The 144,179-nt window shown below is 35.6% G+C and overlaps 10 protein-coding genes across 11 annotated transcripts; 2 read left to right on the plus strand and 8 right to left on the minus strand.

Annotated features, from left to right (window-relative positions):
• Positions 1 to 15,319: 15,319 nt before the first annotated feature.
• On the minus strand, positions 15,320 to 16,047 carry LOC101900922 (perlucin-like protein). The gene is made up of 3 exons (XM_059121499.1): positions 15,870 to 16,047; positions 15,693 to 15,801; positions 15,320 to 15,630 (listed from the first exon to the last, which is right to left on the minus strand). Exons 1-3 carry the CDS (start codon positions 15,993 to 15,995, stop codon positions 15,335 to 15,337), a joined length of 531 nt encoding a protein of 176 aa, XP_058977482.1. The 5' UTR covers positions 15,996 to 16,047; the 3' UTR covers positions 15,320 to 15,334.
• A 4,355-nt stretch (positions 16,048 to 20,402) lies between these two features.
• LOC101901101 (lectin subunit alpha-like) lies at positions 20,403 to 22,673 on the plus strand. Its single transcript, XM_005188681.4, has 3 exons — positions 20,403 to 20,595; positions 22,140 to 22,248; positions 22,324 to 22,673. Exons 1-3 carry the CDS (start codon positions 20,470 to 20,472, stop codon positions 22,617 to 22,619), a joined length of 531 nt encoding a protein of 176 aa, XP_005188738.2. The 5' UTR covers positions 20,403 to 20,469; the 3' UTR covers positions 22,620 to 22,673.
• Positions 22,674 to 33,937: 11,264 nt separating this feature from the next.
• On the minus strand, positions 33,938 to 36,421 carry LOC101901270 (gustatory receptor for bitter taste 66a-like). Its single transcript, XM_059121949.1, has 3 exons — positions 36,154 to 36,421; positions 35,161 to 35,975; positions 33,938 to 34,015 (listed from the first exon to the last, which is right to left on the minus strand). Exons 1-3 carry the CDS (start codon positions 36,419 to 36,421, stop codon positions 33,938 to 33,940), a joined length of 1,161 nt encoding a protein of 386 aa, XP_058977932.1.
• Positions 36,422 to 59,334: 22,913 nt separating this feature from the next.
• LOC131802259 (uncharacterized) lies at positions 59,335 to 62,124 on the minus strand. Of its 2 annotated transcripts, XM_059122175.1 has the most exons (5): positions 61,907 to 62,124; positions 60,140 to 60,252; positions 59,871 to 60,073; positions 59,660 to 59,810; positions 59,335 to 59,600 (listed from the first exon to the last, which is right to left on the minus strand). In XM_059122175.1, the coding sequence occupies exons 2-5, from the start codon at positions 60,195 to 60,197 to the stop codon at positions 59,452 to 59,454; spliced, it is 561 nt and encodes a 186-aa protein (XP_058978158.1). In that variant the 5' UTR covers positions 60,198 to 60,252; positions 61,907 to 62,124; the 3' UTR covers positions 59,335 to 59,451. The 2 variants fall into 2 exon arrangements, with proteins under 2 accessions (XP_058978158.1, XP_058978157.1); XM_059122174.1 differs by lacking the exon at positions 61,907 to 62,124 and having other exon boundaries at positions 60,140 to 60,880.
• Positions 62,125 to 69,147: 7,023 nt separating this feature from the next.
• LOC109611601 (uncharacterized) lies at positions 69,148 to 70,895 on the minus strand. Its single transcript, XM_005188683.4, has 2 exons — positions 70,795 to 70,895; positions 69,148 to 70,652 (listed from the first exon to the last, which is right to left on the minus strand). The coding sequence occupies exons 1-2, from the start codon at positions 70,801 to 70,803 to the stop codon at positions 69,681 to 69,683; spliced, it is 981 nt and encodes a 326-aa protein (XP_005188740.2). The 5' UTR covers positions 70,804 to 70,895; the 3' UTR covers positions 69,148 to 69,680.
• A 4,519-nt stretch (positions 70,896 to 75,414) lies between these two features.
• Positions 75,415 to 77,136, minus strand: LOC101900746 (uncharacterized). Its single transcript, XM_005188679.3, has 2 exons — positions 77,039 to 77,136; positions 75,415 to 76,743 (listed from the first exon to the last, which is right to left on the minus strand). Exons 1-2 carry the CDS (start codon positions 77,045 to 77,047, stop codon positions 75,727 to 75,729), a joined length of 1,026 nt encoding a protein of 341 aa, XP_005188736.2. The 5' UTR covers positions 77,048 to 77,136; the 3' UTR covers positions 75,415 to 75,726.
• A 43,491-nt stretch (positions 77,137 to 120,627) lies between these two features.
• LOC101888782 (lectin subunit alpha-like) lies at positions 120,628 to 121,760 on the minus strand. The gene is made up of 3 exons (XM_005187730.4): positions 121,600 to 121,760; positions 121,421 to 121,532; positions 120,628 to 121,352 (listed from the first exon to the last, which is right to left on the minus strand). Exons 1-3 carry the CDS (start codon positions 121,711 to 121,713, stop codon positions 120,706 to 120,708), a joined length of 873 nt encoding a protein of 290 aa, XP_005187787.2. The 5' UTR covers positions 121,714 to 121,760; the 3' UTR covers positions 120,628 to 120,705.
• Positions 121,761 to 126,895: 5,135 nt separating this feature from the next.
• LOC101888319 (lectin subunit alpha) lies at positions 126,896 to 128,013 on the minus strand. Its single transcript, XM_005187728.4, has 3 exons — positions 127,851 to 128,013; positions 127,685 to 127,796; positions 126,896 to 127,629 (listed from the first exon to the last, which is right to left on the minus strand). Exons 1-3 carry the CDS (start codon positions 127,977 to 127,979, stop codon positions 127,010 to 127,012), a joined length of 861 nt encoding a protein of 286 aa, XP_005187785.2. The 5' UTR covers positions 127,980 to 128,013; the 3' UTR covers positions 126,896 to 127,009.
• A 4,641-nt stretch (positions 128,014 to 132,654) lies between these two features.
• LOC101889142 (lectin subunit alpha) lies at positions 132,655 to 133,728 on the plus strand. Its single transcript, XM_005187732.4, has 3 exons — positions 132,655 to 132,812; positions 132,878 to 132,989; positions 133,057 to 133,728. Exons 1-3 carry the CDS (start codon positions 132,702 to 132,704, stop codon positions 133,680 to 133,682), a joined length of 849 nt encoding a protein of 282 aa, XP_005187789.2. The 5' UTR covers positions 132,655 to 132,701; the 3' UTR covers positions 133,683 to 133,728.
• A 3,878-nt stretch (positions 133,729 to 137,606) lies between these two features.
• LOC101888492 (lectin subunit alpha) lies at positions 137,607 to 138,710 on the minus strand. Its single transcript, XM_020038272.2, has 3 exons — positions 138,551 to 138,710; positions 138,364 to 138,475; positions 137,607 to 138,290 (listed from the first exon to the last, which is right to left on the minus strand). The coding sequence occupies exons 1-3, from the start codon at positions 138,677 to 138,679 to the stop codon at positions 137,671 to 137,673; spliced, it is 861 nt and encodes a 286-aa protein (XP_019893831.2). The 5' UTR covers positions 138,680 to 138,710; the 3' UTR covers positions 137,607 to 137,670.
• Between the last annotated feature and the right edge of the window lie 5,469 nt (positions 138,711 to 144,179).

A 144,179-nucleotide genomic window follows, 5' to 3' on the forward strand; every position in this document is an offset into this window, starting at 1 on the left:
ACCGTAATGCAATTACATCCGATTGCAATGAGAAAACGAAATAAACTGAATTAAAACAAAAGGATAGGGTTGCCATAACGAGAAACTAAAGATACAGTAAAAGGGATTGTAGCCTCTTGGAATATATGTAGATGAAAGGAAATGGAAACACATCTTAAGGTGGAAAAACTGAAAGAAAATATTGAATTAGTATTTTTATACAAATAAATAAACATGTTTCAATGCACAATGATATTAAAAATGCGCAACTTCTTTCAGAATTAAATAAACTAGTTAAACACCAAATCTGATGATGCATTAAATGGGAGCTATAGCCATATCTTGACAGATTTTTACCAAAATTTTAGGTAATTGCTTCTAGGCTAAATTCGGCCTTTCATTGCAAAATCCACTCCATTTGCGCTGATATTAACCATCTGTCTGATCGACATTTGCAAATCGACTTAAAATGTAACTATATGAAGATCATCTAAAAGGAAATATGGATCTATTTCGTGTCCCTCTGCATTTTACAAACAAATGTACCAGACATATTACCCCGTACCACAGTATGAGATAGGGCATAAATACTGGCATTGGAAAATAAGAACCAGAAGTAATCGATACATAAAAATTTTTTCCTTCCTTCCAGTCTAAATATTCCGTTCCCAAAATGCGAGAAAATGATTAAAATACAGGATATAATGAAGTACCATATGCGAGGGCTATACGAAGACGCGGAGCAGTGTGAGATATTTTCTGTCATAGTAGGTGATACCCATTATGAATTCCAAATTTAAAACCATTGCGATTTAAAATGTGATACAAATCATCAAAATACCAAATATTGGGAGGTATAGTTATATGAGGGCTATACGAAGACGCGGACCTGTGTGAGTCATTTTATGTCATAGTAGGTGATACCCATTATGAACTCCAAATGAAAAACCATTGCGATTTAAAATGTGATACGAATCATCAAAATACCAAATATTGGGAGGTATAGTTATATGGGGTCTACACCATTTAAAGGGGTCTAAACAAAATCGTTGACCTATCCGCCACATTTTCAATACCATTTTACGGCCTTAAAATAAAATCTGTGTAACATTTTTTCGGCCTATTTAATTTCCTTGGGTACTTCCACACACAATTTTAATATACCCTCATAATTTGGTGTTGAGTATAAAAACATAAAAAAATGTGAGCTGATGTGAAATAATTGTGTCAAAACAAATCCCAAAAAAACCCTACATTTTCTACATATTTAAATTCCCCAGTCCACAATCCCAAATTCAGAGAGTAACAAATTTAGGAGAACAGTTTAATGCTATAACTCTCTGCCCTGTCCTTATTTATAATATAAAATCTAGATTATATTTAATTCTAAATTTCCCGGAATGATTTTCATATTAAATTATATGTTCCCCTTGTCGGAATCTTCAAGCACTCTCATTTAATAAATTGATTTCATAAATAATAAAAAAGAAAAGTTTAAACAAAGCTCACTTACCTAGGATTTCTTTATTTCACATATTTCCAAACATCAACACAAATCCACCAATATCTAATGATTTAGCATCGTCAAAGAGAGCGAGAGAGCGCGCGAGAGACTTAAACAACGACGTTGACGCCTACACTGACAGAGACGAAATCAAAACAAACCGCATAACACAACAAAGGGCAGACGCCCGAATAAAAAACACAAAATTATTGACGAAATCTACAACTAATAACACCAAATTACACACCAATCACTATTAAGCACAATAATTAAACATTTTTTAACTTTTTGCTTTCAAATTAGTGTAAAACTACCGAAATATTGCGACGCGATCGCGGCCGAAATGCAATTACATCCGAATGCAATGAGGAAACGAAATAAACTGAAGGAAAACACAAGGATAGGGTTGCCAATACGAGAAACTGAGCATACAGTAGAATCCATTTAACTTTTACTCTCTTCGAATATATGTAGATTCAAGAAAATGAAAATACATCTTAAGGTGGAAATTGAAAGAAAATATTGAATAAATATTTTTATACACCTAAATAAATATGTTTCAATGCACAATGATATGCGCAACTTCTATCAGAATTAAATAAAATAGTTAGACACCAAATCTGATAATGCATTAAATGGGAGCTATATCCATATCTTAACAGATTTTCACCAGAATTTAAGGTAATTGCTTCTAGGCTAAATTCGGCCTTTCATTGCAAAATACACTCCATTTGGGCTGATATTAACCATCTGTCTGACAGACATCTCCAAAGCGACTTAAAAAGTGACTATATGAAGATCATCCAAAGGAACTATGGGTCTATTTCGTTTCCCTCGACATGTTACAAACAAATGTACCAGACATAATATACCGTACCACAGTATGAGATGGGTATAAATACTGGCATTGGGAAATAAGAACCAGAAGTAATCGATGAAACCGTTTCAAAAATGCGAGAAAAATGATACAGGATATAATGAAGTACCACATACGAAGGCTATACGAGGACGAGGACTAGTGTGAGCTATTTTCTGTCATAGTAGGTGATACCGATTGTGAACTCCAACATTAAAAAATACCAAATATTTCGAGGTATAGTTATATGAAGGCAATACGAAGACGCGGACCAGTTTGAGCCATTTTCTGTCATAGTAGGTGATACCCATTATGAACTCCAAATTTAAAACCATTGCGGTTTAAAATGTGATACAAATCATCAAAATACCAAACATTGAAGGTATATGTATATGGGGACTACACCATTGAAAGGGGACTAACACAAATCATTGACCTATGGGCCCCATTTTCAATACCATTTTACGGCCTTAAAATACATCTGTGTAACACTTTATCGGTCTATTTAATTTCCTTGGGTACTTCCACAGACAATCTTAATATACCCTCATAATTTGGTGTTGAGTATAAAAACATAAAACAGTGCGAGCTGATGTGAAATAATTGTGTCAAAACAAATCCCAAAAAACCCTACATTTTTTATATATTTAAATTCCTCAGTCCACAATCCCAACTTTAAATCACCAATACTCACAACGCTCTCAGAGAGTAACAAATTTAGGAGAACATTTAAGTGCTATAATATTTATAATCTAAAATCTAGATTATATTTAATGCTAAATATTCTGGAATGATTTTCATTAACCTTAAATTATATGTTCACCTTCGCGGAATCTTCAAACACTTTCAATTCATAAATAAAATGAATGAAAAGTTTAAACAAAGCTCACTTACCTAGGATTTCTTTATTTCACATATTCCACACATCAACACAAATCCACCAATATCTAATGATTTAGCATCGTCAAAGAGAGCGAGAGAACGTGCGAGAGACTTAAACAACGACGTTGGCGCCTACACTGGCAGAGACGAAATGAAAACAAACAAACATAACACAAGAAAGGGCCGGCGCCCGACAATGAAACACAAAATTAATGACAAAAACTTCAACTAATAACACCAAATTACACACCAATCACTATTTAACACAATAATTAAACAATTTTTAACTTTTTATCTTCAAATTTGGTTTAAACTACCGAAATATTGCGACGCGAACGCGACCGAAATGCAATTACATCCGATTGCAATGAGAAAACGAAATAAACTGAAGGAAAACAAAAGGATAGGGTTGCCAAAACGAGAAACTAAGGAGACAATATGGGGATTGTAGTTTTTCGGAATAAAAATGGATCAAGGCCAAGAAGACTACTTTTGACAACAATTTGCTAATAAACTTAGATGTTTTTGCATTATTGTGATTTGACTCTCTTTGAATTTCAAATCACAGTGTGTCTTTTGACAGCAAACTTGGCTGCCAGATGATCGACCTTATATATGCCATGAAATACAGGGTGAGATAAAAAAAACAGCAACAAAGACAAACGCCATAATGTTTACATTTTCTTAATTTTATTGAATGAAAGCAAAAAATTTCGAAAATAGCTACAAATTTTAAAATAAATTTAGATTTTTTCGAATTGCTCATCTTTGGCACGAATTATGGCCCTCACAAGGCCACGCTGCCCAAATGTTGCTTTACGGTATTTTGGCCCCCAAGCGCTTGCTTGAGGTGATCGACACTTTGGTATTTTTTAGTGCCAACCTTGCTTTCCAAAATACTCCAGACACAATAGTCCAACGGATTAGTATCCGGAGATTTTGGTGGCCATTGTACACTGGAAATGAAGCGACGAACCTCATTTTGTAACCATTCTTGGGTGGCGCGTGCTGAGTGCGATGGTACTGAGTCCGATTGGATTGTCCAAGGTCTGCGGCCAAAATGTTTGCGTGCCCAAGGCTTTAGTACACCCTCCAGAATAATTTCGCGATAATATTCGGCATTTATTCTGATGTCACGGTCGATTAATACGAGTGGCGGCCCACACCATCACAATGGCCGGCGCTTGAGTTCTGGTGGCCAACCGAAGGTGCACATCTGATGAAGGTGTTGCTTAGTGTACAATAAGCTTTCCTTTCAATTTCAACATTTATAGTTGTCAATATCGGTGGCTTCCGATATTCGGATATTTTTTTTCATTTTTCAACGGAAGTGTTTCAAATTTGATATTTGAAACTCACAATACATAACAACCATTGTAGCAGAATATCCTCTATGAAGGTTCACGTTTTGGCATAGCATCTACGTGACGGTGCTACGCACTTCATGGTATTTTAAAGACTTCCACTTCAGTCTCCAATCTGCTTCACTAACATTAGCAACGGAGCTCGTTCGATTGTTCAAAAACGTTACTTTTATTTATGAAGGGAAAAAAGTTCGACCCGACCGAGCCTTAGATTATTTTTTTGCTTGTTTCCAAAACTCAGGTCTACCAACATATGGTCCAGTGAAAAAAATGGAATATATTACAGAGTCAAATTAACTGGGTATAGCTGCTACCATGTAATAATTGTACCATGACCCCATACCTAACAATTTTACAACTTTTGATTATTCCTCCAAAATCTTCTAATACCCAAAATATGTAAATTTCATTACAAATTTCAAAAATAAACCTCTTATAACGAAATATCCCATACATACAAATAAATCCAAAAAAGTGGTTTATTTTAAATCCAAATAGGAAAATTCACAACTTTCCGATAAGTATCTTCTTCCACTAACTTTATTGTTGTTGTAGCTTTTTTTGCATTTGGCTTAAAACTGTCTGAGATTTATCCACGGTGAAAATACATCGTTACGACTATGAGGTGCGGAAAAGTGTGGAAAATTTCCAAGAATGAAATGTTGGAAAAATATAACAAAGGAAAACATCATCATTATTATTATCATCATCTCATGCGTTGTTGTTGTTCGGGATTTTTTGCACAACTTAAATGCAAAAACAGCAGCAACAACAACAACAACATCAAATAAATAAAAACGAAACAGAACGAAACGAAACTTTTACAATTTCCATATTAACTTTGGCAATAGAATTCATACGAAATGTTCTGTTAAATCCATACGACAGCATGAGCTAGAGAGTCCGCATTATGGTCCTTAGATTATTTGTTGGTGGTTCCATCGGCAGTGGTAGTGAGTTTGCAGCAAATGCGTTAGACGGAGTATGTGGACGAGTGTGTGAGTGTGTTTTGCTAACGATAAAATACTCCCAAAACCAACCAACCATTATTTTTGCCATCACCCCACTCCAGCTCCAGCCAAATACAAATAAACTAAAACGCTCCGCTGCAAGGAATGGATAGAGTGCGATAGCTGTGACAGACAATAATGTAAACAGGAAACATTAAATAAATCGCTTGCTTATATTTATGTAAATGTCAGAAATCATTTTCGAGAATGCCAAACAATTTCCGAATCTAAATAAATATGAAATGGAAATAAATTTTTAGCCCATAAAGATGCGATTAGGCAAAGGCAAATCATTGCGACAAATATTTCGATTTTGTGGGGATTAAGAGCGAGGGTAATCTTTGCATTGGAAACTATTTTTTTAGGCCGCTCTCAAGAGTTTAGTTCCTTGCTATTTCGTGACAACTATTAATGTTGGAATTATATGAAAGCTTCTTTCTGTCTTCTTCTAAGCAACTTCTTTAGCAAGATTTTTTTAATATTTTGAAATTCTGAAAAACTTAATATTTTATGTTATATTATTCAGCCCAACAAACTTTTCAGAAAAGTAACCCTTTTGGCTGTCGTTAAGAATGTGGGCTCTAAGAAATTTGAACTAAATCTACCTACGAGTATTAGAAGTGGGTTTTTGTCAAGACCCCAAGATATGTGAGCCTAGAATCTTCAAAATTTGCATTGGGGTTACTCTTGCCTCCAGACTTTGGATATGGTGGAATATGAGAAAATTCTTACTAAAATAGTACACTATATTAGAGATTCATACTAAAAAAGTTACTCAAATTGTGTTTTTGGACAAAGGCATATCCTTTTGAGCTGGAATCTTCAAATTTAGCAGGTAGCCCCTATTATTCTATACATGTAGAAGAGCTCAGGCTGGAACTTTTAATACCCTCCACCATTTTGAAAAAACTTGAATATTTCCAAAAAAAAAAAAAAAAAAAACTCCGTGGAGTAATACCGCTCAAAGGAAACCCGTTATCTAGTGGCTATACGAAGACGTGGTTCTGCACTGTATTTTTTTGTCATATTCTGTAGTACCCATAACGAATTTCAAATACGAAATTTTTAACAAATTCCAGCGAAAAATGTTCCTATGTCCCATTACGAACTTTAAACCGAAATTTGAAAAAATTCCGGTAAAATCATCAAAATACCGAATATCGGGAGATAGCGTTATATGGGGGACAAACGAACTTGCAGACAAACAACTGCAGACTTGGCTTCCTTAATTCGTTTAGACTTTAGAGTAATTACAACAGACTGACATTCGGTCGGATGGACAGGGCTAAACCGTCTTAAAGTTTTACGCTGATCAAGAATCGACGAGTTACATACGGGATGACGAACTCAATATATCCTCCATACTATGTATGGTGGAGGGTAAAAAAAATGACTATCTGACTGACTCATACATCAACGCCAAGGCAAAACGGCTGAAGCTAGAATCTTGAAATTTTGCACGAGGGTCGTTCTTGGTGCTTAGTTGTGTAAGGCTGAGTCTTTTGAAATTTGTACTAAAAGGCTACTAAGAGCAGTAAAATGTACAAAAAATTATATAATGGGGAGATGAAAAAACTGCAACCAATTTTAGGCTGCTGCTATTTCTAAGCCACTCGTCCAACAGCTGTTAAAATTATTTTAAATTATTTGTTTATTGACAGTGGCATCAGAATAAATGTCGAATATTATCGCTAAAATATTCTGGAGGGTGTATTAAAGAACGCTGGGCACGCAAACATTTTGGCAGCAGACTTTGGATATTCCCACAGGACTCGGCACCGTCGCATTCAGCACCCGCCACCCACGAATGCTTACAAAATGAGGTTCCTCGCTTTATTTCCAGCGCACAATGGCCACCAAAATCTCCGGATACCAATCCTTTGGACTATTGTGTCTGCAATATTTTGGAACGCAAGGTTGACACTAAAAAATAACCAAGTGTCGATCACCTCAAACAAGAGCTTCACCGGGAATGGGCCAAAATACCGCAGAGCAACATTCGGGCAACGTCACGGTTTCATTGGCCGTTTGAAGTCCAAGATTCGTGCAAAAAGGTGACCAATTCGAAAAAAATCTAAACTTATTCTAACATTAATGCTATTTCGGTTTTTTTTTTTTTTTTTTTTTGCTTCAACTCAATAAAATTTTTAAAAAAATGTAAAAATTATGGCTTTTGACGTTGTTGCAGTTTTTTTATCTCATCCTGTATTGTATTAATCTATAGATATAAAAGAGTAACAAAGGAGTGACTGACTGATTCATCAACTTCCAGGCGAAACGGCTGAAGCTAGAATCTTGTAATTTTGCACGAATCAAGGCCTGAAGGGGAGTTTTTGGAAACAGTACTTAAATGTACAAAAAATTAATACTTTGTGTTAGACAATCGAAATTAGCTAAAATTTTGAAATTTGGAATGAGAATCACTGATGGAATACAAATGTTTACGAATGGTTCAAAAATTATACCAAACTTCTAAAATGGTTTTGGAATAGGTGTGGGCTGGTTTTGGAAATGTGTACAACAAGTACATGAAAAGTACTAAATAGTACTATATTTGGTACAATTTGGTATTGGGTGAACACATAGCGCTTGAAATCTGAAATTCGGTATTAGGGTTGCGGTTTATGTGTAGCCTGGACATATGGATGTGTTTACCATAATTGTACGAAAAGTACTGAATGGTACTATTGGTATTGGGTGAAGGGACAGCGATATAACTCTGAAATTTTATATTTAGATTTCTAATGGTGTCTATGTATAATATTTGGTATTTTTGAAACGCGTACTACAGTTGTTCGAAAAATAGTAAATGGTTCTTAAGTTGGTTTTGGGTGAAGAGATAGAGATGAAATCCTGAAATTTGATATATATGTCAGTGTTGGTGCCTGTACTAAGATCTGGAGCTGTGTTTGGGAATGTGTACTATAGTTGTACAAAAAAGGTATTAAGTAGTACTAAATTTGGTATTGGGTGAAAGAATAGAACTTTAATTCCGAAAAGTCGATGTTGAAGACTCTGTTGGTATCTGGAATTGAGATATGGTTGTGGTTTTGAAAACGTTTACTAAAAGTGCACGAAATGTACTAAACACTACTATATTTGTTACAATTTTGTATTGAATGAACAAATATTGCTTGAAATCTAAAATTTGGTATTAGGGTTGCTGTTCATATGTAGCCTGGTACTTCATATGTAAATGGTACTATATTTGGTATTAGGTGAAAGGATAGAGATACAACTTTGAACTTCTGTATTAAGATTACTAATGGTATATGTGTTTAATGTTTGTGCAAGGTATCCTATATTTGTACGAAAAATACTAAATGGGACTAAATATGGTATTGAGTGAATGCATATGACTGGATTCTCAAATTTGATATTGTGGTCTCTGTTCGTATCTTTAATTGAGATATGGAGGTGGTTTTAGAATTGTGTCCAATACTATACTATACTATACTATACTATACTATACTATACTATACTATACTATACTATACTATACTATAGAACTGGAACCCCGAATTTTAATATTGAGGTCTCTGTTGGTGCTTGAGATTTGGCGGTGGGTTGGAAATGGATCCCATGTTTGTACGAAAAGTACTAAATTGTACTAAACTGTGTATTGGGTGTAGGGTTAGAGCTATAATCCCGAAATTTCATATTGAGATCTCTGTTGATACTAGAATTTGAGATATGAAGGTGGTTTTGATAATGTGTACTAAAATTATTCGAAAAGGACATAATATTTTAAACCCAATTTTATTGTGAGTCTCTGAACAAAAGAGATTTGTATATGTACCATAAAAAATATAAATTTTGGATGCATTTAACCTCTTATTATTTTTTACGCAAATTTAAACAATTTTCAACTTCGTGTCAAATTTTCTTAAAATTTGAAGCCAGACTAGTTTCGGACTCTAAGGCTAAACATATTTTAAGGCTTTTATATAGTCTTAACCATATATAAAGGGGACACCACTTAGAATATTCCAGATTGACTATTGAAATTATAAGAAAATTTGCTGCTAGTTCGGAAAAAGTGCTAGTTTGTCGAAAAACGAAATATTTTCTATGAAACGAAAATATAGGATATTTTTATTGTAAAGGCTGATTTTTTTGAGAGCTGCAGAAAGTTTTTCAGAAAAAGCAAAAAAAAAAAAAATTCAAAAAAGTTAGACAAGGTAGCTCTCTATTAAGTTCGCAGTATAAACATATGGTAAATGCATTTATTGCCTTGATATATTTAAAAACATTGCACACATGTGTACAAACTAAAATATCTTTAAAATACAGTTATTAATATTTCATACATTACAAACTAGAAAATATTCTTACGAACCCCTTAATCCATAAATTGAGTGTGTGATGATGGCTGTTTGGCTAAGGCCATGACACCGTGCAATATTCCCCTGTGAATAAAAATCACATAACTGACTATTAATTGAAATATTTGTTACATAACGTTGATGTTAATATGGTTTATTTTATGAAATTTTCAAAACTTTTATTCACACGCCAAAAATTCCCTATGCACACACACTCAACGCCAAAAAAAGTTTTCAGACGCAAATTCCACTACTCATTCACATGAGCCTGTTCATTAAGAAAATTAAGAAAAAAAAATAAATAAATAAAGACTTCATAAACTGTACTTCTTTAAATAAGAATATATACAATAAACAATTCGGGAATTTGCAAAGCCAAAAATTTTCGAAAAAAAAATAAATCCCAAGAAAAACTATACAAAAAATACTTTACAACTCTGAGGAATAACATTTATGCTTGGGAGTGAAGCAGGGAAAAAGAAAAAAATGACAACAACGCGAATAAACAAAAATGTGCTGCAGAAAAAAAAAACCATAAGAACAACAAATACCACCATCAACTTAAAGAATATTTCGCCATGATCTCAAAAGATTTTATGGCAAAGTTATGGAAACAGCCGAAATGAAAGAAAAACAAGTTACGGAAATGAATGAAAAGAATGCCAAACATAAAACCAGACGCATCAGCAGCTACCAAAAAGCCACAGCACCAAGCACAGGTCAACAAATGCAATGCACAGCCAACCAGCCAGCGAGAGGTTGGTTTTCATTTTGGTCTTGGCACATAAACATTCGTACATTTTACGGCATCATAGACCGGAAATGGTGTAATAAAGTGACAGTAAGAACATCCGTTTCAAAGTCATCTTGATCGGAGTGTAATTGTAAACAATTGCATCTCTCCTGAGACAGAGAGACTCGATTTTAATGTACGTACATGTGTAGGTTGTTGGTTGGTTAGTGTGTGGAATTGGATAAATATGTTCAAGGAGTAGGATGTCTTGATTTGGATGGAAATTTAAAATCAACTCACAGGTTGGGCTACTAGCGAGGGGAATATCACAATAATTTATTCCCAATTTATTCCCGCTGACGGTAATAGTCAATAAGACACCGAATGAGATGTCTACTCAAAAGAGATGAACCGTTGGTGGTGGGGTCGAGTATAAAAGGGATGACTCTGGCAGAATCGGGACACTAGGCCAGCGAAGAAGCAACATCGACCTCTGTAAGTGGTACAAGCCTCAATCGAATCCTTGGGTGTTCTAGAACATCCTTTCACATCCTGAAGATTTCCTAGAAGAATCCTGTGGAAGTCCTTCGACATCCTTTTGTAAATCCTGTATCCTATAATATCCAGCAATTTGCTTGAGTACTAAGTAAGGTTTCTCGCAACCATAGGCTTAAGCATCCCTGTAGCTTGTAGTAACATTAAGTGCGCATATTCGAAACAATCTGCACCTCTACATCCTAGACACCAAGAATGATAAAAAATGAGTACCATTTAGTATCGAACAATTATAGTACCCATCCATAACTCAATCCCAGATGCCAACAGAGAGCTCAATATCAAATTGAGGGATTCCAGCCTTATATCTTCTCCCAATACCCAATTTAGTACAACTCAGTATATTCGAACAATTACAGGGTGAGATAAAAAAACTGCAACTGCAAAGTCAACCGCAAAAATCTTTCTTTTTTTTAATTTTATTGAATGAAAGCAAAAAATGTCGGGAATAGCATCAAATTTTAGAATACGTTTAGATTTGCTCGATTTGGTCACCTTTGGCACGAGTTATGGCCTTCAAACGGCCAATGAAACTGTAACACGCTGCCCGAATGCTGATCTGCGGTATTTTGGCTCATTCTCAGCGAAGCGCTTGCTTGAGGTGATTGACACTTTGCTATTTTTTAGTGCCAACCTTACTTTCCAAAATGCTCCAGACACAACAGTCCAACGGATTAGTATCCAGAGATTTTAGTGGCCATTGTGCTCTGGAAATGAAGCAATGAACCCCATTTTGTAACCATTCTTGGGTGGCGCGTGCTGAGTGCGCTGGAGCTGAGTCCTGTTGAAATGTCTAAGGTCTGCGGCCAAAATTTTTGTGTGCCCAAGGCTTTAATACACTCTTCAGAATATTCTGATGCCACATTCGATTAATACGAGCGGAGAGCGACCATCGACTGTTATGACGGCCCACACCAACACCATGGCCGGCGCTTGAGTTTTGGTGGCCAGCTGAAGGTGCACATTTTCAGCTGACCCCTGTGGCAAGTAAACAGGATTATTTCGTTTGTTTATATACTGCTGGACAACGAATGTTTTCTCAAAATTCGGCAGTTTACCACTTTCGGCAGTTTACCACTATCGGCCTAGCGAAGCAACTCTTTAGCTCTTTTGTGTCTATTTTCTTTCTGTTGCGGTGTAAGTTCTTCAATTTTTTGGAATTTCAATGGATTTACCCTGAGCTCATTTTTCAATATTTGCTGAATGGAATACAGCGATATGTTCAGCTCACCAGTCATTTTTCGGCCATTACGACGAGGGTTTTGATCAAGTCGTTTCTTTACTTTTCGAACCATTTCTGCTGATGTTGCTGTTTTCTTCCGCCCAATTCCTTGACGTGGCTCTACGCTACCAGTATCAGGGTAACGAGCGATGGTGCTAGACACAAAAGATTTATTCACATTTAAATGCTGGAATACTCTAAAGATAGCGATAGCCACTTGTGGTTTTCTAGCCAAATATAAAGAAATCAAACTATCACGCTTGAATTCCATGAATAACTTTTTTTCTAGAAAATTCTCACCAAAGGGCTTTTGTACGCTTTTAAACAATATAATGAGCTGTCACTGGAATAATTTTAAGAGCGGTTTTTTCATTTCACCATGTATAGGAAACATTTTTAAACCACTGAAAAATCTCAAACTTCTCAAAATTTCAGTATTTCATCTCTTTAGATTCACACAGTACCAAATATAGTACTATTTAGTAATTTCCGTACAATTATGGTACACAATTCTGAAACCACACCCATATGTCGAGACTTAACATCAGCAATAGAGACCCTTATAAAAAAAAATTCTGATTTCAAGCACTATCTGTTCACCCAATACCAAATTGTACAAATATTGCACCGTTTAGTACTTTTCGTGGACTTGTAGTACATACTTCCCAACCACCTCATTATCACAAAAGTACCATCAACAGGGACTCCAATACAAAATTTTCAAATTCCCGTTACATCTGATCACCCAAATCTAACCTGAAATTTTGTACAATTCACACACTTAGTAGACATTTCCAAAATCACCTTCATATATCTAAACCTACTTTTCAACCTACAGTATCACATTAAATTTCAAGTTTTTAGCTCTATCCGTTCATATATCACCAAACGGTACCATTTTAGAAATAAGTGCAATTTTAGAACTTTTTGTAACGTTGAAGTTTGAATTTGCAAAAACTCTTTGGTATATCTGTTTTGAATTTTATCAGTGACACCCATTTTAAGTTTCAGAATACTACCTCATTCCATTTGTCCAACAAAAAATATTTAATTTTTAGTATATTTTAGTAATTTTCATACACTTTTAGTACGAATTTCCAAAACCTCAGCATTTTTATACGCCTACGGGCCAAGACTAATCGTTGTGCAAAATTCCAAGTTGCTAGCTTCAACCATTTCGTCTGGGCGTTGGTTCTCAGTCAGTTGGTTATGTCACCACTCTTTTATATTTTTTTGTAGGACACAATTTAAAGGGAGTTTTAACCTTCTGTGAAAGAAGGAAAACTAACCCCTTTGGTGACTTGGCGAGGGTTAATATTTTCTCAACAAAAATTATCCTCAGATTGTTACAAATAATATTTCCAAGGACGCTATATACCTGTAGTGGAATTCTCCAACTAATTTTTTTAATATGCCGACAAAAGTTCGTTAATTAACGAAATTTATCGGAAAGTTAACGACGAAACAAAGAAGTCGCTAAGACCTACCGATAGATGCCAATGATCTTAATATTAACTCATTATACCCTACACCACAAGGTGGTCAGGGTATTATGTCTTTGTGCATTTGTTTGTAACAGGCAAAAGGAAACGAGATAGACCCATAGTTCATTTGGATGATCTGCATAGAATCACATTCTGAGTCGATTTAAGCATGTCGGTCCGTCTGTACATCTGTACGTCCATATATTTTTGTAAACAAAGTACAGTTCGCATTTATTGCCCTATCCAGATGAAATTTTGCACAAATTATTTATTTGGCCCAAGGACGAACCCTATTGAAATTGGAGATAATCAGTCAAAATTTAGATATAGCTCCTATATATATCTTCGTCCGATTTGAATTTTATTGTGCACCAAACGTGTAATATCAGTCCGAATAGTATGAAATTTTGCAAGTACGATCAGATTGGACCTGAAAATACGTATGCCAAATTTTATCGAAATAGGTTCAGATATAGCTATAGCTCCCATATATATTGTTCAACCGATTTGTTATTTTTGTCCTCCGATGCCGTAATATGCACTCTGTAACAACAATATTTGTGGAAATATATCAAATACAGCTCAGAAATACATTTGCTAAATTTTATCGAGATCGATTCAGATTTGGATATAGCTCCCATATATAAATTCTTCCGATTTACCTTTGATTGTGCACCAAACGTCTAATATTTGCCCAAATTGGATGAAATTTGGCACTTACGACCGAATTGAGTCTAGAAGCTAGTATGTCAAATTTGGTGAAGATCGGTCCAGATATAGCTATAGCTCCCATATATACTGTGCATCCGATTTGTCAAATTTGTTACCCGCATTCGTAATATGCACTCTGTAACAACAATATTTGTGGAAATATATCAAATACAGCTCAGAAATACATTTGCTAAATTTTATCGAGATCGATTCAGATTTGGATATAGCTCCGATATATACATTTATCCGATTTCAAATTAATTGTGCACCAAATGGGCAATACAAGTCCGAATTTAAAATATACAAATGCTTCGGCATATTTAGTCCTTTGAACTTTAAATTATAATTATAATCATAAATCGTGTATGATCGAATTCTCCTATAAAAACTTTTAATTGTTATGCGCAGCTGTACTAAATTAGCAAAGTGGTGTAGGGTATCATAAAGTCGGCTCGCCCGACTTTTCAGACTTTCTTTACTGGTTTTTATATCAAAATTTTGGGTTTCAGAGTTAACGATTTTTGTCGGTAACTCACTACTGAACTTGAAGGTTAATCAAAAATTAAAAAAAAATCAAAGAGCTCTTCTCCTCTACTTAGGTTACTTGCGCGATGTAAGTTTTTCAAAACACCAATACAGGAGTCTTCTTTAATATTGCAAATATCGTGAAATTAGTATGCATCAATATTATTTTTTATATTTATTTTTATTAAAATACAATTACTTCGTCAAGAAACCTCTCCAACGAAGAAATGTATTTTTTCATTTGTGTCACTCTGGAAATCTCTTCGCATACCAAGGCCATTTTGTTTGTTCTGCAGTTGTTGTCATTCCAACGATAATTGTGACGGTCCAAATGGACGCAATTTTCATTTCCCCGGCCATTTGGTTCACTCGGTCTCCAGTTGGTATAATCGAATTCCTCACCATCATTAATCCATCTGAACACCAAGCCACCATTTGGGATATAGGTTCCCACAGCGCCAATCCAGTAGAACATTTTTCCTGAGTTATGTAACAAACCACATTTTATCTTAATTTAATTTGCGAAAAATTCAAAATATTACCTGTTTTCTTTAATACATCCACCAATGCATTTTGTTTCTCTTCACTTTGGATACTAACCAAACTCAATCCCCTTGTGGCGCATGCTGTCAAGGCTTCATACCAGTTATACTACACCAAAAAATTATGGAATTTTTCGAAAAAATGCTCAGAAAATATTATGAAATTTTTGTCCTTACATTATCTTCATCCACAACTAAATACCGGCTGCCATCCTCTGCATCATACCATTTCTCCTCACCGAAAACGCAACGAATTGACAAAATGAAGAGGAGAATATATTTCAAATGCAGCGGAGCTAACATTTTTTTCGTTCCCGTAAACTATGAACACTTCAACTTCATAAAAATATATTACTCTGAATATCTATGAAATAATTAGATCTTATATAGCCACATTTGAATAAGGACGTAATAAAAACAAATATTTTTTGAAATGTGCGGAATTGCAAAGTGGCCTAAGTATATTTTGTGCGATGGGCTTTTGTTACATTCAGGGTTTGGAAAATTCAAATTCGATTTCGACATGACGAATTTGTATATCATTTGCCAGAAAACGTATAACAGAAAATATTTAAATCAGTTTTCAAAATATTTAAATAAATGAAAGCCTTGTAGTACATGGCTGGACCGACCATATGATAACCTGCACAAATCCATCAATTCGGTGGGACCTACAATAAAATATGGACTTTTCACCATTTTTTAATATTTTTTCCTGATCCGAAAGAAATTTAGCAGAGGTCGTACTCACCACATTGAACAAAAAAAAAAAAAAATCGAAATTCCAGCGCTCATCCTAAACCAAATTTTGTACTACTAAGTACAGTTCGCACACTTAGTACACATTTCCACCGCCATGTATCACACTTACTTTCCAACCTTTGTTCTCACTTAACCTAAAATTTCAAAGTTTAGTACCATATTAGAACTTATCGTAATGTTAAAGTTCGACCTTCCAAAAACCCTTTGGTGAATCTATTCTGTACTCCATCAGTGACTAACATTCTAATTCTAACATTCATGACAAATTATTTCAATTTTAGTATATTTCATTAATACCCTATTCATATGGGCATTGATTCTCAGTTATTTCACTACTACAAAAATTTGTTTATTTTTCGGTACGAATTTCAGAATTTCAGCTCTATTCCTTGCCGAATACCAAATTTAGTAATATTTAGTTAGTATATGCAAAACTATCTACATGTCGCCATCCTTAACAACAACAGTGATCCACAATGAGTACCATTTAGTACTTTTCGAAAATTATAGTAGGCATGTGCAAAACCACCACCAGATACCAACAGAGGCTACAGTATCAAATTTCGGAATGCCTACTCTATTCTTATACCCAATACAAAAAGGTATCAAATTGAGTGCAATTTAGTACTTTTCGTACAACTTCCGTATATACAGGGTGAGATTTAAAAACTGCAACAAACATCAAACTGCTTTCATTTCTACGCCACTCGTCCGACAGCTGTTAAAATTATTCCAGTGACAGCTCATTATATTGTTTACAAAAGCATTTTGGTGAGAATTTTCCAGAAAACAGTTATTCGTGGTGGAATTCAAGCGTGATAGTGTGATTTCTTTATATTTGGCTGGAAAACCACAGGTGGCTATCGTTAGAGCACTCCAGCATTTAAATGTGAATAATTATTTTTTGTCTCGTTTCATCGCTCATTACAGTGATACTGGTAGCGTAGCCCGACTCAGGGAAGTGGACGGAAGAAAACAGCAACGTCAGCAGGAATGGTTCGAAAAGTAAAGAAGCAACATGATCGAAATCCGCGTCGCAGTGGCCGAAAAATGGCTCGTGAGTTGAACATATCGCAATATTTCATTTGGCAAATATTGAAAAATCAGCTCCAGCCATTGAAATTCCAAACAGTGCAAGAACTTACACCGCAACAGAAAGAAAACAGAATTTAAAGAGCTAAAGAGTTGCTTCGCTAGGCCGAAAGGGGCGAACTGCTGAATTTGGTTTTCTCCGACGAGAAAACATTCGTTTTCCTCCAGTTTGTAAACAAGCAAAATTATCGTGTTTACTTGCTGAAAATGTGCCCTTTGGTTGGCCACCACCGTTTAAAGGCCATGATGAGCAATTCGAACAAATCTAATCTAAAATTTGATGCTATATCCGAATTTTTTTGCTTTTATTCAATAAAATATGGCGTTTGACCCAATATCCTACACTGCCGCAGTATTTCCAAGTCAAAATTTTAGGACTCCATCGCTATTGGTTCACTCAAATACAAGTTGTACTTTATTTAGTACATTTTAGTTCCAAAACTACCTACATATCGCCATCCTTCTCTCAAACAGTAATCTTATTTTCAATTTTCAGGATACCAGCTCAAAGGGTTCCCCAAAATCCAACATATATTAAATACGGTACCATTTAGAATACTTAATTACACAGTTTCATAACTACCTACATCATACAGTCCAATAAAAAACTTATTTCCAAATTTCCGGATTCCAATACTATTGGTTCTCCTAAAATTTGAATTGTAACAAATTTGGTACCATTTAGTACACATAAGTATGAATTTGCAAAACTACCTACATACATGAGTCGAATAATGCAATTGCAATCTTAAATTTCAGAATTCCAGCTCTATCGGTTCACCCTAATCGAAATTGTACCAAATTCCAAATTTCAAGTTTTTAGCTCTAATCGCTCACGTGCTATAAAATGGTACGAAAAATATTACATTTTACCAATTTTTTTGAGCGTTTTATTTGTCAAAAGCGTAAACCCTATGTGGGGGAGGTACCAAAAGAAATGGTCCTATATCTACCATCTTAATAACATATCGTGTGTTCATGGTAATATTCAGATGCACCAATTCTGAATGGAAACCGATGGTTATTTTACATTTGATGAGTTTCATGGCTATTCAAAATGTTGAGCCTTAATTGGGGAGGTCCCACAAAGAGTGGACTGATATATTCCATCTTCACAGCATATCATGTGTTAGTAGAAATAATGGGATGTGTGAGGTTTACTTCGGATTTTATAAATGTTTAGATTATTTATAACTTTGACCCTTTGTGGGGGAGGTACCAAAAGAAATGGTCCGATCTCCACCGTCTTTATAACAGATCTTGTGTTAATAATGGAATGAATGGAATCGAATGTTAATGTTGCGTGTTGTCCAGAAGGAGTGGCCCGATGTATTCTATCTAAACACCAGAACTTGGGTTAATAAAAATATTGTGATGTGTGAAATTTGAAGACATTCGGACTCTTATAGAGTTATAATTATTCAAAATTTTGACCGTTTGTGTGAGATGTGCTTGATGGAGTCGTAAGATATTGTTCATTTTCGCACCTAACATAGCACTGATACAAATATTAAGAGTTGCAAAGTTGGAGCCAAATCGAATTATCGTTTCTCTTTTTGTGAAGAAAATATTTTGTTTAAAACTTTTAAGCTTTGATGGGGAAGGTACCTTGGGTTAATAAAAATATTAGGATGTTCGAAATTTGAAGTCTATTGGACTCTTACATCACATTTTATAAGAGTTATAATTATTCAATATTTTGACCCTTTGTTGGTGATGTACTTTATGGATTGGACCGATATTGCCCATCTCCGAACTTGATCTAAGTTTGATAAGAATATCACGATGTACCAATTTCGGACCAAATCGGATACTCCTTAAAAGAGTTATCGTGCGCACCAGTCTGCATACAGACAGACAGACGGACGGACGGGTATCGCTATGATGATGATATATACCCTCTGAAGCAATATGTTTGAGGGTATAAATATATAATTTATTTGTAGAAAAACCATGCTTTCATAAGAATTCGTTCTCATCAGTTTTCTGTTTTTCACCAGAGGATATTCTCCGAAGAAATTTACGATCGGTACTTAGGTATAAACAAAGTTTTTATTACAGGAGTTTTTTATTGATTTCTGAGGATAATTACCTTAATACTCCAACTATTATCAATCGGAAGGAATCATTTTGTGGTGCTATACTTTAATGTGTACCTATTTTAAAAATTGTAATGTGGTTTTGAGAATATTCTAATGATTTTGAGAATATCATCACGCTTTTCTTGAAATTATTCATTCTTCTTTAAATTTATGAATGAATTTGAATGAATTTTTATAGTTATTAGCGTTCTTTATTTACAGATTTCGTTAAATCTTGTCGAAAGTTCATTATATTCGATTTTCTCAGGAATTTTATTGAAAAAATAAAGTTAGGTTATGTTGTTTTATAATATGAAAAACAAACATCATAAACAAACGTAAGTAAATATTGAAATGGCTGCATATGGTTCTGTAATGGAAAATATTTTTGCGTGAATTACGTTTCAATTTTTTTATGAAATTAACATAATGCGGATGACAACCAATGATATGGGAAGATCACAAGATATAAGGGGATATTTTATTAATTCGGGAAAATTGATGCTATGTCTCGGATTATAGAATCAATATTTTCTCCTTATTTTCACTAAATTTTTCACAATTACCAATTTTATGACAAGCATTAACATACTTTTTTAAGATTTGAGAATGTGGATGCATACAAAACAGAGCTATCAAAGGGTTAAGAGTAAAATTGCCTTAGTTCACCTCATGATGTATAGACAAAGAGCAAACATTTGTTATTGAATAATACGGTACAGGTGTTTCTTCTTTATAAATAGTTACATATGTTGTGATGATGCAGTATATAAAACCATTATACATCATTTTCAATTTTTTAGTTTATAATTTCCATTGAATTGCTATTGAACGGAAAGAAAATGTTGCATTTTCTAAACTTAAAGTATTCTTTGGTGCTTCTATTTTTGGTTCATACAGTACTGGCCGAAGTGAAATGGTACACCGCTCCAGATGGCAATAGATATATGGTCGATGATGAAAATACGGTAAGAATAATGGTTTCAAATTCAGAGATTGATAAATTGGTTTTCGAAAAAAATAATCAGTTTTTGTGTGGAAATGAATTTCCTAAATCATGCCTACAGGGTGAGATAAAAAAAATGCAACAAAGTCAAACGCCATAATTTTATTGAATGAAAGCAAAAAATGACGGAAATACCTATTTTAGAATAGGTTTAGATTTGTTCGAATTTGTCACCTTTGGCACGAAGTATGGCTTTCAAACTGCCAATGAAACCATCACCACGCTGCCCGAATGTTGCTCTGCGGTATTTTGGCCCATTCCCGGCGAAGCGCTTGCTTGAGGTGATCGACACTTTGGTATTTTTTAGTGCCACCCTTGCTTTCCAAAATACTCCAGACACAATAGTCCAAGGGATTGGTATCCGGAGATTTTGGTGGCCATTGTACGCTGGAAATGAAGTGAAGAAACTCATATTGTGACCATTCTTGGGTGGTGCGTGCTGAGTGCGATGGTGCTGAGTCCTGTTGGAATGTCCAAGGTCTGCGGTCAAAATGTTTGTGTGTTCAAGGCTTTAATACACCCTCCAGAATATTTTCGCGATAATATTCGGCATTTATTCTGATCAATACGAGCGGAGAGCGACCATCGGCTGTTATGGCGGCTCACACCATCACCATGGCCGCCGCTTGAGTTCTGGTGGCCAACCGAAGGTGCACATTTTCAGCTGACCTCTTTGTCAAGTAAAGATGATCATTTTGTTTTTTTTTTTTTTACAAACTGCTGGAGAACGAATGTTATCTCATCGGAGAAAACCAAATTTGGTAGTTCGCCACTTTCGGCCAAGCGAATCAATTCTTTAGCTTTTTTTAAGTCTATTTTCTTTCTGTTGCGGTGTAAGTTCTTGCACTTTTTGGAATTTCAATGGTTTTACGCCGAGCTCATTTTTCAATATTTGCCGAATGGAATATTGCGATATGTTCAGCTCAGGAGGCATTTTTCGGCCACTGCAACGCGTGCTGCGATCAAGTCGCTCCTTTACTTTTCGAACCATTTCTGCTGATGTTGCTGTTTTCTAACGTCCACTTGCTTGACGTCGGGCTATGCTACCAGTATCACGCGGTAACGAGAGATGGTACGAGACACAAAAGATTTATTCACATTTAAATGATGGAGTGCTCTAACGATAGCCACTTGTGGATTTCCAGCCAAATATAAAGAAAGAGCACTATCACGCTTGAATTCTATCACGAATAACTTTTTTTCTGGAAAATTCTCACCAAAATGCTTTTGTAAGCTTGTAAACAATATAATGAGCTGTCACTCGAATAATTTCAACAGCTGTCGGACGAGTGGCTTAGAAATGTCAGTAGTCTGAAGTTGGTTGCACCCTGTATATAAATTTAGTGGATTCGGACTACCACCTCCATGGTCAAATAAGATCGACTTGATTTTAGATTTAGCATGAATTGACCGTTATAACCACTGAATTTATTAAATATATAACCATGCTTTTATATGTTTATATGTTTTTATACATTCCAAACAAACTCTCTTCCTTCTATACAGTACAATTGGTATGAGTCCCTAGCGGAATGCACCAAGAGAGGTCTAACTTTGGTCAGCATTAACAGCGATCAGAAAAACGATGCTTTACTAACTGGATTGAGACAATTAAGTGAGTACTTATGTGGAATTTTCTTTTTAAACATTCGAAACAGTATTATTTCACAGCATTCATTTAATATTCAAGATAAATATGAATTCTGGCTCGGTGGCGTAGCTACCAATTATCGGAATCGTGGTGTGGTTTTCCGTTGGATTTCAAGCGGCGAAGATTTCGACTACACCAACTGGGCCAACAATGAACCGAATGGCAATGGTGTTGAGGTATGCGTTCACACTTCGAATTCTAATTATCGTTGGAATGATCGAGATTGTTTGAATTCGAAATTCAATTTACTTTGCGAAGAAAATCCAAACGTCAAAGAACTAAAGAAATTCATTAGTCTGATGGAAGACTATATACATGGCATTTTGAATATATAAATTCATTTTCTTAGTTGTTTTAATTAAAACATATTATCTGTTTAAATGACAAAATTTAGTTTCTGCGTTTTTATGGATATGCATTTTTAAAGAATATTGTTTTCAAAATCAAGAAAATCTTAATTTCTCAAAAAATAATATAGGGTAAGTGCGCCTAAGTTCGGCATGTCCCAGTAGTCGGCAGTTTTGAAAATTAAACTTAGGTAACTAAGAATAGAATTGATCAAATAATGAAATAATTGCAAAAAAAACGTCAACAGTGTTCTCTGCTCTCTCTTTCTCTAAAAAAACAATGAGCTCCGATCATTTATTACGAGAGAATAACTGTTTTCGTCAGTGAGTGTATTCTAACGCGTGCGATAGTGCTTGTTTGTAAAGAAAAAAATAGTGGAGGCGTCAACTTAATAATCGATTTAAGTAAACTAAATTTAATACTTTTGGGATCAAAAATATTTAATAATAGTAAATAACAGTCTAAAGATCATTTTATAACACAAAAACATAGAAATCAATCATTTTACGGTTAATGCCGACATTAGAAACATAAAAAAAGAGATTTGGCAGTAGTCGGCAGGGGGTGCCGATTACTAGAAAAACTATAATTTTTGCCCAATTTCACCAAAACTCGAGAAAAGTATTAAAAATAATCCAAAAACTACTCAAATAAAAAATAGTTTTAAGTCGGCAGTTGCTTTTATTTGTGCTTTTTGACCAACTTTTCTAAATTAAGTGGGTTTTTTAAATCAGCTATTTGACGTTTTAAAGAGAGGTGGCATTTAAATAAAAAGTTGGCTATCTAAAGGACAAAATCACAAATTCCAAATATAAAAACGGCATTTTATTTTATTTAATCTCATTTTTAATTTAATTGAAAATCTAAACGTTACTGCGTAACCCTACTATTCTTGATTTTCCACCTATATTTGGTTTAGAATTATAATTAAATAAAACACTATTTAAAAACTAAATTAATTTCAAATTCTGACTAAACTATGAATTAGTAATATGGCATTGTTTTGTACTTTTTTAAATAAAAAAAAAATATGCAAAACAATATTTTTTTACGGAATACCATATGCCGACTACTGGCAAATAGATATGCCGAGCATTGGAAAATGGTGCCGACTACTGGCAAAAAACTACTACTTTAGTAAAATTGCAAATTTTGCCAATTTAATAAAAATAAATTCAATTGTTGTTAATTATTTCGAAAACTAAACAAAATTTGGAATCTGAACAACTTTATTTTTCTGCAATTGAAAGATATCACTCAGAATGTTGATAGATTGAAAAGTTGAAAATCCTAAAAGTGCCGACTACTGGTACACTTACCCTATTTTAAAATTATCAAAAATCTTCGATTATGAAAGAATTAGTTTTTTTAAAGAATATATTTTCGAAAGACGAGAATTTCCAAAGATCGGATATAATTGTAAATTTTTTGTGAATATTAAAAAAAATCAAAAATAATGTTTTTTTTTTGTATTTTGTACGGAACGGAGTGCCCAACCGACAAAAGTAAGACTTTCAAGCTAAATTTTCGAAAAATATCTAAAAACTACCAGTTCCTAGGGATGGCAACATCAGTGCAGCACCCATTGTAACAATAGTACCTACTACGAGAATATTCGATGATAATTAGAGAACAGCATTAACCAACCACCTCAGGCAGATAGTTTACTCTTCATCCTTTTGTTTTGTGCCGGAGCACTCCCTGTTTGAAAAATTATGTTATGGACAGGATTGCTTTAAAATGGAGCAAACGGGGTTTGATGTTGCTTTTCGCTGCAGAAGAGGGTGGAGGGAATGGGGGGGGGGGGGAAGATGGGAATGATCTTGTGCAGGAGCTTCGTCTCTTTGTTCCGCAGGATCTTCTGCTCGCTGTACTATATCATAACTCAAACACGTAGTATAATATCCTAGCCATACATATTATGGTGAATATTTCTACAGTTAACTGCAGTGCCCGTACGATTTTACCACTAGTCCCAATCTGTCGCAGAAGACCTGGATGTCAACATCCTCGTAAAATCTGATTTTCTGCCACTCGCAGTCCAGACGACCATTCATTAAAATTTCCGATAACCTTCAAATCATCAACATCCCGAAAGCTGTCATCAATTCGAATGCAAACTATATACAGTGTGAGATAAAAAATCTGTAACCAAATTCAGACTGCTGTCATATCTAAGCCACTCGTCCGACAGCTGTTAAAATTTTTCCAGTTACAGTTCATTCTATTGTTTACAAGCATACAAAAGCATATTGTGAGAATTTTCCAAAAAAAAAAGTTAATCGTGATGGAATTCAAGCGTGATGGTGTGATTTCGTTATATTTGGCTGGAAATCTACAAGGGGCTCTGGTTAGAGCACCCTAGGGAATAAATTTTTGTGTCTCGTACCATCGCTCGTTACCGAGATACTGGTATCGTAGCCCGACGTCAAGGAAGTGGACGTTAGAAAACAGCAACATCAGCAGAAATGGTTCGAAAAGTAAAGGAGCGACTTGATCGAAGCCCGCGTCGCAGTGGCCGAAAAATGGCTCGTGAGCTGAACATATTCCATTCGGCTAATATTGAAAAATGAGCTCGGGGTAGAGCCATTGACATGCCAAAAAGTGCAAGAACTTACACCCGCGACAGAAAAAAAATAGACTCAAAAAAGCTAAAGAGTTGCTTTGCTTGGCCGAAAGTGGTGAACTGCCGAATTTGGTTGTCTCCGATGAGAAAACATTCGTTGTCCAGCAGTTTGTAAAGAAACAAAATGATCGCGTTTACTTGCCAAAGAGGTCAGCTGAAAATGTGCACCTTCGGTTGGCCACCAAAACTCAAACTGCGCCGGCTATGGTGATGGTGTGGGCCACCATAACAGGTGATGGTCGCTCTTCGCTCATATTAATCGACCGTGGCATCAGAATAAATGCCGAATATTATCTCGGAAATCTTCTGGAGGGTGTATTAAAGCCTTGCGCACCCAAACATTTGAGCCGCAGACCTTAAAAATTCCAACGCTCCGCAAACCTTGGATATTCCCCAGAATAGTTACAAAATGAGGTTCCTCGCTTCATTTCCAGCGCACAATGACCACCAAAATATTTGGATACCAATCCGTTGGACTATTGTGTCTGGAGTATTTTGGAAAGCAAGGTTGACACTAAAAAATCAAGCAAGCGCTTCGCCGGGAATGGGCCAAAATACCGCAGGGCAACATTCGGGCAGCATGTGACGTTTTCATTGGACGTTAGAAGGCCATAATTCGTGCCAAAGGTGACCAATTCGAACAAATCTAAACTTATTTTAAAATTTGATGCTATTTCCGACATATTTTGCTTTCATAATAATAACATTTTTTTAAAAAAAAGTCAAAATTATGGCGATTGACTTTGTTGCCATATGATCTTTTTATCTGACCCTGTAAATACCTTTCAGCTACGCTAAACAAAAAAGAGCATTTATGATTAAAGGTTCTCTAGGAAAATTGGTACTTCAAAAATTATTGTGAAAAGTCCTAGAAAAGTTTAAACAAATATACAGGTACACAAAACAAAGACCGCAACAACCGACCAAATTTACGAATCCTAATTAATTGCACAGACAATCAGAATGTGTTTTGCATAAAACGCCGAATAAAAAAATATACAAACAATTGCCTTTGCATTATGCCAAAGGTCAGAAAAAAAGAACTCATTCCCCAATGCACAGTTGCAGGGATTACAAATGTTCGTTTGTTTCAAATAAAATCTGGATTTTTTTCATGGTTCCTGACAAAAGATGAAATCCACACCCACATTGAATGTTCGGATGTTCGTAGCAATTAAAAAATTCTGGTGAAGGGAATTACTTCAATAAATAATGTTTGTGTGTATTTCCCGTCACTGCCTCACTGGATTCCCATATGATCTTTCGGAGAAATGCGAACAAAAAAGCTGAAACATTCAACGCTAATGAATTCGTTAACTTTAAACAATGTTATTTAAACAAAATGTTGCCAACTAATTTGTGAAAAACAAAAGATTCAAATGAAACGATGTTTCCATTATGTGCCGAGACAAAACAAAGAATGAATATTTAATTATCAAACAGAATGCAATGCGAAATGACTAATTGTGAAACGAACAGATTTTCGGCAAAACAATTTATTATTTTATGAAAAACAAATTAATTATTTTGACACAAAAAAAATATTTTTTTAAGAAAATAATCCTTAATTGCGTATGTATTCATATGTTTTCATTTCAAGTCAAGGTCATGCCATTGTGCCGCACAATGTGTTCTAACAAGAAATGTATATAAATGTTATTAAACAAAAAAAGTTCAACTTCGAACATAAAGCGAAAAAAGCATGTAAAGCTAAAATCGGAAACAAATCTTCGCGGTTTAATGGAAATTTAACTTTTTTTAACACAAATGTTATAGTTTTTTTCACCCACTAAATATTACCCGATGACCATCAAAATCAGAAGGCTTCTGCCCAGCCCTAAGCTCTAGCCCCATGCTAACTTTCGCTTTGAATGATCTATAAGTGCGACCTGTAGAGCAACTGCAAAATCAGATTTTTTTTCAGTTTTTGGTTCATTTCGACCCCTAAATATTATGCGATCGTCTCCAAAAGAAATAGGGTTCTATTCTGACCTTAACCCCACCTATATTCTAAATTTCGTGAAGATCGGGCCATAATTGCGACCTGTAGAGTGATTACAAATTAACATGGACAGACGGACAGACGGATGGACGGACGGACGGACGGGCGGACATACATAGCTAGATCGACTCAGCTCGGCAAGATAGGAAGATCCATATATACTTTCCTAGTGGGAAACAAATATTTCGAGGTGTTACATAATTTTTGGCCCAATCAAACTTATAATAATGTTGTAGGGTATAAATACGGCTAAATCATTAAAATACCGAATATCGGGGGGTACCGTTATATGGGGGCTATATATCGTGGCCCTATGTAAACAATTCTCTTTCAAGTGGTGAAATACTTATAAGGGACTCTTTGTGTGGAATTTTAGACAATTCATGCCAATACCATGAACCAATACACGCCACGCGAGCGCTCTGAAATAGTTGAAATTTACATTCAACAGAAGAAGTCAATTGGGAAAACTCAACGTGTCGGTACCTCCTTATATTCGATAGTTTTATGATTTTAGGGATAATATTCACCGGATTTTTAAAATTTCGCACTTGAAGTTCGTAATGGGTACTACAGCTGTGACAGAAAATTGTATATAGAGGTCCACATCTTCGTATAGACCCCAAAATAACGGCAACTCTTTATATTCGGTATTTTTAAGATTTTAACAGAATATATTTTTTATTTTTTTTTTTAACTTCCAAATTCGTTCCAAATTGTGGAAGGCATTCAAAGTTCGGTCCGACCGAACTTACTGCTTTTTAACTTGTTTTACTATATTTTGCCAAAGAAATACAATCGTTATTAACATTACATATCAACAGTTGCAAGTGTCCCTAGAACCCAAGAGTGACCTCAACATCAAATTTCTGTATTTTAGTTCTACCTTTAATCCAATACCAAATTGAATAACATATAGCATTATATCCAAAACAATCTACATCTTCCTAATACCCAATTAAGTACCACTAAGTACTTTTCGGACAATTATAGAACACATATATAAAACCACCCGCATATTAGTACTAGTTCCATATTTAAACCTCAGATACCAAGGGTGACCTTAATATCAAATTTCAAGATTTCAGCTCTGTTTTCCCCATTACCAAATTTAGAACCATTTTGTACAATTATAGAACTTATATCAAAAAAAAAAAAAAAACAGATTCTTTTCTCAACTACAGACATCAAGAGCAACATTAATATATCCTATCCCTTCAAGCATTACCAAATGTAGTACAACTTAGTAATTTTCGTGCAAATATAGGGCGCATTTCCAAACTACCGCTAAATATCGAACGTAGATACCAATAGAGACCTCAACAGAAAATTTCGGGATTCCAGCTCTATCCCTTCACCCAATATTAAATTTAGTACCATTCCTAAATTTTCATACAAATATAGGACGCATTTCGCAACCACCACTACCAGTATCAAGGTAACGAGCGATGGTACGAGACACAAACGATTTATTTACATTTAAATGCTGGAGTGCTCTAACGATAGCCACTTGTGGTTTTCCAATCAAATATAAAGAAATCACACTATCACGCTTGAATTCCGTCACGAATAACTTTTTATACCCTACACCACAAGGTGGCCAGGGTATTATGTCTTTGTGCATTTGTTTGTAACAGGCAAAAGGAAACGAGATAGACCCATAGTTCCTTTTGATGATCTGCATAGAATCACATTCTGAGTCGATTTATGCATGTCCGTCCGTCCGTCCGTCTGTTCATGTATTGTTGTAAACAAAGTACAGGTCGCATTTATTGTCCGATCCAGATGAAATTTTGCACAGATCATTTGTTTGGCCAAAGGACGAACCCTATTGAAATTGGAGATAATCGGTCAAAATTTAAATATAGCTCCCATATATATCTTCGTCCTATTTGTCTTTTATTGTGCACCAAACGTGTAATATCAGCCCGAATTGTATGGAATTTTGCAAATTAGGCCTGAAAATATGTATGCAAAATTTGATCGAAATCGGTTCAGATATAGCTATAGCTCCCATATATATTGTTCATCCGATTTGTTATTTTTGTCCACCGCTGCCGTAATATGCACCCTGCAACAACAATATTTGGGGAAATATATCAAATACATCTCAGAAATACTTTTGCTAAATTTTATCGAGATCGGTTCAGATTTGGATATAGCTCCCATATATAACTTCGTCCGATTTACCTTTTATTGTGCACCAAACGTCTAATATTTGTCCAAATGGAATGGAATTTGGCACTTACGACCGAATTGAGTCTAGAAGCTAGTATGTCAAATTTGGTGAAGATCGCTTCAGATATAGCTATAGCTTCCACATATATTATTTTTTTTTGGAAAATTCTCACCAAAATGCTTTTGTACGCTTGTAAACAATATAATGAACTGTCACTGAAACAATTTTAACAGCTGTCGGACGAGTGGCTTAGAAATGATAGCAGTCTGAAATTGGTTGCAATTTTTTTTATCGCACCCTGTACATCTTTCTATCCTAGACACCAAAAGTGATCGTAAACTAGTACCATTTAGTACCTTTCAAACAATAACAAAACCACCACTAGATACCAACAGAGACCTCAATATCAGATTTCGGGATTACAGCTCTATACATTCACTCAATACCAAATTTAGTAATTTATCAGTTTCTATCACGTAATTTTTAAAATGTAAGAAATTTTCCTAAATCTAAGCTTGAATAAGTACTTTCGGTTGGTGGTGTACTGACCTAATCGTCTAGATGGTCATAAAGATGAGGGTATATGTCTGTCGCCATTTAAACTCGTTAAATTCACTTTTTATGCAAAACCACTGAATTCCCTCACATTTTATACATTTGACTTATGTTTCATTTATTTCGGTCACCATATCTTACCCAGTCGTAATATTGAAGCTTCCATTATGACAATAATTTTTTTAATTTTCATTGTTTTTCTTTTGCCAGTCTCATTTGTCGCAAATTGTTAGCCAGATTCGAATGGTCGTCTGTGACTGACATCCATATAACAAAAGTACATCCATTTTTTTTTTGGAAGTTCATTATCTTTGTGTGGCTTTTAAAACTGGTATCTGGTAATGAATACTGGCTGATGAACAATAAACAAGCTTATTTATTGTGGATTTTTCCTTAGTTTGCTTTTCTTTCTATTGTCTGTTGATTTTCCTACTTTTTTACTTGGATTCCACAGAAGGTAATACGAGTTCTTGAACATGAAACCTAAAAAATATGGACTTTTTTTGTAAGATTCTATCATAAATTGTTATTGTTTGGCATTGTTGTCGTAAAAAGCGCAACAATTTACAATTTATCATAAATTTTCTAAACATTTGAATGAATTGGTGCTTTTTTGTTTGATGGTCATTGTATTCCAATATCGAATTACTTGATTTATAACAAGCTTGCTTTTATTTACATTTTTCAAACAAATTAGAAATGGTATAATGAAAAGAAGCTTAGTTTTTGGTATTCTTTCTTATAGAGGTATGTTTGGGGTTTATTACACCATTTAGGTTTTAGGTTTGGAAAAACGCTCCTAGCTAAAAATAAACGTAAAAAATTATGCTACCATTTGGCAATGTTCCCATTTAAGAGCGTTGAGAATTATGCGATACCAATTAATCGTCTCAAAGGTAACAGTCTCTAAAGCATACCCTCAGCCATATGGCTAGAGAGGATATATATCATTTGATACGACCAAAACGAGCCTCATCAAAATAAAGGTTTAAGACCCTAGTTTTCTTTGGGCTAAACCTATTTCCAAATCCATTTGGAGTCGATAAGCGTTACCGTCTGTGTGGCTGGTGAGCACGAAAACTCTTGAAGGGAGTATCCGATTTCGTCCAAACTTGGTATATTATAATATTATTGTCAAATTTAGATCGAGTTTAGAGATGTGTAATATCGTCCCACTCTTTCTGGAACCTCCTCCACAAAAAGCTCGAAATTTTCAAATAAAATATTTTGCTTTTTAGGAAAAGAAAGGATCATCCTATTTTGCACCAACTTTGCATCTCCCAATATTTTAATTAGTTCCAGATCAGGTGTGAAAATTGACACTATCGGCCCGCTCCATCAAGTACCTCCCCCGCAAAGGGTCAACATTTGGAATAATTATAAGTCTTATAAAATGTAAAATCAGAGTCAAATTACACACATTGTAATATTTTTAACAGCACAATGTCTGGTGTGATGGTGGGCTAAATCGGTCTACTCCTTCTGGTACCTCCCTCACAACGGTTCCAAATTTTTAATAATTATAACTCTTTTAAAATGTGTAATTAGAGTCTGGTCATTTTTAAATTTCGCCCATCTCAATATCTCTACCAATTCAAGACCTGCTGTGGGATATATCGGCCAATTCCTTCTGGAACCTCCCCCACAACGGTTCAAAATATTGAATACCCGTGAAGTTAACAAATAGCGAAATTAATACAAAATCTTTTGTGAAGATGGAATATATCGGACGGCTCCTTCTGATACCTCTCCTACAACGGGTCAAAATTTTGAATAACTATATTTCTAACAAAATTTTTAATAAGCATCATATAACTTTTCATATTTGACACACCCTAATATTTTATAACACAAGATTTGTTGTCAATATGGTAGAAATTGGACCTATCTCTCTGACACCTCCCCCACATTGGGTGAAAATTCTGAATATTATAACTCTTATAAAATGTGAAATAAGAGTCTGGTTATCTTCAAATTTCGAGCATCTCAATATTTCTACCAATACAAGATCTGGTGTGAAGATGGGATATATTGGTCAATTCCATCTGGTACTTCCCCCACAAAAGGGGTCGAAATTTTGAATAACAAAACGCTCATAAAAAGCAAAATAATTACCTGATTTTCTTCAGTTTCACACATCCCAATATTTCTTCCAAAATAATATCTGGTGTGTAAATAAGAGATATCGCCCCACACATTCTTGTACCTCGCCACAAAGGAAAAACATTTTGAAGACCTTGTGTGAAGTTAAAATATATCGGCCTACTCCTTCTGATATCCCTCCCACAATGGGTAATAATTGTCATTACATATATCTCTCATAACTTTAGAAACAGTTAATCGCATAAAATTGTGAAAATTTTAGATTTTGTTGTTTCAAAATGAACAGGCTTAATCCCTTTATTGTTGTTTTTATAAAACAACGTTTGTTTATTAGTGGAGAACGATGGTAATGTTTACCAGGGGGATAATGCAGGGAATACCTCTTCGTTTCTCTTTTATTAAGCTTACGATCTCGTTACTTGGGTAAAAAAGTTTTTTTGTCATAGAAGTTATTTTTAAAATAACTTCTGGGGAGGATATCCCAGACAAAAAAAGGGAACTGATGAGGATTGCTGGCTCCTTCCGAAACCTAGGTATTCCCTGCCTTACCCCCTGGTAAATATTACCATCGTTCTCCAGTAATAAACAAACGTTGTTTAATAAAAACAACAATAAAGGGATTTTCTTAAATTTTGCACACTCAGTAGCATTAGATGAGGTAGATTACCCCGGTCCACTGAATAAGGCACCTCATGCAAAATTATAAAATATCTCATATAAAGTGAGGGAAGTGGTCCATAAAAAATCCAAAACTAATGCGTTTTAGTATTTTATCAGACTTATGTCAGATGAAACCACTCCTTCAGAACCTCTCCTATGAAGGGTCAACAATTTGAATAACCGTAACGCAAGCTGAAATATATATAAATAACCCGACATTGGCTGAGGGTATTCAGCTGTTCTATTTAACTTGTTTCTCTTAAATATGGCATCTCTTCAAACCGTTGTTGATCTGATCTATTCTTAATTATCTCATCTTGATATATGCTACGGTGCAAGAAAAAGGTGACGAAATGACCATTGAAGGCAGTGACTTATGAAAACAAAATTATTCCTCATTATATGTCGATGTGATTTCCACCCTTTCGATAATCGATTCTCCTTTTATGTGGTGCGTATTTCAGATGTGAGGAAATCTGAAATTATATATTTTCTACAATTTAAGAGAAAATTAAAGATACATATTTATTAGTGAGTGGAAATGACCAAAAAAAAATAGTAAAACTGCAACACATAAGTAATTCCATTTTCAATAAATATTTAGTAGAGGGTATCAGTGGTAAAATCTCCATCCAATTGGAATAGTCTTACGAATAACGACGTTATATTGTGTGGTAGGGTATTCGATAGAGACTCGTTGCGAATTAATTCCGGCGACGTCGATTTGCTGCTACCCGAAGCTGATTTCACCTGTTGCTGTTCGATATTGAATTGTATCAAAATAATGAGATATGTGCTGATTCCGCCACAAAACTAAGAAAAATATTCAACAAAAAATATAAAAACCAAATGAGAGAGAGAGAGAGACTTACTCCAAACAGAGTATCCATATCCAATGAAAAGTAGCCACAAGCATTGAAACTGGTCACATGATTGAAGAGCTTCAGAGATAGATGGTTGACCTGAAAATGATATACGTTTTGTTATAAAAGATATCGAATATTTTTTATGTTGTGTATTTTTTACCAATTCATATACTTCATTTTTATCAGCTGCCAGGGCACAGCGATGAATACATACTCCAGTTTTCTTCGATTCCACTGTAGTTAGCCAACTCAGCAATAAAATGCTAATACATTTTACTGCCACATAGAATAGGTATATTATTGTAATAGCCAAATTACTGGCCGGGCGAAACAATGAAGGGATTACCTATAAAGATACCCAATATAAAATAGTTATAAGATTTCAAAACAATCTACAAAAAAAAGAGAAAATAATTCCGGCTTTCAGGTCATAAAATAACGTGGTCCATCAGTACGCCCATAACGGTCCACCTCTATATAGACTAGCTAGACCTATATGGCCGTCATCAGCTCGTCTATAGAGACTAGCTGGCCAGCTGATGGTCTATTGACACCAGTTGGGCCATCAGCTCGTCTATAGAGACTAGCTGACCATCTGCTGGTCTATAGACACCAGTTGGGCTATCAGCTCGTCTATAAAGACTAGCTGGCCAGTTGGGCCATCAGCTCGTCTATAGAGACTAGCTAGCCAGTTGGGCCATCAGCTCGTCTATAGAGACTAGCTGGCCAGTTGGGCCGTCAGCTCGTCTATAGAGACTAGCTGGCCAGTTGGGCTATCAGCTCGTCTATAGAGACCACCTGGGCCACCAGCTCGTCTATAGAGATCAGCTGGGGCATCAGCTCGTCTATAGAGATTAGCTGGCCATCAGCTGGTCCATAGAGACTAGCTGGCCATCAGGTCGTCTATAGAGACCAGCTGGGCCGCAAGCTCGTCTATAGAGACCAGCTGGGCCGCCATCTCGTCTATAGAGATCAGCTGGGCCATCAGCTGGTCCATAGAGACTAGCTGGCCATCAGGTGGTCTATAGCGACTAGCTGGACCACAAGCTCGTCTATAGCGACTAGCTGGGCCACCAGCTTGTCTATAGCGACCAGCTTGGCCACCAGCTTGTCTATAGCGACCAGCTTGGCCACCAGCTTGTCTACAGAGACCAGCTGGGCCATCAACTCGTCTATAGTGACTAGCTGGGCCACCAGCTCGTCTATAGCGACCAGCTGGGCCATCAGCTCGTCTATAGTGACTAGCTGGACCACCAGCTCGTCTATAGCGACTAGCTGGACCACCAGCTCGTCTATAGCGACTAGCTAGACCACCAGCTCGTCTATAGCGACTAGATGGACCACCAGCTCGTCTATAGCGACTAGCTGGACCACCAGCTCGTCTATAGAGACTAGCCGGCGCCCCCACTACCTGACCACCAGTTCGCCTGTAGAGACCAGCTGTTCTCCCGCTCTTCTATAGAGATAAGCAGACCTTCAACACTCGTCCATAACGACGATTTTCAGCTCTTGGCTGTGAAATTATTTTCCAACTTACCTGACTTGCATTCGAGCAATAGAAAAAATACAATTGGGCGGTGATAATGAAGAATCCATAGCCCATTAGGGCTAAAATTGGAAAAGCCCACAGATCATTTAGATCTACGGCCAACATACAGAGATCGTTGTGCAATTGGCAAAGCTTAACAAATTTATCCTCCAATACGCCAAACTCATTTATTATTGAAGGTTTTGGCGAACTTGATTTTAATTCTCTGACCGAAGGCGTTGTGGGTGCGAACGCTGCATGGTTTCGAATAACTTCTCCCAAATAAATGCCAGGAATGTCTGTCTTCGACACCGGTTGTACGTGAATTTTGCGATTGAATTTGTTCGCCTTGTTCTCTCGAAAAGCTGATATTATCGGTTTACGTTCCTTCTGTAGCGGAAGGTTATTTTCAATTTTCTTTGCGATGTTATCGAATTCATTGTTCAGTGCTTCAAATCGTTTCTTAATTGCTAAGAGAATGCCGAAAAACCAAATTTTATCCAAAGAATTACAAAATGTAGGCACTGCTGTAAATGTCCACAGCCATGCCGACCAAGAATCACGATCGACAAGAAATGCAAATGTAAAGACGAATACCAGTGTTTCCGATATGGCGGCCATAATAATGAAAAATATGACACGATATTTGATGATGTTGTTGTTGCATCTTATACCCTGTTCCATTAACTCTTCTTCGAGTTCTTGAAGATTTTCAAACAGTTCTATAAATTTATCTTGATTTCTCAGGCCAGTAATGCGATCCGACAAGTATATGAAAAGACTGAAGTAGGTTAGAACGAAGCCGATTGCCACTGTGAGATTGTCTGTGAAAAGTGAAGGAGAAAGAGAAAGGAAGAGGCTTATTAATATATGTCAGGGTGCAGTAGGATTCTCTTATATCCCAAAGTAAAAATCAGTCCCACTCTGAACATTTTATCATCTATTGCATTTCGAACAAAATATTGCATTCCGGATTATGGGAAGAACCTTTTGCGTACTCACCCTTTTCCACCGAATATTCCGGATCGTGGAAAACCCAAACCATTAGATTGAAATTCATCACCACACTAACGATGACCACTATCGAATAAAAATCGCCCGTCTGAGACCTCTCCAATCGGCGATATTTACGGAATTCTCGCAAATCTTGTGGATTGATTCCCATAACTTTTCCAATGTAAAATAGAATGGAAAATTCCTCCAACAAAGGACGTGGCGGATATTGTTGTTTACGGTTAATTGGTTTTAATGTTTCCGGTTTACGTGTCATCCTGCTACGAATTAAATGCTCAAATGTGAAACGTAACGTTGTCATTTGTTCGTTGTTCGAAACAATCAATTATCGACTTAATAGTCAATAAAAGAATTTACTTCGAGAGAGAGAGAGGGTGAGGACGCGGCAGTAGGGTGGCGGTTCGAAGTGAATGACATGCAGAACTGATAGAATTGTAACTAAATTACATGTTTGCTTAATTAAGTAATTAATTTAAATATCTTTTGTAGATTTCCCCCAAATGGCCTGTGTGATAAATTAACCTGCGCATTGTAGTGAAAGTACGGCAATTTAATTTGAATTGCATTATTTGAAGTGAAATGTTTGTTAGCATTTTAGGTACATATTGTTCAATAGAATAAGGCAGAATTTATATGATATGGGTGGTATACTAATTTTGTCATTCAGTTTGCAAGACTTCGAAATAGTATATATTTTCTTGACCTGCATTAAATTAGGATGGCAGGTATTAGAATGGAAAATATTTTTAGGCTTCGACTTTTCGGTGGGTAATTTGAATTTAATATTGGTAACAAGGTCTAATATAGACCATCAAAATTACATAAAACAATTTAAAGTTTACTACCCTTCGAAAAATTTACTCCTCGCAAAAATATACAACAGATTCTCGGTATTTAAAAAAAATCATCTTCATAACTTCCCATCAAATCTACGTTAATATGATATTTCGGGTTCTTAGTTGGTAGATTAATTCATCTCTAAAAATATTCAATAGTCGATTTGGTCATATTGCAAGCTTCTTCGTGGTAGAGGCTATTAAAAAGTAACGGCCGAATATAACTTTTGTCCGTCTAAAATTTTGCACAGACCAGTATTTGCGCTACTGGCAAGTCATGTTATCATATAGTCCCCATATAATTGTCCCTCCCGATATTCGGTATTTTGATGATTGAAGCCACATTTTCAAATGGAATGATTTGAAATTCTGCAAATAAAGTTCATTTCGGGTACATTACTTCCTGAAAGAGATATCGTATAGCCCCCATATAACGGTACCTATCTATATTTGGTATTTTGATGATTTTTGCACATTTTTCAATGGGTTTGAGTGGAATCCGATCTATTAAGTTCTTAATATGTACTTGTCAATGTGACGAAAAATTGTGTAAATAGACCTGTATATTGCCCTCATATAAAATTGCCACCAGATATTCGGAATTTTCATAATTTTGGATATAATTTTTTTACGGAATGATCCACCCCAGCCCAAAATTGTCCATATCGATCCAAGTATTAACTCATTTCTCTAGAACTAGACATTTTGATGAATTTTGTCAGATATTTCAATGGGTTTGGTCCTAATAATAGTCAGCATACAGGTTGAGATGAAAAAACTGCAACCAACTTCAGACTGCTGTCATTTCTAAGCCACTCGTCCGACAGCTGTTAAAATTATTCCATATATTTATTTTCAAGCGTGATAGTGTAATTTCTTTATATTTGGCTGGAAAACCACAAGTGGCTATCGTTAGAGCACTCCAGCATTTAAATGTGAATAAATCATTTGTGTCTCGTACCATCGCTCGTTACCGTGATACTGGTTGCGTAGGCCGACGTCAAGGACGTGGACGGAAGAAAGCAGCAACATCAGCAGAAATAATTCGAAAAGTACAGAGGCGACTTGATCGATACCCGCGTCGCAGTGCCCGAAAAATGGCTCGTGAGCTGAACATATCACAATATTCCATTCGCAAAATATTGAAAACTGAGCTCGGGGTAAAGTCATTGAAATTCCAAAAAGTGCACGAACTTACACCGCAACGGAAAGAAAATAGACTCAAAAGAGACAAAGAGCTGCTTCGCATGGTTGAAAGTGGTGAACTGCCGAATTTGATTTTTCCGATGAGAAAACATTTGTTGTCCAGCAGTTTGTAAACAAACAAAATGATAGTGTTTACTTGCCAAAGAGGTCAGTTAAAAATGTGCACCTTCGGTTGGCCACCAGAACTCAAGCGCCGGCCAAGGTGATGGTGTGACAACGGATGGTCGCTTTCCGCTCGTATTAATCGACCGTGGCATCAGAATAAATGCCGATTATAATCGCGAAAGTATTGTGAAGGGTATATTAAAGCCTTGGACACACAAACATATTGGTCGCAGACAGGACTCAGCGCCATAGCACTCAGCACGTGCCACCAAAGAATGGTTACAACATGAGGTTCCTCGCTTCATTTCCAGCTCACAATGGCCACCAAAATCTTCGGATATCAATTCGTTAGACTATTGTGTCTGAAGTATTTTGGAAAGCAAGGCTGGAACTAAAAAATACAAAAGTGTCGATCACCTCAAGCAAGCGCTTCACCGGGAATGGGCCAAAATACCACAGAGCAACATTCGGGCAGGTGTGACGTGTTTGGCCGTTTGAAGGCCATAATTCGTGCCAAAGGTGACCAATTCAAACAAATCTAAACATATTCTAAAATTTGAAAATATAAAAAATTTAAAAAATGATGGCGTTTGACTTTGTAGCTGTTTTATTCTCTTCCTGTTTTTTCCAATATTTAATGTGAAATTTTGACATTTTGTGGAGAGCTTTTGTTAATTTTAGGAAACATTGCAATAAAAAATGGGTTATGAGGATTTACTTTTTGGAATAGTTTTTTTTTTGTCCTTATATTAAGATGGAAACGATTGTAGTTGTTGCGAGGACGCAATATAGCAGAATTTCATGACATTTTATACGATCCCGATTAACCAACATAATTCTCGCTTAAATTCACGTATTCCTTGAAATGTTCAAAATTTAAAAATAAAAATATTATAATTGATAAAAATATTGAAAAGGGCGACAGCTTCTGTATATTAATGTCACCTTGCGATTTCGCCTTTAAAGCCACAGCAAAGCCTTTTCCATTTTATCTATAATCTACTGGATTTTTCCTGTAATTATTAATAAAATTAAAATTTGCAGCATAGCGTAATAATATATATATTCATAAGTGTTCGCTACGACATTCGACATTTTATAGGTTTTAATCACAATCTCCAACTTATTATATTTTGAATATCCGAGTAACTTTTTCGAACCATTTATACGTTGATTTTTGTATAGCGAGAAATAGGCAATATTAGCACATGATTTGACATGTCGCTAATGTAAATGAAAACTCCATCTTTAAGGTTTTCCAGAAGCCCGTAGCAACATTCGACCAATTTGGTTATAATTAAGAGAAAAAGTGGAGGCCAAAAAAACGTTCACTCACCTGCTCAATTAATCCACAACACATTAATCCCGTATATTCTCTCATGACTTTTATAAACGTAAACATTTCATCCATTCGCTCGTTTTGCATTATTATGGATTCCAAAAAAAAACAATTACACAAAGATTCATTTTATACACGTTAGATGACAAGTGCCAAATTCATTTGGATGTGTGCAGAATCCCCACCTTTTCAACCTACATAGATATCTACATACCTACATATGTATATATATGCACATAATTTGTCACAGCAACAGTTTAAAGCCTTAAATACCATCTGACACAAATATCACACGGGACATATAACAATAACTTACTGATACACGATGCGCAAAGGAAGGCTTTGAAGGATATGTGTAAGAGAACGTGTGCGTGTTTGTGTGTGTAAGTACAAACACTTGTACACTTACCCACTTTCGCAGAAAAGACATCGTTTCGCACATACTCGTACTCGCTGAGCAAATTCCAAAAGCAATTTAACGTACAAAGTGTTAACCTTGAGTAATGATAGAAAACGACACAAGTGCAAAGGAAAAAAAAAACAAGGAACGAAGCAGCGAAATGTCTTAGGCAAAGACTTAAACGACATTTTTTTTATAACCCAGCAACAATGGTGGCGTACACCTTTAGACTCGAAGAAAAAATATTGAAATATGGGTTTGTAATTGTATTATTTAAAAACAAGTAAAAAAGCTGTAAGTTGGGCCGCGCCGAACGTTTAATACCCTCCACCATTGGGTACAAATTTGGCAATTTACAAAAAAAAAATCCGTTAAAAATTCTGTTAAAATCTTAAAAATACCGAATGCCTATACGACGACGTAGACCTGCATAGGCAACTTTTGTCATAAATTATTACAATATTTAAATGCGAAACTTGAAGTAAAATCTGTTTATAATGTAGCTAAAATCATCAAAATACCGAATATTGGGGTGGGGTCACGGTATATGGGGGCTATACGAAGACGTGGACCTACATGACACATTTTCTGTTTTATGCTGCAGTATCTATTACGAACTTCAAATACCAAATTTGGAACGATTCCGTTAAATAATGTCGCTAAAATCGTCAAAATACCGAATATCGGGAGGTACCGTTATATGGGGGCTATATGACAACTTGAACCTACATGGGCCATTTACGAACTTAACCTGCCTACTGGCAAAATATACATGTGTGCAAAATTTTAGCCTTCTATCTCAATTAGTTCGAAAGATAGCGTGATTACAACAGGCAGACAGACACACAGACGGACATGGCTAAATAGAATTTTACGCTGATCAAGAATATATATATATATATATATATATATACTTTGTTGGGTCTGACATGAGTATTTCGAGGAGTTACAAACGGAATGACAAAATTAATATACCCTCCATAGTATGGTGGAAGGAATAAAAAAATATTTTATAAACAGAACCATAAGACTATAGTTGATGATATATTACTAGAGCTATGATCAACAATTTTTTTCAAGGACCACAAGGGCCATAATCGTCAATCATTAGAGTGTCCCCAGAGCTATAATTGATTTGTCGATTTAATCGTTGAATTTGTTTTATGAACCACTGGTGCTAATGTACCACCTTTATATTCGTTGACTTGTTTTTGAAGGGGCAACAGACCACCTAAGATACTACCAAAGCTGTAAATTATAAATTTTCAAGGGGCCACCAGATTGAAGTCGTTGATTTTTTAAGAAACCACGTCAGATATACAGGGTGAGATAAAAAAACTACAACAAAGTAAAACGCCATAAATTTTAATTTTTTTTTTTAAATTTTATTTGAATGAAAGCAAAAAAATGTTGGAAATAGCATCAAATTTTTGAATAAGTTTAGATTTGTTCGAATTGGTCACCTTTGACACGAATTATGGCCTTCCAACGGTAATTTTTAGTGCCAACCTTGCTTTCCAAAATACTCCAGACAAAATAGTCCAACGGATTGGTATCCGGAGATTTTGGTGGCCATTTCGCGCTGAAAATGAAGGGAGGAACCTCATTTTGTAGCCATTCTTGGGTGGTGTAACGTGATGATCATCACGTACATTAGTACGAACAAACTGCAAGAATACATACGCTAACAGCACCAACCAACCACCACAATGTTCACACAACACGACCATAGGCAGCCCACAAAGCGACAACAGTACAAACCAAGAAGTACACCATACGGTGGGCGCGTAATGGACAAATTAGATTTCGGTGGTATGCCGTTCATAGCATAAGGCAAAGAATTCGCAATGACTTCGCAGTACCGGTCATATATATTGTTCCGTTTGAGGTGCGATGAGGGAAGGCTTGCTGCTGCAGGGGGCTCTGCCGTCCTCCGACTATCGGAAGCTTTCGACGGGAATACTTTTTACAAGATTGGCTCTCATAGGAGTTTCGGCTCGCTGTTCCACAAGAGTTTCGACTCGCTGCTCCACATGAGTTTCGGCTCGCTGTTCTGTATTATAGTCAAACATTGGTAGTAGAGTAGCCGTAGTTATAAACCGTAGCTAGTTACCTCGCCCCTGTAGACGACCCAAATAACAAAAACCCGAGCTGCCGAACGAACCCCGATCCATCTACAAACCCTAACGCATCGGTTGCCGAACCTACCATCGAGCTGCCGAATTCACCCTTAACGGGCTGCTAAACCCGAACGAATCTACGAAGACCTGGATAGCTGCTCCCGAGCATCTCCCCTGTAAATTGCTAGATTTTATACCACAGGTCTCCTTATGGAGACTCTGGGTACAGCTGAGCTTACATCAGCCGACGAGAAAACCACGTTAAAGTGGCGCGTGCTGAATGCGATAGTGCTGAGTCCTGTTGGAATGTCCAAGGTCTGCGGCCAAAATGTTTGCGTGGCCAAGGCAGAATATTTTCGCGATAATATTCGGCATTATTCTGATGCCACGGTCGATTAATACGAGCGGAGAGCGACAATCGGCTGTTATGGCGGTCCACACCATCACCGGCGCTTGAGTTCTGGTGGCCAACCGAAGTTGCACATTTTCAGCTGGCCTCTTTGGCAAGTAAACACTCAGTTCTTGTACTTTTTGGAATTTCAATGGCTTTATGAAATATTGCGATATGTTCGGCTCACGAGCCATTTTTCGGCCACTTCAGCTTCTCTACCATTTCTGCTGCTGTTGCTGTCTTCTTCCGTCCACTAACTTGACATCGGGCTATGCTACCCGTATCACGATTTCCTGCACCGCTGCGATCTTAATATTCCTCCGACGCCTCTATGCAGCTCCAATGTGGTCTGCGAATACTAGTGCTACGAAGTGGAAGCATATCCCAACCATCATATGGTGGATAAATCTCCTCCACCCAGACGTGTCAGGAAGGACATACGTGATCTAGAGAGGGAGGTCCAGCGCTACAAGAGAGAACCTCTAGATCAAGAAGCCTATTAGGCAGGTCTGAGTGGCATTCATACCGATGCAGTCGCGGATGGTATTAACAGTTATAAAGTGACTGCCATCCTCGGAGTCCACCCCCGATCCTTTGCAGCTGAAGAACGTCAGCTGCCTAGACAAACCAGGGTAGTTTTGGCACAATTATGTTCAGGATGGTGTATTCGTCTCAATTCGTATTGAGCACGAATTGATGAAGATGTGCGTGACGCCTGGTCGGCGTGCGATACCGGCCCGCACAATACGCTACACATCTTTAATTGCACAGCCAAACCTATCCAACTCACTCCAGAAGATCTCTGGCTACAGCTCATTAAAGTACTCGAATTTCTAAACCTGGAGCTGGAACCAGATTAGCAGAACGCAAACACATGCATGTACTACTGCTACAACAACGACCAGTATCACGGTAACGAGCAATGGTACGAGACACAAAAGATTTATTCACGTTTAAATGCTGGAGTGCTCTAGCGATAGCCACTTGTGGTTTTCCAGCTAAATATAAAGAAATCACACTATCACGCTTGAATTCCATCACGAATAACTTTTTTTTCTGAAAAATTCTCAAAAAAAATGCTTTTCTACGCTTGTAAACAATATAATGAGCTATCAGTAGAATAATCTTAACAGCTGTCGGACGAGTGGCTTTGAAATGACAGCAGTCTGAAGTTGGTTGCAATTTTTTCACCCTGTAAATAATTTTAAATCAGAAATCTAAAACGAACTTGTATCAGAAATTCAGAGTTTCCTCCAACTCTTGGTCGGCAATAGGAGTAAATTCTGACAATTTGGTTCGCTGGGTTGTTACCAATTGCGTTATGTCATACAAGAAGTTCATATCCAACAGTGGGTTTGATCGCCGTGTAATATAGGCGAGTATTGTTTGCTCTGCTCTTCCAAACTTTCATCTATTGGTTGGAGGGCTAAAAAATTCTATCTCAATATTCTTTGTTAAGATTATTCGATGAGAGTTGTAGTTTCATGCAACCAAACTTCATCTCAAGGTTATGGGTCATTATAAATTGATCATGAATACTTACTAAAACATTGTTTTAATTTTCAGTAGAACTGAATCCCATGACAACTGGACAGGAATCTATATAAAAATAAAAAGCTCAACTGCAGGTCAGTTAGAGGCCAATAAGGGACTATATTCCCCTTAATCCAGATTAGCATTAGATTCGGGGGGTTTGATTTTATCATGAACCGGCCTCTAACTGACCTGCAGTTGAGCTTTTCATTTTGCCAGTGGCTAATATTGCTACAACTTGTCTCACTTGCTACTCATTTAAACCTCTTCGACTAACATTTTTCCTCGAGAGTAATGACAATGTCTAACAATCACACTTGTACCCGTATGAAGAAACCACTCCAAGGAATTTCGTTAAATTTCAGGCTGTATGAGAAATTTAGATGGTTGGGTATGGTTCGGCTTTTTTTTTTTTTACATTCCATGTCTCATACGTTATTTCCTCAGTTAGGTATCCTACTTAACAAAAGAACATTTTTTCTCGCCAAGTAAGAAATAATCTGGCAAATTTGCCACATTTTTTAACTTACACAAATACAAAAAACTGGGAAACTACAGAGGACGAAGCACGCCCGGAAAATCCAAGCAAGAGACACTTGTCTTTTTTTTATTTTTTTCTTTGGCCACTACAGGGAAAGTAAACTTCTAAGAAATAAATTGCTTAACGATTGCGTGTGTGTGTGTGTATGGGTGTGTGTGTGTATGTGTCATGGGCTTTCAAAGGGAATGCGAATAGAGCATAACTGGGAAAACTATATGGCTCTTATTGCCTAAGGAGCAGCCAAACAGTTTTAGTGGCCTTTAAAGTGTCATAAATTTTACGCTCAACAAAAGCTCAGTAAAGCCTTAAATTGGCCAAAAATTGTGGACCGCTCATTGTACTCTTGTGTGTGTTTGAGCAAAATTTGCCTTTTTCACACAACCTTTCATTGTGTGCACACATAGCCATACCTAATGTGTGTATGTACAACTCCACCCATTTATCCTCCCATTTTCATTTAAGACTATGATATAAGCCTTAGCTCTGAGACCTATGCTATTACCAACAACTAACGAGATATGTTTCTTCTCTGTGCATGTCTAAGGGTATGGTCGGTCTGCACAGCGTATTTGTGACAACAACGACAAAAGAAATCTCCTTCATGCCCATCTATGCCGATGGAGTGTGACCCCTTTTAGTGGAATTAGTTGTAATCGTTTACTCCTCTTTTGTTCATTTTCTTAGAGGCGGACGAGACTTTTGGTAGGCATCATCAGGTACTAAAATATGTTAACAAGAAAATAAAATGTTTAACATGATGTTTTGACTAAAATCCCTTTTTACCGCTCTCTCCCTCATTATTTTATTAGTTATGGGTTGCAAGGATTTTCTACGATATAACATAAATCCACATTTTGTTATATTAAATATAAGCAAGTGCCCGCCTAATATTTTATATCAATTCGTGTACTTAAAATGCAATTTGACAAACATTTTAAATCAAAACTTCACTCATCGTACTATATGTTTAGACTTTCAAGATTGCATATATTATTCAAGTTTTTCTGCCCTCCACCACTCTAGGGGTTGTATATTAACCTTGTCTTACTCTTTTTGTAACTCCTCAACCTCTCGTGTTCGGACATCGCTAAATCGACTTAGAATTTTACGCTGATCCACAATATATATATACTTTTTATACTTATACTATTGTAGATCAGCGTAAAATTCTAAGTCGGTTTAGCGATGTCCGTCTGTCTTTCTGTTGTAATCCGACTATCCTTCGAACGAATTAAGATAGAAGGCAACATTTTTTAACACAAATGTATTCTGCCAGTAGGCAGGTTAAGTTCGTAAATGGGCCATGTCGGTCCTCGTCTTCCAAGTATAGACCCGATATAGCGATACCTCCCTATTTTCGGTATTTTCATGATTTCAGCGACAATATTCACCGGAATTTTTTCAAATTTGGTATTTAAAGTTCGGAATTCGACAGACCCACGCCCTCGTATATCTTCCATATTAAGCGGTATTTTTCGACGAAATTTTTTTGAAAGTTTCAAGTTACTTCCATACTTGGCCGAACTTTTTATATCCTCCACTATTAAAAGTTCGGCCCAGCCGAATTCAGCTGTTTTTTACATGTTCCTTTTTTCGTCAGGAATAATAGGAAAATGTTTACCTTTTACACCAAAAAGTCTGGAAAAACTTTCATTTTGCAGTTTACAGAGGGGGATATTAGTAAAATCACTCACATCCAAGTAATCTGTACTTTCCGTATTAGTATAGTACACATTTCCAAAACTACCTCCATATCTCAGTCCCAGACACCTACAGAGACCACAATATCAAATTTGAGGATTCCAGCCCAATCCCTTCACCCATTACCAAATTTAGTACCATTTCGTATTTTCCGTACAAATATATGAATCATATCCAAACCACCGCTCAAACACAAATACCAATGGAGACCTCAATATAAAATTTCGGGATTCCAGCTCTATCCTTCCGCCCGATTCCCAATTTAGTATCATTTAGTACTTTTCGTACAAATATAGGACGAGTTTTCAAACCACCACCAAATCTCAAACTCAGATACCAAAAGAAATCTCAATATCAAAAACTAAGGATTCCAGCATTATCACTTCACCCAATACGAAATTTAGTACTATTTAGAATTTTTGGTACAGATATAGAGTGCAATTCCAAACCAGAGCCAAATCTCAAAAATAGATACCAACAGAGACTTCCAGCTATATCCCTTCACTCAATTCGCAATTTAGTACCACTTAAAACTTTTGTACAATTGTAATATACATTACCAAAACAACCTCCATATCTCAATTGTATATACCAAGAGAGACCTTAGTATAAATTTTCGGAGTATTCCCTTCACTCAATACCAAATTTAGTACTATTTAGTAATTTTCGTACAATTATAGTACACATCTTCAAAACCACTCCCTATCTCAATTCCACATACCATCAGCAAAATCAATATCAAATTTCGAGATTCCAATCCTATTCATTCACCGAATTCCAAATTTAGTACTCTTTAGTACTTTTCCTACAATTTTAGTACACATTTCCAAACCACCGCTAAATCTGATACACAGACACCAATAGAGACCAAAATATAAAATGACGGGTTTCCAGCTCTATCCCTTCACCCAATACCAAATTTAGTACCATTCAGTACTGTTCGTACAATTATAGTACATATTTCCGAATCCACATCCATATGTCCAGGCTACACATTAACAGCGGTCCTAATACCAAATTTCAGATTTCAAGCACTCTCTGTTCACCCAAAATCCAATTCTACCAAATATAGTACTATTTAGTACTTTTCGTGCACTTGTGGTATACATTTCCAAAATCACCTCTTTATCACAAATATTTCACTATCATGTATCCTAATACCTTCATCACTAACATGTAACCTAATACAAAATATCCAAATTCCAGCTTCATCAGTTCATCCTAAACCAAGCTGTTCCAAATTGAGTACCATTTACTACAGTTCGCACACTTAGTACACTTTCCCAAAACCACCTTCATACATCAAACTTACTTTCCAACATTGATTCTCATAGGAAATTTCAAGTTTTTAGCTCTATCCATTTACACAAAACCTTATAGTACCATTGTAGTACAATTCGAAATTTTCGTAACCTTAAAGTTCGAAATTCCAAAAATTCTTTGGTATATCTCTTCCATTACAAATTTCAGAATTCCAGCCCATTCCGTTTGTTTAATACAAAGTATTCTTATCTGATACGCCCAAAACGTGCCTCATCGACATAACGGGTTTTGACCCTTGATCTCTTTGGACCAAATGCATTTCAGGACATTTGGAGTCGATCTAGCGATGTCCGTCCGTCTGTCTGTCTGGCTAGTGCGCACATAACTCTCGAAGGGAGTATCCGATTTGGCCTAAACTTCGTACATAGCTATATTATTATCAAAGTTAGATCGAGTTCGAAGATCAGTCCACTACTTTCTGTATTTCCCCCACAAAAGATCGAATTTTTCAAAAAAAAAAAAATATTTTACAGAACAGACTGAGAAACGGTAATCCAATTTTCCTATATTTTTGCAAATCGTAGTATTTGCATCAGTGCTAGGTCATGTCTAGGCATATCGGCCTACTCCATCAAATGCCTTCCCCACAAAGGGTCAAAATTTGGAATAATTACAACTCTCATAAAATGTGATGTAAGATTGTCTTCAAATTTTACACATTCCAATATTTATATTAACCCAAGGTCTGGTGTTAAGATGGAATATATCGGTCCACTACTTCTGGTACCTCCCCCACAAATGTTCGAAATTTTCAAAAAAAAAAAAATATATATATATATTTTTTGGCACAGATAGAGAAACGATAATCCGATTTTGTTCCAACTTTGCAAATTCTAATATTTGCGTCGGAGCTGGGTTAATTGTGAAAATGGACAATATCGGTCCACTCTATCAAGTACCTTCCCCACAAAGGGTCAAAATTTTGAATAATTACAACTCTCATAAAATGTGATGTAAGAATCCGATTGTCTTAAAATTTCACACATCCCAATATTTTCATAAACCCGAAATCTGGCGTAAAGATGGAATATATCGCTCCACTCCTTCTGGTACTTCCCCCACAAAATGTCGAAATTTTAAATATCCATTAAGCTCATAAAACGCGAAATTAACATCCGATTCCATTTAGACTTGGCACATCTGAATATTTCTATCAACGTAGGATCCTTTAATAAAACGGTAGAAATCGGACCATTCCTCCTGGTACCACCCCCACAAAAGGTCAATATTTTGAATAACCAAATCGTTTATAAAATTCAAAATAAGTATCAGGTTCTCTTTATATTTCACACATCCCATTATTTCCACTAAAAAAAGATACGTTGTAAAGATGGGATATATCAGTCGACTCTTTCGGGTACCTCCCCCACAAAGGTTCAAAATTTAGAATATCCATGAAGCTCATAAAAAGCGAAATTGACATCCGATTCTATTCAAATCTTGGTACATCCCAAAATGTCCATTAACACAACACAGTCCAAATCTAGCACTTCGCAATATTTATGTCATATTTATTTAAGTCCGAAACGAAATGACCAATTCCTTCGAAACCTTCTGCATAATGGGTTAAACATTGGAATAATCATAACAGAAGTCAAAATATTTATTAATAATAGAACATTGGCTGTCGGGAAAACCGACCGATACTTTTTTACTTGCTGTAAATGATTTAAAGGTAATATGTATTCATTTGAGACAAATTTTGGTAATTTCAGGTTTTCTAACCGCTTTCTAACCAGATCTATCATTGGAAAAAATGCTAACAAATGCGCAGTTTAAACAAGTTTAAAATCAGTAAGTTTGGCCGGGCCGAAATACCCTCCACCATTTGGAACGAATTAGAAAATTTTCAAAAAATTAAATCCATTAATTTTTTTTAAATCTTTACAATATCTAATATAGGAAGGTGCCGATATATGGGGTATATATGATATTGTGGACCTATTAAGACAAATCTATGTCTGCATGTAAAGTACGCGCAAGGAACTCCTTGTGTGAATTTTCAGATAATTCCATTGGAAAAAGTGGCTAAAATCATCAAACTACTTAATATCGGGGGGAACTTTTATATTGGGGATATACGATATTGCGGACCTATATAAACAATTCGCTTTCAGGGGGTAAAGTGCTCACAAAGAACTCCTTGTGTGGATTTTCAGACAATACGATTTGAAAATGTGGCTAAAATCAACAAAATACCGAATATCGGGGGTACCGTTATATGGGTGCTATACGATATCATTAACCTATATAAAGAATTCTCTGTCGAGGGGTAAAGTGCTCACAAAACACCCCTTGTGTACAATTTCCGTTGAAAAATGTGGCTAAAATCATCATAATACCGAATATCGAGGGTACCGCTATATGGGGGCTATACGATATCGTGTACAAATATTAAGATAATTCTTTGCCGAGGTATAAAGTACCCACAAGGAACTCCTTGTGTGGATTTTTAGACATATCCGTTGAAAAATGTGGGTAAAGTTATCAAAATACTGAATATAGGGGGGGTACAGTTATATGGGGGATATACGATATCGGGGACCTATATAGACAATTTTTTTTCAGAGGGTATTATACTTACAAGGGACTCCTTTTGTGGAATTTGAGACACTTCCATTGAAAAATGTGGCTAAAATCATCAAAATACCGAATATCGAGGGTACCGTTATATGGGGGCTATACGATATCGTGTACAAATATTAAGATAATTCTCTGCCGAGGTATAAAGTACCCACAAGGAACTCTTTGTGTGGATTTTCAGACAATTCCGTTGAAAAATGTGGGTAAAGTTATCAAAATACCGAATATCGGGAGTAGCGTTATATGGGGGATATACGATATCGTGGACCTACATAGACAATTCTCTACAGGGGGTAAAGTATTCACAAGGAACTACTTGTGTGAATTTTCAGACAATTCCATTGAAAAATGTGGCTAACATCTTCAAAATACCGAATATCGGAGGGTACCGTTATATGGGGGCTATACGATATCGTGGACCGATATAGCCCATCTTCGAACTTGACCTGCCTGCAGACAAAAGATAGATCTGTGCAAAATTTTAGCTTCCTATCTTAATTCGTTTAGACTGTATCGTGATTACAACAGACGGACAGATGGACCGACAGGGCTAAATCGTCTTAGAATTGTACGCTGATCAAGAATATAAATACTTTATTGGGTCTAAAATGATTATTTCGATGAATTACAAACGGAATAACGAACTTAATATACCCTCCATACTATGTAAGGTGGAGGGTATAAAAAAATCGGAAACCATATACATATACCTACTAAATATAATAATAAAAGAAAGGATTAAAGCACGGCTAAACACTAATGGTATTTTTTCTTTGCCCTGTTCAATTGAAGAGTGACATGCAAATATTCTGAAAAAAAAAGAATCATAATATCATCAGCAGGGTTAAAACCCATTTCTCTTTTTACCCTACGTCATCTATAAAATTTATTTAAAATTTCGAAAGTAAACTGTTGCTTCAATTTCCATATCCACTTCTTCAGACGTCTCTAAAAACCCATAAAATATACGAAACACCTTCTGCATTATGATAAAAATAATTGTTCTTTATTTATGTTCAAAACCATATATACATGATTTATGATTCACAAAAGTATTGAACGAACCACAAAGGATGCGCCCTCAAATATCCTTATGCACACGCACACACTCACCGCAAGAAATTAGGAAAGAAGGATTACACAAAACACACTCTGGCACAGTTGGGAAGGATTTTGTTATCGGTAGCCAAGTCATCATCAATTTGTTATGGCAAAGTTTCTATACAAAATATTAAGACTCTCACACACACAGATACCCAGAGAGAGAGAGAGAGAGAGAGAGAGAGAGAACATTTTGAAGATATTCCAATGACTGGTGGCAGCATATCACACTTGAGAATACCACCAACAAAACTTAAACTTCCCCCTCCCTCCCAAATGAAGCCAACGAAATGAATATGCAAACAAATTTCTCATTTCCTGTTTTGGCATGACGTTGAATATTCCCGGTTTTTGAAGCCAACCGCCAACCACAAATATTTTCTTCTACAATTCCGCAAAAAAACACAAAACACCCGAAAACTCCAACACAAAGATTTGAAAAGATGCTGATAATATTCCATTGTTCAGTCATTCGCCGCATTCGTGTTTCCTTATTGTCTGTATCCTGTGGGCGAGATATCGAGAGGATGTGCCACTTGGATATATTTGTCGCATTCCTGTATTGATATTTATGTTCATGTGTCCTGTTACTGTCTCAAATAAAATGAAATATTGAATAACTGTTGCATTATGTGTTTATGACATTGGGGACCCCCTCCTACTCCTTTCTTCCTTGCTTTCTTTCCTTTCGTTCGATGCGGTAATGCATAACTCAATAAATCATCAATTTCAATTAGTTTTAAACTTTTGACATGTCGTTGGTGTAGCTGCTACTGGCTGCTGCGTAACCACAATATCGCTCAATGCCAACCGCAATCCAAATGTAATATATTTTAGGCGATTGAATATAATTTAATAGGTTTTTTAATCAATTGGAATTTGTTGTTGTTTGCTGAGGAGTTTAACTTATTCCAATCTTAACAGAACTATTCATTATCAAAGCATTTGTATACAAGTAAGCAAAGGCTACAGTCGTGCGAGGCCGACCATGTGGCGATTTTTTTTTTTTTTTTGAAATGATGCCATACAGTCCTGCACAAATATTACCTTTTGTTTTTGAGCGGGGCATTTGCCTTATCTCTCTTAACTCCCTTAACTCTCTCTTCAGGCAAAATTTTGTTTCGATTTTAATTGTGACCCGTAAAGCGACTGTAAAATAAGGAAAATTTAAATTTTGTGGTCCATTTGGACCTCTAAATATAAATATTCAAAACAATAGGCTCCTATTCTGAATAGGCTCCATGCAAAATTTCGTAAGAATCGGACGATATTTGCGACCTGAATATAATATTATCAACACATAGTGTTGCAGGGTGAATAATTATTTAAAAATATACAGGGCGAGATAAAAAAACTGCAACAAAATCAACCGCCATAATTTTTACATTTTTTTTTAAATTCCATTGAATGAAAACAAAAATTCCGGAAATAGCATCACATTTTAGAGTAAGTTTAGATTTGTTCGAATTGGTTATCTTTGGCACGAATTATGTTCTTCAAACGGCCAATTATGTTCCTCAAACGGCCCGAATGTTGCTCTGCGGCCCATTCCCGGCGAAGCGCTTGCTTGAGGTGATCGACACTTTGGTATTTTTTAGTGCCAACCTTGGTTTCCAGAATACTCCAGACACAATAGTCCAAGGGATTGGTATCCGGAGATTTTGATGGCCATGCGCTGGAAATGAAGCGAGAAACCTCATTTTGTAACCATTCTTGGGTGGCGCGTGCTGAGTGCTATGGTGCTGAGTCCTGTTGGAATGACGAATCTCTGCGGTCAAAATGTTTGCCTGCGGTCAAATGTTTGCTTTAATACACCCTTCAGAAAATTTTATTTATAATGTTCGACATTTATTCTGATGCCACGGTCGATTAATACGAGCGGAGAGCGGCCGTCGGCTGTTATGGTGGCCGGCGCTTGAGTTTTGGTGGCCATTTTCAGAGGACCTCTTTGGCAAGTAAACACGATCATTTCGTTTGCTTACAAACTGCTGGACAACGAATGTTTTCTCATCGGAGAAAACCAAATTTGGCAGTTCACCACTTTCGGCCAAGCGAAGCAACACTTTAACTTAAAGAAGGAATTTCAATGACTTTTCTCCGAACTCATTTTTCAATATTTCCCGAATGGAATATTGCGGTATGTTCAGGTCACGAGCCATTTTTCGGCCACTGCAACGTGGTTTTCGATCAAGTCGCTTCTTTACTTTTCGAACCATTTCTGCTGATGTAGCTGTTTTCTTCCGTCCACTTTCTTGACATCGGGCTCCGCTACCACTATCACGGTAACGAGCTATGGTATGAGACACAAAAGATTTATTCACATTTAAACGCTGGAGTGCTCTAACGATGGCCACTTGTGGTTTTTCAGGCATATATAAAAAAATCACACTATCACGCTTGAATTCCATCACCAATAACTTTTTTTCTAGAAAATTCTCACCAAAATGCTTTTGTCACAAACAAATGCACCAAGACATAACGCCATGACCACAGGGTGGTGTAAGTTATAAATAGCGTAACAGTGGGGAGAGATGAAAATGTTTATTAGTGCTGTTCTAAGATGTAGAAGATTTTCCAAAAGGATTCTAATTTAATTGAACTCTTTGTTTATTTTTCCATTGAGCTTACGATCTCGTCACTTGGGTAAAAAAAGTTTTTTGTCATAGGAGTTATTTTAAAATAACTCCTGGGAAGAATATCGTAGATAAAAACGTTTGTAACACCTCGAAATATTGGTCCTAGATACGCTATGTTATATATGAATCGTCCTATCTTGCCGAGCTGAGTGGATATAGCTACCTGTGTCCATCCGTCTGTCCATATTAAACTCTAATCACGCTGCAGGACACAATTATGGTCCGATCCTCATGAAAATTAGCATTAAGTTGGGGTTAAGGTCAGAATAGAATCTAGGAGTTGAAATAGATTAAAAGAATAGATTAATATTGGTCAGTTTGGATTTCATTGGTTACTAACTTTACTCCTCATAAGGTAATATATGCAAACATCTTGAGAATCTTGAAATTTTACATAAGCCTTGGTGGGTAGGCTTGTGATTATGTATTTGGAAGATTTAAGTTTTTGGAAGTGTATTAGCAATACAATATAAAGTGTACTAGCAATACAAAGTATTGGACAAACGGAATGAGCTAGAATTATGAAATTTAGAACGAGAGTCACTGATGGAAGGCTGCATCGATTTATTTCGAACTTTAAGGTACGAAAATGGTACCACTAGGTATTATATGAACGAATAGAGCTCCGAACTTAAAATTTGATATGAGAATTAAGGTTGGACTGTAAATTTGGTAAAACCACCTTCGTAGGTTTTGGAAATGTGTACTAAGTGTGCGAACTGTACTAAATGGTACCAAATTTGGAACAGTTGAATTAAAGGTGAAAGAATGAAGCTGGAATTTTGAAATTTTATATTGGGATCAATGTTAGTGGTAGGTTTATGACAAAGAGATGGTGTTAGCCTGGACGTAGAGAGTTGGTTTGGGAAATGCTACTATAATTGTACGAAAAGTACTGAGTGGTTCTATATTTGGTATAAGGCGAAGGTATAGGAATAAAATTCTGAATATTTTATATTTAGATTACTGATGGTATCTGTGTTTGAGATTTGGCGGTGGCTTGGAAATGCGTTCTATATTTGTACGAAACGTACTAAATTTGGTTATGGGGAAAAATGAAGAGCTGAAATTCGAATAGATGTCGCTGTTGGTATCTGAGGTTGAGCTATGTAATTATTTAGAAAATGCGTAATATAATTGTTCGAAAAGTACTAAGTGGTGCTAAATTGGGTATTGGGTGAGGTCTCTCTTGGTGTCTGTGGTTAAAATATGGAGGTGGTCATGGGAATATGTGCTGTAATTGTACGAAAAGTTCAATTAATTGAACAAAAACTGTCTGTAACCATGAGGTTGAGTCTGTTGAAATTTAAATTTTCGAACTTGGAGGAAAGATGTGCATCACATTGTCTATTTTTTTTTTTTTTGAAATCCAAGAAAAAACTGACAAAACTAGAATTTTGGAAAATTTTCAAAAAATGAAAATTGTGCTCAGTTTGTACTATTGAAATATCTTCCTTATCTCTTTTCATTTGCGGAAAAATGTTTTTTCTCGAATGCGAAACAAGTAAAAAATATCCTCCTTGAATGCCCTCCACCATTTGGAACAAATTTGGAAATTCTCAAAACAATAAAATCTGTAAAAATTCTGTTAAAATCCTAAAAATTACCGAATATAGCTCTAACATTAGGGTCCATTACAATATTCAAATGCGAAACTTAACAAAAAAAAAAAAAAAAACGGTGAATAATGTAGCTAAAATTATCAAAATACCGAATATCGGGAAGTACCGTTATATGGGGTCTATACGAAGACATGGACCTGCACAGAAAATTTTCTGCTTTGGTTGTCCATTACGAACTTCAAATACCAAATTTGAAAGAATTCCGGTGAATAATGTCGCTAAAATCAACAAAGTGCCGAATATTCGGAGGTACAGTTATATGGGGGCTATACGAAGACGTAAACCTGCACAGACAATTTTCTGTCATAGGCTATTACGAACTTTTAATAGTAAATTTGAAACAATTCCGATGAATATTGTCACAAAAATCATCAAAATACCGAATATCGGGAGGAACCGTTGTATGGGGCTATACCAAAACGTGGACCTACATGGCCCATTTTCAATACCAAAAGTCCTGCAGACATAATATACATTTTAGTAAAATTTTATCAATCTACATCAATTTATTCGGAAGCTAGAGTGATTTCCACAGACGGATAGACGGACGGACATCGACATATAATTTTATGCTGATCAAGAATATATATACTTTGTGGAGTCTAAATTTTCGAGGTGTTACAAACGGAATACCCTCCTCCACCATAGTATGGAGGGTATAAAAATATAATTTTTTGAACGACAAATTTTGGGCTTGATTTTTTATCATTTGTGCTATTTAAACTTTTTTGAATCTCAAGCCGAATTCGAGATATCAGAATTTCGAAAAAAACCCATATTATTTAGAAAAGTCGCTGCAATTTCACTAAAAATAACTCATTTCCACCTTTACTCGCAATTCTTTAAATAATTTCCTAAAAATGAAATGCGAAAAATCAACTAAACACAAACTATTAAAACACTTAAGAATTCAATGGCCTGAACACACACTAAACCCTTACTTAGTCAGAATTATATTTTAATTTAATTTGAAGAGTACTCCACAACATATTTCATACAATGTTCACATTTCACAATACATTTAAAACAATAAATTTTAAAATTAAAAAAACTAAAAAAACAATTTATTTTATATACCTAGCAACTCCGGGCTCCTGGAATAAATTTGCATTAATATATGCTACTCTGGAAATTAATATGGGCTTTTTGCGACCCAGGTCAACTACTCTCTAAACAATTGCATGCCCCATCACCAATTTAGGTGAGCACAACATAATGGGGACAGGTAGCAGGCATTCTGACTGAATGGATGGATGGGATGCATCAGAAGATAGTCGCAGCAACTCACTTTAGATGTCTGCAGTGTAGTTGTCTGTTATGGTTGTTATTGTGGCACAATTGCCATAGACGTTGGTGTTGTTGTTGTTGTGTATTTTTTATTATGTGTGTGTATTTGAAACATATTTTGAACAAAAATTGAAAAGAAAACAAGTGAAACCAACGAAGCGCATTTAAATAAAAAACATTTGCATTTAGATGGAATTCTTTATAGCTCCGAGAACAATAACAACAACAGCAGCAACAACACTACGAATAGTAGTTATTTTATATGGACCCTGAGACCACCTCAACCCAGCTCAATTTATCTAACCATGCAATTCCATCTCATGCATTGTTCCTTGGGCCATCCATCCGCACATTGCATTTGTTGTGTGTTAACAAATAAACAAAACAAACAGTCCACCTCCCCCCACCCCCAAGTTTTCTCAGCCTCCGTGCATCCCAACCACCATGACAATAATAAAAGTAATGTTTTTCCTATTGTCCAGAACGCGAAAATGGCTAAGTACTCTTCTGGTCAGTTCACCCACTCAGCCAGCCAGTCGGTCGGTTGGTCGGGGAAAGGCGTCCTATTTTCTTCTCCCTGTCATTATGTTGCAATAAATAATTAGCTTCAGGCTGGGTTCGTTCATCGACATTCGAAGTCATTGATGTGGCAATAATGTTAACGACGACTCTTATTTTAATGGCTTCTTAGTTATAATGAAACCAAGAATATAAGTAAACTGGATGCCATCGACCTCAGAGGAAAACCCCGAATATTGAATAGTAAACATAAAAACATAAAAATATACAATTCCAAGTAACAATTTTATTGCCATCGCAATGATTTGTCACCTGCGTAGGATGCGACACGTTTCGAGTAGACAGGGCATCTTTTCTAGACACCTTTGAAAAACGTCAGTTCCATTAAGAAAGTGGTATTTCGAAGAAAGTCGAAATAATGTCCCAAAGTTACAAATTCAATGTGAATACATGGTTTTGTACTGACCCAAATTTCAATTTTTTCTGCGAATATTTGATTTGATTTTTCCATCGAATTTTCTGGTTCATATCTGTAGAACTCAAGGTTTTACAGTATTTTTATACCGTCGACCTTGGAAAGGATAAAGTCGATTTAAAGATGTCCGTCTGTCTGTCTATTGAAATCACGTTACATCCTACATTATTTGACGTATAGCTTCAAAATTTGGCAGAACAATTTTTATTGTGCCTAGGATGGTTGATGTTGAAAATGAGAAAATATAGTGGCACCTCCGGATATTCACTATTTTGATGATTTTTCCACGAATTTATTTAGGTCCAAGTTTTTGTAAAGCCCCCATATAACGGTACCTCCCAATATTCGGTATTTTGATAATTTTTGCCACATTTTTGTCCACGGAATTGTCCAAAAATTGGTATTCGTAGTTCGCAATGGGTTCTAGCTCCGGTGGCGTAACATAGTATATATAGCCCCACGTTTTCGTATAGCCCCCACATGATTGTACCTCCAGATATTCAGTATTTTGGTGATTTTTGCCACATTTTTCCACGGATTTGTCTAAAAATAGGTATTTGTAGGTCATCATGGGTTCGAAATCCGCTGACTTAAAATTAAATATGTACCCCCGAAATTGTTTCAAATTTGGTATTTAAGAAGATTTGGTAGATGACAATCCTTGAAGTAAAAATTGTATAACGGCCTCACCCATATTTATGGTTTTTGAAAAGTTTAGCAGCATTACTCAAACGCTCTTAATGGTATTTGTAGTTTAAGGGGGAACACGTTTGAATTCAGATACTTTTATACGCCCTGCAGCGAGCAGCTTTAGTAAAATTGTAGTGTTTTACTGGTGACATTGTCGCTAGTACTAGTGAAAAAGTATACCACAACCAATGTAATTTCCTATGGACATTTAACATAGGCTTGTCATAGGAGAAGTACCAGTAGACCTTGACTATATTGACTAAGTAGTTCTTTTGGGACTATATGGTGACATTTGAACCAAATAGTCACTAGAAAAAGATTATATCTTTTGAGATTATGTGATGACGTGTATACCAAATAATCACTACATTATATTGGGTTTCCTGAGCTATATGTAGACATTTGAACCAAATAATCACTAGAAAAAGATTAGATCTTTTAAGTTTATATGGTGACGTTTGAACCAAATAATCACTGCATTTTATTGGGTATCCTGAGCTATATGTAGACATTTGAACCAAATAAACACTAGAAGACCATTAGTCCTTTCGAGATCATATGGAGGCATTCGAACCAAATAGTCATTTGAGATTTTTAGGAAAATGCTTGTAATAGAATAAGTATTTAACAACGTTACATTTTTAACGCAGTTATTAAGTAACAAAAACAAAAGTAAAGCACAGTTCAATCTACACACAATATATTTAATTAATCTAAAACAGTCTGCGAATTTTAGGCAAGGTAATAAATTAAGAAATGGATTACATATATAGCTCACTTTTTTCAAGGCTGGCCAAACCTTGTCTTATTTTTAATAAAACTGAATAGTGTTAGAACTAGGATTTTAAAATTATATAGTATAACATAAAAACATTCAGTTAAATTTGTGGTTCTTCATCATTTTCATCTTGTTCCTTTTCTTCGGTGCGCCTGCTTCGTTTGTTGATCTTAAAATACTTTTTCTTTTGGCGTTGGAACGCTGCTCGTAAAGTCTTGTCAGGTAATTTATTAAATGTTGATATAACTTCTGTTTTATAAACTATATTTTAGCATTACTTATTTGAAACAAAAACAAACACGTTTTACCTATTATGGCGGCAAGTACATTACCAAAATCTCGTAGACCTTTTTTCCCGAAAGTTCCGTCAACATTAAAATCCATAATAATATTTCTTCCAAATACTTTATGCAAATTACGTTCAGCGTTACCTGCAATGAGATTTTTCATTTGTCGAGTCTGCAATTGTAAAAATTGTTTTAGTTATGAATTTGTTATTCCCAAAACGCAGATACGTACATATAGATCTGCTTGTGTTGCGAGAATTCGATCAAATTCTCGAAGTTTTTCTTCCGATTCAATTGGAAAAATTGTCATAATATTGTCCACAAATGCGTTCTGAGAAATAACACGATCCAGTAAAACTTTATGCTCCGCCAAAATATCAATAATCGTGTCTAGTTTTCTGGCATTTTCTTGGCAGGAAGAACATTTTGCATTAGCTATCAAAAATATGAACTCAATTTTGTTATACTGTTAAAAATTTAGTGATAATCTTTGGAGATTACCTTGTGGAGCAAAATATTTCATTTTTCCTTTGGAAGGGTTGGCATTTTCGTTCGACATGTTTATGTGCGGGAGTTGTGTACTTAGGAGGTAAAAATTTGTGCTTGATATTTCTCTGGAAAGCAGGAATGTAAAATGGGCACGATTACAAAATCAGAATCAATTGGCAAGCATACAAATTTGAACTGAATGTCTTTAATACAAAATGTCTCTTTTTCCCCTAGAGTCAGATTCGTTTTGAAAATACCAATCTCACAAGAATTCACCGGTTCTTCGTAGAAACTTTCTAATGCCAAAATTCGACTGCCTTCAATATATATTTCGCCCTTTTTCTTTATATTATCAATTTTTATTGGAATGCATGAATTCACCGCGCAAATATTATCTGGTTCTTTGCAGGATATGTAGCAATCATTTACAAAAGCTCCAACGATAACACCTTTTTCATATTTTAACCCATCCTGAATAGTGTTGACAATCATGCAATTTTTTTCCTTTTGAATAATTTGTTGAAAGATATGTGATGGTTTTCGAACATGTTTTTTCAGTGTTTGCAGTTTATTTTCAAATGCATATGCAGAAAACGAAATAAGGGGACCATACTTTTCTGCGCAAGAAGCCAAATGAAGCAGATTATGAACGTTAAAAGAAATGCTGTTCGAACCAAATACAGTTGAGAAGTTCTCGACAAATAATTGAAGCAAATTATTAGCTTGAACAATATTTTGATCCATATGTCGTGCATTGTTAAGGTTTTCTTTTCAGTTTTATTATGCATTATTCTGGTTAGCATTTTTTTGGTGACTCCGAGGTCAATGAGATGCATGCTATCTAAAGGAGTCTGATTTATCATACCAAATCCAATTTCTTCGAGAGGAGTTTTTTCTTCTTTGAACATTTGGGAATGGTGGCATGGATACTTTCGCACAGCAAAGTCCTCATCGGAGATTAGGGAACCACTCTCGCTACTATAAGTCAAGACATTGTTTACCTTCTTCGCAATTTGAGTACACTTGGTGCAGCCATGTGTTGATGTATGTCCAGGAACTCCACAAACGAAAGCTTTTGCTGGTGCGTCACATATTAAGCAACGAAACTTCAATTTTAAATGTTTTTGTTGTATGATAAACTGACCTTTTAGTAGAATCACTTCATCAATGAAGTCTTTCAAATACACATTCACACTACCCGGCTTGGTGTTTCCCAAGTATAATCCAACAACAAACGGTTTTGTTTTCTCCTGAATATTAACGATTCTGCAAAGGATTGGCCACAATTGCACACGAGAGCTTTTGAACAGTGGAATTCCATCGATATTTATATCTAGTTCGACTTCCTCATACTTTTCCAAAATGTGACCAACTTTTCGTAGTTGTGTTTCTATGCCAATATGACAATAAATTCCAGGGGCAACATTTCTCGTTAACATATTTTTTGCTCTGCCCACCAAAGTCTCTCTAGTGAGCGGAACATCTAGACCTTCTTCCTTTAATATTGATAAAAGACTTTCCAAACATTTCTTTGAAGGATTCGTTTCCATGCACCACTTTTTAAGTTTGTCCCGCAACATTAATTTCGGAACTGCAAAATCTTCCATTCCATTTTTCACGAAATCATTTATAAAATCTCCACCGTTTGACACAAATTCACTTTCACTATTTTCTTGTTCACATTGCAAACTTCTGTTTTTATACAATATTTTTTGTTTTTTAATTAATCTTTTATAATTTCTTTTACTCATTTTGTTTATATATTTAATAAATAATCACCTTTTTAACAATAAAACACACAAAACAAATTAATTGCCGATAAAAACGCGTTGTTTCGATGCGATCTACAAAAAAATTACATAAAAATGTGTATATATTCAATATGTTTTAATGACAATAAAAGAAAAGCCAACTGTCGACATTGTCAGTAGAAATACACTACAATCAGTGTCCCAAACCAAACTCTACTCGTAAATTGTTGAAATTTGAACTAGTACAATTGTCTGTAGAAATAAAGTGATAATATAAGATACATGGTTCTTTGCTCGCAGCAGGGCGAGTACAAAAAATGTTTTCTTTACCCAAAGGTTGAGGGAATTAAAAATTCGGTCAGGCCGAACTAAATGTCTTTTTTTACTTGTTTTATCCCCAGTCATGGTTATATTTGAAGCGGCCAAAATGAGCCGCATCGAAATTCCGCTTTTAGACTCTAGGTCTAAATCAGTTTTAGAACATTTTGATTCGATGTAGGGGTGCGTTTAGTGCCCTGAAACACTTATTTCCTAGAGAAGGCGGTGCCTATCATAAAATTATTGAAATACAGGATATAGGGAGGTACCCTTCTATGGGTATAACACAAACTGCCAATTCGGATTTAAATTTTGACTAAAACAACAAAATACCATAAATCTACAAGTACAGCTATATGGGGAGTTATACAAGTCGTAGACCTATATAGCTCACTTTTGAAACCAAAAGTCCTACAGACATAAATTTTCGAATTTCCACAAATTTCCCAGGAACGAGCCCAATAGAAATTTGTGATAATCGGATCAACTTTGGATATAACTCCCATATATAATGTCTTCCGATTTTAAAAGTATTGTGCACCAAAAGGGGAAATATCAGTCCGAATCAAATGCATTTTAGCACAATCGGCCAGGTTCAGAAGTAGAAGTATATCTGGCAATTTGCAGATTTAAATATAGCTCCCATATATTTTTTCGCCCGATTTCAATATTATTGTGCGCGATATGTATAATTTTCGTCTAAATGGAATAGATTTCAGCACATCTGATCGAAATGCCTCTGCCAAATTTCAGTTCGGATCGGTCCAGTTTTGGATATAGCTCCCATATATTTTTTTTGTGCACCAAATGGTTAATGACCAAATGGAATGGATTTTGTCACATATGACCCAATTAAGCCAAGAAGCAAATACAGGGTTGCCCATATTCGACGGACCCATGACTCTTTGGGCCCATTCCAATCGACGAGGCTTGTCCGCAGGCAACATTCTTTGCGTCTATTGAATTTTGTACGGGAACAAATGCAAATCAATGCGAATAATCCGTTGTAAAGTGGACCGAGCCATGCCCAACTGCTGAGAACGGCGTTTTTGGGATGTTCTTGGGGACCTCTCAACACTGGCTCGTACGGCAGCGATATTCTCGGCCGATCGCTTTGGTCGACTTTTATATGGCCTCTTCGGATTAGAAAGAGCCTTACCAGACGAACATTTTTCGTATAAACGCTCAATGGTGTTCTTAGAAGACGCACTTCTCACATTTTTTAATGTTTTAAAAGCACGTTGAGTTTTCACAATTGACTTCTTCTGTTGAATGTGAATTTCAACTATTTCAGAGCGCTCGCGTGGCGTGTATTGGTTCATGGTAAAAATCTGCTTGGACTGACGCTTCAAACGCGGTATGTCATTAAGCGATGTGACATCTCTGTCAAAAGTTATGGCGTTGCCAGATGGGTCCGTCGAATATGGGCAACCCTGTATATAAAATTTGATGAAAAACACTTCAGATATAGCTATAGGTCCCATATATTTATTTCATCTGATTCGGTGTTTAAGTCTCCCACATTCGTAACATGCACTCCACAAAAATGGTATTTGGTACCAGATACAGCCCAGAAATACCTGTGCTAAATTTTATTGAGGTCGATTCAGATTTGGATGTAGCTCCCATATGTATATTCGTTCGATTTAAAATATATTGTTCACCAAATGTTAGCACAAATGGAATCAAACGTGTTAAATTTCGGTTCAGATATAGTTATAGCTTCCATATATATGTTTCATCCGATTATATTTCTTAGTCACCCAAATCTGTATTGTAAACCCCATAACAATGATTTCTGGTACAAAAAATTGTGTACATCCTTAAAATTCCTTTTCCAAGTTTTGTCGAAATCGGTTTAGATTTGGATATGTCTTCCATATATATGTCCCTCGATACTTGATTCGACAGGTCACATACAACGTAAATTTACCTCAGTCAAGTTTAGTGGAAATCGATTAAGATATAGCTTTTATAGGTTAGTTTTAACCTATTTCAAATTTAAACCGCTCTGAAGCCGCAATTAACATCTAAATTGCCAATATGTATGTTTATTTTCTGTACCCAACGCTACCAAATAGTCATAGTGGTGTTGGGTTTCAGTCGGTACCGTCCGACTTTTGTCTTTCCCTACTTGTTTTTATTAATATTAACATTCTCTTTGTAATAAACCTCATTTATTTCAAGCCCCAACATTTCAAATGTTTCAATGCACATGCCTGCCACCAGCAACATGTTCGGCAACACTTAACGAAACACACACATTTTATAGCAAAACAAAGAGAAAACTCAACTCGCACACACAAACATTTCTCACAGATGCCAACATGTTGCTCTTACACAAATAATATCACGTGCTGCATGGGCAAACACTTCTCTCTTAACAGAGTTGTAGCGAACAAAACAATCTTGTTTTTGTTGTCCAGCTGATGTGGATGCTATGTACGATTGATGGCGCATGACTGCAATAACAAAATGTTAACTAACGGTTTCTGTTTTTGTTATTGTCATCACGTTTTACGTTCGTTTGCCTTTGGTAGTAAGGCGTAATGTCAAAAGTCATTTCCATGGAATAGAGGAATTCGAGTGACGTCTTGTTTTGTTGTTTGCGAGAGAGAGAGGGGTAAAAAGTGTAGGAATAGAAGAAAATAAACAAGGAGAATAACACAAAAACAGGCGTTCTTTGACAGTTTGCTTTGCCATAAAACAGCTGTGAAGTAAACATTTAAAACAAGTTGTCGTAGTGCCAATAATACATTTTTATTTTCCAATGATTTATTGTAAATAAAAAGTGATCTCAGTGGTTGAAAAATATAATAATTTAAATTACGAAATAGTTACACCATTAGAAAACCAAAAAAATCTCCCAACTTGTTTGTGCATTGTTATTATTATTCGCTTTTAAGGGAATTTCCCAAACAAAGCTGTGGTGCAGTACAAAACAAAAATAATAAATAATAAGCGGTAAATGCAAATAACGATATTATCTCAGCTTTGAATTACAAAAAAAAAAAAAAAAAACACAAACGGCATTTGAAAACTAGTTTCGATTCGACAAAGTTTAAAAATTATGAAATCGTTGTGAATTCAATTCGCGAATACCCATCGTGTAATCTTTGTTTGTCTCAAACCAGCCAGCCAGCAAGTCGGACAGACGAGCAGCCAAACAACCAATTACCAGTTTTCCAGTTTTGTTTTGAGTTTGTCATTCGCATCCATCCCATCGGAAAGCAAGCAAATGTAAGTAATGACGTATGTGTGTGTTTGTGTGTCCGTTGTGTTGTGTTGTGTGTGCACTCATTCAATCAAACTTCCTCGTTTAGTCAGATGTGGTTTGGTTTATTACGGAGATGCTTGGCTATTGGAAAATAAACCATGTTAACTAAATGAGTTCATTATCATGGAGTTATGGTAACGCGTTTTAAAGGCGAGTTGTGATTTTATGCGAAGCATATTGATTTGCAGATGTATTTTAGATCCTTTCGGTGATCTCCCTAAAATCATATTTTGAGTCGATTTAGTCATGTTCGGTTATAATTTTATAAAAATATTTTCATCAAATGTTATTATAAGACACAAAAGACAACAATATGAAACGACTGAAATTAGAATCTTGAAATTTTGCTTTTTTCGGTGCGTATTAAAGGATACGAAATATACTAAAAAATTTAATACTTTGTGTTTGACTATTGGAAGAAACTAGGATTTTGAAATATGGAATAAGAATCGCTTATGGAGTGCGGGATAGATGCACGAAAGGGTTTTTGGAAGTTCGAAATTTACGAATAACTCTAAAATAGTAATAAAATCCTTAAATTCGGAATGGATGTCACTGGTGTTTGAGGTTAAGATGTGAAGGTGGTTTTGCAAATGCGTACTATAATTGTTTTAAAGTTCAGATTTGGTGGTGGGCTTTTTAAATGTGTACTATAATTTATCAAAAAAGTACTAAGTTTGTTTTTAGGTGAAGGACTGGAGCATAGATTTCAAATCTGATATGGATACCACTGTTGGTGTATGTTATTGAGAGAAGGTCATGGTTGTGGATATGTTTATTTTAATTATACGAAAAGAACTAAAAACTACATAATTTGGCATTATGTGAAGGAATAGAGCTGAATTTCTGAAATATGATATTGAGGTCACTGTTGGTTTCTAGGTTTAAAAAATGGACACGTTGAAATAGGTTTGTAGATCTAAAAAATTGGATTGTAGATCTTAAAAATAATTTTGGGTTCTTAGGTCTAACTTTTTTAAGGCATTCATATCGCCTTGGCCCTATACAGAAGAAAATATTTTTTTAGAAAACGTTGTACTACTTCAATAATAAATGTAGGTCCTGTAGGCCTATTTTTTGGTTTACGATAAACCCCGCTTCAAAGTATTTTCGCAAAATTTTGGCGTCTTATACACGTCCACATCTTCGAATAACCTCCATATAACGGTACCTTCCTGTATTCGGTGTTTTAAAGATTTGAGACACATTTTTCACCGAGATTATTTCGAATGTGGAATTTGGAGTTCCCGATGGGTACTACTTCCTATGACACAAAGCTGTTTTTAATATATATGAACTCCTGACGTTGAAATCTTACTTAATCCACTCTAGTACCTATAGCAGATATTTTTGACAAATAATTTGTTGAAATATTTTTATCTGCTACGATCCTGTTAGTTATTAAACAAATTTAAAAAGGACTTAAATATATTTAAACTTGCATTATGACTATTTAAGCTGTAGACCCTTTATGAGCCGAAGGAGAAGACCAATATTGTCAATTTCGTATCTGACATAAATCTGATATAAATATTACAGGGAGCCAGATTTGGACTATAGAGAACTTCTTTTACTTTATATGAAATAAGTTATGATTTCGGAAAATTAAGATAAAGTGAAACGATGTATTCAATTTTCGCACTTCATCTATTACTAATAAAAAATATTGAGTAGTGCAAAATTTAGACAGAAAAAATGCAAATTAAAATTTTAACCTTATGTGGGGAGGTATCAGAAGGAGTGGACTGTTAGATTCACATACGATGTCTGGTTGAAAGAAATGTTTAGATATAACAAGTTTGAAAATAATCGCAGACTATTTTGATAGCTATGAGAGACATAAGTATTGAATATTGTGACACTTTGTGGGGACGATACCAGATGGGGTGGATCGATATTAAGATCTTGTGTTGATATAAATATTTGAATATATGAACATTTATAAGGGAATCGGTTTCTCATTTCATGCGACCCTCACAACCAGAAGAAATGGACCGATATATTCTTTACATCGTCATACTCCATCTTTATATATTCGAAATTTGAAGCCGATCGGACGTTTATTTCACATTTTGTAAAAGTTATAATTAGTCAAAATATCACGTGACCTAGTACAGATATAAATGTTTGAACAAATTCGGATGGTCATTTGTTATTCTAAGAGGTTAATTATTTTCTATGAAAATGTTGACCTTTTGTGAGGTAGGTACCAGAAAGAGGGCACCAATATGGAAGACGGACGGACATTCCTAGATCAACTTGAAATGTTCTACAACAGATTAAGTTCAAAGAGACCTTTTGCCCGAATTAAATTATATATACTCTGTAACCGTAAGGCTTAGGAAAAAATATATGAAAATATAGATGCTGTTTGTGTAAGAGCTTACCGATTTGAAATTTAAACAAAAAACATTACGCATCGTGAAATGGCAAAAAAATTATTTGATGGATAATTTTTTCGCTATTTAGATTTGTAATATAATTTCAGGCAGAATCCGTTAAAAAATTACGTTAAAATCTTAAAAATACCGAAGATAGGGAGTTACCGTCTCTTTTGGGTCCATACGAAGACTTGGGCCTGCAAAGGCAATTATCTGTCATAGGCTATAGTACCCATTACAAATACGAAATTTGAATCACATCTGGAGAATAATATAGCTTAAATTCATAACAAATACAGAGAGGTACGGTTATATGGGGGCTATACGAAGACCTGGACCTGTATATGTTTTTTTCTGCCATAAGCTGCAGTACTTATTACCAACTGTAAATACGAAATTTTAAACACTTCCTGTGAACAATGTGGCTAAAATCATAATAATACCGAATATAGGGAGGTACCGATATATGGGGGCTATACGAAGACCTGGATCTATATAGAAAATTTTCTGTCGTAGATTGTAGTACCTATTAAGAAATTCAAACGATTCCAGTAAACAATGTGGCTATAATAATGAAAATACCGTATATGTTATATGGGGACTAAAACTAAACGTTAATCAACCTACATCAATTCGTTCGGAAATTAGAGTGATTTCCATAGACGGACGGACATTGTTAAATCGGCATGGAATTTTATTCTTTGAGGTCTGAAATGTATATTTCGAGGTATTACCAACGGAATGACAAACTTAATATACTCTCCATACTATGGTAGAGGCCATAAAAATCTCACAAAAATATCCGTTATTTATCAGTTCAAACGAATCAATATGCGGCATATCCCTGTCTCCTGTAATGTGGTACAAGTATTGCCAATTTTTATGTCTGCTGAAAAGACATAGACGATGAAACATCCACTCCGTACATGTATTAGTCGAAATAAGCACCATTGTACTTGTTTTTGTACCACTGTTACAAAATACTAAAAGGAAATTTCGAGAAAATATTTTTAATTGCAAAAAATATATTTTTATTGCTTTTATGCATGAATAAAAATATAACGCATAACAGACAAACACTCGAAACAAAAAAATGTAATTGCAAAAAAAGTGGCATGACGTAAAACCAAATTTGGGCCATTTTTTTTTTTTTTAATTACTCAATAGAAAATTTTCGATATTTCTCAAAAGACATTTCTAGAAAATCTAATTTTTTGGTTATGCAAAAATCGTCTCCATTTCATGAAAATTACCTCATTTAAAAAAAATACACACATTACCCATTTCAGTTCTTGCCTAATTTATTTATTTAAAAATAACAAAACAAATATTATTTAAAAACTTAAGCTACAATGTCAACATGAGTATTTTATAAGGCTATATAATTTAATTATATTTGGCTTACTCTAATTTCTGGTGGACTATGCTTTGGGGAGGGGCTGAAGGCCACCTCCCCTTCACAGCATAGCCCCATCACGTTTGTTCGAAAAAGAGTTTACAGTTTTCTCCTCAATATGGATGTCTCGCTTGTTCCTCCTTCTACTTCTTCTCCTCCTCCTCCTCCTTAGTGATCCGTCCAGCTCAACGGTGCGTGCTTTGTTTCTGTTATTTGCATTTTTCTCTATTTTGGTGTTGGTGTTTGCAAAGAGTTTTGTTGTAATATTGCTTTTCACTTGTAATCGCGTTCTGTGCTTGGTTTCGATTTTCGTTTTTTTGCTTTTCGGAAATTTAATATTTGTGCTGAAGGTTGAATTTGTTACTATTACAGATGACTTTTGCTGCGTGTTCTTCTTTATTTTCTCAGAATTTACCGCCACATATCAAATTTATTTCTTGTGGTAACCATGGTGGCCATGGTATTCCTCCTGACCATGATGTTCATGCTTCTCAAAGATGGGAGCTTCTACGTGATATTTTTCGGGGATGGGAATTTCTTTGTGCACAGGAACCTTGACTTCCTTGTAGACGGGGAATGGTTTCTCAATGGGTACCTTAACTTCATATGGTACGGGCTTTTCAACTTTGTAGGGCACCTTTTTTTCAACAACATAGGGTTGGGGCACAGGTACCTTGACATGAACGGGGTAGGGTTTTTCAACCTCCACTTTGTATGGTTTGTCTACGGGCACTTTGACTTCATATGGCACCTTCTTTTCCACCACAACTTTGTAGGGTTTCTCAACTTCAACGGGGTAGGGTTTGGGTACTTCGACGGGATAGGGTTTCTCTACGGGTACCTTGACTTCATAGGGTACCTTCTTGATGACTTCGTAGGGTTTGGGTACGGGTACTTCAACCTTAACCTCATAGGGTACCTTTTTGATGACTTCGTAGGGTTGGGGTACTGGCACCTTCACTTCATAGGGGATTTTCTTGACAACTTCGTAGGGTTGTGGCACGGGAACCTTGACTTCATAAGGCTTGTCGACAGGATATTTGACTTCGTAAGGTACTTTCTTTTCCACAGTATAGGGTACGGGTTTGTGTACCGGAACCTTAACGTATTCCTTGACATGTACCGGAACCTTCTTTTCCACAATATAGGGTTCTGGCACAGGTACCTTTACCTCATAGGGTACCTTCTTTTCCACGGTGTATGGAATGTGTTTTACCACTTCATAGGGCACTGGAACCTTCTTTTCAATGGTAATGGTCTTGATGTGTTCATGATGGCCATGATGACTGCCAAAATGTAGGCCACGCTTTTCAATGGTCTTATCATCTTTGCTATCACTTGCTGCTTTTTCTTCGGCACAGCTAACCAAAGCCAAGCACAAGGCGAGACAAGGAAACACAAACTGCAATGGTAGAAAGAAGGAAATTATTAATAATGCAATCGCAGCTGGAAAACTTTCACTTCCTAGTTTTTCCTTAAATTGAATGTTTTGTGGTTAAACAATAGCAATGCTTCCGTTTATGGTCGGTCGGTCGATCACTTACCAAACGCATTGTTGAGCTGTTAGAGGAAACTATGACACTAAACTATCGTTTTGCTTTCGACGAGATCCGAATTGAGACTGATATCGACAATATGCAGTTGGATGTCTTTTATAGCTCTTCGCTGCTGTGGCTGCTGCTGCTGCTCAACATTTGCCACTTGCAGTGTAACCGTTCATATTTGACCAGTTAGGTGGTAAAACCAACGCATGCAGTATGGCGGGCAGGGCGAGAAGGCGGATGGTCTCACTAAAAGACATACTACAGCTGGCTATAGCTAACGACGTAACATAAAAAGTGTAACAAGTCTTACTTCGTAATATCTTTATTGCAAGCACACACACAGACACACACACACTAACTCATATGTGTGTTGTTGCTTTTGATTGACTTGTGTGTTGTTCGCTTTATGGAGTTGGGTTAGATTTTGAAAAAAAAAGTAACGTAAAAAAATATACACTTCCTGGCATTGTTATAAAGTTTTGAATAAAAGGAAATCTGTTGCAAAAGGGTAAGAATAATCATCCCGAATGGCAGTGATTTGCATATGTATGTATTTATGTTTATGCATTGAAATTAATCTAAATAATAGACCAAGGAATAATAAAGTTGAGGTAATTGAAAAATTGTTATTCAAATTATTTCTGACCTTCTGAAATAATTTGCAAATTAAACTGTACTTTTTAATTAACGGTAGGTTTGTGCTGTGAAAATATTAAAAATGAAATGTTTAAAAAAATCTATGAAAACAACTGCCTATTAATTTTTGAGAGTTGTGGAGGGTTTCCTTTAGCTGGGGCAGGGCAAATTTCGAAAGCAAAATCAATTTCAAGTTTTCTTTCTGCTTTGTATTTTAATACCTTCCACCTTGACTAATACTAATACCTTAACTTTGACATTCCGTTTTTAACATCCCGAAATATTCGTCGTAGACCTCATAAATTATATATTTTCATGATCAGCATAAAATTCTACATCGATTTTACGATGTCCGTCTGTCTTTAAGTTGAAATCTGTATACAGCCCACATTATTTGACGTAGAGCTACAACATTTGGTAGAACAATTTGTATTGTGTCTAGGATGATTGGTACTGAAAATAAGAAATATCGGACAACATTTTATATACCCCCCATATAACAGTATTTCCCGATATTCGACATTTTGATGATTTTACGCAAAATTTTCCTTCGGATTTGTGAAAAAACTGGTATTTGGAGTTCGTAATGGGTTCTAGATCATTCTTTCACGAATTTCTTTCCAGATTTAGTATTAGAATTTAGCAACGTGTTCTACATATTTTAGTAAGACATTGTAAATATAGGTCAACTCTTTTATGTAGCGGACACATAACGATACCTCCCGTTATTCGGCATTTTCATGATTTTCGACATATTTTTTCTCCGAATTTTTTTAAATTTGGTATAAGTATTGGTACGGGCTCAACATCTGGTGACGGAACATTGTAATTACAACAATTTAAAGGTACATCCAGATATTCGGAATTTTTACGGTATATGCCCCATTTTTCGGATCTCTTAAAAATTCTGTATTCTTAGTTCATAATGGGTCTTACGGCTGTTGTCAAAACATTGTCCATATTGGTTTACGGCTTCCATATAACGGTACAAACCCTCTGAATTGTTTGAAATGTGGTGTTTGAGACTTTGACCAAATCCCAACTAGGAGGACGACAAGATAATTTATTTTTATACCCTCATCCATATGGCTAGAGAGGGTATATATCATTTGATACGGCCAAAATGTGCCTCATCAAAATAACGATTTTAGAACCTAGGTCTCTTTGTACCAAATCCGTTTCAGGCTATTCGGAGTCGATCTAGCGATGTCTATCCGTCTGTCTGTCTCTCGGACTGGCTGGTGCGCACGATAACTCTCGAAGGGAGTATCCGATTTGGTCAAACTTTGTTACATCATAATATTATTATCAAAATTTAGATCGAGTTCGGAGCTAGGCAATATCGGTCCACTTCTTCTGGTAACTCCCACATAAAATGTCAACATTTTCAAAGAAAATAATTTACTGCACAGAAAGATGGTAAAGATCGGACTATTCCTTTTGGTACCTCCCCCACAAAAGATCAAAATTTCGAATAACCAAAACGATCACGAAACGCGAAATAAAACGCGAATTCTCTTCAAATTGCCCACATCCCAACATTTTAGCTAACGCAAAATCTGTTGTGAAGTTGATAGATATCTGCCAACCCCTTCTGGTACCCACAAAGGGTCACAAGGTCACTGCTTCGGATCCTCCCCATAAAGGGTTAACAGTTTGAATAATCATAACTCAAGGTTGGGGGAATACATTTGTTGACAAAATCGACTGTACTATACTACTATTTTACTTTTTTTATACCCTACAACACTTTGTGTTGGGGGTATTATAAGTTTGATTGGGCCAAAAATTATGTAACACCTCGAAATATTGATTTCCCACATAGGAAAGTATATATGGATCTTCCTATCTCGCCGCGCTGAGTCGATCTAGCTATGTATGTCTGTCCGTCCGTCTGTCCGTCTGTCCATGTTAATTTGTAATCACTCTACAGGTCGCAATTATGGCCCGACCTTCACGAAATTTAAAATGTAGGTGGGGTTAAGGTCAGAATAGAACCCTATTTCTTTTGGAGATGATCGCACAATTTTAAGAGGTTGAAATGGACCAAATACTGAAAAATTTCCTGATTTTGCAGTTGCTCTACAGTTCACAATTATGGACCAATCGAAGCGGAAGTTAGCATGGGGCTAGAGCCTAGGGACGGCTAGAAGTCTTCCAATTTTGATGGTCATTGGGTAATATTTAGTGGGTGAAATAGACCATAACATTTGTGATAAATAAAAGTAAAATTTTCCATTAAATTGCGAATATTTTTAGTCCCGGCGAAATAATAAATAGACGAACAGGTCAATTCTGACCGTTACGTAGATGCCGATAGTAAATATATCGGATATGTATAGCAAAATATATACAATGTGTATATACAAAGGAAAGGAATGTTAGATGGAATGCTTATATCTCAAGAATGGCTGGACCGATTTTGACAAATTTTGTCAATTCAGAATGCCCTCTTGACATTAAAATATAAAATCTAAAAAAATCGCATAAAAATAAGTAAAAAATGGTCTTAATATAGATTTTTAAGTATTTTGTGACATTTTTTTATTATTTCATATTTTTTATCGCATGCGATTTTTTCAATTTGACTTATAATATTAAGGTGTACATTTTGTAACATTTTTCCACCTTACAAAACAGGTTTGGGATATTATATACAGATTGCAATTATCGTCCGATCCTCACGAAAAGGGTAGGGCTAGGCTCAGAAGGGCTAGACCTATTGTTTTCAAAGATGTCTGCAATATATTTAGGGGTTGAAATGGACCAACAACTAAAAATGTTCCTGATTTTGCAGCCGTTCGGCGATAGCCGAAATACACAAAATGTGAACTTCTGCCTTTTTTGCTGATTTCTTTGACGAATATAGCCAAATATCGTAGACAAGAAGATCGTATAAAAGAGTCTAAATTTGGAGATACAGAGGAGCCTCTTGCTTTTGGAGACAATCGCAAAATAAGACGGAGTGCCAAAATAATAAAAATGTCCCTGGTCAAAATGCTAAGGGTAATATCTGGGCAGTGCTCCTTCACATAATTTCAAAAGCGAAATCTTCCAAAATGGATTTGGACATAAGGGGACTTCTAACTAATTGTAGTGTTGAAGGGTATCACATGGTTAGCCCCGCACGACTATAGCCTTTGCTTACTTGTTTATATCAAGCATAGACTGTGGTTTGGTATTTGAGGTCATAATGAGCAGAAACAATCCGTGGGAACTTTAAGATTAAGATTTTCAAATTTTCTAAATATAACGATTTCGAATTAATTGTGGATTTTTTGATAGTCCCAATATATTTTTCTCATGAATAAACTATAATTTAGTATTTTTAGAGATTTTTGCAAATAGGCCTCAGACCTTAATATTAGGAATTTTAAGACAATTGATTCATGATTATTTAAAATTGCAACAAATCTCGTCTCGACCGAACTCATTTTTTGGTAATTCTTATTTGGGTCTCCCCATAGGATTTTGAGATTTCCTCTCTCTCCTTATATTTTGCTCTCACACACAAATTCTGTGTGTCTTTCAATATAATTTTAGGTTAGCTCAATTTTTGGTATCATTGCTCTAATGCCAAATTTGCTGGTCCCAAGGATATTTAAAGCAATTGATCATGGATGTGCCAATTAAAATTCAAAAAATAAGTAATAAAAAAAACTCGCATTGCTTTTCATTTGAGAGTTCATTTCATTTCTAACTAATATATACATATGTGTATTTATATATTCAGATAGAAGGAAATACAAATATATTCAGAAATATTTATATTTATATCGCTTAAGCTACAATGTCAACATGAGTATTAAATAAGGAAAACATAAACAAAATAATACATTTGGCTTAATCTACGTTTAGTTGGCGGAGCTATGCAGTCAACTCCATGCCGGGCTGGCATAGGCACTGGCCGGCGGTCGGAGGGACTGCATAGTCCAATCACTATTGTTTAGTGTTCCTTGCTGTTGGTGGGAACTATTTTTCACAGTCTTCTCAATATGGATTGTCTCGTGGTATGCTCCTCCTCCTTCGTCTTCGTCTTCTTCTTCTACTTCTCCATTGTCCGTCCAGCTCAACTTTGCGTGCTTGATTCATTTGCATCTTGGATGTTTAAATTGCAAACAATTTAGTGTCGTTTTTCGCTTGTAATCGCTTTCTGTGCTTTGGAATTTGTTAGATGATGTTGTCGGAATTTGTAGTTTGTTGTTGTTGCTATATTGGGGGTTTGGTTTTGGGATTTGTTTTAGTTATGGTCTTAACGCTATAAAGCCGTTATGAAGTTACATCAATCCTTAATCCTTAGTGATGATGTGAGTAGTGCGAGTAACCGTGTCCACCCTCGTGCTTCTCGAAAACGGGCACTTCAACGTGGTATTTTTCGGGAATGGGGATTTCCTTGTGCAGAGGAACTTTCACCTCCGAATAGACGGGGTAGGGTTTCTCAATGGGTACCTTGACTTCATAGGGTATAGGTTTCTCCACAGTGTAGTGGACCTTCTTTTCCACGGTGTAGGGTTGGGGCACGGGTACTTTGACATGTACGGGGTAGGGTTTTTCAACCTCCACCTTGTATGGCTTGTCTACGGGGTATTTGACTTCATATGGCACCTTCTTCTCCACAATGACTTCATAGGGTTTCTCAACTTCAACGGGATAGGGTTTGGGTACTTCGACGGGATAGGGTTTCTCTACAGGTACCTTGACCTCATAGGGAACCTTCTTGATGACTTCGTAGGGCTTGGGTACGGGTACTTCAACCTTAACTTCATAGGGTACCTTTTTGATGACTTCGTAGGGTTGGGGTACGGGTACTTTCACTTCATAGGGGATTTTCTTGACAACTTCGTAGGGTTGTGGCACTGGAACCTTGACTTCATAGGGCTTGTCAACGGGATATTTGACTTCATAGGGCACTTTCTTTTCAACGGTATAGGGTACGGGTTTGTGTACCGGAACTTTGACATATTCCTTGACATGAACGGGTACCTTCTTTTCCACAATGTAGGGTTCTGGCACGGGTACCTTCACTTCATAGGGTACCTTCTTTTCCACGGTATAGGGGATGTGTTTTACCACCTCATAGGGTACGGGAACCTTCTTTTCAATGGTAACGGTCTTGATGTGTTCATGGTGTTCATGATGCCCATATGAATGTCCGTATGAATGTCCATAATCTCCCAGATGTAGGCCACGCTTTTCTACGACTTTATCATCTTTGCTTTCTTTGGCAGCAGCAGCAGCAGTGGCTGAGGCAGAGGCAACTTCTTCAGCACAGCTGACCATTGCCACGCACAAGGCGAGACAAGGAAAAACAAACTGAAATGGAAACAAACGAAAAACAAAAACAAATGAGTGAACGAATTACAAATACATAATCGTTGTTGTTGTAATTGTTATTGCATAACCCCCACGGCTGATGGGAAAACCTCGAAGATTGCGAAAATCGTTTGGTGGCTTGCAAAAGCTTGAATTCCATGCTTCATAATTTTCCGGGTTGTTGTGCAACTTTTTTTTGTATTTCTCAACATCCAATTGTTGGAGGTGGGTGAGTGAGTGAGTCCATGGACAATGTTTTTTGTTTCCCAATCATCCAAAAATTGTGGAGGCTTACCATGCGCATTGTTGAGCTGTTGGAGAGTAACTATTACACTAAACTATTGCTTCGTTTTAAACGAGATCCGTATTGATACTGATTCATACAACTTGCAACCACTGCCTTTTATATCACTTGGCAATCGTTCAACATTCACCGCTCGCCGACCCAGTGTAAAAGCAAAAGCGAAAGAAACAAAAAGCCATGCAGAAGATTGGCGCAGTGCGCAATCGCAGTCGCTGTTTGCCATATGCTTGCAAGACATTAATCTAGGCTAACAGCTAGCTAGCTGGTAAGGTAGCTAGTTTAAGCTAAACAGTCAGTCAGCCGGTTAGGCAGTCATCTAGCCAGCCAGCCGAACAGCCAAGCCATCCAGCTAACAACGTTACTTGAAAATGTAACAATCTCAACATCGCCGCCGCCGTCGTCACCGTCATCGTCGTAATGGCGTAATTACATTTATTCATCCATCCACCCAACCATCCATGGCCCGATTGTCTGTTTCTGTGCGGCTGTGTGTTGCCATTTACATGTGAGGCAATATGGCCTGCACAGAAGTCTTCCCGGGGAAGACATGTGGTGGTGACTCTCATGTAATGGTACCGAAAACAAAAAACTATTACAAAATGGTACTTTATACCAAGCCATCATTGCACTGTGGTTAAATGCGTTCAACCCTGGCGTCGGGAAATTTTTATTGGAGTCAGAATTTATTACCATTCTTAAAAGTTTTATTCAAGTCTAGGTAATAAGAAGAATTTATGAATATTTGAGCAACATTGGCGATAATTTGTTTGTAATGCCGACGACAAACAAGAAGTTCAACAGCAATTCGACAGATCTGGTTACCGTCTGGCCATGGTCTTCTTTTGTAATCTAAAACGTAGGATGGCTTAAAAGAACTGGTCATAAAAATATTGAAATATTGTCATATGACTGTGATTGTAACATATTTGTCATTGGGATATATACAAAAGTTTTTTACACGTTTTTGTGGTCTAAGAGAAAAATATATTCTTGATGGCGATAGGTGAAATCCGGCTAAGTCGCCCGGACAGAACTCTTCAAACATTTTTGAATAGGTTTGGTTCTTCCATAAATAAAAGAGATTCACAATTTTATATGAAACAAGTACAAAAGCTTCTAAGTTCGTCCTGGCCGATCTTTTAATACCCTCTACCGTTTTAAAGGAACTTAAAAATTTTCAAAAAAAAAAAAAAAAAAAAAAAAATCCGTTGAAAAGAACTTCACAAATGAAACCCCTTATATGGGGCCATACGAAGACGTGTTCCTTTACAAGTATTTTTTTTTTTTTTGGCATAGGATGTAGTACCCATTACGAAGTTCAAATACGAATTTTAAAACAATTCCGATGAATAAGTCCGCTAAAAACATTAAAATACCGCATATTGGAAGGTATCGTTATATGGGGGCCATCCGAAGACGTGGAACTGCGATTTTTTTGGATACGCAATTTTTTGTTATAGGCTGTAGTACTCCTTACGAACCTCAATTACGAAATTTTAAACAATTCTGGTTAATAATGTCGCTAAAATCATCAAAATATCGGGAGTATTCGTTATATGGGGGCTATATAAAGACGATTTTTTGTTATAGGCGGTAGTATATATTACGAACTTGTAATACGAAATTTAAAACAATTCCGGTTAATAAATTCTCTAAAATCATAACGGATATTGAGAGGTACCGTTATCTGGCGACTATATAAAAACGTGTACGACAAGGGCTATTTACTATCTTAACCTGTCTATTGGCAAAATACACTTATGTGCAAAATTTTAGCCTTCTATTTCAATTCGTTCAATCGGATTGAATATTAAAGAATTTACAGCTGATTTTGAAGGAAATTTTGACTGTCACGTTATTCGAAATATACAAACTGTGTCGCAGACTCGGAGCCTGTCCAGGGTATTTTTTTCATTTTCCGATTAAATGTGAAATCGGGTGAAGATATATATTGTACCCACATCCAAATCTGAACCGATAAAATTTGGCAATAGTATTTTTGAGATGTATTTGATATTTTTCTCCGAGTATCGTTGTTATGGAGTGCATGTAACGGCTGTGGGGGAGAAATTTAACAAATCCCATGAACAATATATGTATATAGAGCTATAGCTATATCTTAACCGATTTCCGCGAAATTTAACAAAAACCAGTAAAAAAAAGCCAAAGTCGGGCTGGGCCGGTTGAAATCTGAAATTTGGTATTGGGGTCGCTGTTCATGAGTAGCTTAGCCATATGGAGGGGTTTTGGAATTGTGTACTATAGTTGTACGAAATGTACTGAATGGTGTTACATTTGGTATTGGGTGAAGGGATAGTGCTGGGAAGCTTAAATCTGATATTTAGTTCTCTAATGGTATCGAGTGTTAAGATATGGAAATGGTTTTGGGTAAAGGAATAGAGCTGAAATCCTGAAAGTTGAAAAAGATGTCACTGTTGGTGTCTGAGGTTAAAATAATTGGGATTTAGAAATTCGTCCTATATATGTACAAGAAGTACTGAATGGTACTAGAGTTGATATTGGCGGAAGGGATAGGGCTGAATTTGAAATTTGATATTGAGGTCTCTGTTGATATCTGGAATTGAGATATAGAGGAGTTTTTGCAAATGCGTACTATAATTGTTCGAAAAGAACCAATGGTACCAATTTTGGATAACTATTGGTGTCTAGGATGGAAAGATGTATATTGTTTTGGATTGTGAAGGGAAAGAGCTGAAATTCTGAAATTTGATATTGAGGTCACTAACACAAACTGTTAAAATGAATCTAAAATTTTAGGGTGGACTTTTCGCTGACGAAGCTGATTTCGCTGATTTTTCAGTGGATCAAAAATAACGACAACTAATACCAAATGTCGAAACCGTGGGTCAATGTTCCGATACCGGTGGTTGAACCCGTTCTGAACTATAAATGCAAAATTTTAAAAAATTCAATAGAAAATGTGGCTAAAATTGTGAAAATACTGAGTATCCAAGAGTGTCGTTAAATGGCGGTTATAGGAAATCTCGGACATATATAGACACTTTTCGGAGGTAGAACCCATTACAAACTCTAAGAACCAAATTTGAAGCGATTTCCCGGAAAAATGTGTCTAAAATCACCAAAATTCCGAATATTGGGAGGTAACGTCATTTTCAATACCAACCATTCTAGACACAATGCAAACTTTGAAGCTCTACGTAAAAAACACGGGCTGCGACTTGTTTCAACAGACAGACATAATACGGACATCACTAAATTGCCCTAGAATTTTACTCTAACTAACTTTTCAACGATTTATATATTAATCAAGTTTTTCTTTTTTCGGATAAAATAATTTATTTTTCATTCCGAAAAGTCTTCAAAATCTTTCATATTGAAGTTTACCGAGGTGGCTATTAGTGACACCATTGTACAATGGACCACAGACAATTTTCTGTCCAAAATAAACCCTAGAAACCAACAGTGACCTAAATAGCTCTATCCCTTCACCGAATTCCAGATACCAACAGAGACCTATATATCAAATTTGACGATTCCAGCCCATTTAGTACTTTTCGTACAAACTTTAGAAACATTTCCAAAGTACCGCAAAATCTCAAACACATATTTCATGAGTCATCAAAATATAAAATTTCAGATTTTTATTTGTTTCCCTTCACCCAATACCAAATATAGTACCATTCAGTACTTTTCGTACTGCAAGCACTATCTGTTTACCCAATACTAGAATATAGTACTATTTAGTACTTTTCTTGCACTTGTACTACACATTTCCAAAACCACATCATTATCACAAACCTAAATTTCGTCATCATTTGTTCACCCTAAACCAAACTGTTTAAAATTTAGTACCATTTAGTACACTCAGTACCCATTTCCAAAAACACCTTCATATATCAAACTAACGTTTCAACCTTCATTCTCATTTCAAATTTTAAGTTCTTAGCTCTATGCGTTCACATAATACCAAATCACTTTAAATGGGCTTAGCTCTATTAAATGGTTCCCTTCTAGAGCTCAAGATTCCAAAAACACTTTGGTACTTCTATCCTGCATTTAGTAGTGACTCTCATTCCAAATTTCGGAATTCTAGCTCATTTCTTTTGTCTCAGAGAAAGTATTAATTTTTTACTACATTTTAGTACTTTTCGGTCTTGATTCTCAATCAGTCAGTTATTTTACTAATTGAAAATTGCATTTGGAGTATTTCGAATGAGAAGTAGAAAAATAGAATTCGTTTGAATTTGCTTTCTTACTATTTGGCCCATTTATTATTTATTTATTATATTTTTCAAAAGTTTGGTATTGATTGATTTAAATTAATATCCTCACTTCTTACATCCACTGTCATGTACATTTTTGCAAACTGGCCTCTTTCGATATAATTTAGTTTAACACATTTAAACAAAGATCTCAATTTTATTTCGGCAAATAATGTGGTATATTTGTTTATACCACACCTGTTAACTAATTATATATTTTTGGATAGCTTTATATTTCACACCCATTTTATTTAATGTTATTGTGTTTCGGTTTCCACAATTCACATATATGGAATTTCGATTGTAATTATCGTCAGATTTACGATGTCCTCATTTTTATTTTAGTATAATTTACTAGCTCAGCTCTCTAATTACTGGCTGAGGCATTTTAGTTGTGCGTTAAAATCGTTGTTGTTGCTTTTCCATGTCGACTGCAAAGTGTGGCGGCGATTAAAAAAATTATGTCGAATTTGAAGGTTAGTCTGAAAAGTAAAGCTTGAAATTGTTTTTGATTCAATATAAGTCTGGATTTGAACGCAAAATATTAACAGCTACTTGGTGATTGAAAATTGCTTCTGCGTTCATGTGTTATAAATGCTCATTTAATTGCACAACAAATTTGAGTGTTTCCTTAAACTAATTTAATATAAATGTATCAAATAAATTATTTTTGTTTTTTGAAAATGGGTCAAATTGTTGATAAAAATTGCGAATAATTTATACAGTACAGTTATACATACACTAAGTACAGGTAGTTATGATTTTGTTTTTAGTTAAGTAAGAAAATGAAAAAATAGTTCTATTATCTTCAGAAAAATCTTCGTTAGAGGCTATTTGAAAATAATACCCAATTTAGTCCATAAATAACGGTTAGCTAAGAGAGTGAACCAATTTGAAATATTTTGGAATTCGGAACTTTTTATGGTTGCATAAGATATATATATATATATCATTTGTTACGTTCAAAATGTTTCTCTTTGGGTCAACGGTTTTAGGCCCTCTGCTTCCTAGATGAAATCCGTTTCAGAACATATGCCAATTTAGCGATGTCCCTCTGGAGGGTGGCCAAGGACGTACCAATATTAGATTAACTGTGAATACGTATATCTCCTCAATAAAAGTTCAAATTTTTTATATTAAGTGAAGGGTGTAATTAATTGAAACAAAACATGACACATGGTAATATTTATAACAGACTTGGTGACAGGTGCGAAAATGGACAATGTTTGGACCAATCTTTCTTGTACATCACCCACCAATGGTCATAATTTTGAATAACAAAAATTAGTATTATCCAAATTCTGAAATCATCCTCTTTCTCAAGGTTTCTTTAAACGGAATGTATCACAGTTTTTTTTTGGCAATATTTCAATAAGTGTAATTATTTAAACATATTGGTGCCCAAAAAATGGTTAAATTTTTTATCCACCCCTCTTTACACAAACAGGTCCAATTTTGGCGCATGTGTTTTTAATCTTTAATGGGGGTCCAAGATTATTTAAATAATATTTTTTTTTAAATCCGTTGCTTCTAGGATGTATTTACTTTTAGTTTTACAAAATCGAAAATTTAGAGAAAGGATTACAAAAAGTTAAAAAAAAATATTTTTTAGTACTATTTTAAATTTTTTCCACTTACTTCTCGGCTTTATATAGGGATTTTCTGGATAAAAAAAATATTTTTTTAGAATTTGCTTAAGACGCCTTCTGAAAGAAATTCTCGACATTTTAATAATATTTTTTAAACCGTATACAGGTATTTTCAATGACTTCCTAAAAATTATGGAAGAAGGATTTTTTTGATAGAGGACTTTTAAAGATTTTTTGGACTTCTTTGACCCGATTATTTATTATTAATTATTAATAATTTCTATTAGACATTTAAATTTTTAATTTTAATTTAATTTTCTTTTTATTAAAAAGTAAAATAATTGTCAAATATATTTATGTATTATGTATGATTATGTATGGTTCTTGTAATTCATATATGTCGCCACACTGACTGACAGTTTTTAAATTAGGAATAATAATCAGAATTTGAGGAATTATGTTTGGTCACCTAAATGGTTTTAAAGTGCTGGAATCACGTTATCGGTGGAAAGGGTGTAATTTCGACCGTTCGAAGTTTTATACACCGCATTATGAAAAAATTCGAAAATTCAATTCTGTAATGCATTCGAACATTTTAAGACATATACACAAAAAAAAAAAAATGGAACGGCCCATTGGCTACAATTAACGACTTTTGTTTTGAAAATAGAATATTTAGGGAGCACTTCTTTAAAATTGGAAAAATGTTATTCTGACATACATTCGAAAATAGTCGTCTGGCCGAAAAGTAAAATTTTTAATGCAAAATGAGCACAAGCCGGGAACAACTTTTTTCAACTTTGCAAATCTTCGATTTTTTTTGAGTGGCTCAACCATTTTTTGAATTTTGAAAAATAGGACATTATGGTATAAACCCAGTAAAATTCAGCACAACTTTTCTTCTTTTAAAAATTGCAATTCCAATGACACCTTCGCAGATATAAGCCTTTGCTAGAAAAAAAAACAAGCAAGTGATGAAAGCAGGCTTTATCGGCATTTGCAAATGATGAAAGTAGGCTTCATTGGCATTTTGAAAGTTAACATTCCAAAGCAACCAATTTTTCGGATTAAGATTCCATGTAATCGTTACATTTTAAGTAACGAGTGTATTCTGCATTATTTCCTCTGTTCCAGCATCTGTAAGAATCTACTAGTTTTGTGATTCTTCTCGATATCACAAAAGGAAAATTCGGTCATCGTAATAAAACATTTTTTATATTATTACAGTTCTGGGACAAAAAAGTTACAAATAACGAGGCAACAAAGGGGTCGTTTTGGCCCTTTTTCAAAATATGGCTAAAAATTTCTCGTATTTATATTCTTACATAAAATACCCCCTGTCGGAATACTATCTACCTGCATAGAAACCAAAGTACAATTGTACTGGCAAATCGATTAGAGAATGTTGCCAAAACGCTCGAAATAACTAAAATTCAAGGCATCTTACGAAAACGTGGACCCTTATAGATATTTTTTGTTATTAGAGTTTGTAGGTAATGAGAACTAAAAAAAAGAACAAAAGGCTAAAGTCGTGGGGGCCGATAATGTGATACTCTACAAACTATATTGGAAATTTTCCTTAGGGTAAAACCCACTTTGGTCGATTTTTTCGAAATATAGTGCGAAATATAGTCCATGAAACCTTCCGTTTTTGATCGGTGGCCTTTGTCCTCTTTCGTGCCGAAAAGTAATCAAAACATTTTCAAACAAAAGTTATGATCCACTTTACCCGCTAAATATTATCCGATAGCCTTCCAAAATGCTAGACTTCTTTCTGTCCTGTCTTAAATTCTAACCTTATGCGAAATTCCGTGCGACTGCAATATTATTAAAATTGTGATCGATATCAATCCCAAAATATTTTGCGATCATCTTTAAAAACAACAAGCTTCTATTGTAGCCCTAACCCCAGCTCCATGCTAAATTTCGTAATTGCCTCAATCAAACTTGTAATGTCACCAACATATAGTGTGGTAAGGTATTAATATTCTCATTTTTATTTCTACATGTTCACGCGATTTTTCAGGTTTTATTCTTTTTTTGCCAAGAGGTCATTGAGTGTATTAGTGCAGCCGCTTTAACAGCATAAATTCCGCGTCCATTGGTCTATAATAATGGCTTGTAAAGCAATTCCTAAATATTTTGCGATCATCTCCAAAAAAAGTGGCTTTTACTCCGATCTCAACCCTAACTTCATACAAATTTTTATGAGGATCGGCCCATAATTGCGACCTATAGTGTGATAACAAATTAACACGGACAGACTTACGGACGGACACACATGGCTAGATCGACTCTGTTCTGCGTTATAGGAAGGTCTATACATAACATCATGGGCCTAGGACCAATAATTCATGGTGTTACATACTTTTTGCCCAATCAAAGTTATGATACCCTGAAAACTTAGATACCCCGATAAATATAAGGAATATTTTATCTTTTGCTGTGGAAGGCCTATAGAAGACTTTTTATACTCCTTAGAAGAATTTTAGAAACTCTTCTTTAGGTCCTTTTTAATGGCCTCTTTTTTTTAAACTCATTCATATGGTCTACATGGCCAAAATATGTTTCATCCAAAAAACTCTTCGCGAACCCAAAACACTTTGGGTAAATTTTGTTTCAGGAAGGAGTTGACCGCCCGTCTGTCTTGATAGTATGCATTTTATTTGGTTTTAACAGGACACTTAGCAATATTATTAACAAGTTTAAAAATATCGGTCCCTTCCTTCTAGAAGCTCAAAAGTTTTGTGTATTCCAGTTCTTATAACATTTTTATAAGATGGAAATTCAAATAAGATTGAATGTTTAAGTCCCCTTCTTCTGAAACCTCCCCCACAAAAGCTTTCAAAAAAATAAAAATTGTACATACTCAATCCTAAAAAATCTATTTTGATCTGTTTTTAACCAGTTTGCCTTATGTTTGCATCAATCCCTATGGAAAAACAGTTTCTGGTAAAAAGTGTCACGTGACACTGATCTGGGTCAAATTTTTCGAGAACTAATTTTTTAAAACTCAATAGTTTCATATTTTAAACTTGAAATATTTTTTTTCATTGAGATCTATTTGTGTTACCGCTAAACTACCATTTATTGACAGCTGTTAAATGAACTTGAATGGGCTCCCCTCTAAGATGCAGATGATGTTCACACTGCGTCCATTCTATCTTGTTTTGATTAAGCTAATCATGGTCAAGGTCTTGGCTTGTAATCGTCTTTTGTTCAAATCTGAGTGGGAAAATGCGTCTCATTCGAAAGTAATAATTATAAGCTATTATAACAAAGGTCTTTTGTTTAAATTGTTGCCCAGACCTAATCAATAATTTTAGTTATGATAATAATTATCATAATAATGCTCATCAATGACCATAAATGGTAGCTATTGTTGTTTTAAGGGCCTTTACTATTTCCAATTGGAAATCTGCAGTTGCACAAAGAGCTATGCATATTTGAGCATCAGCGTTGGTATAAATATTGGTTTATTTAAATACATGGATGATAGACGATCGGATATGCATAAATCAACTGCGAATGGCATTCTATGTAGAAACTACATTGTAGATCATCAAAATGAACTATCGGTCTATCTCGTTCCCTCTTATATGTTACAAAAAATGCACAAAGCCATAATAAATTATAAAAACGCATTGTCGCTGAAAAAATTCATTATCCGTGCGCTTAGTGAAAAATTCCTTATAGAAAGATATTCTGTAAAGGAAATGTGGTTATAGAGAATTAAAAACAGCTAAATGCGTTGGAAAATTTTATGTCTTCATTACTTATCTATATCTATAAAATAGGAAAATGCTTTTACTTTTGATTGTTTGTTTGTAATTTTTATGTAATTTTCTGCGAATTTTCAAATATACTACAGCACCGCCTGAAAATAACATAGGCTTTATATAGATTTTTATACCATCCACCATACTATGGAGGGTATATTAACTTTGTCATTCCGTTTGTAACTCCTCGAAATACTCATGTCAGACCCACCAAAGTATATATATTCTTGATCAGCGTAAAATTCTAAGTCGATTTAGCCATTTCCGTCTGTCTGTTGTAATCACGCTATCTTTCGAACGAATAGAGATATAAGGCAAAAATTTTGCACACGTGTTTATTTTTCCAGTAGGCAGGTTAAGTTCGGAAATGGGTCATGTAGGTTCACGTTTTCATATAGCCCCCATATAACGGTACCTCCCGATATTCGGTATTTTGATGATTTAAGCGACATTATTCACTGAAATTGTTTCAAATTTGGTATTTGAAGTTCGAAATGGATACTACAGCTTATGACAGAAAATTGTCTGTGCAGGTCCACGTCTTCGTATAGCCCCCATGTAACGGTACCTCCAAAAAATTCGGTATTTTGGTGATTTTAGCGTCATTATTCAGCGGAATTGTTTAAAATTACGTATTTAAAGTTCGTAATGGATACTACAGTCTGTGACAGAAAATTGCAGGTCCAGGTCTTCGTATAGGCCCCATATATCAGTGCCTCCCTATATTCGGTATTTTGACGAGTTTACGTACAATAACCACCGAAATTGTTTGAGATGTCGTATTTGAAGTTCGAAATGGATTCTATAGCCTGTGACAGAAAATTGTCTATGCTGGTCCAGGTCTTCGCACAGCTCCAATATAACGGTACCTCCCTATGTACGATATTTTGATGATTTCAGCTACATTATTCACCGTTTATTTCAAGTTTCGAATTTGAATATGGTAATGGCTTATGACAAACAAGGTCTATGTAGGTCCACGTCGTATAGACCCCAAAATAACGGCTATATTCGGTATTTTTAAAATTTTAACAGAATTTTTTAAGCATTTTATTTTTTGAAAATTTCCAAATTCGTTCCATATGGTGGAGGGTATTCAAAGTACGGCCCGGCCGAACTTACTGCCTTTTTAACTTGTTGAAATTTGACTTGCAACTGGAGATATAGCATCGAAATGGGAAAAGCCTTCAAACATTCTTCAAATTTGAAATGTCTAACGAAATTTTGTACAAAAATAGATTATAATAAATAATTATATTGAAATCAATTTAGATTTGGATGTAACTCCGATATATTTTACCTCCGATTTCAATGAAATTTCGAATGAGTAACGGAATTTGATAAAAAAAATAAAATTTTCAAATTATATTAAAAATCGGTTCAGATTTGGATATATATCTCGTATATATGTATATTCGCCCGTTTTCATTTATTTGATGCACCAAACAAGATACGTCTGTTCGATAATTCAAAATAAGTGAAAATATAATAAGAAAAAAATGTGGGGCAGGTACCAGAAGGACTTGTTCGATCTCTACCATCTTTATAACAGATCTTGTGTTGATAGAAATACTGAGTTGTGCCAAGTCTGAATGGAATCGGATGTTAATTTCGCGTTTTATGATCTTCATGGATATCCAACATTTTGATCCTTTGTGGGGGGAGGTACCCGAAGGAGTAGTCCGATATATCTCATCTACTTAGCAAATCTTGCGTTAGTAGAAATAATGACATGTGTGGAATATGAAGAGAACCGGGTGCTTATTTCGGATTTTATAATCGCTTTGGATATTCAAAATGTTGATCCGTTGTGGGGGAGGTACCCGATGGAGTAGACCAATATATCTCATATTCACATAAGATCTTGGGTTTTAACAAATATTGTGATGTGTGTAATTTGAAGACAATCGGACTCTTACAATATCACAATTGATAAACGTTATAATTATTCAAAATGTTGACACTGGCCGATATTGTCCGTTGTGGCACCTGACCTAGCACTGAGGTAAATATTAGGATTTGCAAAGTTGATGAAAAAGCGGATTATCCTTTCTCTTTTAAAAATGTCCACCTTTTGTGGGGGAGGTACCAGAAAGAGTGCACCGATATTGCAAATCTCCAAACTTTATCTAAGTTTAATAATAATATTACGATGTACCAAGCTTAGACCAAATCGGATACTACTTTCTAGAGTTATCGTGTGCACCAGCCAGCAGATACACAAACGTACATCGCTAGATCAACTACAAATGTCCTAAAAAGGATTTGGTCCAAAGAGACCTAGGGTCTAAAACCGTTATTTCGATGAGAAACGTTTTGGCCGTATCAAATGTTATATATCCTCTCAAGCTATATGGCTGAGGATATAATAAACTACTTTTGATCTGTTGGTCTTTCAAAAATATACTAAGATAGTCCATATATTTTGGTTCATTGGTCCTTCAAAAATATTTTTTAAATATCCACGTATTGTTTTGTTTGCCCTCCCAAAAATAGTCCTAAATAATCCTCGTATATTGGATCGCCCGTCCTCCAAAAATGGTTCTAAAAATCCATATTTGTTGGCCCATCAAAATATATCCATGTACATTCTCTCTTTGAAAAAATTCGGAAAATCCGCACATATTGCCTATTGGACAAGGCAGGAAACCAATAGCTGGTATTTAATATTTATTAGACTAGTGAAATGGAACCACTTTTGGATATTAAACTTCCACACAAAATATGTTTAGAAGTATGTTTGTTCCAATTCTGATTGTGCTAATTTTAATTAGCTTCCATGTAAGTGTCATTAATTATTTAATCATGTTTGTGCCACTTATCAAGATTCAGGACTTGAATTTCTATTCATGAGCTAATAATATGAACGACTACTACTACTCAACAAATATTTAATTAAGCTGTTATTGCAATAGTTACATAATACCAATCAATTTACATCATCATGCTTGAGAGCCTGCTGGAGAGCCTACCTACACGTATTTGCACTTCTCACACTCTCCAGAATTTTATGAAATAGACAAAAATTTTGTATTATTAACAAAATTAACGCATAATGACAAACAAATTCATTAATCACCACCACCACTCAATCGGTTAGGCATCACTGGGCGAGCCGTCACTTGCCGCCGCACCGAAACTCAACAGAGTTGTTGAATTTTTAATCATTAGCAAAATTTTCAATTATCACTTGAAAATCCTAAATAAATACTATTAACATATAATTCGTTAGCACACAAATATGACGCCAGAGTGTCGTCGTACGCAAAATCGATAACCATATGTGGTGACAACACTTCACAATAGGGTTCTTCCAGAGCATATCGAAGGATGCTCAGCAATATTAGGGTGAGTAAGCGATTTCGGAAATACAAGTTATAATGGTCTAGTTCAAGTAATTTGTGTGAAATTGTCTTTTTCTAAAAATAGTTTGAAAATATCCTATAGGAGTTGTTTTTATAATAAAACACCTCTTGACTTTGAGTTTCTAATAACATTTCTTTTTTAAATTGTGGATATTTTATTATTTAGTAGCAAGTTCCCGCTACTTCGTCAGGGAAAAAATTTTAAAATATTAGATCCGTTCCATCAGTCCATTTTTTGATATTTTTAGTACTCAAAACGCACAATTTATTCTGTTTTATAATATTTTACAATCAAAATTTTTAGGCTTTTAATGTCTTCAAGTTTTCCCTTTTTCTTAAAGAATAAAATGACCAAAAGAATTTAAAATCATTTAGTTTGAAGTTTTTTGAGGAGGATATTAGTAAAACCATTGCAGAATGGACCCACATCCATTTTTTATTTCTATTTCAGCGTCTCCATTTCTAAAACCCTAGAAATCAACCACATTTAAATATCAAACTTCGGGATTAAAGCGCTATCCCTTAACCCAATACCAAATTTAGTAACATTTCGTACGCATATCTAAATCAATCTACATATCTACACCCAAGACACCACCACTAGATCTCAACACAAGGAAGCGGCACTGAACTTTGTATCAAATTTCGGGATTCCAGCTTATACATTCACTCAAAAAAAAAAAAAAAAAAAAAAAAAAACTTACAAAGCCAACTGTTGTCGCAATATTACATTTTATGGTTTTAGCTGTATCCCTTAACCCAGTACCAAATTTAGTTCAAATTAGTAATTTTCTTACTACTATAGTAGGTATTTCCAAACCCACGTCCAAATCTCAACCTCAGATACCAACAATAACCTTAATACCAAATTTCAGGATTTCAGCTCTTTATTTTCCACTATTACGAAATTTAGTACCTTTTAGTACAATTAAAGTACGCATATTCAAAACTAGCTCCATTTCTCAACCACAGACTCTAACTGTGACATCCATTTCAAATTTTAGGATTTTGGCTCTATCTCTTCATCTAATAATAAATTAAGTATTATTTATTACTTTTCGTACAATTAAAGTACACATTTCCAAAGTATCTTCATATCTCAATTCCAGATACCAACTGAGACTTCAATATCAAATTTGAGGATTTCAGCCCTATCTCTACACTCAAAACAAAATTTAGTACTTTTCGTACAAATATAATACGCATTTTCAAAACCTCCTCCAAACCTAAACCTCAGATACCAACAGTTATGTAAATATCAAATTTTAGAATTTTATCTCTATCCCTTTTATTTAATTTAGTACAATTTGACACTCTTTGTATAATTATAATACACACTTCAAAAACCACATCTAAATGTCCAGTTTACACATCACCAGCGACGCTAATATAAAATTTCAAACTGCTAACACTATCAGTTCACTCAATACCAAATTGTACCGAATTCAGTTTAATTTAGTTATTTTCGCAAATTTTTCGAAACCCAACTTATTTCTCAAACCTACCAAAAACAGAGATCCTAATACCAAAACTCCGAAATTTCAGCTCCAACCGTTCACCGTAAACCTAACTGTTACAAATGTAGTACCATACCAGTACCAATACCAAACATAGTACCTTACTGTACTATTTGTACAAATATAGTACACCAATCTACAACCACCTCCATATGTCCAGACACATGAACAAGGACCCAAATACCAATTTTCAGGTTTCAAACACTATCTGTTCAGCTAGTACCAAATATATAACTATTTAGTACTGTTCGTGTACTTGTAGTACACATTTCTAAAACTACCTCTTTTTCACAAATCTAATTATCAGCAAATGGTAAATTTTTAATACTTTTGGTACAGGTTTGTAAAAATTTCGAAAAACCATTTTGTTTTCCTATCCTACACAACATCAAAGACTCTCACTCCAAATTTCTAGCTATCTTCCTTCCCCAAATGCCAAAGTTAATAATATTTAGTACTTTTCGTACTGTTTAGTAAGTATTGCCAAATTCCCAGCCAGAGATCAACCAAACCGCGCAAAAAGTTATCCTAACACCAAATTTTAGATTTTCAACTCAATTTCTTACTCAAGTACAAAATTTAGTACAGTGATCAAAATTTCCCATTTCAAGCACTATCTGTTCAACCAATACTAAATTGTACTTCATATAGTGCTATTTAGTACATTTTGTACACTTGTAGTACAAATTTCCAAAGCCACCTCTTTATCACAACCACTAACATTCGATTCAATATTTTTAAACTCCAGTTTCGACATTTCATCCTCAACCTAACTGTTCTAAATGCAGTACCATTTAGTACAGTTCGGTACACATTTCGAAAACCACCTTCATATCTAAAACGTATTTTCCCTTATTTTCTCATACTAAATTTGGAGTTTGTAACTATATCTGTTCACATAATAACAACTTGTACCATTTTTGAAATTTAGTACCATTTTAGAACTTTTCCTAACCTTTAAATTCGAATTTGAAAACCCTTTGGTACATCTATCCTGTACTCAATCACTAACTCATTCCGTTTGTCCAACACCAAGTATTAAATTTTTTGTACATTTTAGTTATTTTCGTACGCTTTTAGTACGAATTTCCAAAAACCCAGCGTTAATACAAGCCTACGCGCTAAGACTGATCTTCGTGCAAAAGGGTTGAGATTCTAGCTTCAGCCGTTTCCTTTGGGCTCTGATTGTCAGACAGTATATGTAGACAGATATAGACATTTAAAAATGTTGTCCTCCTTTTCAGAGGTACTCTCAGAATATTGTCCGCCATATAATATTCAATGCTTGGACAACACTGGGCAATCAGTTCGCCATATATGAGTAATACATTTAGTTGAAAATATTGAACTTTACTGGGGGAGCCATCAGAAACATTGTGATGATTTTGTTATTACAGCCCCATATCAGAAGTTCTATTTATATAAGTTTTTTTAGAGACCAGTAAAAGACAATTTTTACTGAGGATATAAAAAATGATCATTAAACATAAAATCTGAAGAAGGGTATTAAATGTCCCACAACATATTTTCCAATACATAGTAGTATGAACACAAATTCAAACCTATTTTTCTAAAAATGCCTATTTTCTTAACCACCCTTATATCCAAAAATTCCTCTTGTCACCTACAACCAACCAACCGACGTCAGTCAATACATGAATCGCATGATATTTAATTTTTAATTACATGTTCTCTCAGCAGTGTCTCTATGATGATATTCAATACTCCGATTACTTCGCACACAGCAAGGAACAATTTTTGTCATTAATATTCTGTAAAACAAACTAAGCCACAGCACACAATACAAAAGGATAATATTAATCCCTGGGTGGTTGGCTGGTGTTGGCAGCAGTCAGAGACCAATTATTGTTATTACCTAACCCTGTGTCAACAATTACTTCTTAATTTACATTATTGAATCTGGCAGGCGAGTCGATAAACACAAAATATGTTAATTTTGCCACTGGGGTGATATTACTAAAGCAATTGTTAAGGCAGAATTAAAAATTAGCGGCGTGAGGTGGAGAATTAATTAGCCGGACTAATTTTTGAATTTTTGGTGAGATCAAAAAATTTGATTTTTTTGGTACTAATGTGGTTGTGAGATTAAAAAAGTTACCTGGGTGATATAAAACTCTGACAAAGTCAAACGCCATAATTTTTACATTTTTTTTAAATTTTATTGAATGAAAGCAAAAAATGTCGGAAATAGCATCAAATTTTAGAATTGTTCGAATTGATCACCTTTGGCACGAATTATGGCCTTCAAACGGCCAATGAACCCGTCACACGCTGCCCGAATGTTGCTCTGCGGTATTTTGGTCCATTCCCGGCGAATCGCTTGCTTGAGGTGATCGACATTTTAATATTTTTTAGTGCCAACCTTGCTTTCCACAATACTACAGAAACAATAGTGGAGCGGATTTCATACGATTTCATATTATTTGGCACAAAATATGCAGTATCAGCCCAATCATCAGCACTCCATCATCTAAATGTGAATAAATCTTTTGTGTCTCGTACCATCGCTCGTTACCGTGATACTGGTAGCGTAGCCCGACTTCAAGGAATTGGACGGAAGAAAACAGCAACATCAGCGGAAATGGTGCGAAAAGTAAAGAAGCGAAAAATGGCTCGTGAGCAATATTCCATTCGGCAAATATTGAAAAATGAGCTTAGCCATAGAAATTCCAAAAATGCAAGAACTTACACCACAAAAGAAAGGAAATAGACTCAAAGAAGCTAAAGAGTTGCTTCGCTTGGCCAAAAGTGGTGGACTGCCGAATTTGGGGTTTTCCGATGAGAAAACATTCGTTGTCCAACAGTTTTTTAACAAACAAACTACTTGCTAACGAGGTCGGCTGAAAATCTGCACCAATCTGATTGCCCACCAGAACTCAAGCGCCGGCCCTGGTCATGATGTGGGCCGCAATAACAGCCGATTGTCGCTCTCCGCTCGTATTAATCGACCTTGGATTCAGAATAAATGCCGAATATTATAGCGAAAATATTCTGGAGGGTCTACTAAAACCTTGGGCATGAAAACATTTTGGCCGCAGACCGTGGACATTCCAACAGGAATCAGCATCATCGAACTCAGCACGCGCCACCGAAGAATGGTTACAAAATGAGGTTCCTCCCGTCATTTCCAGCGCACAATGGCCACCAAAATATCCGGATACAAACGCGTTGGACCATTGTGTCTGGAGAATTTGGAAAGCAAGGTTAGCACTAAAAAATACCAAAGTGTCGATCACCGATAAACATATGCAAGCGCTTCGCCGGGAAGACGCCAAAATACCGCAGAGCTACATTCGGACAGCGTGTGATGATTTCATTGGTCGTTTGAAGGCCATAATTCGTGCCAAAGTTGACCAATTCGAACAAATCTAAACTTATTCTAAAATTTGATGCTATTTCCGACATTTTTGCTTTAATTTAATAAAGTTTAAAAAAAACAAGTAAGCAAAGGCTATAGTCGTGCGGGGCCGACCATGTGATACCCTACAACACTTCAATATATTAGAAGCTCCTTTATGTCCAAATCCATTTTGGAAGATTTTGCTTAAATTAAAGTGACAACATTTGTCAAAATCGGTCCAGCCATTCTGGAAATATAAACATTCTATCTAACATCCCCTTCCTTTGCATATATACATTGTATATATTTCGCTATATATATATATATATGATATTTTTACTATCGGCATTTACGTAACGGTCAGAATTGACCTGCTCGTCTATTGGTGATTTCGCCGGGATTAAAAATATTCGCGGTTTAATGGAAAATTTTTATTTATCACAAATGCTATGGTCTATTTCAACCACTAAATATTACCATCTAAATTGGAAAGCTTCTGCCTAGTCCAAAGCTCTAGCCCCATGCTAACTTTCGCTTCGATTGGTCTATAATTGTGACCTGTAGAGCAACTACAAAATCAGGAAATTTTTCAGTTTTTGGTCCATTTCAACCCCTAAATATTACGCGATCATCTCCAAAAAATTCTGACCTTAACCCCACCTACATTCTAAATTTCGTGAAGATCGGGCCATAATTGCGACCTGTAGAGTGATTACAAATTAACATGGACAGACGGACGGACGGACGGACTACATAGCTAGATCGACTCAGTTCGGAGAGACAGGAAGATCCATATATACTTTCCTATGTGGGAAATCAATATTTCGAGGTATTAAAAAAATTTTTGGACCAATCAAACTTATAATACCCCCCAACACATAGTGTTGTAGGGTATAAAAATTAAAGATTGTATAGTTTGACTTTGTTGCAGTTTTTTTTATTGTGAATATTGAAATGATCAAATGTTGCGATGTAGTACCAGATACAGTGGACCGAAGTTTTTTAATGATAAAAATATTGGGGTGCATAAAATTAAAAAAAAAAAAAAAAAACTGGAAAACTTATATACACAGTTCTATATGAATAGTTGTTGCTCCAAAGATTATTAGATCTATGGTTAACAGAAATGGTGAGAAACGCGAAGTTTGCTAAATTTTGACCCGTTGCGGGGAGGTACCAGAGTGTGTTGACCGATATTTTCCATTTTTATACGAAATCTTGTGTTAATATTGTGATGTGTGAAATTTGAGGACAATCGGACTCTTATTTCAAATTTTATAAGAGTCATTGATTTATTCCAAATTTCGAACCTATGTGGGAGACCTGAAATTGGTCTGAAAAAAAATTGGGATTTGCAAAGATTGCACTAAATCAAATGATCTATTCTCTTTTTATGACGTAAATTATTTTCTTTGAAAATGTTTAAATTTTGTGGGGGAGGTACCAAAAGAAGTGGACCAATTATGTTGCCTATCTCCGAACTCGATCTAAGTTTGAAAATAATATTATGATGCACCAAGTTTGGTCCAAATCGGATACTTCCTTCGAGAGCTAGCCAGACAGACGGAAAACCCTATATCGACTCCAAATGCCCTGAAACGGATTTGGTCCGAAGTTGCCTAGGGTATAAAACCGTTATTTCGTTGAGGCACATTTTGGCCGTATCAAATGATATATACCCTCTTTAGCCATATGTCTCAGGTCATTAAAAGTTTCATAGTTGGTATGATATATTCCACATACATTCCCAATATAAAAGTTTATTCGTTACGGGTAGCTCTACTAAAAAAGGACAGTGGTGTAGGGTATCATAAAGTTGTCCCCGCCCGATTTTTCATCTGTTTTCCTTTTAACAAAGGACAGAACTGCCATTAGGTGTTAAGTCTACCGTTGGAAATCCAGATCATCCATATGTACAATTTTATTCTCTCTCCCTTTTCCCTCATTTATATATTTACTTTTTCTCCCTCCTTGGAAATTTTTGGACTTCTGCATTACATGCGTAATTGACAATAATAGTAGAGTTTTGAAATGTTTACATTGTGTTTGATTACTTCTTTGTATATCGAATTTCCTCTTCTCTTAATTTAATGGTCCGACAATTGCTTTAGGTATTAAATTTCCTCCACCTATACAAGAAATCTGGCCGGCGATATATGTAGGCCAAAAGAAGGGGTTCAAATAATTATTAAAAATAACAGATCAAATTTCAAAAGGGAATCGAATTTTTCGCTTCCTCCAAATTATTTGTTTAATGATAGAGGGAAAAGGTCTTTGACAAACAAATGTGAATGTGTTGGCATCAGTTACGGTTTCATATAATTTTGGTTTGGGGTTTCCCATATTATTATTATTTAGTTTAAATATACGGTTGATATGTTCGTCCTCCACCCCTTTAATTTTGTGAGTGTTATGCATACACGCGAAATGAATGTGTGTCACAGATATCGGTTTTCATTTGTAACCCTTCTCTGGAAGTTCTAAGCCTAAAAATTCTTAACAACGCATGTAAATATAAACATATGTATGTAAGCTGATGCTCATGTCATGACAGGGAGACCTCGAATTTAACTGGGTGTTTATGTGTAACCACAAAAGATCTCATCCCTCCCCCCACTCCCCTGACCCATTTATTAATACTATCGACTTTGTGGTTTCTAAGATTGTTGTAGCACTCGGTGGAAGTGCCGTTGTGAGACATGGCAAACGGAAAAGGTTGTTAATTTTATTATTGTCTTATAATTTACATATGATATCCACATTACACATATATACATATGTATATGCATGATATTGTTTGTTGTTCAGACGTTTCCACTTGAGTTGAAAAGAAAATATAGAATTAGCATAGATAGATTTCTACGAAAATAAACATAGCCTATTCTCCGTAGAGCTTAAGTTTTATTTTGAAATATTTCGTTGAGATTGAACATAAACTAATATTGGTATTTGGTGGAAAAATGCTAATGTAAAGTTTATGACTCGGTCGTTATATTTATGCAACCCCTTTTCGGAGTTCGTACATATGGGTCATACATGTATGAATGTAAAAGTATTAGCATGTGTTATAATATGGTAGGCTTTTACAAAGAGGCCTGCTTCACGTTTAAATGTATAGGCGCTACTGCTTGTAAGGTATTTTGAAATGTCAGAGTCAAACAGCGATAATACTCCAAAGAAATGTTAAAAAGAAGGATATTAAGGAGGCATAAAAAGGAATAGACGTAAGTCTTCAGTGGATTTGGACAAGGATGTTGCTTTAATCGAGAATCAAAGCCCAGATGAAACGAATAAAGATAGTATCTTGAAATTTTGCACGTGGATCAACATTGTGGGTAGGCGTTTGATAGGGCTGGATTTTTGGAAATACGTACTAAATGGGTATGAAAAGTACTAAAATGTACTTTAAACTGTATTGGCCAAATGGAAGGAAATATAATTCTGAAATTTGGAATGACCGTCACTAATTGAGTGCCGGATAGATGTACCAATGGTGTTTTGGAAATTCAAACTTGAAGGTTACGAAAAGTTAAAATGGTACTAAACTTCTAAAAGGGTACCATTTGGTATTATGTGGTATGAGAATCAAGGTTGGAAAGTAAGTTTGATATATGATGGTGGTTTTGGAAATGTATACTTAATGTGCGAACTGTACGAAATTGTACCAAATTTGGAAAAGTTTGGCTACAGTGAATGGATGAAGCTGGAATCTTGAAATTTTGTTTTTAGTTTAGAGTTTATGAGTACTACAAGAGCACGAAAAGTGCTTCAAATCTGACATTTAGTATTAGGGTCGCTGTGTAGCCAGGGTATATGGAATGGTTCTATATTTGGTATTGGGTAAAGGAATAGAGATACCATTTTAACATTTGTTATTTAGATTACTGGTGGTTTCTGAGTTTGAGATTTGGCGGTGGTTTGGAAATGTAACCTATATTTGTGCGAAAGGTACTAAATAGTTGAAGGGATAGAGATTTGTTGGTATTGGGATTGAGACATGGAAGTGGTTTTTAGAAATGTGTAATATAATTGTTCGAAAGGTACTAAATAGTACTATATTTATACCCAACAACACTATGTGTTGGGGGTATTATAAGATTGATTGGGTCAAAAATTATGTAACACCTCGAAATATTGATTTCCCACATAGGAAAGTATATTTGGATCTTCCTATCTCGCCGAGCTGAGTCGATATAGCTATGTATGTCCGTCCGTCCGTCCGTCCGTCTGTCCATGTTAATTTGTAATCACTCTACAGGTAGCAATTATGGCCCGATCTTCACGAAATTTAGAATGGAGGTGGGGTTAAGGTCAGATTAGAACCCTATTTCTTTTGGAGATGATCGCATAATATTTAGGGGTCGAAATGGACTAAAAAAACTGAAAAAATCCTGATTTTGCAGTTGCTCTACAGGTTGCCATTATGGACCAATCGAAGCGAAAGTCGGCATGGGGCTAGAGCTTGGGGCTGGGCAGAAGCCTTCCAACTTTGGTGGTCATCGGGTAATATTTAGTGGGTAAAATAGACCATAACATTTGTGTTAAATAAAAGTCAAATTTTCCATTACACCGCGATTATTTTGGAGACGATCGCAATATATTTGAGGGTTCAAATGAACCAAAAATTGAAAAACTGCCCTGATTAAACAATTGAAGCCAATAAACACGCCTGAGAAGAGAGTTAAGCACATAGAAGAAGTCTAGCATTTTGGATGACCATTAAATTATATTTAGCTGTAAAATGGACCACAACAACTAACTGCACGATGAATTGCGTAAATATTGGGCAAATGTCCCTGGTCAAAATGCTAAGGATAATATCTGGGCAGTGCTCCGTGACATAATTTCAAAAGCGAAATCTTCAAAAATGGATTTGGACATAAGGGGGCTTCTGACATATTGTAGTGTTGTAGGGTATCACATGGTCGGCCCCGCACGACTATAGCCTTGTTTTAGCATAAGGTGGAGGTATGAAGGCAAGACTTAAATTTGATATTTAGATTACTGATTGTATTTGTGGCGGTGGTTTGGAAATGCGTCCTTTGTTTGTACGAAAAGGAAAAAAACAAGTAAGCAAAGGCTACAGTCGAGCGGGGCCGACCGTTGAATACCCTACAACACTATAATAAACGATACTGTTTATATAGGCGAGATATTCGAAAGAATTTCACAAGATATTGTGTCGAATTATAAAAGAAAACCATCAGGTTTCGTTCTCTAATTTTCGAATAATACCAACTTAAACTAATTTGCTCATTTCCAATTTATTGGTAGATGTTGTACGTAAATGGTCTTCCTAGATCTGGAACCAATATTTCCCAAAGACCTATAATCTCCCAGAAGTGGCAAAAGATTAACATTTATTATTGGTTTTTGACTGAAACGCATCTATATGAGATACAGACATTTGACTATATTCTTCAACGAAATCAGCGTTAACGAAATAGTCAGGAGTGCGTCTTTCCTGTATTTGTGAATTCTCCAAAAAGTCACGGGAATGGGCATTTTCGTATTTTGTCTACAAAAGTTGGCAAACTATTTCGCACATTGAATATTTTTGGATGGCCATCCAAAACTGCTTGGCTTTTGCAATGTCCGGTAACCCCCTTTCAAATGTGCGTGAGGATCGGGCGATAATTACGACCTGCCGACAATTTTGCAGTTTTTTTGGTCCATTTCAACCCCTAAATATATGGCGATCATCTCCAAAAAGAGTAAGCTTCTATTCTGACCCTCATCTTATCCACATGCAAAATTTTGTAAGGATCGGGCCATAAATGAGATTTGTATATGATATCCTGATATCCTAACTACTTAGTTATTTTAGCTGTAAAAATATTACCAAATGTTTAATTCAAAATGAAAATATGCCAAAAATATGACAAAATTGAAAAAAATATGATAAAATGTTACACAATCAATATTTTCATCTTTGGAGAGATATTTTATGCAATTTTTTAGACGTTTTTTCTTTCCTGCCAAGAGGCCATTCTGAATTAATGAGAACTGTCGAAATCAGTTCAGCCGTTCTCGACATATAAGAGATCTTTCAAGCATATCTTCTTTGATAGACATATATATCGCACATATTTTGCTATATATCCGATTTGTTGGATGTTAACATCAATGTAAAGGTCAGAAGTAACCTTGTCATGGCTTCGTGATTTCGCCGGGATTTAAAATATTCGCGGTTTAATAAAAAATTTTGAATTTTTTCAACAAAAAATATATTTTACCCGCTAAATATTATCCGATGACCACCCAAATGGTAGGCTTCTTCCCAGCCCTAAACTCTAGCTACATGCGAAATTCCGCATCGATTGGTCTGTAATTGCGACCTGCATAGCTACTGCAAAATCCGACATTTTTTCAGTATTTGGTCCATTTCAACACCTAAACATTTGGCGATCATCTCCAAAAGAAAAAGGCTTCTATTCTGACCCTAACCCCACCATCGTGCAAAATTTCGTTAGGATCGGGCCATAATTGCGACCTGTAGCGTGATTACAAATTAACATGGACAGACGGACGGACGGACATACATAACTAGATCGACTCAGCTCGGCGAGCTAGGAAGATACATATATACTTTCCTATATGGGAAACCAATATTTCGAGGTGTTACATAAATTCTGGCCAATCAAACGTATAATACCCCCAACACATAGTGTTGTAGGGTATAAATATCGTTGAAAAATTTCGTTTGAATTTTTATTCAATGCGTAATATATGCATATGTAATTTTTTCCTCATAGGCTGTATTATTAATTTCAAACTTGAAATACAACATTTGAAAATCTATAATATCTCTAAATTCATAAAAATACTATTATCAGGTATCATTATATAGGGGCTTTGCAAAGACGTGCTCCTACATAAGTAATTTTTTGTCATAGGTTGTAGGACCCATTAAAATCTTAAAATACGTAATATGAAACAATTTTGGTAAATAATGTCGCTCAAATCATCAAAATACCGTTATATGGGGGCTATACGAAATCGCGGACTAATATGGCCCATTTACGAACTTAACGTGAATTATAAACCACCATGACTGATTGGCGAATGCTGCACGATTTCCAAATTTGGTATTTTGGTCATCTTACATAAAGGGAGGATTATTAAAGGTTTTTTAGCTAACATATTTGGCTTCCCGCGGTGGAGGTGGATAAAAGTTCTATCATTCCGAAATTATTTTTCTTTTTAATTGTCCTTATTTTGCTTTTTAATGGACCAATCCGATTTTTTACTTTTTACAAAAAAAAAAAAAAAAAAGAGAATACCCTCCACCATTTAGAACGAAGTTGAAAATTTTCGAAAAAGATAACATATTAGGGCCTGTACGACGTGTACCTACATAGTTATTATTTGTCACAAGCCATTACCATATTCAAATTCGAAACTTGAAAAAGGCGTTGAATAGTGTAGCTAATAACATGAAAATACCGTACATAAGGAGGTACCATTATATAGGAGCTATACGAAGTCCTGGACCTGCGTAGACAATTTTCTGTCACAGGCTGTAGCTTCCATTACGAACTTCAAATACGACATCTCATACAATTTCGGTGAGTATTGTACCTAAAATCGTCAAAATACCGAATATAAGGAGGTACTGTTATATGGGACCTATACGAAGACCTGTACGTGCATAGGCAATTTTCTGTCACAGACTGTAGTTCACATTACAATATCTAAATACGTAATTTGAAACTACTACTACGGTGAATAATGACGCTAAAATCATCAAAATACCGAATATTGGGAGGTACCGTTATATGGGGGCTATACGAAGACGTGGACCTACATAGACAATTTTCTTTCATAGGCTGTAGTATCCATTTCGAACTTCAAACACCAAATTTGAAACAATTCCGGTAAACAATGTCTCTAAAATCATCCAAATACCGAATATCGGATGGTACCGTTATATGGTGGCTATACGAAGACGTAGACTTGCACAGACAATTTTCTTTCTCAGGCTGTAGTATCCATTTCGTACTTCAAATGCCAAATTTGAAACAATTCCGGTGAATAATGTCGTCAAAATACCGAATATCGAAAGGTACCGTTATATGGGGGCTATATGAAATCGTGGACCTACATGGCCATTTACGAACTTAACCTGTCTACTGGCAAAATAAACATGTGTGCAAAATTTTAGCCTTCTATCTCAATTCGTTCGAAAGATAGCGTGATTACAACAGACATACAGACACACAGACACACAGATGGACATGGGTAAATCGTCTTAGAATTTTATGCTAATCAAGAATATATATACTTTGTTGGGTCTACGATCATTATTTCGATGAGTTACAAACGGAATGACAAAATGAGTATACACTCCATAGTATGGTGGAGGGTATAAAAAATGAGCGAAAGAATCGTTTTCACAAAAAAAAAAAAAAGGATTCTGCTAAGGGCACAGACAGACCCATCGACTTCGTTAACATTGTTCGCCCTGACCAAAAAGTCCATAAAATTTTGCCATTAATTTGATCTAAAATCTAAATAGATTTTATGATGGTGTCAAAATATAGTTTTCTGTTTTCATTTATCCAACTTCCATGAATGCCAGTGTTTACACTGTCGTTTATTTAGTTTGTAAAACTAATCCAAACAGACAAACTTTTTACAGCTGAACAAATTCCGATTAGTCTTTATTATTTGTGTGGGATTTTTAAAAATATTTTCATTTGATTTAAAAAGTTTTTTTTCACTTTTTATTATTTTTATCTTTTACTATCCGATTTTTATTGCGGCCAAAGTTCGTACATAACAAAATGTTTTTCAAATTATCCAATAAGTTGGGCCCCATCAAAAACACAATCATCGTCATCTCATTCTGTCGCTGATGACAATCTAAAACGATTGTCATTTGCTTTCAAAAAGAAGAAGGAAGATGATGGAGAGACAAAACAAATACCCCTTTGGGTTCCAAACAACAACCCCTTCAGTGTTCGAAACAAATTAACAAAATCGTCAGGAAAAATAAAACGAAAACTTGTCCATTATTTCCATCATCGACAGAGGAATGTTTTTCTTATCATCGGCTAAACAACAGCAGTAGCAGCAACAACAAATTGAACGCAAACATCAAATGGAGGAATCCTCTTATCACTAATAATTTGTGCAGTAATGCCATTATTTTATAACAGCACTATTGACTCTGCAGGCTGATGCTGGGGCACTGCCGTGGTCTCTGTCGCGTGTGTTTAGACCCCAGTCACAATCACTCAGCAGTTTGGCATTGACATCCACAGAATTAGCATGGGCAGGAGTATCATGAATTCCAGTGGTGGTGGTCCTATAGCCAGGCCAATCATCATGGCCGCAATCATCATCATCGTAGCGGCCACACAGAGTGCCACCAGTACCACCATCATTATAATTTGTAAAGGCAATGTCAGGGGTGGTGGTGGCGGTTTGGGGTGTTGGTGGCATCAATTCCTCCACAAACATTTACAATAATCCATTCCATTCTCCGGCAACAAACAAATTTCAACCGGATGTCAGTATGTTTTTTTTACGCGTTTGTATATATTTGAATGTTACCCAATAACCATTAACCTCGCTGCCATCCAACATCATTGCTGTTGTTGTCCTTTGCCATGGCGATGGCGTTCATGATGATGATGATCATGATTATGTCATCACCCATATTGGTGGCGTTGTCAACACACGGGATGCAGATGACAACGGCAATGATGATGGCGTTGGGTATCGATGTCAGAGCCCCAAAACCTTTAATAGCCACATCCAATGAAACTGTATTTGTTTGCCTGCCAAGGAGAGTCCTTCAATGACTGACTCTAGGTCAGGAGGTCGATTTAGTTTGTTGTTTAGCTGGGGTTTGCGGTCGAATTCAAATTGGCGAAAGGAGGTGGGGGTGTGTTATTTAAAACAAACACATTTTTATACCCTCCACCATACTATGGAGGGTATATTAACTTTGTCATTCCGTTTGTAACTCCTCGAAATACTTATGTCAGACCCAACAAAGTATTTATATTCTTGATCAGCGTAAAATTCTAAGTCGATTTAGCGATGTCCGTCTGTCTGTCTGTTGTAATCACGCTATCTTTCGAACGAATTGAGATAGAGGGCTAAAATTTTGCACACATGTTTTTTCAGTAGGCAGGTTAAGTTCGTAAATAGGCCATGTAGGTCCACGTTGTCATATAGCTCCCATATAACGGTACCTTCCGATATTCGGTATTTTGATGATTTTAGTAACATTATTCACCGGAATTGTTTCAAATTTGGTATTTGAAATTCGAAAGGGATACTACTGACTAAGACAGAAAATTGTCTGTACAGGTCCAAGTCTTCGTATAACCCCCATATAACGGTACCTCCCTATATTCGGTATTTGGATGATTTTAGCGTCATTATTCACCGGAAATATTTTAAATTTGATATTTGAAGTTCGTAATGGATACTGTAGCCTATGAAAGAAAATTGTCTGTGCAGGTCCACGTCTTCGTATAGCCCCCATATAAAGGTACCTCCCAATATTCGATATTTTGATGATTTTAGCGTCATTATTCACCGGAGTAGTTTCAAAATACTTATTTAGAGTTCGTAATAGGAACTACAGTCTGTGACAGAAAATTGTTTATGCAGGTCCAGGTCTTCGTATAGATCCCATATATCTGTACCCCCCTATATTCGGCATTTTGACGATTTTAGGTACAATACTCACCGACATTTTTTGAGATGTCGTATTTGAAGTTCGTAATGGATGCTACCGCCTGTGACAGAAAATTGTCTATATCGGTCCAGGTCTTCGTATAGCTCCGATATAACGGTACCTCCCTATATACGATACTTTGATGATTTTAGCTACATTATTCACCGTTTATTTCAAGTTTTGAATTTGAATATGGTAATGGCTTATGACAAACAATGTCTATGTAGGTCCACGTCGTATAGGCACCAATATAATGGCTGTATTCGGTATTTTTAAAATTTTTAAAGAAAATTTAACGGATTTTTTTTTTGAAAATTTCCAAATGGTGGAGGGTATTCAAAGTTCGGCCCGGTCGAACTTACGGCTTTTTAACTTGTTTGGTTTATCTTAGAGCACAAAAAAATTGGTGGTTTTTCATTTCGCTACTTCTCCAATTAATTGGAGACATTTAAATCCACATTTTGTAAAGTTTAGTGAAAGAAAATAGACATCGATTTCAAATTTGAAATAGATGCCTTTCATTATTTTTGCTATTGTTTTTATATCCATCACCATAGTATGGAGGGTATATTAAGTTTGTCATTCCGTTTGTAACACCTTTTAGACCCCACAAGGTTTATATATTTTTTATCAATTTTCTGATTTTTAGTTATTTTGTTCGACCTTTATTTTAAATTATTCCAAATGTAAGTTTAATAAAATTGAGCTCAAGGTCTCTGTTGCTTTTTTATATTATTTATTTATTATTTTCGATATTTCGTCCTCCGATGGAAGACATCATCAGGAACAATCTTTATCTATAAAAGGGGAAAATGTGTGTTTGTTTGTAATTTATGGACTCGAAAACCGCTCGAAAATCGCCTGAAAGTAACATAGGCTATATACATTTTTGAAATTCCACTTAGAACTGGAGATATGGCATCAGAATCGGAGGTACCTCCCAAAAATTTAGATTTTATGTGCACATATCTATTGATAGATTACAGATACCGTCTCCAAATTTGGAATTCATAACGGAATTTGGAACCAAAATAAATTTGCCAAATTATATTGAAATCTTTTCAGATTTGGATATAGCTCCCATATATATTTTCGGCCGATTTCATGTATTTGAGGTATTGAACACTCTGTGTACCTCTAATCTCAATGAAATTTGGAATGTGTAATGGAGTTTGTCTAAAAAATGTGTTTCCCAAATTATATTGAAATCGGTTCAGATTTGGATATAGTTTCCATATACATATTCGGCCGATTTCATGTATTTGATGCACCAATCTCATGTATGTACCTCTTATTTCAATAACATTTGGAATGTGTAACGGAATTTAAAACGAACATACATTTGCCAAATTATATTGAAATCGGTTAAGATTTCAATATAGCTTCCATATATATTTTCGGCCGATTTCGATTATTTGACGCACCAAACACAATACGTTTGTCCGATTCCAATGAAATTTGGCATGAGAGACTAAATTTGTTACAAAAATAAGTTTGTCTAATTATATTCAAATGCCTTCAAATTTGGATATGGCTCCCATATATATATCTTCGGCCGATTTTACATATTTGATGCACCAAATACGGTATGTACCTCCAATTTCAATTAAATATGCAAGGTATGACGGAATTTTTATTAAGAAGCATTGACCCACAACATTGATACGATTATTACGGGGAAGTATGTTGCTACCTCTGAAGTGTTACAATAATTACTTTTTTAAAATTTTTGTTTTATTTTTTTTATTTTTTTTTAATCCAAAAATATTCGTATATGAAATTTTGAATGCATATAAAATCAAAGGGGAAGCGAAGCGTACCGGATTCAGCTAGTTGACTATAAAGGTCCATATTTCGGTTTGCGATATCTGGTATTTTTCACCGAGTTCTTTTAAATCTTGTAAGTTTCTTCCAAATGGTGGAGGGGAACAACTCTAGTTTAGTAAAAACTCTCGATTTCTTCATATGTAGCCATTTTTACCCTAATTTCGTGACCGGACCCGGATCCCTGTTTTTTTTTTTTTTTGCAAAAAAAAAAAAAAAAGGATAGGTATTTAACTATTAGCATTCAAATGAAACCTATATTGTCTATATCGGTTTTGTAGCTCCGGGATTTGGAGCCAAACTTTCGGTGTTCCGTCTCTAAAAAAATATACTTTCCAAGAAGCAGAGCAAAAATTTAAAAAAATCCCCGAGTTTTTACTAAACTAGAATTGTTAAAAAATTCCATTATGGACCCACGTTTCATGTTTCAATTCAGTGTGTTTTGAAGGTCATAGCTGCAGTCTCCACAGGAAGTGGCTAGAATTCTAACATTTTGAAGTCTAAATAGGTAGAACACTTTGTCGATATTTTTTGATACGACCAAAACGTACCTCAACGAGCAACGGTTTTTAACCCTAGGTCAATCGGATACTTACTTCGAGAGTTACAGACGCACCATAACTCTCGAAGACATTTTCAACAAATATATTTTCTGCACCAAAAGAGAAAGGATGATCGGAATTTGGTCGAACTTTGCGAATCCTAATATTTGCGTCAGTGCTAGGTCAAGTGCGAAAATGGACAATATAGGTTCACTCCATCAAGTACCTCCTCCACAAAGGGTCAAAATTTTGAATAATTACAACTCTTATAAAATGTGAAGTAAGAGTCCGATTGTCTTCAAACTTCATACATCCCAGTATTTTTATTAACCCGAGATCTGGTGTTCAGATGGAATACATCGGTCCACTTCTTCTGGTACCTCCCCCACAAACGGTCGAAATTTTAAACAAATATATTTTCTGCACCAAAAGAGAAAGGATGATCGGATTTTGCTCGAACTTTGCGAATCCTAATATTTGTGTCAGTGCTAGGTCAAGTGCGAAAATGGACAATATCGGTTCACTCCATCAAGTAACTCCCCCACAAAGGGTCAACATTTTGAATAATTACAACTCTTAAAATTTCACACCCCCCAATATTTTTATAAATCCAAGATCTGGTGTAAACATGGAATATATTGGTGTACTCCTTTTGGTACCTCCCCCATAAATGTCGAAATTTTCAATACCAATGAAGCTTATAAAACGCCAAATTAACATCCGTTTCAATTCAGACTTAGCACATCTGAATATTTCTATCAACACAAGATCTGTTATAAAGATGGTATAGATCGAACCATTTCTTCTGGTATCTCCCCCATACATAGTGTTCAAGATTTTGAAAAATAAAAAACTCAAATAAAGCGAACTTAACATCCAACTCTCTTCAAATTTCACACATACAAAAATTTTTGCTAACACAAGATTTGTTGTGAAGTTTATATTTAAATGCGAATTCATTCTGGTATCTCACCCACAAAGGGTCACACTTTTAAATAATCTGCCATAACTTTCGAAACAATTTAGCAATTCTTTACTTTACTACTTGCTTGGGTCCGGTACCCTCCATAGAGGGTCAAACGATTGAATGATCGTAACACTAATCAAAACATATTTAAATAATTCAACATAGGCTGAGGGTATATATCACTCGGCAATACCGACTGATACTTTATAACTTGTCTTTTTTATTTTATCTGTCATAACGTACGAAACAAGGCAAGGCGATTCTGTACAACTTGCTATACCAAAATATTCCTCTCAACCAGAAACCTGAGATGAAAATGGAATTTATGATTTCGCATAAAATTGATTCTGACGTTTTGGCAAAAGGAACTAATTTTCAATGCGAGCTTGTCATAGAAAGATATATATAACGGTCAGTAAGGGCGAGTATAACTCATTTATTGTTATTTCTTTTCAAAAATATTACGTATCTATATATATAAAAGAAAGTTGTGTTAGTTACTACGCTTATAACTTAAGAAGCGCTGGACTGATTTTAACGTTTCGTACAAATTCGGATTTGTCTCCTGTCCGAAAAGGATAATATAAAAAAAAATCGCGTAAAAATGTGATATATTAACATTTTCATTTTGACTTTTGAAATGTACAATAGTAATGTTTTATTTTGCATGATTTTTTTTCATTTTGACTTACTTTTTTCTAATGTACATTTGTAGTGTTTTTTCTATTTTATTTTTGAATTCGAATATTAAAACCAATTTATTATTGTAATTGACTTGATTTCTTGAGAAATGAAATTGATGGCGGGTTACTAGAAGTGTTGTACCGAATTATGTGGTGGCGAAACGAAATAATTTAACGCGGTGACACCAATTTTTATTATTATATTGAATTCAGTGGATTTTTTGTGAATAAAATAAAGAATAATTTTTCACTATATACAATTTTTCACCAAAACAATGAAATAAGTACGAAATAGGATATAAACTGACATCTACCTTTCAACTCCCGGGTCTACATCGTGGTTCAGCTGCAAGAACACATTTAAACAAACAAAAATGACCGAAAAAGCCTAATGGGGCTCATTTCAAAGCGTGAGCCTACTTCTTTCATGTGACAATAATCCGTCCAATGAGAGCTCAAAATGCTAATTTTTTGGGAAAAATACCAAATATAAAGTAAAATACCAAATATAAAGGGTGCAAAATAGTAGAGCGAATGGGACTTTTAGTAAGAAAAGGATTTCTATCCTTCCAGAAATTCTTCCCAAGCATTCAAGATACCTTAAATCGCTTTTGCAGGTTAGATATCGATCATAACTCACAAATATGGGTACAACCCGATTTCGTATTTATATAACCATCGTATGATTTAAGCTATTTTTTGGGTCTTGGCCACTTTTTTTATTTTTTGGCCTTTATTTGGTATCTTTGTTTCTAAGGGGTAGAGAACCTCTTCGCATAAAATTTGAAATTTTCGGAGTAGGGCCCATATTGGTTTTGACCACATTCATTAATTGATTTGGCTAAAAAATTGTATTTATGCTACCCTTGGTAGGGAACCATCATACAGATAATTGCCACATAGGAATTTATTTAAGTAAAGTCCCTGCATTGGAGTATCCCCACTTCCACTTTTACATCTAATGTGCGGTCAGAAAAGAAAATTTTGTATTCTATTGAATTTATAACCCCCAAGAGAATATTGGTTGGGAACGTAGTTTTGGGATGTACATCTATATGAAATAAATTGTGGAAACATGAACAAATTACAAATATAAGAAAGTAGCACGGGACCGAATATTTGTTAAATCGTCATTGAATTATACTATGATGAAAAATATGGACTTTTTACTTTTAAATGACAAATAAAATTAATTCCCATCTTACGGTAATGGATGTAAAATAGTTACTATATTTGACTATTCTGAAATCATTCTGCCCTCAATTATGAGATGGATAAAACTATTTTTACTTATTTAAATCACGCAATTTTTTTCAGTTTGACATGCTATGTTGTTCTGCTATATTTTTGATTTGGCCTCTATTTGTCATCTTCTATTACAAGGGGTCAAAGAAAGTTTCGGAGTTGTGCCCACATAAAGGTACCTCCTGACTTTACCATATTTCAAAGGATTTGGCTAAAAATGTGTATTTGGGGGGTAAAAATCTTACACAACAATTTCAGTATATCTACAAATTTTAGAATTTTCTCCATGTAATAGTACCCCCTCAAGTCCACCTTTTGGCGGACAAACAGACTGACATGATTAGGGGGACTTATGAGGACTCTAATGCACAATATGGGGTGCTAACGGGTTTAAAAAAGTAATTAACTTTGGCTATTCTTAAATCATTCAGCTCTCAATTGATGTGTACAAAATACAGTAAATTCCAAATTACTGCTCATTTGACTAGAAAATTTTGCCACCATTTTTACGATTCTAAAAATTAATTTGATCCCTTACATGGGGATAAGATTGATATATACTTTTTAATAGATTTGTATAGCACATCCACACCTTTGAAGCCCACGGTTTAAATATTGAAGCCCACGGCATAAATATGGGTACAGGTATTTCAAAACACTTTTAATCGACCAGTACGTGAACACTTATATCAGTCGTATCTGCGAATAATCATACTTTGACAAATATGCAGAATAGACAAAAACTACGGGCCGGCAACGCGGACCGGGCCAGCTAGTATTTTTATATATTAAATTGCTAAATGTATAAAAATTGTAAATTTATTTGTTGAAATTAACACATTCATATATATTTTCAGATGTTCCTTCAATAATAACGGTAAGTACGTTTAAAACCTATTCCTTCCTACCCTGTTGCATGTTTTATTCAAACTCTCTCTTTATCTCTCTTTGACTAAGAAGAATGTAAATAAAAATAGAATAAATGACAGATGAACAAAATGTCAAAAGTATTTTGACAAATGCAGGGAGAGTCTATCAAAAGGCAATTTATGCTATGGTGGACACTCAAAAGGATTCTAGCAGTTTTAAATGAGAGCGGACACCCACAAAGAGAACACAGACCTGCGCATTGGGGTCTGCTAAACAACACCCAAGAATATTCTCCGTTATTTCTTTGCCTCTCTTGCTGTTTGAGTTTTTACAAAATGTGTCCGTTATGATATCGTTGACAGTTAAAGACGATGATTTGTTGCAATGGTATTGGCAAAAGATAACACTTTGCAACGACAACGGATAGCGAGAATAGGTCTGTTATAAGGCGATTAAATGGCCATCAACAGCTGGCCGAGTGCTGCATATGAAGACAACGATGTCATCTGGTGGGGGTGGACGGGTGGGGAGTGGTGATGGAATTATATATTTTATTTCTATCAACCAAAAGATGACAAACAGAAACTGTCATCTTTCTAAACGAGGACATTTGCCCCAAAAATTAAGTTATCAATCATTCGCCATTTGACAGTTTTACTTTGAACGTTTGCATTTGTTTTGCTTTTAACCCAAATGAGCATTGAACTTATTTGCTTGGAACATCTGCCCCATTTTTAATGGACTTTGGTGTGTACAAATGTGACTAATTTGCTTACGCTCTTCTATCAGCTAGAGCGAAATGTCAAAAAAGGGGAATGGGAATGTCGGTCTCTACAGATGCAAATTTAAATGGGTCATTTCCACGACAAGGAGTTGGAGTTTTGACCATTGTCATATTGTACATTTGAGGTCATTTGGTTTATTTCCGGATATTTGCCATATGTCCTTAAAATCCTTCAAATCATTAGTAAATAAAGGAAAATAATTAATAATGCGGACATTTTCTTTTGCAAAGCAAACTCGTATATTTATCAGATCCATTTAATAGGAGAAATAAACCGGCATTTCAAAATATTAGATACAGAAATGAGGATTTTTAAAGAATATTTTTACGAGGATCATCAGAGCCAAAAACGTCGAGATTAAACAATATTTTCTCAAGGACTATCAGAGTCACAAAAGCGGATTCTTAAAGAACATTTTTCAAAGGACCAACAGACCAATAAGAATATTTGTGCAAGGACCATCAGAGCCACAAACGTGGATTTTTAAAGAATATTTTTTCAAGGACCATCAGAGCCACAAACGTGGATTTTTAAAGAATATTTTTTCAAGGACCATCGGAGCCACAAACGTGGATTTTTAAAGAATATTTTTTCAAGGACCATCAGAGCCACAAACGTGGATTTTTAAAGAATATTTTTTCAAGGACCATCAGAGCCACAAACGTGGATTTTTAAAGAATATTTTTTCAAGGACCATCAGAGCCACAAACGTGGATTTTTAAAGAATATTTTTTCAAGGACCATCAGAGCCACAAACGTGGATTTTTAAAGAATATTTTTTCAAGGACCATCGGAGCCACAAACGTGGATTTTTAAAGAATATTTTATCAAGGACCATAAGAGTCACAAACGTGGATTTTTAGAGAATATTTTATCAAGGACCATCAAAGCCACAAACGTGGATTTTTAAAGAATATTTTATCAAGGACCATCAGAGCCACAAACGTGGATTTTTAAAGAATATTTTATCAAGGACCATCAGAGCCACAAACGTGGATTTTTAAAGAATATTTTATCAAGGACCATCAGAGCCACAAACGTGGATTTTTAAAGAATATTTTATCAAGGACCATCAGAGCCACAAACGTGGATTTTTAAAGAATATTTTATCAAGGACCATCAGAGCCACAAACGTGGATTTTTAAAGAATATTTTATCAAGGACCATCAGAGCCACAAACGTGGATTTTTAAAGAATATTTTATCAAGGACCATCAGAGCCACAAACGTGGATTTTTAAAGAATATTTTATCAAGGACCATCAGAGCCACAAACGTGGATTTTTAAAGAATATTTTATCAAGGACCATCAGAGCCACAAACGTGGATTTTTAAAGAATATTTTATCAAGGACCATCAGAGCCACAAACGTGGATTTTTAAAGAATATTTTATCAAGGACCATCAGAGCCACAAACGTGGATTTTTAAAGAATATTTTATCAAGGACCATCAGAGCCACAAACGTGGATTTTTAAAGAATATTTTATCAAGGACCATCAGTTTAAGGGGTTTAAGGAATAATTTTACAAGGACCATCAAAGCCACAAATCGGTAATTTTAAAGAATATTTTTTCAAGGACCGTTAGAGTCATACTTTTTCAAAGATCATCAGAGGCACAAACGCGATTTTATTTCAGGACAATCGGAGCCACAAGTGTTTTTAGGGATATTTTTCCAAGGAAAATCAGATCCACAAGCGTCGAGTTTTAAAGAATATATTTTCGAGGATTATCAGAGCCACAAACCTTGATTTTAAAAGAATATTTTTAAGGATCAACAGAGCCACAAACCTTGGTGTTCAAAGAATTTTGTTAAAGACCGTCAGACTTTTAAAGAAACAAATTTTTAAGGGCCATCAGAGACACAAACTTAAATATCTAAGGAATATTCCTCAAGGACCATCAGAATCACAAATTTCGATTTTTAAGAATATTTTTTCAAGGGCTGCAAACATGAATTTTTAGGAATACTTTTTGAGGACCATCAGAGCCACAAGCGTGGATTTTTAAAGAATATTTTTTGAAGACGATCAGAGCACCAAAAACAATTTTATTAAAATGGTTCTCAAGGGTCATTAGAGCTACAAACGTGGATTTTTAAAGAATATTTTTGAAGACAAGCAGGGCACCAAAGAGGATTTTATTTGAATAGTTCTCAAGGGTCATAAGAGCTACAAACATGGATTTTTACAGAATATTTTTTGAAGACCATCACGTCACCAAAGAGAATTTTATTAAAATAGTTCTCAAGGGTGATCAGAGCTACAAACGTGGATTTTTAAAGAATATTTTGGAAAACCATCAAGGCACCAAAGAGGATTTTATTACAATAGTTCTCAAGGATCATCAGAGCTACAAACGTGGATTTTTAAAGAATATTTTTTGAAGACCATTAGGTTACCAAAGAGGATTTTATAAGAATAGTTCTGAAGGGTCATCAGAGCTACAAACGTGGATTTTTAAAGAATATTTTTTGAAGACCATTAGGTTACCAAAGAGGATTTTATAAGAATAGTTCTGAAGGGTCATCAGAGCTACAAACGTGGATTTTTAAAGAATATTTTTTGAAGACCATTAGGTTACCAAAGAGGATTTTATAAGAATAGTTCTGAAGGGTCATCAGAGCTACAAACGTGGATTTTTAAGAATATGATTTCAACGACCGTCAGAGCTACAAATGAAGATTATAAAAGGATCTGCTTTCGAGGACTTTCAGGGCACCAAAAATTGATTTTAAAGAATAATTTTTCAAGGACCATTAGAACCACAAACGTGGATTCTTTGGTACAACATTTTATTGAACTATCAGAGAGAACTCAAGCTTTAAAATTTTGTGTGATAGTCACTCTTAGGTAAGATAAGAATTTCGTCCTGTAAGAGCATCAAAAATTACCCACATTAAATGTTTCTGTCGAAAACTATTTCAACGTCCTCATATGTAAACATTACAACATTGCTTTCAATGTCAAATTTCAGGATTCACTTAACGAGAAATTTGCTACCATTAATATATTTCGAACAATCATAATACGCATTTTCGAAACCAACCCCAGTTATACACCAACCGTAGTCTCCATATCGAACAGTTATCCCAATTCCTTCTCTCCACCCTAGATACAAACAGTTACCTCGATACCAAATTTCAGAAGTCCATACCTAGCCTTACACCCGAATATACATTTTTGTGACATTTACCACGTTTCGTACGTTCATTGTACTAATTTCGAAAATCACGTCCTTCTCTTCACCCCATATACCAACAGTGATATTGACATCAAATTTCAGTATTCCAGTTCTATCCCTTCACTCATTATCCAATCCACAATTCTTGTAAACTTTTCCAAAACCATCTCCATATCTCAATCTAGATAACAACAGTGACATTAATATGAAATTTGAGGATTTCAGCTCAGTAATTTTTCCCATTACCAGATTTAGTACCCTTTAGAACTTTGCGTACAAATATAGGACGCATGTCCAGACCACAACCAAAACAGATACCATCAGTAATTTAAATTTTAAATTCGAGGATATTACCTCTTCCCCTTCACCCAATACCAAGTATAGTACCGTTCAGTACTTTTCGTGTCCACCCTGACTTCGACACCAAATTTCCGAATTTCAGCTCGGTTTTTTTCACCCGGTACCAAATTTACACTCATTATCGTCACCCAATTCCAAATTTAGTACTATTTAGTGCTTTTCGTAAAAATATAGGATGCATTTCCTAACCTCAATAGAGATACTAATAGTTATTGAAACATCAAATTTCAGAATTTTATCTCTATTCCTCGACCTAATACCAAGTATCGTACCACTTAGCGCTTTTCGTACAATATTTTACACATTTCCGAAACCACCTTCTTCTCTTCAACCTGGACAACCAAAGTGACCTCAATATGAAATTTTAGCTATATTTTCTCACCCAATCCTAAATTAAGTACTATTTAAAACTTTTCGTACAATTATGGTACACATTTCTAAAATAATCTCCATATCTCAATTCCAGATGCCAACAGACTTTTCTATATCAAATTTGAGGATTCCAGTCCTATCCTTTGACCCAATCTAAATTAAGTACCACTCAGTAGTTTTCCACCACCGACAAGTCTTAAATAGAGAAATCATTTGTAATCTAAATATCAAATTTCAGATTTTTTTCTACCCCTTCACCCAATGCCAAATATTGTATCATTTATTGCTTTTCGTTCAATTAAAATACACATTTCCAAAATCACCTCTACATGTCATGGCTATAAAATGTACAACGACCCTAATACCAAATTTCAGATTTCGAACACTATCTGTTCACCCAATGGCAAATTGTACCAATATATAGTACTATTTAGTACTCTTGGTGCAATTGTAGTAAACATTTCAGAAAAAAAACCTCTTTATCACAAACCTATCATCAACAGGAATCCAATCGTTCACCTTAAACCTAACTGTTCTAAATTTAGTACAGTTCGCACACTTAGTATAAATTTCAAAAACCACCTTCATTTATCAGACTTACTTTCCAACCTGGATTCTCATACTGATTTTCATGTTTTTAGCTCAATTCGTGCATGCAATACAAAATTGTACCATTTTAGAAGTTTAGTACCATTTTAGAACATTTCGTAACCTTTAAGATCGAATTTGCCAAAACCCTTTGGTTCATCTATCGCATACTCCATCAGTGACTCTCATTCCATATTTCAGTACCCCATCTCATTCCGTTTGTCCAATAAATGGTATTCCATTTTTAGTACTTTTCGTACCCTGTTAATACGAATTTCCAAAAACCCATCACACGCCAAAAACCGCTAATATTATTTAATATCTTCTCAATTTATTTTCTCTCAATTTTTGTTGAATCAGGACTTATAAATTTACTCTTACTTTTTTCACTTTTCTTCACAATAAAACACAATGGCAAAGAAATATGAAAAATATCGTCATATATTCTAAGTTCAACAGAAAATGAAAGTTTTTTATTTTGCTTTCAGTTCTGTTGCCATGGGCAAAATATTCTAGAAAAATGCAAACAACTGGAAAAAATTGTTTTTGAAAAAAAAAAAAACCTAAAGTACGCACTTTACAAAACGAAACTACTCGTAATAAATGGCCAACGGCTACTCGAATAAAGCAAAGTGCAAAATAAATGTACATACATATTGCCGTGTAATGGACAAAACAAGAAAGTTGAGCGGCGGGGGCCATCTTCACTTAAACTTGGTATATAACTTTGGCCAAAAAACAATCGCAAATGTTTTTTCTTCTTTTTTGAATGAGTGATTGTGCGGTAGTAAGTGAGAATTGAAGCGTTTGGGAAAATGTGCGCGTAAAAAAGTTTAGGGAATTTTCTGGCGGCGATCAGGAGTGTATATTGTTCTTTAATCCCATCGGAGCCATAACAACGGGAATATTCAGATTATTCTGATTTTATACAAAATATAAAACAATCTATTATTATAGCTCCGATAATAAAAAACTACCTATGATTTAGCTCTGATAGGGAATTATCGCGATTTTTTAAATAAACTTATTAATACCTACCAGTGCTAAAATCGTAAGTGTTTTGAAGTGTTGATAGGACTTACAGAACAGTAATCTTCACTTTTTGGATAAAATTGTTTAAAAGACTATCAGAGCTAATGTCATATATTTTACCAAGATAATTGAAGTACAAACAGGCCAAAATACGCGGATTTTTTAAATATTTTTTGATGCTTCTAAGAGTATATTTAAAGGACCAACCGATGACACACACAGATCTTTAGTCGGAATTTTCGGGGGAAAGTGCAGACTAAAATACCTGGACAGATTAAAAATATTATTTAAAGATCAACAGACCAACAATATACGTCGTTTAAAAAAATAATGTAAATATCCCACCAGACCAATATACTTCCATTTTTAAGAACCCTTTTGCGGTATCATTATACGATGATTATTTAAGAATATATTTTAAAGGACGAAAAATTTGTTAGAATATTTTTATATCCTCAGCCATATGGCTAGAGAGCATATACAGGGTAAGATAAAAAACTGCAACAAAGGCAAACGCCATAATTTTTACATTTTTTTTTTTTTTGTTTTTTGTAATTTTATTGAATGAAAGCAAAAAATATTGGAAATAGCATCAAATTTTAGATTTGTTCGTAGTGGTCACCTTTGACACGAATTATGGCCTTCATACGGCCAATGAAACCGTCACACGCTGCCCGAATGTTGCTCTGAGGTATTCCCGGCGAAGCGTTTGCTTGAGGTGATCGACACTTTGGTATTTTTTAGTGCCAATCTTGCTTTCCAAAATACTTCACACACAATAGTCCAACGGATTGGTATCCGGAAATTTTGGTGGACATTGGCACTGGAAATGAAGCGCTGAACCTCATTTTGTAACTATTCTTGGGTGGCGCGTGCTTTTGATTGCGATGGTGCTGAGTCCTGTGGGTATGTCCAAGGTCTGCGGCCAAAATGTTTGCGTGCCCAAAGCCTTAATACACTCTCCAGAATATTTTCGCGATAATATTCGGCATTTATTCTGATGCCACGGTCGAGTAATACGAGCTGAGAACGACTATCGGCTGTTATAGCGGCCCACACCATCACAATGGCCAACCGAAGGTGCACATTTTTAGCTGACCTCTTTGGCAAGTAAACACGATCATTTTGTTTGTTTACAAACTGCTGGACAACGAATGTTTTCTCATCGGAGAAACCCAAATGTGGCAGTTCATCACTTTCGGCCAAGCGAAGCAACTCTTTAGCCGTTTTGAGTCTATTTTCTTTCTGTAGCGGTGTATGTTCTGGCACTTTTTGGAATTTCAATGACTTTATCCCGAGCTCATTTTTGCCGAATGGAATATTGCGATATGTTCAGCTCACAAGCCATTTTTCGGCCACTGTGACGCGGTTTTCGATCAAGTCGCTTCTTTATTTTCAAACCATTTCTGCTGATGTTGCTGTTTTCTACGCGTCGGGTTACGCAACCAGTATCTCTGTAACGATCCAATGATGGTACGAGACACAAAAGATTTATTAACATTTAAATGATGGTGTGCTCTAACGATAGCTACTTGTAGCTTTCCAGCCAAATATTTAGAAATCACACAATCACGCTTCAATTCCATCACGAATAACTTTTTTCTGGAACACTCTCACCAAAATGCCTTTGTACGCTTGTAAACAATATAAAGAGCTGTCACTGGAATAATTTTAAGAGCTGTCGGACGAGTGGTTTAGAAATGACAGCAGTCTGAAATTGGTTGCAGGTTTTTTCATCTCACCCTGTATAGATCTATATTTTAATATGGCAGCAATATAACGCTACCCTGAGATATTCGGTATTTCCATGATATTCGCGACAGTATTCACCGGAATTGCGTCAAATTTAGTATTTGGAGTTCGTAGTATGTACTACAAACTATGACCGAAAATTGTGTATGCACACGTCTTAATGTAGCCCCATACAGTTGTACCTCCCTTTATTCAGTATTTTGATAATATTAGCGACATTATTCACCGGAATTGGTTCGAATTTCGCATTTGAAGTTCGGAATCATTACTAGAGTCTATGACAAAAAAATACTTATCCAGCAACACATCTTTGTATAGCCCCATTATATAGGTTTTTATTTCAGCGGTATTTTTCGACGTTTTTTTAATTTTCAAGATCCTTCCGAATAGTCCGAACTTAGCTGCTTTTTATTTCTTGTATAATGGAATCTCAAGCTTTTCCTTTTTTGAGTTTCGAGTTTAATTTTTTAAAAAATATTCATGTTCCTTCCAAATGGTGGAGAATATTACAACTTCGGGCCGGCTACTTGTTAGCCTTATTTTTTTTAAGTTTTTTTTTTTTTTTTAAATACTATTTTAAGGAATATAAGGTTTAAAATAATAATTTTAAGAGCCTTTTTAATGAACCCATTTCATTTTTCATAGTAAGTTTTCTAAATGTAGTAAAAAAATAATAAATTTTATAAGCATAAACTTAAAATTTATATTTTTTTAAAAGACAGCCATTTGATTTGTAAACAATATTTTTGAGGAGAACCCATATCATACGTTTCCGTATATTTCAAGTACATGTCGAGCAAGAAAATTCGTTTTGTGATAATTTTTAAATTTTGTTAAAAAATATTTGTATTTTTATTTACTTTTAATTTAAGATTTTTTTAATAAAAACAATAAAGTCTCTTTAATTTACTTCCATGCCGCATCTTGTTGCTCATTTTTGTTGCCCATAATGTATTCAATGGTCTTTTGAACATCATTGAAATCCTTGGAGAATTTTGTGTACATCTGTTGGGCGACATCTTGCATTTCTTGATCAAGTTCGCGGACTGTCTTGAGGGCAGCTTCAACATATGAACGCAACTCCTTGTTACGCAATTCGACTGTACGATCATTACTTTGGGCCATATTCGATTCGATCTTTTCCAAATAACGTTCGATTTCATTATTCTTTTTTACCACCTGGCCGATGAGGCGTGTCAATTTTTCCATGGACTTCTTTTGTTCGTGCTGCTGGGAACCGAAAAGTTTCCTGGTGATATCTACCACCTTTTGACCTTTCTCTTGCAACGATTGGCGATGTGTGTTGTATTGGGGTTGCTCTTCACAGATCAAACCAATTTGTTCGGTACAAGCCAAGTCACTCCATTCGTAGTTTTGGGATTTGGCACAAATGTGAACACAGTGTTCATTGGAGTTGGTATTGGCCGGGCTACCCTCGGACCAATTGGTAAAGTCCATGCGTTTGCCAGATGAGGACCAGTAGAAGGGTCGTCGGGGATCCTGAGTGGGATTGAATTCATCATTGGCGCCCAACCACAAGTTTATGGGACGTTCTGTAAGAAATTAAAAAATATATATTTTGGGAAAGATGTCCGTAACTTTTTTGAGAGTTATTGCTTACTGAAGATCGAGCTCAGAGTTTCCACTAGAGCCTCATTTTTGGCCGCCGACTTAATTTCAACCAATTGCAAATTCCGGCGCGAACATGCTTGTTGAGCACTCAACCAATTGTACTAGAAAAGACATGAGAACCTTAATTTGGTAATTCCAAGTTTAGGTTTGTGATCCCAAACTCAATACCTTTTGTTCGGCATCAATTAGATAACGACGTCCATCTCTGCTATTATACCACTGGGGCTCCGCTATCGCAACTCCTACAAATAGAACTGCTAAAAAATATTTCAAGACTGCCATACTAATGTTGATGACTCCAATTTACAACTGATGTGGTATAGCTTTCTTTCTTTGTTTTATATAATCCAGAAATGGGAGTGTAATTTACACTAATCGACAGATATTGTAAGTGAGTATTAACATTTCTTCAAAATAAGTTTTCTAGAGGTTAGAACTTTTCCATGAACCAAAAAAAATCTGCTGGTAATTTCAGTTTTTGGGTTTCCAAATATTTTGAAGATTTTCTAAATCCATATATCAAATAATTGTAGAATAGTGTTAACCCAGCTTAGTGCATACTTTAAGCTTAGTTAGCAAACATGTTTATTCAAAAATTTGGTGACTTCGTCAGCACAAACGTATTTCAAAACATATAAACAAAATTATGTTGATCATAACAGATATTGCCGTGTGCAATATTAATGCTTAGCTTCAAATAAAATCGGAAGTAAATTTAGGTGGGTCGTCATTTTATGTATCTGAAAGCAAGTTAAAAACTATCAGTCAGTTAAAAAGTGGTAGATCGACTACTTCCTTCAGTTTATATGAGTTATATGATAATTTTCGGAAAATGTTGAAATATGCGTGAGGTATATTACATAGCGGACCGAAGTACTCCACTTCATCTAATCCAAAATATTAGTGTGGGCAAAAACCAGAAGGAAATGACCGATAAATTCCATATTCGTATCACATCTCTGATTGAGAAAAATTTTAAGACAGAGCAATTTTTAATATAATCGATGACTTGTATCACAAGTTATTAGAGATATAAGTATTGGAAATTGTGACCCATTGTGGGGGTGGTAACAGAAGGGGTGGACCGATATTTACCATCTTCATAACTGATCTTTTGTTAGTAGAAATCTTGAAAAATGTAGCATTTTATGAGAGAGGGGAGAGGTACCGGAAAGCGTGATGCGATATATCATATCTTTAAATCCGATCTTTTGTAAATAAAAATATTGGGATGTGTGAAATTCGAAGAGAATCTCATTCTTATTTTGCCTTTCATGAAAGATATAATTATTAAAAATTGTGACCCCTGTGTTGGAGGTCCCGGAAGGAGTGGTCCGATATATTTCGTATTCACACGAAATCTTGTGTTAGTAAAAATATTGAGATGCCAGAAACTCGCACTTTATAAGAGTTACAATTAAAAAAAATGACCCTGTGGGTGAGTTACTTGATTGAGTAGGCCGATATTATTCATTTTCGTACTTGGTCTAGTACTTATATGAATTATGAGATTTACAAAGTTTGTAAAAAAATTGGTTATCCTCTCTTGTACCATAATGCAAACTATTTTCTGTGAAAAAAATGTAGGGGAAGTAGTAGAAGCAGTGGACAAATTTTGCCCCTAGCCGAACTCAATCTAATTTAGATAATTATATTATGATATTTGGTCCAAATTTGGACCAAATCGTATACACCTTTCGAGAGTTATCGTGCCCACCAGCCAGACAGGCAGACAGATGAACACGCCTGTAGTCGATTACAAGTGTCCTAAAATGGTCTAGAGATCTAGGATCTAGGCACTATGAGGCACGTTTTGGCCGTATTGAATGATTTATACCATCTGTAGCCATATGGCTGAGGATATAAAAACGAGTAAAGAAATAATTGACTGACTGACTCAAAATCAACTCCTAGACAAAACGGCTGAAGCTGATGGCTTGAAATTTTGCACGAGGGTCAGTCTCGATGTGTAGGCATGTTATAAGGCTGGGTTTATGAAAATCCGTACTTAAAGGTTCCGAGAAGTACTGAAAAACACTTAGAATTTGAATACATTGTATTGGACAAACGGAATGAGCAAGAATTCGAAAAATTGCAATGAGAGTCACTGATGAAGTGTAGGACAGATACACCACAGGGTTTTTGGGAAATCGAACTTTATTGTTATGAAATGTTCTACAATGACACTAAATCATACCATTTGGTATTATGTGAAGGGATAGAGCTAAAAACTAGAAATTTGTTATGAGAATGAAGATTGGAAAGTAAGTTTGCTATACGAAATGGTTTTGGAAATGTGTTCCATGGGTGCGAACTGTACTAAATGATACTAAATGTGGAAAAGGTGGTTTAGGCTGAACGAATGAAGCTGGACTTTTGAAATTTTATATGGGCGTTCCTGTTGGTGGTAAGTTTGTGATAAAAAGTTGTTTTACGAAATTTGTACTATAATTGTACGAAAAGTAGTAAATAGTACAATTGACACAATTTGGTATTTTGTGAACAGATAGTGCATAAAATCTGAAACTGGAAATAAGGGTCACTGTTCGTGTGTAGCCTAGGCACATGAAGATGCTATAGGAAACCTGTACCTTAATAGTATCAAAAGTACTGAATGGTACTATATTTGGTATTGGATGAAGGGATAGATATAAGAGTCTAAAATTTGATATATAGATTACTGATGGTATGTGTGTTTAAGATTTGGCGATAGTTTGGGAATACATCCTCTATTGGTACAACAAGTACTAACTGGTACAACATTTGGTATTGGCCTGGAATCCTCACATTTGATTTTTAGGTCCCTGTTAGTATCTGGAATCGACATATGGGGGTAGTTTTGGAAATGTGTACTATAACTGTACGAAAAACAATAAATAGTACTATAGTTGGTACAATTTGATGATATTGATTGAACAGATTGTGCTTAAAATCGGAGTCACTGTTTATATGTAGTTTCACATATAGAGGTGGTTTCGGAAATGTTACCTATAATTGTACGAAAAGTTCTAAGTGGTTTTAAATTTAGCATTGGGTGAAGAAATAAAGCTGACATCCTGAAATTACATATGGATGTCACTCTTGTTGGCTATGGTTAAGATATGGAGGTGTTGAAATATGCACTATAATTCTTCAAAGAGTACTAAGTTGGGTATTGGGTGAAGGGATATAGCTGGAATCCCGAAATTTGATATCGAGGTCTCTGTTGATATCTGGGATTGAAATTTGAAGTAAATATGGAAATATGTTCTATTTTTGTTAGAAAAGTACTAAATTGAACTGAAATTTGATATGGATGTCTTATGAAATTGAGGTGTTTTTGGATATGTGTAAAATAACTGTTCGAAAAGTACTAAATGGTACTAAATATGGCATTGGGTGAAGGGATGGAACTGTAATCCCGAAATTTGACAGATTTGGTATAAGGATGGAAAATGTATACTGTAGTTATTCGAAAAGTTCAAAATTGAACTAAATTTGGTGTTGGGTGAAGGAATAGAGCCTAAAATTTGATATGGATGTCACTGCGGTTGATATGGTACTACATTTAGCAAAAGGGAGTATTACCGTTCTAAAATTTCGAAATCTGATATAGCATATGGAGACGTTTAAATAGTTTTGAACAGAAAAAGTGAATGGGGGTCCAATGCAATGGTTCTAATAAAAACCTCCTCTGTAAACTTCAAAATGAAAGATTTTGAGAACTTCTTGGTGTGAAAGGTAAAAATTTGCCGATTATTTTTTCCGAAAAAGGAAAAATTAGAATAATATACAAAACCTTAAAGGTCCGAAAATTTAGTACAATGTATTAAGTTTTGTACGATGCATACAGTGTGGGTACTAAAAAGGTCTAACATCTCCCTTAATACTTCAGTTTTTGGGGAAAATGTCAAAGGGAGAAATGTTCTAGTTCGAATTTTTTTGTGCGTCTCCGAACAACATAATTTTCCATACTCAATACGTACCATAACAAGCAGCTAAGTTCGACCGAGCCAAACTTTTTATACCCTCCACCATTCGGAAAGAACTTGAAAATTTTCGAAAATTTTTCCACCATTCTTGAAAAATTTCGAAAAAAAATTGCGTCGAAAAATATCGCTCCAATGAAAACCTTTTTATGGGGCTATACGAAGACGTGGTGCTGTAGTAACGATTCCGAACTTCAAATACGAAATTTGACGCAATTCTGGTGAATGATGTCGCGAAAATCATGGAAATACCGAATATCACGGGATTGCGTTATATGGGTGCTATACTAAAACGTAGACATATAAAGACAATACTCTTGTCTTTATATGTCTACGTCTACAGGAGATAAAATACTCAGGGGGAACTCCTTGTGTGGATATTCAGACCATTCCATTGAAAAATGTGGCTAAAAACATCAAAGTACCGAATATTGGGGGCACCATTGTATGGCGGGGGGGGCTATACAATATCGTGGACCCATATAGAAATTTCCCATTTGGGGGGTATACACGATATCGTGGATCTATATAGACAATTCTCTTTTAGGGGGTAAGGTACCCACAGAGAACTCCTTGTGTACATTTTAAGCCAAGCCCATTGAAAAATGTTGCAAAAATCATCAAAATATCGAATATCGGAAGGTAAAGTTATATGGGGGATATACGATATCGTGGACCTATATAGACAATTTTTTTTCAGGGGGTAATGTAGTCACGAGGAACTCCTTGTGTAGAATGTTAGACAATTCCATTGAAATTACCACATTTTTTAATGGAATTGTCTAACATTCTATACAAAGCATCAAAATACCGAATATCGGGGGTATCGTTTTATGGATGCTAAACGAAGGCGTGGCCCTGCATATACAATTTTTTGTCATAGGCTGTACTACGCACTACGAACTTTAACTACATAATTTGAAGCAATTCCGTTAATTCCAAATAGAGAATAGTGGGGGTACCGTTGTATACGATATCGTGGACCGTGAAAAGACTGTTCCAGAAGGTAGGGTAAAGTACTCAGAAGGAACTCCCTGTGTGGATTTTCAGACAATTTCATTGAAAATTTTGGCTACAACATTAAAATATATTTTCTCGGAAGATACCGTCATATGGGGGATATACGATATCGTGGACCGATATTGTCCGTCTTCGAACTTGACCTGCCTGCCTACAAAAGACTGATCTGTGCAAACTTTTAGCTTCCTATCTTTATGCGTTTTTACTCTAGCGTGATTACAACAGACGGACAGAGCTAAATCGTCTTAGAATTTTACGCTGATAAAGAACAATATACCTTGTTAGGTCTAAAATTATTATTTCGATGAGTTACAAACGAAATGACCAACTTATTATACCCTCCATGCTATGTATGGTGGAGGGTATAAAAAAAATCATAAATTTTATTATACAAAAGCCTTTTTTTACTTTTGACAATTTTTTTCCTGCAAATTTTTTCATAATTTCGCTGTACAATGGCCAGTCTAGGTTGTGAATTTGTGGGTCAAACCCCTAAAGGAGATTCGGTTTCTTAGGTTAAATTATTTATTTCATTTTAAATATTAAAAATCACAACTCTTATTGGAAAATCTCTTATTTAAATGCTGTACTCATTCTTGTAAAATATTCCTGTAATCGGTTTTAGTCGTTTCCAATTTTTTACTAAATTTCTTGGTCAAAACTTCTATGGCACTGCGTAACCCCAAATTTGTATTATGTAACACCCGATTTCTCTCATCCACCATTGAGTTCATTTCCATTCTATACTTGACCAGTAATGTATTCGTTTCAGCTTCTATTTGCGTCAATAGCTCATTGAGCTGTTCCTTAAAATGCAACTCCTCCGTTTCAATTTTGTCCAGTGCCTTTTTCAGACTATCTATTTGGGCCTCTTGTTGTTCATAATATTCCCCCACAACTGTCTCAGCCACATTTGTAATCTGTGTGATTTTTTTCTCTGAAACTTTTCTGCATTCAGCTTGGAGATAATGATCCTCACAAATAAAACCCAAACGCGGCCAATCACAATGATGATCATTCCATTTGTAATTGGGCTTACTGGCCCACATGTGAACACAATGTTCATCATTGCGGTCATTGTCCGGATTGCTGTCGGACCAATAGGAGAAGGTCATCCGTTTGCCAGACGAGTGCCAGTAGAAGGGGCGATTGTAATTCTTTTGGCCATTATATTCATCGATGGCACCTATCCAAAGGTTATGGGAGTTGCCTGAGGAGTATAATTGAGTTTTAAGTAATTTCAAATTTTATTTCTCTTGACTTACCAAAAAGTGGTTTCAGTATGGCAATCAAAATCTCATTCTTTTGCCGGGACTCGATTTCCACCAACTGCAAATTGCGACGGGCACACTCATGAAATGCTTGGAACCAGTTGTACTGGAAATAGAAAAAATACCTTATATTTTATTTCGGGTTTAAATGATTTATTACCTTCTGTTCTCCTTCAACCAAATATCGTCTGCCGTCGGTTCCATTATACCATTGCGGCACGGCATTTGTGAAATTAATTATTGAAATTATTAACAAAATAAGCGAGGAAATTGCTCTGAGTGTGTCCATATTAATTGAATTTCAGACTTGAATTAAATATTCTGGGATTTATTGTAGATGCGAAGAATATTGAGCTATTCTTATCAGTGGATTTCTAGTTCTTATCAGCAGGAATGTCCCCCTTGTGGGAACATACATGCATGTAGGAGATTATTTTAATGAATAATTATAATTTTTTTTTTTTTTTCAAAAAATCCCCCGGTAAAAGTATTAAGATTATCTTTAGGTGCATCAACCCCCCCCCCCCCCCCCCATAATTTGAAGGGTCCTCCGCAAAACATCTTATCAAATGATGGGTTTAATAAGCCCTACATCCCCTTATTATACCCTCCACTATACTATGGAGGGTATATTAACTTTATCATTCCGTTTGTAACTCCTCGAAATACCCATGTCAGACCCAACAAATTATATATATTCTTGATCAGCGTAAAATTCAAAGTCGATTTAGCGATGTCTGTCGCTCTGTCCGTCCGTCTTTCTGTTGTAATCACTCTATCTTTCGAATGAATTGAAATAGATAGCTACAATTTTGCACACATGTTTATTTTTCCAGTAGGCAGGTTAAGTTCGTAAATGGGCCATGTAGTTTCACGTTTTCATATAGCCCCCATATAACGGTACCTCCCGATCTTCGGTATTTTAATGATCTTAGCGACATTATTAACCGGAATTGTTTCAAATTTGGTACTTGAAGTTCGTAATAGATACTACAGCCTAAGACAGAAAATTGTCTGTGCAAGTCCACGTCTTCGTATAGCCCCCATATAACGGTACCTCTCAATATTCGGTATTTTAATGATTTTAGCGTCATTATTCACCAGAATTGTTTCAAATTACGTATTTAGAGTTCGTTATGGGAACTACAGTCTGTGATCGAAAATTTCCTATGCAGGTCCGAGTCTTCCGTATTTTGACGATTTTAGGTACAATACCCATCGAAATTGTTTGAGATGTGGTATTTGAAGTTCGTAATGGATGCTACAGCCTGTCACATAAAATTGTCTATGCACGTCCAGGTCTTCGCACAGCTCCGATGTAACGGTACCTCCATATATACGACATTTTGATGATTTTAGCTACATTATTCACCGTTTATTTCAAGTTTCGAATTTGAATATGGTAATGGCTTATGACAAACAATGCCTATGTAGGCCCACGTCGTAAACACATTGATATAACGGCTGTATTTGGTATTTTTAAAATTTTAACAGAATATTTTAAGGATTTTATTTTTTGAAAATTTCCAAATTCTTTCCAAATGGTGGAGGGTATTCAAAGTTCGGTCCGGCCGAACTTACTGATTTTTAACTTGTTTAAACATCGACATGTCATAAGTACTTACCAAAGTGATTCCAAGAGTAGTGAAATAACTGACTTACTGAGCGAGAATCAAGGCCAAGACGAAGCAGCTAAAGCTAAAGAATCTTGAAATTACACGAGTGTGTGTCTTGGTGCAAAAGCGTGTGAGAAGGCTTTGGCTTTTGGAAATTCGTACTAAAAAGTTACGAAAAGTACTAAAATGCACCCTGAGGTGAGGTTCCAAAAGGGGTTCGCAGTAATATTTGCATTTGTAAAATTTGAAGAGAGTTGGATGTTTATTTCGTTCTCTGTGACCGTTTTGGTTTTTTTATAATCTTGAACCCTATGTGGTACCCGAAAAAATTGTCCGATCTCTACCATATTTATAACAGATTTTGTGTTGATGGAAATATTGAGATGTACCAAGTCTGAATGAAATCGTAGACTTATTTCGCGTTTTATGAGCTTCATGAAAATTCAAAATTTTGACCTTTGTGGGGGCGGTACAAGGAAGAGTGGACCGATATATCCCATCTTCACCCCAGACTTTGGTTTAATAAAAAATATTGTGATGTGTGTAACTTGAAGAGAATCCGATGCTTATTTCGGATTTTATGATCGTTTTGGTCATTCAACATTTTGACCCTTTGTGCGGGAGATACCAGGAAGGGGAGACACCGAAATATTCCATCTTCACACCATGGGTTAATAAAAATACTGTGATTTGTGTAATTTGAAGACAATCTGAAACCTACATCAAATTTTATAAGAGTTACAATTATTGGAACTTTTGACCCTTTGTGGGGGAGGTACTTGATAAAGTGTACCGATATTGTCCATTTTCACACCTGACCTAGCACTGACATAAATATTAGTATTTGGAAAGTTGGAACCAAATCGGCAAAGGCTGTAGTCTTGCGGGGCCGACCATGCGATACCATACAACACTACAATATATTCGAACTCCCCTTATAACCAAATCCATTTTGGAAGATTTCGTTTTTGAAATAATGTCAAAGAGCTCTGCCCAGAGGTTACCCTTAGTTTTTTGACCCGGAGTATTTGGCCAAAATTTACGCACTCCGTAGTGTTGTTAAATATTCAGCATCTTCTGATGCGAAATTCCGTGTCGATAAGTTTTCAATTGTGACCTATAGAGGGACTACAAAATTAGAAACAATTAATTTTTTTTAGTCCATTTGCACCTCTAAGTGTACATCTTAAGAACAATAGGCTTTAATTCTGAGCCCAAGCCCACTCCCATGCACAATTTCGTGAGGATCGGACGATAATTGCGACATGCATATAATACCCTCAAAACGTAGTGTTGGGGGTGTAAAAATTTCGAAATTTACAATTCAAAAATGTAAGTCAAATTGAAAAAATCGCATGCGATAAAAAAATGTGACAAAAATTGAAAAAAAAATCGACAAAAGATATTCACGTTTTTATTGGTATATTCTTCCGCGATTTTCTTCGATTTTATCGTTTTCTGGATAGAAACCATTCCGAATTGATGCGAATTGTGAAAACTGGCCCAGCGGTTCTTGATTTATAAGCAGAATAAATAAGATAAATTCTTTTACATATATGTTGTACCTATTTTGCTATATATCCGATTTCTTGGCTATTAGCATCACTGTAATGGTCAGAAGTGATCTTTTAATGTAAAGGGTGTTTTTTTAAGCAGATAGAACTTTAAATTGTAAAAAGTAACACAAAAAATTAAATTTTGATGAAACTTTTTTTATTTGTTTCAGTATACTCTGAAAAATCATCATGAATAGACTCACGCTTGAACAACGCTACGAAATTATCCAAATTTACTTTGAAAATCAGACTCTAGAGCAGTTGGCAAATGACCCGTTGTTTTATCGCAAAATTGTGTTCAGCGATGAGGCGCATTTTTGGCTTAACGGGTTTGTTAATAAGCAAAATTGCCGCAAATGGAGTGAGATCAATCCATAAGAGACCCTGCAGACTCCATTACATCCAGAAAAATGCACCGTTTGGTGCGGTTTTCACGCTGGTGGCATCATCGGACCTTATTTCTTTAAAAATGAGGCCGAAGCTCGCGTTACGGTCAATGGAGATCGTTACCGCACCATGATCAATGATTTTTTGTTTAAAAATATGGATGACATTGATCCGGAGCTACGTGCCATACGGCGAACGCAACCATCCGCTTATTGAAATCAAAATTTGGAGATAAGTTGATTTCGAGAAGTGGACCTTTCAATTGGCCTCCAAGGTCGTGCGATTTGACACCTCTCGATTAATTTATTCCTGTGGGGTTACGTGAAATCACTGGTTTATGCTGATAAACCAACAACAATTGACGCCTTGGAGGCCAGCATTGTTCGTGTTATTCGTGACATACGGCCAGCAGTGCTCGAAAAAGTGGCCGAAAATTGGACGTCCAGAATGCACTTCGTCAAGAACAGCAGTGGTGCCCATATGCCCGAAATCATTTTCAAATGTTCATGTCACTTATTGATCTTTCGAATAAAAAAAAATTGATTAAAATCTAATTTTTTGTGTTATTTTTTACAATTTCAAGTTCTATCGGGGCTTAAAAAACACCCTTTATTTGTGATTTGGCTTGGATTGATTCGCGGTTTAGTGGAAATTTTCCAATTTTTTACATAAAAGTTAGGGTCTATTTTACCTGTTAGTTATTGTCCGATGACCGCCCAATTTGGTAGGTTTCTACCCACTCCTAAACTTTAACTCCATGCAAATTTTCGCGTCCATTGGTTCATAATTGTGGCCTATAAAGCAACTGCAAAATCAGGAAATTTTTCTGTTTTTGGTCCATTTCAACCCCTAAATATCGTGCGATCATCTCCAAAAACAATAGGGTTCTATTCTGTACCCTATCCCCACCTCCATTCTAAATTTCGTGAGGATCGGACCATAATTGCGACCTGTAGCTGGATTACAAATTAACATGGACAGACGGACGAACGGACATACATAGATCGACTCATCTCGGCGAGATAGGAAGATCCATATATACTTTCCTATGTGGGAAACAAATATTTCTAGGTGTTACATAGTTTTTGGCCCAATCAAACTTATAATACCCCCAACACATAGTGTTGTTGTAGGTTTTAAATACAATATTTTTTTCTCTTAAACAATCTCTTTATATTATTTTGCTCAGCTCTGATTTAAACATTAAGCACCACACGTTCCGCAATGTGTGCAATATTGAATAAAATCAACTGCGCTGCATTTCTTTAAAGTTTGATGACGTTCTTTGGATATTTCCACTCCACTCCCCCAAAGCCAATAACAAAAATGCAAACTGTGGATTATGAAGCTGTTGGAGTTAGCAAATTTTAATACCCCATTTAGGGTATAAATATTGGTAGCAAAGAATTAAAATTGCCATAGTTTATAATATTTTTTTATGTAGAAGTGAAAATGAAAAGTTATTATTTATTGGTGCTGTTATTCATTGGAGTGGCCATTGCTGAACCGCAATGGTATAACAGTTCGGATGGTCGGCAGTATTTGATTGAAAGTGCTGCAAAGGTGATTTACTGACATAAAATAAATATTAAACAATTAATTATAATAGTTTTGAAATTTCATTAAAGTACAATTGGTTTAGGACCAATCATGAGTGCGCACGCAGAAATTTACAATTGGTGGAAATCCAGTCGGAATCGAAAAATCAAGCTTTGGTGAAGTTATTGAAATCGATATTTGGTAGGTTGTTTTACAAAAACCCAATCTAATTTCTGTAATCCAACATTTGTTAATATTTCGTTCCCAGGCACCTCCACCAGTCTGTGGTTGGGTGGCAATGACCAATTCAATTCTGAAATCAGCACAAATCGTCCTTTCTACTGGTCTGCCTCCGGCAAGGGTATGACCTACAGCTACTGGTATCCCGGAGAACCGAACAATGAACGCAATCAGGAAAATTGTGTGCAAACCTTTGCCTATAGTCCCGATTTTCAATGGAACGATGTGACATGTACCAATCAATACGGTTTCATATGTGAAGATCAACACGCCCACAATAAATACTATTCAACGTTGCGCGAAAAACGTCAACATGTTATGAAAGCCATCAAAAAATTCTCCGAATCGATGCAACACGAAAAGGAGAAGGTTTTGGAGATGGTACATCGCACCCGGAATCTGATTGCAAAAAATAACAAAGAGGTTGAAGAATTTTTGGCAGCTCTCGAGAGTAAATCCTCCCACAATGGCGGCAGTGATGAGGCGGAGAATAAACAGGAAATGAAGAAGGTACCGACAGAGACAAATGAGCACATCAATGAACTCTATGAAAAATTGGAGAATTCCACACCAAAGATAGCCAATAGAATTTCCCAGGAGCAGTTTGAAGTAGAGCGAAAAATCGAAGATATTCTTGGAAATATACATTTTTAAATTAAGGTTTTTTTTTTATAATTTTTGAAATATGTCTTGACAATTATGAGTGGAAAAAATAAATTATAATAAATATAACGTACTATGAAGAGGTCTTCACAATTTAGCACTTTGAAATCAGAATGTCTGGTATGTAGAAGTCTGTCTATCTTTATCACAAAGCTACCACGAACTGGGATTTCAACACCAAACTCGACATTTCAGCTTCCTCCGTTCATCCTAAACCAAATTGTTCCAATTAGTACAATTCCATTTAGTACACTTCGTACACTTAGTCCACATTTTCAAAACCACCTTTGTGTATCAAACTTACTTTCCAACCATTATTCTCATATAAAATGTCATATTTTCTATTCTCTATTGCTTCACATAATACGAAATGGTACCATTTTAGACATCTCTTACCCTTTCAGTACGAAATTCCAAAAACCCTTTGGTACATCTCATACAGTTCATTCCGTTTGTCCAATACAAAGTATTAAATATTAGTACATTTTAGAATTTTTTGTAACCTTTCGGTTCGAATTTCCAAAAAGCCAGCCTTATAACATGCCTACGTACCAAGACTGACCCTCGAGCAAAATTTCAAGATTCCAGTTTCAACCATTTCTTCGGGACGTTAATTCTCACTCAGTCAATTACTATTACTTTTCTATATATAGATAGATATATTGTGAGGAGGTGTAAATAGCATGCCGGAGGTAATTTTCCTTATGCTTATGTTGGATGAAAAAAAAGCTTGATAATCAGCTTAGAGATTAATTTCCAGATTATGACTTGTTCAATTATTGTGATCGCATTTAGTTCTAGACGGTCTCTGGGTTATCATCAACGAATCTGAGTCGCAAACTCTAAGCTGCGTTTCAGGTCCAGATTGCAAATTACCATTATCAACAACAAAGTTCGCAGAGGTAACCCGGTGAAGGGCTGAGAAACAAATTTTCTCTCATTCTTTATTCAACCATTTTCATCGTAGAATGTCGGTTTATATGAAAATATTGCATACTTTTAGGCGTAAAGAAAAATAACTAACTAAAAGGGTGATTTACATTAGGTGATTTCTCCTAAATTTATCCCAATGCCGGTATATGCGTTTGATTGAAACAGGATTTTTATGCATTCAAACCCACATATTCAGAAAATTGTCAATAATCAATTTAATTTCGCAGGGGAAAATTCGATCAAAAAAACTTAGAAAATGTTGTTGGATTTTTGGTGTTTTTTCTTTTTGTGATATTCATTTTTAATTTAATTTTTATAAAATGCAATGAAAACATAGACTTCAATTTGATATATTTGTCTTTTACGTCATCCTTCGAAAATGATGTTTTGTTGGAGATTATTGCACAAACTCACACAAAGTATGGCTAAAACTCTAAAATATGAATTTCTGACTTTTAGGTAAGAAATAGACTTTCGACATCTTCTAGAACTTGTGGCTGAATATTATGGCAAATAATATAGTAGACTATTATGACTTGTTTCGATCCATTTTAAAGGGCACTTTCCCTTATAGGAAAGTTTTAGACCATTGAGGTCTTCTACAACCTGTAGTAGAATTTTATAACAAATAATTTTGTAGAATATTTTGACTTGCTACGATCCCGTCAAAATGGAATGTGTACCCATATTTAAGAAAAAGAATAAAAAGCGCTGCTTTTTTGAATTTTTGAATTTGATTTTTTTTTTTTACAAAATATTTCTCGTATTTTTACAACCTCAGCCATATGGCTACATTTGATGAGGCCAAAACGAGCCTGATCTAAATTAGGGCTTTAGACCCTAGGTCTCTTTGGACCAGACTCGTTTCAAGACATTTGGAGTCGATCTAGGTACCCTAGGTCTCTTTGGACCAGACTCGTTTCAAGACATTTGGAGTCGATCTAGGTATGTTCCGCACTATAACTCTCGCAAGGAGTATCCGATTTATTCCAAACTTGGTACGTCGTAATATTATTATCAAACTTAGATCGTGTTCGGAGATGGGCAATATCAATGCACTCCTTCTGGTAGCTCTCCCATATAACATGCAAATTTTCAATACTTCAACACAATATATGTTATAAGGATTGTAGAGATCGGACCATTTCTTCTAGGCCGAAGTTTTGAATAACCAAAACGATCATAAAATCCGAAATAAGTATCTGGATCTCTTCAAATTACATACATTACAATATTTTAATTAACCCAAGGTTTGGTGAGAAGATGAAATACATCGGTCCACTCCTTCTGGCACAACCCCCACAAAGAGTCAACAATTTAAGTACCCATGAAACTTATAAAACGCGAAATTAACGTCCGAATCTATTCAGATTTGGCACATCTCAATATTTCCATCAACACAAGATCTCTTGTAATGATGGTAGAGATCGGACCAGTTCTTTAGGTACCTCCCTCACATAGGGTTCAAGATTTTGAAAAACAAAACGTTCAAAGAAAGCGAAATAAGCTCCCAACTCTCTTCAAATTTCACACATACAAACATATTTGTTAACACAAGATCAGTTGTGAAGATGATATACAGGGTGAGATAAAAAAACTGTAACAAAGTCAAAATCCATAATTTTTACATTTTTTTAACTTTTGTTGAATAAAAGCCTCACATTTTAGAATAAGTTTAGATTTGTTAGACTTGGTCACCTTTGGCATGAGTTATGCCCTTCAAACGGTCAATGAAAACGCTGTCCGAATGTTGTTCTGCAGTATTTTGACCATTCCCAGTGAAGAGCTTGCTTGAGGTGACCGATACTTTGGTATTTTTTTAGTGCCAACCTTGGTTTCCAAAATACTCCAAACACAACAGTACAACGGATTGGTATCAGGAGATTTTAGTGGCCATTGTGCTCTGGAAATGACGCGAGGAACCTCATTTTGTAACCATTCTTGGATGGCGCGTGCTGAGAGCGATGATGCTGAGTCCTGTTGGAATGTCCAAGGTCAGCGGCCAAAATGTTTGCGTGCCCAAGGCTGTAATACATCCTCCAGAATATTTTCGCGATAATATTCGGCATTTATTCTGATGCCACGGTCAATTAATACGAGTGGAAACCGACCATCGGCTGTTATGGCGGCCCACATCATCACCGGCGCTTGAGTTCTGGTGGCCAATCGAAGGTTTACATTTTCAGCTGACCTCTTTGGCAAGTAAACACAATCATTTTGTTTGTTTACAAACTGCTGGACAACGAATGTTTTCTCATCGGAGAAAACCCAAATTCGGCAGTTCACCTCTTTCGGCCAAGCAACTCTTTAGCTCTTTTGAGTCTATTTTCTTTCATTTGCGGTGTTAGTTCTTGCACTTTTTGGAATTTCAATAGCTTTACCCCTAAATCATTTTTCAAAATTTGCCGAATGGAATATTGCGATATGTAAATGGAATAATTTTAACAGCTGTCTGACAAGTAGCTTGGAAGTGACAGCAGTCTGTAGTTGGCTGCAGTTTTTTTTCATTTCACTCTGTATTTGGTACCTCAGACACATTTTAGTATTTTCTAAAGATTACCCTATATCGCATATAAAGTGAAAGAAGTAACGAATATAGTCTGAACCTGACACATCGCAATATTTATATCATGTTTATTTAGGTCCGATACGAAATGGACAATATATGTCCATTCCTTCGCAACCTACTCCATGGAGAGTCAACAATTTGTATAATCATAACAAAAGGCAGAATATATTTAAATAATCGAACTTTGGCCGAAGGCATACATCTTTCGGAAAAACCGACTGATACTTTTTAACTTATTTTTATAGAAATCTTGCCCAAGACTCAATATACCACAAAAGCATGGATTACAAGGTATCTTAACTCTAATATTTTCAAAAATTAAAGGTGGATGCGCCACTCGGGGTATGGCCATATGCTGAGGGTATATATCTGTCGGAAAACTGACTGAAATTGTTCTTGTTCAGAATAAAGAGTTCTTTCTTTGTCTTATCACATCTAATTTATTTTATTTTAAATGTATCTGCTTAAATGCTAAACTTAAACTGTCAAAACATCATCATAAACTATCTTCGCAGCTTCTAATTCTTTGCTAAATTTCTTCGACATTTCCTCGTTGAAAGTTCTCAGTTCAGCATTTCGTTTATGCACCGCCTCATTTCTATTCTCCACCAGGGAGTTGACTTCTCTCTGATGTTGAGCCAAGGCATGACTTATATCAAATTCCAATTTTGTGTAAATGTTATGTAGCACCTCTTTAAATTCCATTTCTCCCGCTTCGTTCTCCGCTAAAAGGCTCGATAATTTCTCAGAATATTCTTTTTGTTGAAGATGATATTCTTCAAATAATTTGGCGTTTGGTTGCCTAAGTTTTTGAACTTTTTCGCTCAACATTTTTTGCTGCTCCGCATGCAAATAATGATCTTCACAAATGAAACCGAAACGTTGGTGGTCACAACGATTATCATTCCAGAGATAATTGGATTTCGATGCCCATGTGTGAACGCAGTGTTCATCCTCCTTATGATTGTCGGGATTATTATCGGACCAATACGAAAAGGTCATCGGTTTGCCACTGGACGACCAATAGAAAGGTCTCTCGAAATTCTTATCGCGACTGTATTCATCCATTGCACCCAGCCACAGATTATAGGAATTTCCTAATAATGAAATGAGAAAAATGATTATAAATTCTCATATAACATCGTTTATATTCTTTTTTTTTTTGCTTACCGAAAATTGGCTTCAGCACCGCCAACAAAGCTTCATTTTTTTCCTTTGTCTCAATCTCGACAAGCTGCAAATTGCGTCGAGCACACTCATGACGAGCTTCAAACCAGTTATACTAGTAGCCACGAAGTGAAAAAAAGAAGAATTGCTAATTATTTTTAGACCTTTTTATTAATTTGCATTAATTTACCTTTCGATCGCCGTCTATTAAATACTGCCTGCCATCTGTGCTGTTGTACCACTGTGGCACACCGCCGACAATGGCGAGCAGTGTCACAATTAATAGTGAGCCAAAATTGAATGATCTTCCAGTAGGCATCGTCGCTTAATGTTCGAGTCGCAAAAATTCTCAAGATATTTATACCACACCGTGCCGTGATGCCGCCTTTTGTTTCAAGCCGTTGGTTATTCCCCAGCACAAAGATAGTGAATTTTTTTAATGTTTTTTTTTATTAAGGGAAATACAAATGGATGACAAAAAAGTAAACAAAATATTTCAAAAAAAAAAAAAAAAAAAAAAAAATCCACTTATCAATGTTTGTTGGGGTATTCCGAGATTATTCTGGGAGACATATGAGAATCGTCAGATTATTAGGAGTGTGTTTTTTTAAATTTATAGTAGCAGATATGTCGCTCAGGCTGAAACATCGAAATGAATCAGTATTACGCAGATCCAAAATTCAGTGAATTAAAAAACAAAAATGGATATAGTTGGGTCGAACCAACCCAAATTGTTCGATTTGAGATACGACACTGTTCAGTTTGAAGAAATTGGCTTCAGATGGTAATGACAAAAGAAAAATAATAGAATCCGGGCCCTGCAACATGTGAACATTTTTTTTTATGGCCAAATCGGTCATAAATGTTCTGAAACTTCTACAGGGTGAGAAGGAAAAACAGCAACCAACTGAAGGTCAGAGAGTCTAGTCTCTCTATAGACGAGCTGAAGTCCAGGGGGTCTAGGGTCTAGGGGGTCTCTCCCTCTCTATAGACAAGCTGAAGGTCAGGGAGTCTAGTCTCTCTCTGTGTAGAAGAGTTGAAGGTTAGGCAGTCTACTCTTTCTAGCTGGAGGCTAGGAAGTCCAGATAGACTAGCTGTAGGTCATGGAGCTTATATAGAATAGCTTAAGGTCAGGGAGTTCATATAGAGCTGTAGGTCAGTCGTTCTCTATTTTGCTAGCTGGAGGCCAGGGAGTCTCTATAGACAAGCCGAAGGCCAGGCATTCTCTATACTGACTAGCTGGATCCCAGGTAGTCTACATAGACTAGCCAGGAAGTGTACATAGACTGGCTGGAGGCCATAAACTAGCTGGCGGCCAGGGAGTCTACAAAGACTAGCTGGAGGCCACGGAGTATACATAAACTGAAAACAGGCGGTCAATATAGACTAGCTGGAGAACTGGCGGTCTATATAGACTAGCTGGAGGAATTACGATCTATATAGACTAGCTGGAGCCCACGGAGTCTTCATAAACTTGGAGGTCAGGGAGTGTACATAGAATAGCTGGAGGCCAGGGAGTCTACATAGACTAGCTGAAGGCCACGGAGTATACATAAACGGAAAACAGGCGGTCAATATAGACTAGCTAGAGGAAAGACGGTCTTTATAGACTAGCTGGAGGCCAGGCGGTCTACATAGTCTATATAGACTAGCTGGGGCCACCCGGTCTATTTAGTCTATAGAGACTAGATGGGGGCCAGCTGGTCTATTTACTCTATACCGACTAGCTGGAGGCCAGCCGGCCGATATAGATTAGCTGGAGGCCAGCCGATGTATATAGTCTATATAGATTAGCTGGAGTCCACTATAGAGACTAGCTGGAGTCCAGGGCATCTATATAGACAAGCTGGGTCAAGGAGTAGAAATAACGATAAATGAAGCAGGGAGTCCATATAGACGAGCTGATGGACTAGGTAGTCCATAGAGATTAAAAGGGACGGGTAAAAACCTCCTAGGATGCGGGAGATTTTTTTTAGGATTCGGGGGTATTAACCCTAGGAGATTTACTCCAAAGGTCCGGAGTCCGCACCGATTTCATCCTGGGGTCCGGTTAATTTAACCTAGGCTTCTATAAAAAAAGGTCATTGGAAAATGAAAATTTGAAAGTCTTCTATGGAGTTAAATTCTTTTGAAGAGAAAAAAATCCTTTGATGGTCCTCTACAGAGGAAATACATTTTGGAGATCTTATTTATAGAAGAAACATCCTTATGAATGCCTTCTGAATCATAAGAACAATTTGAGGACATAACAAAGATCCGTTTGTTTGAATGATCCTTTAAACCGTCAACAATTTCAGACATAGAATTTCTTCTAGAGCTCATCTGCTAATAGAAAAATATCTAAGCTTCCTTCCGAAGATAATGTCCTCATAATATTCCTTCTGAAAATCTTCCAGAGGCTTTCGCGTCTAAAGGTCTGCTATTTTCATTGGACGTTAAAAACTTTTCAAAGGAGACTGATATTTTCAACATATTCAGACTGCTGCCATTTGTAAGCCACTCGTCCGACAGCTGTTAAAATTATTCCACTGACAGCACGCGCCACCCAAGTAAATGAGGTTCCTCGCTTCATTTCCAGCTCACAGTGGCCACCAAAATCTCAGTATACCAATCCGTTGTGCCTGGAGTATTTGGGAAAGCAAAGTTGGCACTAAAAAATACCAAAGTTTCGATCACCTCAAGCAAGCGCTTCACCGGTAGTGGGCCAAAATACATCGTAAAAGTGTTTGTGTTTTGTTGTGTTGTGATAAGACAAGCTTTTTAAAATTTTCTATTAAAAATGGCATTGTAGAGGTCATAAATTGTTAAATTAACTTGTTTAAAGTTGACATAGATAATATGTAAATAATATTTGTAAAATAAATATTCATTTTAAAAATAATTAATTTTATTCTACTGGTTTCTAATTTTGAAAGGTTGTTCCTAAACATATTCAGGAAGCAAGTGCGAGTGTCTTAGGTATCGAGCAATCAGACCGTGCTATATATGTTGTTATGAGAACCAACATCTTCTAGCGCGGAAGACATTTCTAGATGTAGCTAGTAAAACGTATGCCTATATAAGAGGCTTGTTGCATTTGCAAAACAACCACATATTGCAACAAGCCTCGCCGTAATGTGGCAAACATTTAATATTAAGAGAGGTATTTCCAATTGGAAGTGAAGTTCTTATTAGACTCTTTTAAAATACCACAACAAAGAGTTATGGAATAAATTACTCTCAACCCCTAACAACAAAAATGTTTCGTTCAATTTTTATAGGAAATCGCTGTGAGAGAATGTTAGAGAGCAAGATGTGATGGTTATGTCAAAGAGAGAAAGAGAGATAATGTGTTGTAAAGAGTTTCAGGTGGTAGTTCGTAGGAGAAGAATTAAAGTCATGCAGCTGCTCCTGCTAGCTACCTACCTAAATTACACTGTGCAACAATATTTCGAATATAGAATTTTGAAATCGAAATATTTGTCGTAGACCCCATGGTACAATAAAATCAAGGTAGGGTTATGATACCATATGATTTTAATTTTTTTATTTACTTGGCTTAATATGTCAACTTTAGTTGCTTATGTGTGCATACTCTTTTCAATAGTAAAAAATGCTTATTGATATATTTAGATATATCAAGTTGTAGAGTATCGCGGGCATGTTTCGCACGTTATGACAGATAAAGTATTGACAATTGTGCCCCTTTGTGGGTGAGGTACCAGAAAGGGTTCCCAAGTATACAACATCTTCACACCAGATCTTGTGTTAGCGAAAATGTTTGTATGTGTGAGCGTTTTGTTTTTCAAAATCTTGAACCTTATGTGGGGGAGGTACCAGAAGAAATGGTCCGATCTCTACCATCTTCATAACAGATCTTGTGTTGATGGGAATATTGAGATATACCATGTCTGAATGGAATCGGATGTTAAATTTTGCGTTTTATGAGCTTCATGGATATTCACAATTCTGACCCGTTGTGGTGGAGGTACCAAAAGGATTGGACCGATAAATTTCATCTTCACAGCAAATCGTGTAATAGTAGAAATAATGAATGGTATGTGTGAAATATGAAGAGAATCCGATGGTTATTTCTGATTTCATGATCGTTTTGGTTATTAAAAATTGTAACCTTTTGTTAGGGAGGTATCAGAAGGAGTGGACCGATATATTCTATCTTCACAACAGACCTTGGGTTAATAAAAATATTTTAAAACAATCGATCACTTACATCACATTTTAAAGAGTTATAATTATTTAAAATTTTGACCCTTTGTGGGAGAGGTACTTCATGGGGTGGGCCGATATTGTTCATTTTGACCTGACCTAGCACTGATGCAAATATTAGGATTTACAAAGTTGGAGCAAAATCGGATTATTTTTTCTCTTTCTGTTCTGTAAAATTTGTCGATGTTGACCTTTTTAAATTTGATACAAATATTACGATGTACCAAGTTTGGTGCAAATCGGATACTCCCTTCAAGAGTTATCTTGCGCATCACCCTGCCAGCGAGACAGACGGACGGACTAATGATAATCCCCATATAATGCAATCTCCTGATTTTTTATATATTTGATTGTGTTGGTCCCAATTAATAATTAGGTGTAATTTGACATTTTTGCTCTCAGCAAATATTCAAAAAAATCAATATAAGTATAGTGAATCTATAATGAAACTTTTGTTTATTGAGGAAAAGTAGAGCAAATAAAGATGTCGTTCCGGCTAAAAATAATGTCTATTGAAGAAACATAATTACTAATTATTTTTGTTAAGAATAATTTTAAGCCTAACGGTAATGCGAACTACCTTCATTCGCCTCACATGGCTGTCCACTATTTGATGGAGAAGTATATGATATCGCTTTTATGTTGCGCAGTGTACATTAAGAACTATGCTTTGCAATACAGTATTCACATCTATAGAAATCGACAAAATGCTATGGCCTTTGGAATACAATTCTTTATGATTTATAGGCATGCATTTTTAGAATGAAGAGGTAACTCTTCATTAAAATCTCACACATTTTCTGTGGTTTTTGTCGAAAAAATTGCATATGTTTATGCCATTCAGTCTCGACTCCAATCATTACTATTACCTTACCCAATAAGTATGTCACTGGAGCTGCTCTTGGCAGTAACTTACCCACAAAAATATATTTGTTAAGAGTTTATTTGATTTTCTCACATCCAATGAGAATTCTCTGAGAGCTGGGCATTAAGAAAAAGAGTTTCGTTAAATTTCCGCTGCTCTCTGCTGCCGTTACGTCGACGTCAACATGTGCGTCTTTTGTTCCTTATTTTTCAACAAGACTCCACCATTGAACATCATTATTATGTTTTCTATGTTAATGGCGAAGCCGACAGCAACAGAGAGCATAATGCATCCATTCCAATTGCACACAAAAGCCGCCAAGCTGTGAGAGAGAAATTCCCCCCAGAAAAAACAAGTAGTTTCCTGTGTGTGTATTCAGTTGTTTGCATTGCAGTGGGGTTTTTTTCTGTTTCTGACTCTTCTTGTTGGATTTTATTCTCTCTCGCACTGGCCTCTCCACAGACTCTTTTGTTGCTAAAGACGTTGACGGCGTCGTCGTGTCTCTGTTATTGCTACGGCTGTTGTTGTTCTTGCTCTTGCTGTGGGGAGCATCACACATGACGACGACAGCGTCGTCCGTTGCTCAACATGAAATCCAATTTGAAAACTTCAGTTACAGTTGGAGCGTATAGCCAAACGGTTCGGTTTTCTATCCAAGTAACGCTTGCATGAGTTTCGTTACGTGTCGTGTTCGTCCGTCGTCGTGTAATTCGTGTAAAATACCTATCTATCAGCAATTAAAATAATA

The sequence above is a fragment of the Musca domestica genome, unplaced genomic scaffold (genome assembly GCF_030504385.1).
Source record: "Musca domestica strain aabys unplaced genomic scaffold, Musca_domestica.polishedcontigs.V.1.1 2, whole genome shotgun sequence".
Classification (NCBI taxonomy): domain Eukaryota; kingdom Metazoa; phylum Arthropoda; class Insecta; order Diptera; family Muscidae; genus Musca; species Musca domestica.

What these genes read in the sequence shown, in the direction of transcription:
- LOC101888319 (XM_005187728.4), bottom strand. Translation starts at nt 127,979, where the DNA reads ATGGACACACTCAGAGCAATTTCCTCGCTTATTTTGTTAATAATTTCA. An exon ending in TGGTTGAAGGAGAACAGAAG is followed by an intron (nt 127,797 to 127,850) that starts GTAATAAATCAT and finishes TTCTATTTCCAG; the next exon opens with TACAACTGGTTCCAAGCATT. An exon ending in CATACTGAAACCACTTTTTG is followed by an intron (nt 127,630 to 127,684) that starts GTAAGTCAAGAG and finishes TATACTCCTCAG; the next exon opens with GCAACTCCCATAACCTTTGG.
- LOC101888492 (XM_020038272.2), bottom strand. Translation starts at nt 138,679, where the DNA reads ATGCCTACTGGAAGATCATTCAATTTTGGCTCACTATTAATTGTGACA. An exon ending in TAATAGACGGCGATCGAAAG is followed by an intron (nt 138,476 to 138,550) that starts GTAAATTAATGC and finishes CGTGGCTACTAG; the next exon opens with TATAACTGGTTTGAAGCTCG. An exon ending in GGTGCTGAAGCCAATTTTCG is followed by an intron (nt 138,291 to 138,363) that starts GTAAGCAAAAAA and finishes TTTCATTATTAG; the next exon opens with GAAATTCCTATAATCTGTGG.
- LOC101901101 (XM_005188681.4), top strand. Translation starts at nt 20,470, where the DNA reads ATGTTGCATTTTCTAAACTTAAAGTATTCTTTGGTGCTTCTATTTTTG. An exon ending in TGGTCGATGATGAAAATACG is followed by an intron (nt 20,596 to 22,139) that starts GTAAGAATAATG and finishes CCTTCTATACAG; the next exon opens with TACAATTGGTATGAGTCCCT. An exon ending in AACTGGATTGAGACAATTAA is followed by an intron (nt 22,249 to 22,323) that starts GTGAGTACTTAT and finishes TTAATATTCAAG; the next exon opens with ATAAATATGAATTCTGGCTC.
- LOC101889142 (XM_005187732.4), top strand. Translation starts at nt 132,702, where the DNA reads ATGAAAAGTTATTATTTATTGGTGCTGTTATTCATTGGAGTGGCCATT. An exon ending in TGATTGAAAGTGCTGCAAAG is followed by an intron (nt 132,813 to 132,877) that starts GTGATTTACTGA and finishes ATTTCATTAAAG; the next exon opens with TACAATTGGTTTAGGACCAA. An exon ending in GTTATTGAAATCGATATTTG is followed by an intron (nt 132,990 to 133,056) that starts GTAGGTTGTTTT and finishes TTTCGTTCCCAG; the next exon opens with GCACCTCCACCAGTCTGTGG.
- LOC101901270 (XM_059121949.1), bottom strand. Translation starts at nt 36,421, where the DNA reads ATGACACGTAAACCGGAAACATTAAAACCAATTAACCGTAAACAACAA. An exon ending in GGAATATTCGGTGGAAAAGG is followed by an intron (nt 35,976 to 36,153) that starts GTGAGTACGCAA and finishes CACTTTTCACAG; the next exon opens with ACAATCTCACAGTGGCAATC. An exon ending in ATTGCTCGAATGCAAGTCAG is followed by an intron (nt 34,016 to 35,160) that starts GTAAGTTGGAAA and finishes TTTTTTTTGTAG; the next exon opens with ATTGTTTTGAAATCTTATAA.
- LOC101900922 (XM_059121499.1), bottom strand. Translation starts at nt 15,995, where the DNA reads ATGTTAGCTCCGCTGCATTTGAAATATATTCTCCTCTTCATTTTGTCA. An exon ending in TAGTTGTGGATGAAGATAAT is followed by an intron (nt 15,802 to 15,869) that starts GTAAGGACAAAA and finishes TTTTTGGTGTAG; the next exon opens with TATAACTGGTATGAAGCCTT. An exon ending in GGATGTATTAAAGAAAACAG is followed by an intron (nt 15,631 to 15,692) that starts GTAATATTTTGA and finishes TACATAACTCAG; the next exon opens with GAAAAATGTTCTACTGGATT.
- LOC131802259 (XM_059122175.1), bottom strand. Translation starts at nt 60,197, where the DNA reads ATGTCGAACGAAAATGCCAACCCTTCCAAAGGAAAAATGAAATATTTT. An exon ending in GAAATATTTTGCTCCACAAG is followed by an intron (nt 60,074 to 60,139) that starts GTAATCTCCAAA and finishes TATTTTTGATAG; the next exon opens with CTAATGCAAAATGTTCTTCC. An exon ending in CAACACAAGCAGATCTATAT is followed by an intron (nt 59,811 to 59,870) that starts GTACGTATCTGC and finishes TTACAATTGCAG; the next exon opens with ACTCGACAAATGAAAAATCT.
- LOC101888782 (XM_005187730.4), bottom strand. Translation starts at nt 121,713, where the DNA reads ATGGCAGTCTTGAAATATTTTTTAGCAGTTCTATTTGTAGGAGTTGCG. An exon ending in TAATTGATGCCGAACAAAAG is followed by an intron (nt 121,533 to 121,599) that starts GTATTGAGTTTG and finishes TGTCTTTTCTAG; the next exon opens with TACAATTGGTTGAGTGCTCA. An exon ending in AACTCTGAGCTCGATCTTCA is followed by an intron (nt 121,353 to 121,420) that starts GTAAGCAATAAC and finishes AATTTCTTACAG; the next exon opens with AACGTCCCATAAACTTGTGG.